We start from the raw sequence: 144,179 nt of genomic DNA on the forward strand, positions 1-144,179 counted from the left end.
CCGTAGTGATTGGGGGTCCCCCAGACTGCATCCCTAGGTTGCGTACAAATTGAAAATCATTGTTACGTAAATATCATAAAATACCCCATAAGACTGGAAACTCCAGCCTTAATCTTATGTGCATTTATTCAGTGAAATGTCTTATTCTCAACATTTCATAATTAGAATTATTTAAAATGACACAGACTAGGACTATATTTCATTGCAGCTGTAAGCAGACAGCTATTTGCTAAGGTTAGTGAATTTAGACTCCATATATGGACAGGCTGATAGGCTTCTGGTAGAATCTAAACAGCATTATGTAAGACACATTATATTAGGCACATTCAGGTCTTGACTATATGAAAGAGGAGATAGACATTTCTCTTTTTTGGGCCTCATACACAGGCTATGAGGACACATATGAATGTAAGAAACACTATAGAAAGTGAATTTTGCATAAAATAGGATCTTTAACATTATCACATTCAGCTACCAGAATGTGCAACACTTGTATTTTTAGGAGTTTATAGAAACTAAAAAGGAAAAAGTCTTAGAAATTCCTTATATTTTATATATATTTTTATTTTTTTTTCAAGGCTGGAGAGAAGAAAGTGCCGTAGTTGGTGTTGGCACAGACGTCCCAGTATGAATTTGTATCATACAACAGGAAATTTTGAGGGTTGGTGTAACTGTTTGCAGGGAAGAAAGTGCCGTAGTTGGTGTTGGCACAGCCATCCCAGTATGAATTTGCATCATACAATGGGAAATTTGGAGGGTTGCAGTAATTGTTTGCAGAGAAGAAAGTGCCGTAGTTGGTGTTGGCACAGCCATCCCAGTATGAATTTGTATCATACAATGGGAAATTTGGAGGGTTGCTGTAACAGTCTTGAGAGAAGACAGTGCCGTAGTTGGTGTTGGCACAGCCGTCCCAGTATGAATTTGTATCATACAATGGGAAATTTGGAGGGTTGCAGTAATTGTTTGCAGAGAAGAAAGTGCCGTAGTTGGTGTTGGCACAGCCATCCCAGTATGAATTTGCATCATACAACGGGAAATTTGGAGGGTTGCTGTAACAGTCTTGAGAGAAGAAAGTGCCGTAGTTGGTGTTGGCACAGCCGTCCCAGTATGAATTTGGATCATACAACGGGAAATTTGGAGGGTTGCTGTAACTGTTTGCAGAGAAGAAAGTGCCGTAGTTGGTGTTGGCACAGCCGTCCCAGTATGAATTTGGATCATACAACGGGAAATTTGGAGGGTGGCTGTAACTGTTTGCTGAGAAGAAAGTGCCGTAGGTGGTGTTGGCACAGCCGTCCCAGTATGAATTTGTATCATACAACGGGAAATTTGGAGGGTTGCTGTTGCAGGGTGGAGAGATGAAGGTGTCACCGGGAGGAATCTGGTATGAGTTTGGATGGAGAACCGGATAATCAGTATAATCTACAGCCAAGGGTGGAGTGAGGATGGTGTCATCAATGGCAGGTTCAGAGAAAGAAAGATGGGATGTCTCTGGATATAACTCAGAAATATTGACAGGATAAGAAAGTTTTTGAGCACTGAAGGTGGAGCAAAGTTGAGATTCCTCATGAGAAGGATGTGAATAGAAAACTGAAAATTCACCCTGGTTCTCAGGGAGACTCAAGGGTTGAGCATGAATAAAATCCTGTGTTTCTTTTTCCTTTTCTATCACATGATTTTTCTCTGCTTCCAGTTTTTCCTGCTCAATCGCTTCTCTTTCCTCTTCAACCTGTTTTTCTAGCTGCATCGCTTTTCTCTCTTCTTCCAGTTGATTTTTTTCCTGCTCCAGATGTTTTCTCTTCTCTAAGAGTTCATTTTTCTCCAACTCCAACTCTTTCTTTTCCTCTTTTAGTTGATTCCTACTGATTTCCACATGAGTTTGTACTCTCTTTTCCTCCTTCACCAAGTCTTTTTTTGCCTTTTCCAGCTGTTTCTTCTCCTGCTCCAGATGTTGTTCCTTCTCTAAGAGTTCATTTTTCTCCAGTTCCAACTTTTTCTTCTCCTCTTTCAGTTGATTCAAGATTTCCACATGAGTTTCTGCTGTCTTTTCCTCCACCAAGTCTCGTCTCTCCTTTTCCAGCTGTTTCTTCTCTTCGTAGAGTTTATTGTTTTCCTTCAACAGCTGATTATTTTTCTGTTCTGCTTTATTAAGCTCACCTTCCAGAATTTTATATCTCCTGCTCCAAATGTTTTGTCTCTCTCTATATTTTCTCTTCTCAAGCTCAAGTTTTCTGTTACTCTTTCCCTCGTCATTGATTTCGACTTCAGGGTCTATTTTCACATCTTTCTGCTCCTGAACTTGCTTTTCCAGCTGTTTCCTTTTCTGCAGAATAGATATATTCTCCTGCCTCAACTGTTCTCTCAGCAGTTCCAATTCCTCTCTCTCCTTTTCCTGTTTCTTTGCCTCCATGTTCAGTTCCTTTTCTCTCCTGTTCCAGACAGATTTTCTCTTGCTGAGTTTAATTTTCTGTTGGTCAATCTCTCCTCCTCTCTCCTCCACCTTGCTGATTTGGTCCTCTAGGTGTTTTCTCTCTTTCTCTAAATCAGTCTTCATTGCCTCAATTTCTTTCCTTTCATTATCAAAGTGTTTTATCTTGTTCATCAGGACTTTATTCTCTTGTGATATTTCTTTTATCAGATTTTTCATTGTTAGCCAAATTTCTACCTGTGTTATTTTTTCCTGATCAGTGGCTCCAAATGCTGCCTCCATTTCCCTCCTTTCTCGTTCAAACATCTTCTGTTTTTCAGCTTTGCTTCTTTCCTTCGGATGTTCTTTATTGATTTCTGCCACTTTTCGATTGTCTTCAAGCAAAGCCTTATTGCTTGTCTGTTCCAAATCTTTTACTTCTCTCTGGATTTGTGAGTTTTCACCCTCCACTTGTTTCTTCTCTTTCAGAGCTGATTCTGTCTCTGGTGAATATACCTTCACAATTTGACTCAGGTTTTTCCAGATTTGGCTTTTTCCTCCCACAGTTTCCTTTTATGTTCTTTCTGGAAAGTCATCTCTTCGGCTAATTTCTGATGTCTTGATTCTGGTGTCTTACCTGTCAGTTTACAGAGGTTGTTCTCCTCAGACTTCTGCAATTCTTCTTCATATTTTTGGCTCTTGGTGGTATAACAAGGCTGGTTTTCATCAGAGTTTGAGCCTTTCATGTTACCGCAAAACTTGAAGCCGTTGCAGTCGGTTTTCAAGGAATTGCTGCTCTGACTAGATTGGTTTATGTCAGATTTTGGTGTCTCGATGCTAAACCTGAAGCTGTTAACAAGGCTGGTTGTTTGAGCCTGTGAGGTTTTGCTAGCACTGTTAGAAAAATTGAATGATCTGTTTCCTGATGCCATCTCAACAGATATTCAATAGTATTTCTTGTCAACTTATCTGTAGAGAAACAGAAAAGTTTAAACAATAAAAAAGATACACACACACACACACACACACATAGACCTCTGTCCTTGCACTATGATGCACTATCCACCCTGTAGATATCACTGTCTGCTGTGAATTCTTTCTGATTTTCTGTAAATACAGAGGTGGTTTTAAATCTTTTATGTCTTCATTTTATGCCTATTTATATGTGTCGGTCATATTTCTATTTTCTTATTTATGAGTGTTTAAAACGAGAGACTCCCCAAAATTTCTATATGCTATGATGAATCACTTGAATCCAGTCTAGAAAGCAACATTTGTCATAAGAAAAACATTGTTGTAATTTTTTCCTTAGTTGTGAAATGTGTTTTTAGAAAATTTGCTGTTTTTATCTGTTTTTTTTTTTTTTTTTTGTGAAGTAGTTTGAACTCAGCCATCCTTATCAGTCTTAGCATGAAATGATGTACGAATTTAACGGTGGTGTGGCGCTCGTTGGCCTTTTGAAAAATCTCACAGTGGCAGAAAAATGGAGGCAAAACAGAAAGTAGACCACAAGAGGGAGTCAGATTGTAATACATGAACTTTGAGCCCTTTTCAAACCAAATAGAGCGCTCTGTCCTAAAATCTGCTTTTAAAAAAGAATACCAATCCCATCTGTCATTCCGACGCCGCACTTCCAATAAGTTTATAATCTATAACATAAATATTAATAAGCATACCCCCCACCACCATCCCTGAACAAATTAAGCCATTGTTTTGGATGATGGGCAGACTGAACCCTTTGCACCTTAGAAACCCCTCCCACTAGCAGTGCGCCTCCTCATCCCTCATTCAAAACACTACACAGCTGTTGCGAGACGCACCGTTGTGTCCGAAGCGTTGTAGCTTAAAACGGTTTATCTTTTTTGCTGTCCTCTGGTGTCCCCGCTGGAATACCAGAAGCACAAAGAAAGAAGGGACACTCTTGGGTGAGTTACCAACGAATATGGGGTAAACTTTGTTATTTTGAGCCGCATCATTCAGTTGCCCCTCTTTAGTTGTCGTCGAGTTAGCAAGCTAACGACACATTAAGCCCTATGGACGGTTGGGTGTGTTTGTTTTTATCTACAGGATGTTCTCATATCAAAATAATTAAGCCTATATCAAGAGTTTGGGGCATGGAGTTGTGATTGAAACGATAAGGTGGATGATGAGACTTGTTCTTGATTTTGTTGTGCAGGCTTTCTGTAGCTAGGCACAGTGATGTATTTTCTCAGTTTTGTTTTTTTTTTTCCCTCAACCCACGTGAAGATACGGTTGCCTCACCACACACAGAGGGCGCAGCAAAGAGTTTGATGTTACGCCAGTAGTAAATCATGCGCTCCTTTACCAAGCTAGTGAGTCAAGCTAGTTAGCGAGGTTTGCAACATGCTAATGTGAAGCCTGTGGAGAGGACTGGGAAGAGTCAGTGAGTTAGCAATTTCTGTGTTTTTTTAATTTTTTTTATATTAATTAATTAATTACTTTGTTAGTTTAGTCGGTGCATATTCCATTTAGGTTTAGTTTCAGAGGCCAGGGAGTTTAAATCGACCCGTTTGTTCTGTTAGCCCATCCCAGCTCACATAGCGACAGTACTCACTGCAGACTGCCTGATTCGGATAGCTCATTGGTGGTGAACCCCCTGCACAGTTGCCCTCCGGGGAGTGCTATGGGTGTGGCGTGGGTTCACCCACGAACAATACCGTCGCAGCCTTGGTTTGTTTTATCTAAACCATAGCATGCCTTCATTAGGCAAATGAGACGAAAAGAGAATGTGTTTTTAGTTTGTTGGGGGTGTGCAAAAGAGCTGTCGATGCTGTAGCCTGAAATGATTCAAGTGGGAGAAACTTTCTAGCTTGAGCCAGGAGAGTGCTCCTAAAAGTCCAGCTGGTAGGTGATTCTCATTCAGGGTAATAACCAAAAACACTTAGAATCAGCAGGTTACTCCTCGTGTTCCTTAGAAATGTGCAGCGTGTTTAATGAAATCAGGGAAAGTCAGAAATATGACTTCAGTCCTTAGTTGGCCCTTTCTTCTGAAATTACACATCCCGCTTTCTATTTATAAGCTCATATAACTCCAACATGCCTCAGACTGTATCTTCAGACTGTAATTTTCTCGTTTTTGTATTGTCATGTATTTTGATGATAAGGTGTAATAACACTCGTACTGGATCAAAGTTTGTATTGCAGAAAACTACAAACTAAAATGAACAACATACTTCTTAAAATTGAAATGATGTCTGTGTCCTGTTGATTTTCTTGCTATATTAAAAAACAAAGTCAAGTGCAAAAATTGAAAATTAACAAATGACTCATAAAATTGCTGGCAGGTAGTCTCTCCATCACTTTATGAGGCCAGGAATAAGTGCAGATATAAACATCTATTGGAAGTACACACACTTGAGTGGGCTGAAGGCAGAATCCTTTAGTTTTTTTATTTATTTATTTTTTTTTACATCAAATGGCCTTTTTTTTTCCTAAATGCAACTTCCCTCCGATCATACCACCCATCAGACGCTCTTTGTCAGTATCATCTATGACGTTGCTGTTGCTTGTTCCTCTCACCCCATTTTAAAAGACTCCCAGGAATGTTCCATATCAATATTTTGTGAGGCGGTGTGGAGCTGCTGTTCTCAACACTTAACATATGACCCTGAGGTCACTGGTTCAGACTCATGACTAGCGTTCCTGTGCAGTGTCATGGCTTTGTTATTTAGAGAAGGCTGAAAACTTTGGTTCAGTTTCAGGCATCCTTTTTGACAGTGGAATATCACCATTGAATATAAAGCAGAATATAGTCATTTGGTTGGGAAGAGTAGTGGTAATACTTGCATAAAAGCAACCTTAGAGATGTCTAGTGAGAGTTTAGCCTGAATGACAGTGATCAAAGTGCATCAAATATAAGGGCTTAGGTTTTAATCCAATAAAATACTATTGATTGATTTTTCTGTCTTGTATGGAGCTTTGCACTGGTTTTAGGCTCCCATCTACATACCTATTTACAAATGCTGTATTAATTAACCATCGTGTGTTTTGGGCTAATCCTGTTCTTTGTCTCTCTTCCTTCTGTAAACAAGAACGTCATGTTGCATATCTGTTGCTTGCCAACAGAAACCGTGTGAGGGCCCAGAGGCTTTGTTACAGCTCAGTTGGTTATTGTGCTATATTTTATTTTTAATTACAACAGCCTGCATACCCCACACAATCGCTCATGTCATTGCAAGAATACAAGGCAATCATTAATACACCGAATTGCAGGGAGATAAAGTTATTTAAAGGACATGCCTTTGCAGATATTGTCCTACTTAAGTAAAAATTCAGGTTTTGCCCCCTAAACAGACTCTCTGTAATGTAATTAAAGTAGCGGGCACTTTAAGAAACCTTCTTTAGGTAGCTCCAAATGCTACCTCTACCTTCTGGCCTAAGCTAATCCCAGAGATGTCTTATGTGCATGAGCCCATCTGTTCAGGTCTGTGGTGTAAGTGCTCTGGCCAAGGCTTGCAAATGTGATTAGTTAGAGTTGTAGAGTTACATCTGTGTGTGTGTGTGAAATGAAACTCCCTTCTCAGAGTCAGAGCAGTGTTTTTACAAGAGTTTCAGATAAAGCACAAAAGTTTCTGCGTCATCAAGTGCACCCTCATGTCTTTTCTCAGATCATGTTTTTCTGGTACCCCATGACATCATGTTTGCTGGACAGTTTGTGTGAAAAGCTCATTGAGGTCTAATGGATTTGTCTCAGTGAGTTGCAGGTCAGTGAACAAGCAGTCATCTTGTGGGCTCTTTATGTACATATTCTAGATGTGTTCTGGTCTGCGTCAAGCGTTTTCTCTGGGTGACCTCCAACCAGTGCCTCTGCTCAGTTGCCAGGGTAACTTTATGCGTCTGTCTGGCACATCCTTTCAGCACAGATGGAACTGCGAAGTCACATGTCGTCACACCCCTCCTCTGATGCTTCCCTACCCATGGCTCTCTCACTACAAGTACAAATGTAAAGCTAATCATATGTATTCATTCTTTGCTTTTATTTTTAATGTTAACTCAATATAACATCTTTCTTAGTACTAGTAGTAGTATAACAGCCCTTAAGTCTTAACAACTTGTTTTGGAACACCAATAAGAGCATTGTGTGTTTTGTAAAGACCAAATGAGGTGTTTCTAATGTTGCTGGCAGTTTGTTAAAGTGGGTGTTGGAGATGTGAGCTTGGCTAGCACCTGATTAGCTGACTGTGTGCATGACTGTGTGCAAATGTGTTAGAAAATGATAAGAGATGAGGATAATGCATGATTTCACTCCAGAAATCTCAGAGGGAGGCCCCTCTTTTTCATTGTTTAGAGTGAGCAACATGACTTTTTGTAACACAAAAGAGCAACATTTGAGGAAGTAGAACAAAGTTGTCTCCCTTCATTGTTATATGTTTGCCATGTGGTTCCTGCTGTGTTGTAATCACAGCTCTCTTTTAGGAGAAGTACAGGCCACCGGAGGCAGTTGGACACAGACAGTGTTGCAGGGAAGCTGCACACAGAGGGTCAGTCTCGCCTGGAAGTCCAGTCTCTGTTTTACACACACATGACTAAATACGCACAAATTGATCGAGAAGCAGCAGAAAAAGGCCCAGAGCTTTGAGAGTGTTTGAGTCTGATTTTAGCCACTGATAAGAGGAGCTCACATGAAAGATTACACAGCTAGTGGGCTGCTGTAAACCCTTCTTTACTTTCTAATTCCTGGCATTTAGTTTTTTTTTTTTTGTTTTGTTTCACATCGCTTTTGTGATATGAGTTGGATCTGATGCTATTTTAGTGCTACTTACCTGTGTTTCATTTTACAGTTAGCAGGCAGCATGCCTCATATTGCATCTGACATGTACTACATTCACTAACTGGCAACCCCCCACTTCCTGCTTCTTTCTCCTTTCTTGTCAAGTCTTTTATGTCTTAACTGTTTCATTCGTGTTTATTATGGTTGATATAGTATCTGACTTGAAACTTTCCATGATGTGCTATGACAGCTTGTCATTAAATGCAACAGGCAGAAAATGGCTAACCGAACAGATTTTGGTTGGGTACCAAGCCCTCCTTGTGGCTCATGTTTATATGATGCCGTGTTAAAGCAAAATTGTTCTCTTGAATCAGGAGACACAACTTTGCTGACCTTATCAGCTATAATAACTTTTTAAATGTGACCAGCAGTCGTGTTGCTGTTAGATTTGGGCCAAGTTGGCCTGTTGATTTCTTTCACATGCAACAGGAAACAGGGTTAGATAAACCACTCTGCTCTTTCTCTGCTTGGATAAATGTTGCACCATTTCTCGAGGTGGGGAGAGGGGTGAAAGTTTTACCACACAATTGATTTATCTGTAATGACCCAGTTTTAGTTGGGTCTTGTGTTTAATTCAATTCACTGAATTCTTTGTGTATTTTTGCATTTTTATGCTTTTGGTGATGTTGCTTTCGTCATCAGTAATGATATGCCCTCACTCAATTCAAAATAGACCATGTCAGGTTGACTACAGTCTTACAAATTCAAAGTGTAAACTTGACAAATAAATTAATATTACTAACATTTTTTTTTTTAATTAAAATGGCCTCTCAGCTGATCTGGTACTATTTGCGTCTATGTGAAGTCGGTTGTTCTTTCTGTCTTTGTCCTCTTTTTTTAGGGTGTAATATCTGAAGAGATGCCCTGAAGTGGGACAGTAACTTGTAGCTCATCATTTTGAGATTTAACTGATGGGAAGGGGTGTTTATTGCCATTATCATTGTTTATTACTGCGGATCCCCATTTCTACAGCTTATTGCTGCTGCTGCTATTCTTCCTGGGGTCCAAGCCAATACACACCCACAGAAAACTACACCAATAATGTAAAATACCCCAAATTAATTGATGGAACACACACACACATATCCCACCCAAACAAAATTTACTATAAAAATGACTTTAGTATACGTTAGTCCTCCAAAACCAACAGCATTACTATCAAATCACTGTATCAATTTTACCATAACCGTATTAAAAGAAAAACACTATTTTGTTGCTCCTTGAAACAGACCCAAATGTAGAGTTAAGTTAAAGTGTGCAGGCTGTAAATTTAGGTAAATTTTTCATTCATATTTAGTTCAGTTTACCATCTGATGAGCGTTGTCCAGGGCTAGAGTGTCAGCTTGTTGGTGTTTTGGGTTATGAGAGCAGGGGTCAAAAGAGGGTTCAGGGACAGGGATGTAGAAAAAAGGTCCAGCATTTAAGGCATGCTGAGCAGCAGACTGGAGGGTCATGTTTCATCTAAAATGGTCTTTTAACCCCTCTGTCGTGTGGCTCTACAAACTCAGAATATACTCAGTGAATGAGGTTTTTATAAGGAACAAATACAAAGTAGGAGACTAGGCAACAGTGAGATTTATAATTAGTATTAGGATACATATTGTCAATGTAAAAATTTAAGATTGACTAAATTTCACAGTCCAGTTTTAGCTAAATATGATTGAATTGGACAGAATGTGAGGATTTTTTATTTCCAATTTTTTGCAGTGTTGTTAAAATAAAGTATTCCTAACATGAGGCATGTTTGGAGTGACTAAATGTCAAGTTATTGAGGAAAAAAAAGGGAATGTCAACTAGTTGAAAAGTCACAAAACTTAGGAAACAGAACAATTTGGTCTTTGGGGTCAAAGGATAATCACCGTATTCTGGTTAATAATGCCATGTTGCTTTGTTATGTCTGGTTATTGTTAGTAGCTTAAGTCCACATGTCTGTACTCAGTGTGGTCAGACATGACTTTTTTCTTTATCATTCCTGATTTATTTATTATTTTTTTGGCTGCAGGTTTTAAACTATGTTATTTGCCCCCCTTTTGACCTTGTTGGCATCTTTTGGACATTTGGTTCACAGAGAGGGGGCCGTTTGGCAGGTGGCTGAGTAACACTTCAAACAAACATTATGCTTGAGTTCAAAATCAATTAAATATGAATGATTAAAAATGGGATGCTCTGATCTGGTTGCAGGTTTCCAATTGCCCCCCCGGGGCCACTAAAGCCCTGTTTCCCCATTTTTATTTATTTATTTTTTATTTATTTTTATTTTTGTATGTGTGTGTGTGTGTGTGTGTGTGTGTGTGTGTGTGTGTGTGTGTGTGTGTGTGTGTGTGTGTGTGTGTGTGTGTTTCCACATGCGAAAACTGGGAAGGGTACCCTAATATCCAACTCGACCCGTCCTACTTTGTTGAGACCCTTTTGTTGGGGTACTAATCTAACTGACCCGACCCGAAAGGGTGGAGTTTGACACACTGCAGTCCGTTGATTTGTTGATGCTACGACCTGACCCTGCTAGGTGATATGAGGTGTAACAAAAAGTCACTTCCAAACCATATCCGTACCCTAACCGTCCCATCCCGACCTGCACCTGTTGGTGGAAACAAGGCAACTTAAGTCCCAATATTTTATAACTCAAGCCCAGAAATGCTGCTTTCATTGTCATCACAGCTTTAAATTCTGTTAGGTGTCATTCTAGAGCAATTACCCTTTAGTATTACATGCTTATTTCAATGTTGTATAAATATTTTCTGTTTTAGATGTTTTTATCTTATTCTTACACTAATTCCTGTGTCCTATAGAAAGATGCATGTATTGGATTAAGACTCACATTAAATACTTAATCTTAAGTGACTCAGATCTATATTGTGGACAAAACATCTTGAAGAGATCATTAATTATTAGCTAAATCAATTTTAATCTCTTGCAAAGAGATTCTCAATATATTGCACAAGTAAACAACCTTCGATGTGTGTTTCCACTCAATGCCCGCTTGCTTGGAAACACAGATTATATACACCTTTGTTCAGTGTAATTAGAAATAGCCCAGCGTGAATGCTTTACCACTCTGGACCAGTGTGTTTGCTCATGTGTTTTCTGTAAAATGATTGTTGAGACTGTTGTAGTGATCTGCTTTGCAAACAGAGAACAAGGACATACGGGCTGAAGTGATTATAAACAGACACACGCCTTACCCTTCCACTTCCCCTGCACATTGTCCCGATCCACCGGTCTGTATCAGTGCTGGCGACGAGTCTTTATTGTCTAACAGAGCAGCCTCATCTGTCTGTCTACACCATGAGTGCCTTGGCGTGGGTGCAAATCTGAGAGCTGAGTCTTGGTCATGTCATGGAAACTTGTGAACTTAGTCCTGAACTCTGCCAAAGACAATATATCACATACAGAGAAACAATATTGCAACCCTCTGTTCTCTTTGCAGCTTTCTTCCTTGAGCTTTATTCTGCTCACAGTCTAGTCTCATGCGCATTTTTTTTGTACCTATCAGGCAGGTATTATCCAGTGATATTTTTTACCTCAAATAGACTTTGAATGCAAGGCATTATCTTCTCCACCTGGTCAACTTTTTGGCTTTCTTTTGACCATCCAGCTCGTCTTTGATAATTAAGTGGTGATGACTCACATCTCAGTCAGAGGCTGAGATGTCTGTAGCATCTGAAAAAATCCATTTAGACATATGTGACTGAGATCTAGTGTTTCCTGTCACCTTTGTCAGGTTTCCCCACAAGTTGGGTCTAGACTTGCACACAGACTTGCATCCACATGCCTTCAATTACACGCTTACATTCAGAACTCTCAAAATGAGAATTAAGGCATATCGTGCACTTGATATCTTTCTTTTCTTTTTTTAAAGTTAGTCAAGCTTTTTTTAATATTTCTGAATGTTATTTAAACAATCAGCGATGGGTATCATTGAATGAACTAAGTTCAGTTCACATAAAAGACAGATATCTGATATAAAACCTGATGGGTAGGTCTTTATTTTATTCTGTTAACAGACTTTGAAGTTATCCTATGAGTTTGAAAAAACTTGAATGTGTTATAGAATCTGACAAATGTGTTAGGGGTGGTAAGGATTAGAAGAAAGGTGTTGTTTCCAGAAATAATGGATACTAAGTCTTTTTTTTATTTTTTCTTAATTAGTAATTTTAGTCAATACATACATTTCCAGTAGCACATGGATAGTATCTGCTCTTATCCTGAGAAAACACAGGGTCAAACCTATGGAGGCTGCTTAACTCAGGCACTGAACATTGCAATTGGTGTCTGTGTGCAGAGAGCTCAGCCCCTGGCCATGCTGCTCTGTGGGAGAGGAGGATCAGAAGAAGGGTGTGAGGGGCTCATTCAGGGAGAGCAGGGATGAGGGAGAAAGGAGGGGTTGAAAAGATACAGCTGTTTCTTGAGTCTCAGCTGTTGCTCTTCCTCCATGCAGGCTTTATTTCCCTCTCTCTCCTTTCTCTCCCAAACACACATTCATACCCTATCTGGAAGAAGCACACTGTGTAACATTTTGTTCTGTCTTGTGAAAGAAAGATGAAGGAATTAATCTTTTCTCTCTGCCCTCCGATGGGAATCAAAACTCAGCCATGGCCACATTAGGCAAAATCTGAGCTGCTCTTTGTGTCTTAGCCTCCTTTTTTATGTTAGTGTTTTTTTTTTTTTTTTACCTCAGCTGTTGTGTGTGTGATAGAGTCTTGTGGCCTCTTAAAGCAAACAGCTGTCTCTGTGTGGGTGTGTGTTCATGTTCCTCTTTGATGAGGTTTTGGTGACAGTATGCATGCAGTTTTGGCACTCATACTCACACCTATGCCGATCACAGGTAAAGCAAGTTGACACACTTTGATTACGTGCTTCTTTATATCTCCATTTGCTCTTAATTCTTGCCCTTCCTAGTAGCACTGACTTTGTTTTAAGTTATTAGCCATTTTATCAGCCCCTCAAACCGGGGCAGGGCCATGTTAAGGGACGTCAGGCGTGCAGGATGGTCTTGGTGTGTGTGAGAACATGTGTAAAGCTGTGTGGGTGAACTCTTATCTTAGTCTTGCTCAGTTAAGCGAGTTCAAAGTGACTTGTATTCTGGATCGAAACTAAATGCTCAGCTGAAACTCTCTTCCGCTCTGTCATGCTGAATACTTGGCTGTACAAGCTGCATCAGTCAGTGCTTGATTTGCTTTTTGGCTGATGCACTGCTGTTTTGGGTTAAGTGTCAGAGCAAAGTTGGCAAATCATTGTTACAAAGATGGTGGAGGTAGAATTGCTTTGACAGTTCAGGACAGTATGTCTGTATTTTCCTTAAAGGAACAACTCCCTGATCTTCTCCAATCCCAACCACCTCATAAAACTAACTTTTAAAATATTTTCTCCACGTTTGTCTACAAGGTTAACCTTGGGCAGATAAAGTGAAAATGGAGCGGGCCTGAACTTGGGGTCATAACATGTGGGTGAATGGAATCGTATGAGCTAAGTGTTAATGGAGAAGCATAAAGATCTTATGTCCTTTTGTATGGTAGGATCAGACGTATACAGTCAGGGTTTAAGTATGCCTTAGCTGGTTTCCTGTGCTTGGATATTCAGTGTATCATGTCTAAAAAGAAGGAATTGTTGTACCTGGATTTGTTGTTGTACTTGAATTGCAGGTGTTTGTGTATTTTTTTCTCACATAATTGTACAGTTTGTCAAGTTGCAGCATGTAATGTCTGTTAAGTCAAGAGCTTGCTCTAAAGCCCAGAGGGCTAACCCTTTTCAGTCCCGGAAAAGGGTGTGTGATTTATTTTATATCAATGGAAAGGTGATGGATCCTTTTTTTTTCTTTTTATTGTAGCAGTTTTCCACCATTTTGTGGTAATTGCAAGAATTAAGTTGAAACTGCACAACTTGAGGAAAACTGCTCGTGATCAGTTTTTTAATTAATAAAAAATGATGAAATTGCTAATATGGACTCAACAACTTTGTAGATGGATAAGAATTTTGACTAGCTGTCACACTGATATGTTCATTTATAACATTTTATATTTGTATTTGTCCGGTTCAATTAAGATAATCCAAACAAAACTGGTGGCTTGGTCCAAAAATTTGATAAAAATGGAAAGAAGTCTTTAGAAATAGTTATTTATTCTTTAATGTCAGCACATTTGGAAATATTTTTCTCTAGAAATGGAAACGTCCGGTACTTTATGTGATGAGTAATGACAATGCTCCACATTCAGGATGTGTGAGTGCAGCTCTTTTCTTATTGTGTTGTTGACTAATTTTGTGTCAGCAACAAGCATTTTTATGTGCAAAAGCTTTTTTCCCCTGAATGAGGAATTATTTCTTGAATTTAGCTGTTTCCGTGAACCCTGTTTAATGCCTGCCTTCAAAATGCATATGAGACGTTGTTGATGCAAACCTAACAAGTGTGGTAACTGCCATCAAAAGAAGTAAAATTTTTGACTGTACATCCATGTGACATTAGTATCTATCCCCTTAGTACACAGACATGTTCTCGGAGCACCTGAGAGTTTTTGATGCAGCACCATAATGGTAAAAAAGACAGACACCATTGCAGCTCTCTGATTTACTAGGGGTGTAAGAAAATACTTACACATATACTGAAATATTGCAATAACATATGTTACAATATTGTGTCAATATTCAAAGCCCTGTATAGATTTTTTGTTATTATTAACAATTTACTTTATATACAAACATTAACAGAGGTTCATTTTTAAGTATTTAAACCAAGGATGCACCGATACCATATTTATACAAACCAAGTGTAAGTACTTACATTTGAGTACTTGCCTATACAAATTACTGATATGAGTACTAATCCTGTTACCATTCAATTCACTGGCGACGACTGAGTGGTTAATTGTGTGTTATATCATATGAGTCATCCTGCAGCATCCTCTAAATGTAAGGCTGGAAAGCTGTCAGAATCTTCAGGAATGAGGAGGATAAAATGTTTTTTGTGGATTTTGTTCACCACTGTGACAAAGTACCTACATGCCCCCAAAAAAGGTTAAAAATTCAGATTTTTAATATGACACAAGTAATAACTTTCTTAAAAACATAAATAAAAGTGTTAAGTAGATGAGAATGTTTTAAATAAAAGAAAAAGTTAAACAATATTGTAATGATTGTAATTACCATTTAGATTTAAGGTGATTATGATTGCATATGGTGAACACTGTTCCTCTTCAGGCCCAATTATATTTTTAACCCCAGTAGTAATTAAGTAAACAGTCAGGAGAGTTTACCAAATGCTTGTATGACATGCTCTGACTCAGTCACTGACCCTGGAGTCGTCCTGCTGGGTGATGCGAAGTCTGGTGGGGTTCAGGAGAGATGGCTTCAATCCCATCTTGTAAAGGGAGGACATAACTTACTTATATTCCTTCCTGGAGTCGAGCACCTCAGAGGATTATTCTTTATAAACTCTGAATGAAAGACCCTGGTAAAGCGGCATACCTCTCCTCCGAGCCTCCCAGACCAGCTGTACCCTGATCTCTGGAAGTGGTAGAAGCAGAGGATAACAAGTCGTGGTTCTTCTCCAGGCTTTCGTTTGAAGGTCACGCTGCGGTGAGCCTGGTCCAGTTCGGGTGCAAAAGAGAAGATTTCCTCATGGTCTCTTGCAAAAATTAAGAAAAAAAAACTGCGTAAGTTGTGGACCTTTAATTCCCTTAGGGAGCCCAATCAGCTGAACATTGCAGCGCCTGCTTCTCCCTTCCTGGTCAGTTAGCTTAGCCTTTAGCTTCCTGTTATCAGTTTGAAGTTGAGTATATAAAGTTTCTACCTCCTGCAGCTGCTGGTAACTAGCATTTTCTTCATTTTCTAGCAACGGTTGTTTGGACTCTGTCTAATTTGTCGTTAAGATCTGGATGAACGTCTTGAGCTCAGAGTGCAGGGCTGATCTGTGGTCAGCTAGTAGTGCTATGATGTCGCATTTGCTAACATGGGCTTCGGCATCATCTGTTTTAGTGGTTTTTAGTGATTTATGTGTAAATGCATTTTTAAAAATGTGTGTTTTTGCATTAACCTGTTGAGTTTGACCACACTAGGTTTTTCATATCGGTTTTGTAGTATCGGAGCATTTTCATGAATACCAAGTACAAGTACACGCACATGGCATCAAACTCATACTTGTATTGGTATTGGTACATCCCTGATTTAAACTTTACTTTGTTTTTTTATATTTACTTGAAGAATCCTGAGCACTTTATTTTCTTAATAATATACATATAGATGTATATGTTAAAAGATAAAAGTGTTATGTTTTGATTTTTGCACCAAGCACACTTTGTTTTAATGAATACTTAGATACAAAAAAATGCTATATTCTATATGTATGACAATTGTTTACAAACCTGTTATTTATCAAGCTACAGACTTTATATTGCACTTAAGTTGTGGCACATTTGACGCTACATGGATAACTATTTGATATTTTAACTGATGAGGCAGATTTTAATTTCTTTATTCATCTGAAAGAGCATTTTATTAGTGTGAAAAAGCACAAGGAGTTGTTGCCTTAAAGGAAAAGCGCTACAAACCTCAGCAGCAACAAACACTGGCAAATGCTTTTAAAAAGGTGAGAAATTTGCAAAAGAAAGCCAGAAAGGCACCGCAATAACAGATAGTTTTATAATTTGTTTTCCTGGATGAGCAGCCTCTGTCCGTTCGTGGAAAACATTCACCATAAGTCCAATTTCAAGATAAAACAAAACAAACAAAAAACAATCTTTGATTTGAGTTTATCTTACTACATAGAATTGGTACTCTGTATTGGCAGCTACCTAAACCCCAGGTATCGTATTGGACAGAAACAAACGAAATGGGAACGTCCCTAGTTTTTGTAGTGAAATGTAGATCCCTCTGTTCTTACTCAGTAAGTAGAATTTTTTGCAATATATCTTTCTTATAGTATCACAATATGTGGTATTGTTGCTCTTGTTGTATTGCTAGATTCTTGCCAATACTCACCCTAAGATTCACCAGTTAGAAGCTGTTAAAGGTTTAATCGCAGCCTTTTCAGTGAGTGGCAGAGAGAACAAGGAGAAGCACAAGGCAGCTGACGAGAATGTAAATGTCAGCGAGACAGGAATAATGAAGCCATTTTGTAGTCTTTTACATAATGATGTGCATTGAAAATCTAAATCTGTAAATATACATATGACTAAAGTGGAAAAGCATCCAACTGCTCATCAATGCAGAAAAAAGGAGCACATCACAAAATAGAGTATAGAATATTAGTAAGTTAATTTTAGCCATTTGACAGCTAATTTGATTTAACAGAGCCTCTCTTTTAGGTGTGTTGTGTCTCTTTGCAGCTGTAATTGAATAATATTTGTGCGAAGTAGCTGGTGAAGTTGGACTCTCTTGAGAATACCATCTGGTGAGTGCAGCTTCGCTCACATTTATTTAGTTTTTTCACTTCTTCAGTTAACAAAAATTTGTCACTGAACATTTTCTCTTTAACATTGCTATGGTTTCTCCAGTACCTCTCGACATGCACTTTTAAATTTAGCCTAAAGGCATGCTGCCTGTTCTCCATGAGATGATTTAACTACTGTGGGCTAAACTTGTGCCAGTCCTCGGAGGCTCATAGAGGAAGACATAGAGATCATATCAGTTTCCTCTAAACATTACTACTCTGACTGACTGCTCTGTTGCCCTGTATTGTTAGCCTGCCCTTTCCTTGTTAATAGTCCGTGCAGGGAATGACCACAAACAACAGTGTTGCTGCCAGCATCACACTTCCCCTGCTTCCTCTTTCCCCCCTCCTTTCCATTTCCCTCACCACTCGTCTGTCACCATACTCAGGTCGCTTGGGCCTCAGCAGTAGAGTTGAACTTGGGCTGGCCTGCCCGCCTGCCTGCTCCCATTTGGGCCACAAATCAGGGTGAAGCCAGCACACACAGGCACAGACGTACACACAAACTGTAGACCAGTGCACTTCCAACACGTGACAGCCTGCTTCTCCGAGGCTATGCCACATGCCACTACTCCCAAGTTTGGCACCAAAGCCTCTTCGGTTCATTTGATGGATAAGCAGATATTGTTGTTGTAACCAGTTGGACCTTGTTCTAACTCCTGTTGGCTGTATTTTTAGTACTTTGCATTAATTTCAAAGGCTGCTTCTTGCTGTAGATTAAATCAGGGCTACAAGTGTTAACTTGGTCTGAGGCAGTTCTACATACCAAGTGTGTCTGTGTTGCTGTGAAGTGTACTAAAAGAAAAGATAGAGACAGGAACAAGTCAATCAGTCTATCTGAAAGATGGGAGACACGGGAATTATCATCCCGTATAAATTGAAGTGAAAGATGGGAAAGGGCAAGGGAATGAGTATATCTAAAAAAAAATAAATATATAATAATGCGCTGCTACAGCACAGATTTAGAACCAGTGATATTTCACATACAGGATTCCTTTTCAAACAAAGTTCAGGTATATTGGTGTACTTTTAATTATGTGACTACTTTGCTTCATGGTGTTTGTATTTTGATCCAGATTTTGTCAAGCACATAAGTGTTTTAAATTTTTTTTAACCTAAACTGATGACCAACAGATTAGGAACTGAGAAATACAATGTTCATACCAACTACTGAATACATCAAATGGACAGCACACACTCACACGCAAACATGTCCTATGTACTTCTCACAATTTAAAAAAAAAAAAACAACAACAAAAAAAACATACTTTTACTGATTGTCAACATCCTCTTGCCGATAAAAACAAATGTGACCAATCAATGTTTGTCTGCAAAAGAACAGACAACTCACTGACATCTGCAGTCCAGTCAAAAAAAGTGAAGGAGCCTATATCAGAAAGTCATGTTTACTAAAACCTCTAGTCAACCTGCAGGTTACAATGTAATGTCATCCTTTCATATTTTCGTAGTTTTCCGGCTCGTTTCCTGTAAGCTACAGTCATGCAGCTTGATGTGCAACAATCTTGCAGAAGGAGATGAAAAATCTGTGATTTTGTTGACAGCTCTCGTGCAATGCAGCCTTCCGATTTCAGGAAATTTCTGTGCCTTGATGAGTGACTTACCTGCAACACCAACATGTACCCAACCTCATACAACCTCAGCCCCCTCATACTTGGCTCTCCTCTTCTCTGATGCCTTCTCCATCTGTTCCCTCCAGACTACTGCCAGTTTCAGCAGCACCTGTATCATGTCTTAAGTGAGGTTGCTGTGATGGTCTCTGGAAATCTGAGGTGTCTCTGAAGGTCAACTTTCATTTGCAAGTTGTTGACAGGAATCCACGACCAGCTTTTTACATTGATGGAGCTTCTCTCCATTTACTTACCAAGATCCCTGTGGGGATAACCTCAGCAATCACACTGACACCTGGTTTTGCTGCCATCTATAGCTCAGAATCAGAATAAGTGCTTATTTATCTTTAAACACAACTTTTACACAGCTGACGTTCTTGTAGCTTTTTACAGCTTATTAGCATCTGTGACATTAAAATCAGAACCACACTTGGAGACAAGATGCTAGTGTGGGTCTGATATTAATATTGCAAGGTTATATAGATAACACAACTTTTACACCCGTGCTTGAGTTGCATCTCGTTTTCACGTGTTGCTGATTTAAATAAGAATCAGGTGCATTTCACCACTAAAGATGTGCAGCTAGCTGACAGACCTTCTGACAGTGTTTACTTGGAGTATGTGTGAAAATGAAAAACAACAAAAAACAAATAATTTACATTTTCTGTTGTTACAGTATTGTGCTATATCAAACTCATTCACAGCATGAGATGAGCAGCTGCATCTGTACTTTTGACTTACCGAATTCATTTCTTATGCAGTTGTATATGTGTGTAGTATTCCCTACTCCCAGTCACAGTTTAGACAGACTGTGAGTTTAGTGAGAAATGCTGCATTTTGCTCATGATGTAAACGGACCTCAGTATAAAGAAAGTGGTGAGCTCCTAGATGGTACAGCACTTTTGGCTCACTGAGATGATGAATAAAGTCTTTGTGTTGTCAGGTGTTTAATTGGTTTTCTAAACATCTTTTTGCTATAAAAGGATAGGGGACCATTAAACTATTTGTTTGTGTACTTGTATGATTTATTAGATGCTCTGTATTTACCCTTATCAGCATGCAATTTAGGGCAAACCTTTGGATCACTTTAAAATATAAAGCTATCCCGTCTGTGAAAATTAAGGCAAAAACTGCTGTTAAAAGTTTTAGATCCAGATGATCTTGTTTATGTTTGAGTTGTGTTGGTTTGGCTGTCAGAGTTCCCTCTCTGCACATATGCTTGTGAAAACATTTCCTCTTCTCTAGCCCAGCTTGTCCAAACTACACGGAGCTGCTGCTATCCCCTGGTTGACCTTCAGAAGGGATCTGAACATCAGCGGCATGTTAAGTATTGGTGTGAAGAGGCTGTTGGTCATGCTCCCTCGACAATGTGCACATGCAGATACACACAACTGTCTCTCCGCAGGCAATGCCACCAACCCCAGCTCGAACAGCTAACCTGCTGAGTGAAATCAGTATATATCGAACCGCTGTGACACACAGCTCTTACTGTGTGTACATGCAGGTTATTAGAGACTGGGTGTGAGATCAGCCCAACCCTTCTTTGTTCCAGATCAATAGCCTTTCCCCCTGGAAGCTTAATGAGAGCCCAGGGAAAGTGAGAATCTCAATCCAGTTTTTGATGGTATTGCATTACTGGAACACCACAAACTAACTCTCTGGTTATTAACAAATCTCACAAAAGATGGAGCTAGATTTAAAAATAACACCTCTCATTGTAGTTTTGTGCAGATGCAGGATGCTAAATGAGTTTTGTTTTTTGTTTTTCCTTTTTTCCTTAATTCATTTATATGTTTGTTCCAAAATGTCTTCTTTTCACAAGGCATGAGGCCTATTACCATACTGTATAGTGGAAAGATAATTTGCCTGGAAGACAGATTTGACTTTAACTGAGTGAATGAACTGTGTGTGCTAAAGAGAAGAACATGAGGACATAGCCTAATGGGCTGTCACATCCCTCAACGCTCAGCTCAACACACTGACCCACTTTGACTCCCTGACTTTGGTGCATTTGCGGCATGCTTTTCAAATGCATCAAGCTTCCTCTGTCAAGCATAACTGAAAGCACGCTCATTATACTGTGACACAGTAAAGAAGTAAAAGAAGCACATTCTGTTGAAATGACTACATGCACACTTTTCAGAAAGAAGAGATCTGAGTCTTGCTGCGATGTGGGGGCACATTCAGACGGAGGCTTGCAGAGCTGTTAGGTTTTCAGTGTAGTGCTGCAGGCTGTGACTGGCAGAGTTGTCAAAACTGGCCTGTTGGTGCTGAATGCTAAATAAGTCTCATGTTATGATCTTTTATTTACAGTCAAGCAGCTAGAAATATGTCCTAATCAAACAGTTCAAGCAAGATAAGCACAAATTAAGAACATACCAATGCAGTTTTTTTTAGTCATCTTGTCCAGCATCATGACACATGAAAGATGGCCTGGCTGCCTGACTGAACAACATTGCTTTGCCAATGGGGGCTTAATGGAGGGTATAAGGCTCCCCTTGATACTTGACTGATTTGGATTTTTCTAAGTTACAGTTAATGCTGAACCTGATAAGGGGGAAACAAGAGAAGAAGAGAGTGGGGAAAGGCAGACGGATACAAAATGCAAGCGCAACAACAGTACAATCAACACAGAAAAAAACAGCTGCTACACCTGTAGAGAAACTCAGTAGCATCTGTAAGAAAACATAACAACCACCAGGAACACCTAAAAAAATTGAATAACAACTGGACAAAGCACCAGCAGTAAGACTGTGAAAACATAAATGTGGCTATTGGTATTAAGCCCGCACAACAACACAGTAAGGGATGCATCATGTTTATGTGTGGGCCTGTGATTGCGTGCACCTACTGTTGGGTTGAAAATAAAGTAGCAAATAAATATATATGGAAATACGCCTTGAGCGTTGTGGTGCACATTGTCTGTTAAAGCCAGTTTATGTGATGTTTCTGTTGTACTGGACCATCTGGAAAGCAGGCCGACAGTTTTGTTATGACTACCATATATTAATAAATTATTAAAATGGCGTGTTAATCTTGGAGCAAAACAGTTCCATGAAAAAAAAGGCTGCTGTTGCATGCTTTTTGTTTGTTTTGTTTGTTTTTTTCAAATGGAAAGACTTATTGAAAAGGATTAACACTGTAGGATTCAGATGTTATTTCCTTTACTTTTGAACATAATAAATTACTTAAATGATTGATTGATAGTTGACTAATTTAAAAAAGATGAAATTGTCATTGCAGCTTAAACTACTTTTATTCTCCCAACGCTGCTACAAACTGTCATAAGCACTCAAATAAAATAAAAAAAAATACGATCTTTACGAATATTTAACAGGCTTCCATTTGTGGACAATTATTTCTGCTGTAAAATGAGGTTAAGGTGAAGAATTTAAGGACAGACAAAGAAGTGTAAGGAGGACAGATTACATGCCAGTTGGAGGTGGTGAAGACCTGCTTTCAGGGCCACTAGAGACTGGAATGCAAAGGGCCTGTGCAGCATGGTTAGTGTGTTGCATACACAAATATGCTGGTATGTGCATACCGACTCACAGAAACGCTCGCTTATACACATTGTGCCTCTCAGTGACAAGGCCTGATAGGCAGTTAGTGCCTTTTGTGTGTGTGCACGCGTGCTTGTGTGGGTGTGTGTATGTGTATGTGTGAACTGCAGTATGTGCTTGTTAAAAGCTAGTCTGGGGACGTGAATAGAGGAAGGGAGAGATGGTTGATCCAGAGCTGCCTGTTTCACAGCACCTGCCATGCAATGTAATGAGTCACTTTTAGTGTAACGACACATCCCCTCCTACAAGCTCCAACATGAGTTGTTCTACTTTCTGTCACTCTTCCTCTATTATTCTCAGCTTCCTACTCTAATCCCCTTCATGTCCTCTTGAAGTCTTATCCTTGTCTTATTCTCCAAAACACTGCCAGCTTTCTTGTTATTCCCAGCTTTTCCCAAACACAAACTGATACCCTGTTGCTACATAGGTGTTATAAGAAAGGGACTCTTGGATGATTAGCGTGGGATAGTTTCAGCTGCATAAGGACGGCAATGACCCTGTTTTGGAAAAGGCATAGCTGGAGATGTATACTTTGTAAGGAACTGTAAAGTTAGATATGAGCTTGCGTGGAGTGTTGAGATAAAGACTGGCACACAACTGAAGTGATTGAGAGTAGATTAGCAGAAACCAGATGCTTAACAAGGCACTAACAGGTTTCTTGTTATACACAGTGAGGATATGAACATGATCTCTGCTATATTTATATGTATAGACATGCAGTGTGATTTCTGAGCTGTGGACTTTGTTGTTTAAAGTAGTTAAAATTTCCACGGAGTGCCATTGTGTATTTATTTTTTTCCAGCAAAGACGCAATGTTGACTTTGGTTAGTGGAAATCTTTATCTTCTGTTTGTTATGCTTGTGAGCTTTGTACTCCTTTCCAGCATGATTACAAACTGGAGGAGACCTCAGCTGCAGCATGACGACTAAAGCCAACCTCAGTCTCCCAGCATGCACACTTTGCCTTCGGTTCATCACATCCACTGTTATCCTGCAGAGTAGTGAGACACCTACTGACTGATAAGAATCATGTCATGCCATGGAAGGATAGAAGCTCAGGGAGGATTTGCAATTAAAGAATGAAGCTGGCGGCAATTTCAAGAGTTGAAGTTGGGTGTTAATTATGAGCAAACTAAAATGAAAATAATTTAAATAAGCAACAACAAAACATATCTGTTCCTTTATATTTGACTTCACCGGCCTTCTGCTTCTTATTCTTGTCATTTTGTTGATCACTTATACGGATCAGATCAGCAATTGGAGTTTGATGTTTTACGTGTTTGTTACATATGGCTGCTTGGGTTTTCCTCATGGTCAGAATAATCACACTGCCTTCTTTTCTGTCTCTTCCTTCTCTGTTTCTTTTGTTTTCACTTTTACACAGGCAGCAGCAGCCAGCCTGGGAGAAAGACAGGACTCAATAGACGGAAAGAAAGAGGGAGAAAAACTGAACAATAGGCAACTTCACTTCTGGCACTATGCACATCTGACACGTATCTGGTGAGTATGGCCTTGTTTGTACAGGGATGTTCTTTGGAAGTGTGATGATGCTGTGTGCCTGCAGGGTGGTATGCTAATCGTATTTAATCACCTTGAGATATGGTTGCAGTTGGAAACAGCACAGTTACAGGTGCAAATGGGAATTTTTATGTTGCCTACAGTAGCTCAGGTTGAGGCTTACTCACTGAGTACAGGCTTAAATGTAATGGCTTAGTGGTAGTTTAGAAAAATAATAGCTTGAGTTGTGTGAGTATAGTTTTTCCATTTGCATAAAGAGGCTTCTACAAGGTACATTAATCACAGTAGCTGCTGGAATGATAAAAATATATTTATCTGTGATAATGAAAGTGATATTTTACATAATTTTCCAGATGCAACACTGACAAAAAATATAAGGCGTGATAGGTATTAAACCAGGAAGTAAGGTAATTACAGGTGTAGGATTTCATAAATAACTCAGAGTTGTAAACACAAGGCCGCTATTGCTTCCTGTACAATTATGCACTGCTGTCAAATAATATGAGGGAAGCTTAGATGATGCAGTGGTGTTTGGTATTAGTTATGCAGAATATAACATCAAAACGGCCCCTAATGGTTGTTAAAGCTCAGCCCGTTTAGGCACAAGCCAGCCAGAGCGACTGGCAGGCATACACACACACCCACACACATGCCGAAGCTAGCCTTCAGTCTTCATAGCAGCTCTTTTTTTCATTGCTGCCTCAAAGAGTGTTCTTGGCAAAGGATAATCTCAGAGGTGTTATCGTTCCTGAGCAGAGGAGAATATTTAAGTATATGGTTAATTCTCAATCACTTGCAATGTTTTCTGCTCAGACTCAATACCTTGTCCAGGTTAACATTTTCACCAACTAAAGATTTTTAACAATATGTCACTTCGTTCTCTGTTGTTTTTCAGATTGATTGATAAAAGGAAACTGTTAGTGAAAGGAAACAAATAAAACTCAGCAATTGTTGACATTTTATTGATTCTCTGATTTACAAAAAAAAAAAAAAAAAAAAAAAAAGAGAGAGAAATATTGCTTATTTCAGTCAGTCTTTGGAGTTTTTGTCAAGTATGCAGAGAATTTTCCAAGGTAAAGAAATCATTAAGGGTGAACTAGTTGAACCTTTGCTGACTGAAGATGGATTTGAGAAGGTTGTGATTAGTATACAAGGCAGTGCTCCATCAGCTGTATCTACAGACTGCTTGTCAATAAAGACCTCAGATGGTGCTGAGCAACAATCGGTCTCCAGCTTCCCTTCAATTATATTCAACTGAGAAATGATGAGCCTTTCCCCAACAGAATATAGTAGCTGTTGAAAATGGATGAAAATTCAACATATAAAGTGTTAGATTTTCTGGTTTGAAGTTTGGATTGGCAGAGAGATTTATCAGTGAGCTCATCAGTAAAACTGATCCTAAGAAGCACAATTTGCCCAATAATTCTCTACACTGGGCAGCATAGCCATTAGGAGCCAGTAGGCTTGGTAAGCTGTTTAATGCTGTGGAGCTAACAGAACAAACTCCCTCCACAGAGGATCTTTTCTTAATGCTCATGCTAAGCTCCTTCTGTCCTGTCCTTTTTCAAGTGTAGTAAAGACAGGCTGTGAAAGTGTGCCTCCATATGGCATCCACAGGCCTGCTGAGACATGAAGTGAACTTAACAGTGTCACAAATTTAACTATTGTTTGTTTTCTGGGGGGCAGAGTTAGCAGTCAAGCCCGTTGGATGTAATATTGAACTGAACCAGAGAATTTGCAGATCTACTTATTTCATCCAGTAGGTGGTGCTGCTGCTACAAGTTGAGGGATCACTTTTGCAGAGATAAAGTTAATAATGATAGGGATGTGGTGTAAAATTTACTCACTGTCATGCTTTTTGTGTGTGTTCAGAGGGCTGGGCAGGCATTGCTGCAGCTGAGGATGATGAGCGGTCTCCTGTGCTAGTGCTAGATGGTATGGGAATGATGGACCTCCCTAATGGCCAACCAAGCATCACTAACACGGCTGCAACTATCTCTGAGGTGAGGCTACACCTAGTTCTTACACTGACCCACTTTCATTATGTCCATGCTGTCCATGCTGCTCAGTTTGTTTCACTCTAATCACAGACAACATTATAGTGAATAAGTTCACTTAAACACTGCCATTAGTCCTAACTCTGTGTGTTTCTACTAGAAGAGCAGCAGCTCAGAATCTCTCAGCGATAAGGGATCTTCAGAGCTGAAGAAGAGTTTTGATGCTGTTGTGTTCGATGTGTTGAAGGTGACTCCTGAGGAGTATGCAGTAAGTCAAGTCCGTGCCTTCTGCATGTCAATCTGTCTCTTCTTCTCTCATTAACCTGTGTCTGTTTTAAAAGCAAAGTGTTCAGTACACACAAAAGTGAAGTGCTGACTTGAGACAGCGGGAGATGGAATGATAGGGGAGGAAATGGGGTCAGAGTTTGGATCAGTAATAATTGATGATGTCTGGCACTGCCAAGCAGGCACTAATAGAATGCTCAGCTGCCTCTGCAAAAACTTCCCACTGGGGGCTCTGAACAAACCCCAAAGTCATTTTCTTGTTTGACTATGTTCAATTTCATGCCGCCACTTTCCCCATGAATAAAATATTTTCCAAATTTATGGAATCTGATTAAAATTCTTTCTTTATTCTCGTTCTCCCCAATTCAACCACAAGAGGGCACTGTGTATCTTATTTTCCTTTAAACTTCTGTCACTAGTATATGAAGGCTTTTAAGAGTGCTACCAGTTCTTGACTGTGATGGGTTGTCAGAAATACACTGCTTCATTAAAAATAGCATCCATGTAGTTTAATTAAATTAAGTTTGTTTGTAGCATATATTTAAAGCTGTGACAGTTGACTTAGCCACAGTGTTTGGAACAGATTGGATGGATTAGAACAGTGATTCCCAACCCTTGTTCTCAAGGCACACTATCCTGCAGGTCTTGGATGTCTACCTGCTATTTACTAGGATTGACTCCAGCTTCCCCTCAATCCCTGAATTAGACTAAGCTGTATAAAAAATAGATGGATTGATTCGTTATGAGCAAAACAAGTGTAACAAGGTGTTGTTTGGTCTCCCTCAGGGCCAGATCACACTCATGGATGCTCCTGTGTTTAAAGCCATCCAGCCAGAGGTGAGTCACCATTTGAGTTTTGCATGGTTGACAGCATAACGTGGAATCCTTATTGAGTGTGAAAAAGCAAATGGACCCATTAAGTTCACCACTGCTGCCTACAATGTTATACATTTTTTTTTTGTTTGCTTGTTTTTTTACTACCAAGAGAAATTAGTGGAATAAAACAGTTAAATCCAATGTTGTCCAATATTGAAAATCTGCTCTATCTTCATTTAAACCTGGAAATAGTACACTAAGAAGATGTAGATGCTTTGCCAGACGACAAAGGAAGAATAAATATTTAAGATTCTGCTCCGTTTCATCATCAGCAATCAAATCTCAGTAAACTTGTGGCTTTGGCCATGTTGTCTCATTTTCTGCAAAAAAGCCCAATTTCCTTGAGCTGTATAATTTAAGATGACATTCAGTTGAATTTGGCTGACTCATTAAAGTGAATGAACTTTACCGTTCTTGTTTTTCTGATGGCTTTGCATCAGACTTTCAATTGGAAAAAGGTGCACAAGAAGTCACAAGAATGTCAAAAGTCGCACAGTTTTTCTGTGCAACAAGGGCTTTTCTTGGCATCTAAAAGTGGTTTGATCAGGCATTTCTAAGGAAGTACTGCATGACATTAAAAGCACAATAGTAATTTCACCATCATCAGATTAAACATCAGGCCTTTAGGTAGAGGGAAAAAAGCTTCATCACCCCAGTCGGCATAAATAATGCCAAAGGAAGGCTGTCTGGTAGTCTTAAAAGACAAGTAACGTGCCTCAATCATTTCTCATGAGGTCAAACACTGACCTAGGACATACCAGCTTTTCACATCCACTTGGGGATAAAGAAAATGCATGATTTACTGACTTTTACTTACTTGCAGCTGTAAAACAAGGGTGTATATGAAGTGAGGAGACAGGAGAGAGAACATTAATGCTTGTTATCAAATCAGTGGTGAGCCATGATGCTGGTTACATTGTAAACTGAGGCTGTCTTGCCACTCTTCACTCTGAAATGGACACATGGACTGAATCAACCATGGAAAACTGGAACTCTGATCCTCAGAGACATGGTTTGCACCTTTGTAGAGAAGGATTTATACTGCAGCAGGATAATGAACCCAAACGCTCAGAAGAGCAAGAGGTGTTGTCTGTCATATAGCCTTCCTTCCACGGTCGTCTGACTTCAACCCCACTTAACATTTATGGGGCTCTGAGACAGATGAGCATTCCTGACATCACAAAACACTCCTTGGGATGTTCAGCTCATGCTGAGAAACATGGGTTATCGGGTTTAAATAAACTTGAACCAATTCCAGCTTAAGTGCAGTGAGCATTAAAACAAAAGAATGCAGATGAATATGTGAAATTTGTTTAAAAAATGTTTTCACTCAAACCCTTTATGAGATAACAGTTGTAAAAATCTTAAACAGATTTGAAATGGTGTCTTGATTAGTTTCTACACAGAGGTACATAGTACAGTTAGAAAAATAGAAGAATATCTACGTCTTGTCTGCTTTTGTCATCTGTTGTGTTCGCCTGGTGAGAGCTGCTGCAATGTCATCTTTGGGTTGTCGAGGCCTCTCCTGACAGCAGGCATGGGTAACCTGTGTTTAGGTTGGCCACTGTGGTTTTATAAAAGCAGCATGAAGACCACAGTTCAGTGTGATGCGGTGCGGCCTTAATCCTGTTTTTGCATATGTACAATGCCAAGAGGACACGCTTCTCTCACTGCAATTCCAGTTTTCACTCATTGTCACACTGCAGCTTGTCCTTTCGAAAACTTGCTAATTGATTGAGTTGAAGGATTGGAAAAGCAAGAGATGCATAGGCTGAAGCTTTTTCTTGGGGGGGAGGTAGTATATCACTACAACTTAATGCTGGTAGAGTTTCCACGGCTGTCTGTCTTCCTTGCCCTCATAGATGCATAATGGGAAAAGCAGATGTGTGTTTGTATGCCTGTTGTTCCACTCAGAATAGGAAAATATTAAATAACTTGATTCCTCCTGTTGTGTAATCATGTTTTGACTGACATCCAGCCCATTTTTGCCCTCCAACTCTTTTGATTGCTTTGTTGCAATAATGAAATCAACATGAACTCATGGTGGATAGTACGTGACTCACTGAGGTCTGACAGGCAGCTTTTTGGCAGAGTTCTGGTTTACAAGCATGTTTATGTGAAACAAATATTTTTATTTTTTTTTTGTTGTGTAAAATGAGATAGTGGAAAAAGGCAAAGATTATTTCCATGATGCAATATGATGTAACTCTCATTTTGTTTAATAGATTTGAGGGAGTCCAACCATCAGTTTGGAGGTGAATGTCCAGATTTTTTAATGGAGTGTTTCAAGTTATTAATTTAATTATTTACATTGTAACAAAAATATTTGGGTGGATCAAAAATGCTTATTACTGCAGACTACTTTCAGGAAGAATTAAAATAAAACAAACAAACAACAACAAAAAAAAACAAGCTTTTTATCACGGTAAAATGCATCAATGTGAGTTCTTTACAGTTTGAGCTAATTTATTTTATCTTTTCTTCCAAACATGCAGTCATTGCCAAATGGAGTGAACTTGGTATAACTGAAATAATCATAAACTATAACTCGGCCTGCTGGTGCTTGTGTTTCAGATCTTTTTATTTTTCCTTTCTCAGTCTCCATAAACACATCATTACTACCTCAATAAACGGTGTGAGACTGTGCAAGAAACGGAGTAAAATGCAAAGACTGAGAAACAATTTTTTTTCTCAACTTGCGTATTTGACACATAATCTGATGTTATAGCTTGTGCTAGCAAAATTGCTCCACACAATATTTCAGTACAACAAAGGAAGTTATGAGCTCAGATTTTCCAATACTGAGCAGATGTACAGAGAAGAGCCCGAAAAACACGGCCAAACCCTGTGAATGAGGAAGAGAAGATGACCTGTCACGACAGCAGTAAACAAATTTATGTAAATTGTGAGTAGATGCACCACAAACTGTTTTGGGATAAAGTTTGTCCCAACCCCTCTGGTCCATACAGACAGCCAGATGAATTAATGTGGAAAAATGACAGGCCAGTGCTTTTTCTGTTTTTTCCTTTTTTCTTTTCTTCTTTTTTATGAGCTAAGAAAGGGATTTGAGTGATTTAGTTAGAAAAGATCAGAGCTGTAACACAGGAGACAAACACAAAACCTAAACACACCTGATTTTTATAACAGAAGAGTGACATCTCAGAGGCAGTTGCCACACACGACTGGGACTGAGCTCTGTGGAAAAAGCTGTTTTTCAAGACTGAGCAAAACGTTGTCAAGAGTTTTATGCTCAGGCTGAAGGGCAGGAATAATCAATGGAAACACCAGAAGATACATATTTTTTTTGTTGGTAGAATAATCTATACTGCAGAGCAGACCGATGTTTAATCTACAACCCCCAGATGAGTCGCTGTTATGTTCCTTGGCTGTTGGTTTGTAAAATGAAATGCCATTAAAATGTCTTAGTAGATCACAGAGAGGGGGGCGAGGAATGGATGCAAGCAGCTTAAGGGAAATCTCTTCCTTTCATCCAAATTTACAAAGCAGGGAGTTCAGGTGTGTTGGAGCATGGGCACGGTTTATTGGGAGTGTGTTTGCTTGGCTGCTTATGATACCTTAGAATTAGCTGTTAAATAATATGAAATGTGTTAAATGAAAGCAGAGCAAAGTGTGGAGGAATTGTGATGAAACAAAAGAACTTTTCCTACCTTTTTTCCTTCTCTGCTTTTTCAATCTAGTAATCAGATATGCAGCTGATGATCTGCAGCTGGATGTTTATGAAATAGTGGCTAAGAGACAGGGGGTAGAGGGCTGCCTTTTGTTTTTAACACACAGTCATGACAACAGCCAAGTGAGTGATTAAGTGGTTTTGGCTGGCAAAGCTCCGCTTCAGTTCTCAGGAAACTGCAGTCGTCTTGCATTTTACATACTCTGAAAAGTATGTTGGGTCCTGAAGTGCGTGAGCACCCAGAGCGGACCTCAGAACATGTTAAAGGTCACATGTAAGCCAAGGAGATGCTGGTGAGTTGTAGATGAAGGCAGCTGACGTTTCGTTTTCCTGAGCTTATTTGTTTCTTGAAGTTACATACAGCAACCTGTAGATCCCTCACAGACTGCACACATTTCCTAATGCGTGGATTGGACAGTAATAGCTACGCAACATTCATAAGATGCAAACCCTCCTCCTCTGCAGCCTGTCAACATGATGGTCAGGAAACATTCATCACGAACACCAATGAAAATAATGCTTTGGCCGTAGAGTCAAAAAACACAGTGACAAGTTTTCCATAGTCAGAACTGATTTATTCCACCACCATTACTGGATTTTCCTCATTATATTTAATGCTTCCTTTTAAGTGCATCACCTTTTGTAAGTGTGCTAATATCACCTTATATACATGTGTGCCTTGGCTTCACTGAACATGAAGTACATGCAGTAAAAAGCACATAAATGTGTGTATTCATGGAAAAGTAATTCTTTCCATTGTTTTCAAGGGAATGGTAATGGTGGCTGCTGCTTGCTTCAGACCTGTCTTAAGACCAAATGTATTTTTTATGGGTCTTTATTTTCTCTGTTCTCATGTGTTCTGTGTGTATGTTGATCCAGATTTGCAGCAGGCAGGCTAATCTGTAGCTCTGTGACTACATACATTTGGTTTAATTTTACTCTGGTTCTTCAGTGCTGCTGTATCCTAAAGCACTTATCAGCAATCAGACATGATTTTCCATCTCAGGCCTTCCTGTCATCCTCCTTTCTCTGCAATATACTCTTGTTTCGGTAAAAAAAATTTTTTTCCCCGTCTTAGGCTCACTCCTTCCCCTGGTCATCTTCTTTTTTTTTTCCATCCTTTCATCTTTATCAGTGCTTCCTGTCTTGGCATACAGCCTATAAATTATGTTCCCTGGGATCCCAGTGCAGTTTTCCATTAACAGCGTAGACAGAAAACAAAGGGAATTCATGTGGTATCTCACATGAGCTCACCGTATTTTGTGGCATATCTGCAGCTGGTTATTTTACTTGTATCTCTGTGTTGCTTGTGTATATGATGTACCTGTAAATTGCAGTATTTACTTTGTTTCAAACAATAGCAGATTGAAAAGATGTTAATTCTTAGGCAAAGATTCCAGATGTTTTTAGATGCTTTTTTTTCCCAGTCAGTGTTTGTTGTTTGGATGCTTAAGAATTTTTCTATCTCATTAGTTTTCATTTATAGGTAATTGTGGCTTGCAGGTCACTTAAAATGCACAGGCAAAAGTGGCCCCCGTTTTCTTTGACAGCTTTTATATTAATTATCCTTCCCCAAGAGCATGGGTAGCCGGCTTCTCTGTGCCCCACAGGGCCATACTGCAATGACAAGCCTTCTTTTCTTCTTCTTTTTTTTTTTTAGCATCCTTTTAGTGCAGCTTTTAAAAGCTTTTCCGTACCAGAACAACCTTGTCAAAGTCTTTCCCTAAACACTCAGCTATAGTCAAAGTTATTTATTTATTTATTAATTTGCCCAAACCTTTATGAAAAAGCCATAAAGGCAAAACCTAGAAAAGAAAATTTAACACTAAAAGCTCTAGAAAAGCTTTTGATCTGTTTCTTGCTTTTTAAGTACACTAGATGATTAGATTTTATAATAACACACCAAATGGGGAAAACTAAAAATTAAGCTCGTATTATTTTGACTTGCAGCCTAAGTGGATGGCTGGGAAATATTAGAAGACATGTCCCGGTGGTCCAGTGTTGAAAGTTGATTTTAGGTTGTTGACATGTTGTGGTCTAGGTGGAAGAAGGACGTGTGAGTTTTTCTGTGAGCTTCTTCCTGGGCGTCGGCCCACCTGGGTGGCAAAGTGGATGTCTGAGCAATGAAGGACACATATGCACCAACCTCCCACAAAATAAGGAACGTCCTTGTTTTAGGAATCATCACCAAAGTTACCCAAAAGGGAAAGAAGAATGATTGACATGAAGTCCGGATGAACGGAAGCACTTATTTAAAAAGGACAGATGTTAAATAATTAGTGGTGAAATGGGTTAAAGTGTCCTCCACTCTGGTTCAGTTTTGACTAAACACGTGTAAGGCTTCACACAGGCTAGTAAACCTTGTGGGAAGATACATTTTGGTTTTCCAGTGTTTCGTTTTATAGTCTCCTTTATCCCTGCTCCACTGAACTCTTTCTTTTTTTGTATCCTCATCCTTTCTCAGGAAACAGACTCAAGGCATCACCTCGCCCATGCATGAAGGTCTGCTTTTAACATCTGTATTTGATATGTTGCTTCTTTGTCCCCCTCCTTCGCCTCAGAGACTCACCATTGAATGAACACAACCTTTCCTTGCAAAAAGACATGGAGCTGAGGGCAGTTATATGGAGGCTTCCAAATGGTCACACTGCCTCAAAGGGGTTGCAGAGTAGAAGAGCCTGATTCAGCTGTTCAGATTGCAGCTCAAGACAGCCGGGCTGGCAGGGTTCAGGAGGAGGGCCTGCACAACATTTTTCCTACTGTTATGTCAGTGTTCCTGGCCTCTGGACAGCCTGCGGGGGCCAAAAGAGGGACTGGGTTCCCCCTGGCAATGTCTGTGTGGTCTCCGTCTTTACCCCATTGCTAAGGACAGCAGCTGAAGTCCAGCCCGATGCTCACAATGAAACAACTGTTTGTGTCTGTGGTGTTGTAATTTTCAACTTCGCTATCTTCCTTTTAATGAAGTTTTCTGAGATTGGTGTCTGTGCTGCTGCTGCTTGCACAGCTGTTACTACTTTGTAGGAGCAGCATTAATGCAGATAAGATTCAGTTACTAGATTTTAACACTCAGTTTATGACAATCATGATGTTAAAAACAGCACATGGCTTCTCAAATGTGATGATTTGGGGCTTTTTTTTGTCTCTTTTAAACACATCCCTGTGGTATTTGGTGACAAACTTGTAACATTTGATAGTTAGAAGATTAAAAAGGTTTAATTTCAGTGTGCTCTGACATTTTCATGCACCCACTGCATCCAAAACTTTGAATTTTTTTTACAGTTTTGACGTTTGCTTTTATATTTATTCTTTTCCCCTTTTGAAATATCTCATTAACATTGTGTTAACACCACCACAGTTGCCAGTTGTGCAGCTGGCATTTATTCCTCAGCTTACTGTGGATTTAACAAAGTCTCTGTCGGGGAACACTACTCGGCTCTGTACTGAAAATGAACGTGCTCCTGCATAACTTAACCAGTTTGTTTTTGCAGTCATTCATTAATCTGTCAGAGGCTTTGACTGGATCTAGTCTCCAACTTCTTTTTCTTTCTCCTCATCTGCTTTTCTCTCCAACCATATCCTCCTTTCCATTTCCTACAGAGTGACCTCCAGTTAGACTGCTAAATACATTAGTAAAATTCGGGTGTACACAAAATGCCCCGTGGTTCAGTGCATAATCTTAAGTTTTTTCCTTATTTTTATGTTTTCAGGAGCTGTCGAGCTGTGGCTGGAACAAGAAGGAAAAGCATAGCTCCGCTCCAAATGTTGTGGCCTTCACCCGCAGATTCAATCAGGTGAGACCGTTTTCACTAACAGCTCGTTACAAATAAAAAAAAAAGAAAAAACAAAAAGAGGAAAACTGCACCTCCTGTCTTCTTATGGATTTATGAGCCTTAGTCTTTGAGGTATGAAGAGATGACAGCTCTGCTTCCATCTTCCACCTTCCACTGCCAAATCATCACACCAGCACCCCCAGAGATGGTCGTTTTTGAAGCTGTGTTTTTCATGGCAGCTCTTAATGATCTCCGCGTCCCTGTCTTGCTCATGAAATTGTTAGATATATTATAAGTAACCCCCTAGGTAATGCATGTTTGAGAAAAGCCAGTTTAATGTCCTTAGTTCTTTGTTTCAGGCATTCATAAACTTTTTAACGTGCTTATGTAGGACTATATTATGCACTCTTTCAGTGCCCTGTGATGATATCAACAAGAAGTTGTGGGTAATGATTCAAGGGGCAGCCATGCCCTTTAATCTGCTTCCAGTGTTTCTGCCAACCTTCTCTGAGACCCATTTTACTGCCCTTCAATATGAATATGAGATAATCTAACAAGAATGTTGTTGCTGTGGAAACTTCTCCATGTAGCGCAGATCCCAAATAGTGATTCAAGAAGTTTTGCTGCACTCATTCAGCAACTGTGAGCCAAGGAAAATGAGCTGGATAAAAGGCCCCAGAAAGCCCCTCTGAATGAGCTCAAGCCTTATACGTGGGTTTGTTGCTGCCTTGCTTTAGGATCCAGTGAAGCAGAAAATAATTGACTGGTCTATTTAACACATAGTGATATGACATAGTTTTGGAACAACATTGCTTTTACCCAAGCATATTACAGAATAAATGCTATAATTTTAATATATATGTTCAATCTTTAGATTTGATCAACTATTAAATAAGTGTCAGCACATCAGGGATCAGATGCTGACATCAGTTTATAGTGCAGATCTAAATTCCCATCTCTTCCTTCCTCCCCTCAGGTCATTAAACTGGTTGATGCGCAGCTTGTGTTGTAATTTATCCTGTTCTGTTAATTTATGGTTATTGAATCACTGGGAACTTGTAGCTCCATCTGGAGGCTTCAGTACGCTCATAAACACTGACACAAAGACATCATCCTACTGTACGGTGGGGGGGAGGAAGATGGCCCCCTCTCTGAATAGGCTTCTCATTCAGGGACACATACACATTGGTGAATGTATCTACTGTATGAGGAGCACTTTGTGAAAGATCTCATCTCTGTGCAGTTTTGGATACTAAGGTAGTATAAGGCACATACTCTGTAATGAAGTGCATAGGTTCAGTAATTTTACAGAGATTCTTAGTCCAGGGTGACCTCAGATATCGAGTTGGACCTCAGAGGAAACTAAGAGAAGCTGAAACATGTTTCACCCCCTCACTAGAATTAAATGTTAGTTACTAGAAAGCCTCATCTACTGTTCAGTAGAGGCCGAAGGTAGTGTGATCTACTCCCTCACAGGTTTGTACTCTTAACTCAGAAGATTAAAGTAGAAGTCAATTAAAATCTGGGTCCACCATCTTTGCTTCTCCTCTCAGTTTTCATTATTGTCCTACTCTCTGCATTCAACTTCATGTGAAATGGTGAAGAATTAAAAACATATGTCTCTGTTTTCTGTGGATACACTGTCTCATGGATTGGACTTCGTTTGACGTGCCCATCCTGTTTATAAGAGACGACGGGGAGTGAGAGAAAGAGTAGCTGGATGAATTTTACCTCCTCACTCCCCAGTTCTTCACCTCTACCCAGAAACGAAAACAAGTATTGGGACAGTTTCCAGGAAAAAGCAGACAAAGACAGATAGGTTAGGCTTCACACATTAAGGATGTTGGAAAACATGTAGAAACTGATACAAACATGCAAATGGACTTTTACAAAGAGAACACATTACGGTCCATGACTTCAATGACTATTCATCTTTTAGTCAAAGTTTGTTATTAAAGGTGATGGAAAACGAGGGAGAGACGTGCAGATGAAGAGATCTAGAATGGGACACAGAGATGGTCCGACTGCATGTCTTATCAGAACACAATGTGCAGACAGCTGTGGGCTTTGAAAGCCCTTAGAGCCCTGGAGCATTGAATCTAACTTCCCTTCCCATTCCCTCCTCTCTTCCCTTACTCTTCTTTTTCCTTTCTTTCCATTCCCTCCATCCCAAGAGCTCAAACACTGATTGATTGATTCACTGACTTGTCTGAATGTGTATGTCTAACCAGAAACTCGTCCTGCCAGCGATCTCCCTAAAGAGACACATTTCCGACATCACTCACAGTCTGGCCAAGCCTTCTGAATACACACACGTGTATTCGATGTCTTCCTCCTCCTTTTTCTGTTGACATATTGAAGTTATAGTGCAAATCTACCAGCTACAATTAGGCAGATTATCAACTTAAGGTCTTGTTTTTCATCAAGTGCTAATTTCTGACTGACTAATGGAGCATTACTCCTAACAGTGTGCTTTGCACACTTAGAGCTGAAGTCAGTCATCCTTACTCTTCACTTTTTGGCTCTTGACTCAAAGTCTAGAGATCTGGAGATGCAGAACTCCTAATTCCTATTTTAACACACCTGGATTCCTCATTGTGCCTTGGATATTATGCTTGATTGTATCTTAAGTCTGTTTTTGGCAAGTGTGAGTTTCTCGTGCTGCTGTAATCCTTGCTTTTGCATGTTTTTCTAGACAAGTTTCTGGGTGGTACGAGAGATCCTTCATGCACAAACCCTGAAGATCAGAGCTGAGGTGCTGAGTCTGTACATTCGCACTGCCAAGGTACACGTCTAAGCTCAATACAGTTTTTTTCCATTTCCCATGAACGTTGGTTGTATAAACTAAATATATGCGTGATGCACTTAAACATTTCATAGAAACTGTGTGACATGAACAACCTCCATGCTGTCATGGCTGTGGTGTCAGGATTACAGAGTGCGCCCATCTTCAGGCTTACCAAAACATGGGCGGTAAGTATTCTTACACTGCTTTTCATGCAAATGTGTTATATTAGTAGAGTGCTATCATTAAGGCCCGAAAACACTGGACACACAACCAAAGGCTAATAAAGCCAACACAAGTGAGATAATACAGTGAATGACATAACTGAAGGAAAAATTTAGTACATTCACGACTTCCTAAATTCACACAATTTAATTACACGACAAGTGTGCACTATTTCTTGGCCATATTCTCTTTCTCACATTTGTCTTTAGTGCTTCAGTGTAAAACTCAGCAGCACCTGATACAGACATGATGCGTTCAGTTTGGGACCAGTGTCCATTTTACTAACAAGTGGATGACAACCAGTCTGTGTTCTCTCTGAAGACGTAGAGCTTACATAACGATGGTAGAAATGTCTTAGGGTTAGGTTAGACCTAGTGACTTTAATTGTAAGAACATTTATGTATGTGCTACAGTCATATTTAGAGCCTTTTTAGTATCAATCTTTTGTACAATTTAAAGAACAGTTAAGCAGTCGGAAAAGGAGAGCAGCAAAGCTAAAATGAGTTTAACAATAAGAAATATTGATCTACCCTGCATTATTATGAGCCTGATGAGAATCGAGGAGATCAGGAAAGAACAAAGATCAGACAAAATCTTGCCCCTCAGAGAGAAATGAATTTGGCATGAGATAGGAACCAGTGAAGAATTGAGAGCAGTCCCAGTTGGCGGATAAGCACCTGTTGTTAACATTGTTTTCACAGTGCTGTAATGCTTGAGGGGGTCATTTTAAAGCTGGTGCAGTAAATAACTGGTAAATGGTTACCACACAATATGCACGCTCGGACAGCCTGATGCTGATGGAGACAAACTGTACAGCAGCTATATGGAGTAAAAAACTAACAGCTATAAATTTAATGTGATTTTGCTGGCTTCTATATCCTAGCTCTGACTTAATAAAATATGAGCTCCTAATTCTCTTGTCCAAAAATGACTACTACACATCATCGCATTCATTTTTACAGAAGCATCAGTTAAATCTTCCCTCAGCATTTGCACAACATGCATCTAGACAGGAACACAAACTCCTTGTTTCTGTCTAAAAGCCTGAAGTGTGTGTGTGCCAAAATAATTCATGTTGGTGGAAATCACAGAAAACACAGATACTTAATTGTGCACAAAGAAACACAGGCAAAAAATTAAATTATTAAACTTATTTTTTCTTTAGAGAATATAAACAGGACGTCCCATTTGATGTTAAAAACAAGTTTAGAAGCACTGCTGTAAATACATTTTTCTCTGGATTTTTTTCATTTATGCATTACAAAATTCATACATACAAAGTTCATCGGTAATTTCTTAAAACACACATTTCCACAAAATATTATGTGTATACCGTTTGAATGGGACAACCTGCACTGTGTAGTTTAAATTCTGCTCCACAAAACAGCATATAACAAGAACAACTTTCACTGTAACTTGATTCAGAACTCGCGTCTATTAGTACCTGCCTCTCATAGCATTAGTGCTGCTCCTCTGGCTCATTTCACACATTTTATATTTGCTCTGCGACACACATGCATGCACACCATTTATTGGATTGCAATGGACACTGCACTAGCTGTAGATGAAATAAGGGAAGCAACATCAATTAGGTTTAATTGTAAAGCCGATTTTTTTTTTTTTTGTATTTCTGCTAACCCTGATGCATTGCTAGCCTGTTTCAGCTGCTTCATCCCCTCTTTCTGTTTCTCTCCATTTTACCTTCTTGGTTTCCCTCATAGTTACTAAGTCGGAAGGACAAAGCAACGTTTGATCGACTCGACTACCTGATGTCCAAAGAAGACAACTATAAGCGTCTAAGAGACTTCATTAGTAGTCAGAGCATGGTCTCTTGCATACCCTACTTAGGTAAGAAACACAAGCATATTTCACTCGAAGGCCACTACAGCATCTGATCTTTAAAGGCTGCATTGAGATGCCTTAAATGTGCTTCCTCAAAATCTATTGGCTGTTACAGGCTTATGGTTGATATAATATCAATCCTCTGGGTCAGACAAAACAAACTGCCTCAGCCTGTGTGCCTGGTATTGTTGCCTCATGGATTATTCAGTATGTTAGTCATATTTTATCTGTTGTTGTTCTTCCATTTCTCTGTCTTATTTTTTAATAAGCTGCTTGTTTCCAAAAGCTGTAGCTTTTGCCTCTTTTTACCTCATCAGTCATTGGTTTTTATTTAGCTTGGCTTCTACAAACTGAGAAGACGGAACGTTGAACATAAATTTGCTTCCATCTCAAAAATCCTCATAGTAGGAACAAACACATGAATCATTAGGATATGGAAAAAGTTCTTTCCTTAAATATTAAAACCTTTCGTTCTTTGGCTCTACAATATGACATCACACAGGAATCCCTCATAAGGAAAATGCTTGTGCCCATGTGTGTGGTTTTATTGCTGTACTGTTTGTTCTTGTTTTGATTTAAAGATGACTGAATCTTTTGCCATTAGTCTCCTCTCACAGCTAGTGCTATGTAATTCAAACACAGATACTTAATTGTGCACAAACAAACACAGCTAAAAACCTCAAAAAAGAGGGCTGAAGTCTCTTTTAGTTGTTATAGGAACTTTTAACTGCCTTTTTCCCCCCACTCTTCTCCGTCAGGGAAGACAAGTAATGACAGACTTTGGGACAAAAACAAAGCTCAGACTGTGAAATAGCATAAGTTTGCCAGCCTAAATGTATGTTCTGCTTGTTGGGACAGAGGGAAAGTCTTTCCATTTGGTAAGTGTTTTACGTGACAAGCAATGATGTGTGACTAGCAGCTCTATCTTGGTGGAGTTTCTTTTGTATTATCAACCTGTGACTGGGATGGTGTTTCCTTGGAAGATGACGAGTGTGCATGTCTTGGGAGTTGAGTAGAGCCGAGTTGACGGAAAAAGAGGGGGGAAATCACTACTCTCTTACTCTGAAACATTACCCTTAATCATAAATTCACCCACACTCTGAGAGATCAAAAACCGCAGTGCTTGTTCCACTCTAAATCTAATTGAGTGAGTGGGTGTGAGTGTATATGTAATGGATAAGTTTGGAGAGTTGATGTCCATGTGCATGTGTTAGTGGTCACTAAACAAACCTGTTGAATTCAGACCTAAATGAAAGTCATAGCCCACACCAGAGGCTTTGAATGAACATGTTTGTGTTAATGTACCAGTTTTGTGGCCTCCCAATGAGTTTCTGCCTTCATTTACTACTTTGGCATTTGTGATAAATACTTCTGGTAATAACAGGCCCGGTGAAAGAGTAATGTGTTTGTGCTACTGTAACAGAGTTTTGATTTTTCTTTATGTACAACGGAGTGACCTCTGACCTGCTATTAGGCTTGGCAGACAGAGCGCTCTCTTGTCTGTGCACACTACCCTGCCAGCCTGTTTAATGTTCAAATAAACCTGTTTTCCAAATCACATAAAGACAAAGAGCCCTTTGAAATGTATGGCTCCACAAACATACATAAGCACAAAGTGTTTCCTCAGCTCATTATCCTTTCACCTTGTTTGCACCAGCTATGCAGGGAACACAACATAACAGCAGTTGTCTTAGTTCCCCATCGCCGTCAGCTGCTATAGTCACATACAGATGAATCCTGCTTTCATGCACATACATGAAGAGAAAATGACAAAACATGCATTCATTTGCAGGTGCATGCATAATGTCATTTACTTTGGTTGAAAAAATGTGCACAAGTTCAATTAAAGCTTACGTGCTCTGTTAGGCAAGTAAAAAACACAGAGAATATACATGGAGCATTTCTGAATAATGTGCCTTTTATATATTTTATAATATATTTTATTGTACTTTTAAATGACATATTTTACCTTCACCTCTGCCAGTGGAGTCAGACTTAGCAGAAGGTCAGAAACAAGCGCAATGGCTTTAGCTATTTCTGCTGAGTAGCGGTTGCTGTGGAACACAGACATGGCTCAACTAATGTACTGTAATGGAAAACTCCAGGAATAAAGTGTTATATGTTCCAGATCAAAAATTCTGCCAACTGGAGGGTTAATTTCTCCACTGGTTACCATAACTCAGATTTTTGTTAGCAGCCTGTACAGCTCATCTCAGCCAGGCCCACACTGAGGTACTGCAGAGACGTACAGTATTCTAGATGTCCGGCAGCCGCCTCTCTGTCAGCTTTTTGTTGGCTTTCCGTTGTGTTGACTGTAGCGGTGCTCTCCTTACAGTGTTACGGTGACAGACAGCTCCTATCTGTTCTGACTTATAGCCCTCTGGGGAGAAACTGACCAGAGGGGAACCATCATTTCAAGATATGCTCAGTGGCTTTATGTGAAAGGAATGTTCTCCTCCAAGCCCCCTTCCAGCTGTCTTGTGTTTTTTATCATTCTGTCTCTTTCTGCTTTCATTGTAGTTTATATTATTCCACAGCACCATTAGTTAATGTCCTCCCACATCTGTGTCTGTCTGTGATATAGTCCGATTTGTCTCTGATAAGCTGTTTTCTTGATTTTTAGGATTCTTTCAAGCCTTCCTTTTGCTTTGCTTTTCTTTCCAACACAGATTGATTTTTAAATACAGCCTTTTAAAGTTGTCAGTTTATTCTTCTCTGACCTCTTTTGCTTGCTATGACAACTTCTGTAGCACTTAAATCACAGCAAAGACGATCCTGAGTTTGATATGCCTGTGTACACCATTTTTTTTCTTCTAGTAATATTTTGTTTTTGCATTTTATTCTGTCTCTTAAACAAGGCAAAATGCCATTCTTTACCTTTCTACTGATAGTGGAAACTGAAAGACAATTTCATGTTTATTAACAAGTTTTTTTATTGGATGGCTAGCAGTGCACATCACATGGTCTCCATCCACAAGTCATCCATACAATCTGGAATTATTCTGATGTTTTCTGTGCTTTTGTTCAAGTGTTGCTAATGCCTTTCTACATGGGATTAAAAAAATATGACGAATTGTATTGTTACAGGAGTGGATATAGAATGGCCATGACTGACTACATTTACTATAAATACACTGATAAATAACAAATAATGGCAGCGTGACAACACTGTGAACATTTGGCCTGAGTCGAATCACAACTCTTAAATTAACTTTCACAAATACAGCCAACGATATTTACACACCAAAGCCAGCTCAGTCATATGCACATCAGACTAGCACATGGTGACATGAGTTTACTCTCTTTGGGGGGTATAAGAAACCCCAGAAGTCCAGAAAATCCCAGAAACAAGGAGACAGATTTAGCATGGCCTGTCCTCCACCGTTTGATTTTCAGATATTCTAAAAGCACAACTTTAAATTGCATCAATTTTCATGGTATGTACGTCACATATCTCAGTATATCCAGTACCCCATGCTATGGGAAGCATTACTTTCAATAAGTCGCCATTAGCTGCTCAAAAGAAATCTTTTTTTTTTTTTCTTCTTTTTTTTTTCTTTTAGTAAATGGCGTTTTCCCTTTATTACACACTGAGTCTTAAGAAGACAGAGTAAAATAAGACACAAGAGTAATACCGAATGGCCTGAGAGAGCTCAATGGGCCAATAATGTCCAATCTGGTAGGTGGAGAAGAGCAATTATTTAGAGAAGGTGATGTGATCAGTCTCCACTGTAGCTGCTATACAGACTGAAGAAGTTGTTGTCTGACCATAGACACATGCCCCTGTCTCTTTCTCAGTTGCTTTTTTACAAGGCTCCGAGATAAGGTGGCATGGATTCCCGATTCTGCCTTTATACATAAATTATTTATAGGTAGAAGACGGATCAAACAGGAGATGGGGGGTGCGATCACGGGACCACAGTTCAAGATTTTAGTCGATTGGTCGAATCATAAGGCGAACAGACTTGAGGGAGTAGAAGCCACCTCCATAATCCGCCCAGAAGATCCCGTCCTGGAATTTGCTGCGGTAAACTCCACCGCTGTACCACACACCATTCAGATTAGTCTGACCACAAGCATTGTACCACCAGCCACCTTTATGGAAATGGGCACAGTTACCTGTTGAAAAGAAGAACATGACACCAGAAGACGAGATTAGGACAATGCACTTGCTATACCACGAACAAACATAGCCAGGAAACATTTAAACTTGTTCAAGTAGTACTTTCACCTACCAGAGAATGCATCCTTATCACGATCAAGCGTGGTGAACTGTTTGCCGTTGTGACTGCTGAAGGAATCGCCAGCGTTGCCCTGGTAGGTGCCCAGCCTCAGCCGATAACCCTCGCTTTCCGACTCCAGGTGGAAACTGCTGTACTCGGCATACACCTTCTTCCCTGTCCAGTCTTCCAGCTCTATTATCAGCTTATAGTCACCTTGTTTTGCCAGGTTGAAGATATTCTCCAACCCAAGCCAGTGTTCACCATCTATGTTTCCGAAGCCTTTCTGTAGGGGACAAGCACCACAGCATGTTCTTTTCGGTCATGGCTTATGTTTAAATGTCACTGCATTCTGAGCAAGCGCAGCAAATGCTCTGACTCAGCTGTTTAACCAACAGATCTTTTTATTATGTGGCCTGAAAATGCAAACCATGTCCAAAACACACAAACAGTAAAACAGAGTTGGCTTAATGAGATTTCATTCCAGAGTGCTGAGTTTAAATGAAGCTGATCCTACCAATCAAGTGGCATGAGATCAAATCTGCTTCCCATTGAGATGATAATGTGTTAAGGATGTTATCTATGACTTCTCACTCAAAGAATTAGTTATATGGCAGCAGCAACTGTGATTTGGTCCAAGCTGGATGGAGAGTTTAGGATAGGAAGTGCAGAGCTGCCGAGACACAATTCTCTGATCTAAACGGTACACGTACTGATTTTAAAATCTAATCTTATGGCCGAGGGGAAACCCATGCCCTTTCTTTTCATTATTTAAAAAAAAAAAAAACTAACTCTGGGACCGGTCCCAGTGATTTCGCTCAGTGTTTAATTTTTCTTCCCTTGCTATTTTCACCAGTTGCTATTTCTCACCATGATCCATCCTGGATAATATTTTAACTCCAAGGCTAACACGGGGTAAGAAAAGGATGAAAAGATCGTAACTAGTGGGCTGAGAGTTGAGCTACATTTCCCTCTCGGCCCACCAGGGTTCTCTGATTGCTTTTATTTGTATGTAGATCCCTGGATGCAGTTCTTGGCTGCCATTTCAGTGTGAGGAAATCCACCACTAAGCTGTTTATACTATTGGACCAAGTACTTGCTTAGTGAACCCAAAATGAACTGCTGAGACTGGAAGGAAGGAGAATAGCTGTGAGAAAAGTTCAGTAATTGATGGAGGTCAAACTTTTTTTTTTTTTTTTTTGCCATGCACATGCTTGCTTTAACCTAATGTTCTTTTTTTTTTTTAAATTAAATTACCTTATAGGTTTCCCAATTGCGAAAGAAGTTAACAGAGCCATCTCTCCTCCTTTGCAACACTGTCCATCCTCCATTGTCAAGGCTATGTTCGCACCAGGCTTGAATCAGTCGATCACTGTTGTCAGTCTTAATCAGGTACATGCCGCTAGTGGTGTGGCCCGCCTGTCGCACCTGGTAACAGTCCTTAAAAGGACCTGGGGTTGGAAAGATAGTTGTAGAAAAGGCTGCTGAGAACATGATTTATTGCACATTTGATGCTTGTGTATGATTTTTAAGAGTGTATTAAAAGAAATCCTTATTTTTATCTTAGCATGGTTGTTATCAGGTTTACGAAAGTCAGAACAAAGAGAGAGGCAGCTTAGAAAGAATGTCTGCTGGAACTTAATGGCTTAAGAGATGGATCACTATGGCAATCTTTAACTATTCACTATAACTCATTAACTATACTCACGTTATCCAGCCATAGTGTCACAAGAGACTGGAGCCTATGACAGCCAGAATTGGAAAAGCTATTACTCAGACCACAAAAAAATGTTTGCCTGAAGAAGCATAAATAGATATCTATGCATCTTAAGCAAGTATGTGAATATTCCTCTTGATATATCCTTCAATTGAAGCCAGTACATAGCTGCACCCAAAACTGAAGCAGCTGAATGTAAACGCACCATATTTCCTCCCCTTTCCCCTTGTGTGAATATTTATTAAACAGACGTGAACACAAGCTTTGTGTGGGAGGCCTCCAGGGCCCACGGGTCTTTTGGTAGATGGTTTTCTTAGCTAAGTGTTGGTGGAGCACACAGGGACTTAGTGTGAGACCCCTGGACAGATATCCAAAACCTCTCAGCACAGGCTTGTATTTTTCTATTAATGTCTTCATCAAACCACATCAAGTTCTTTTGGTTGAGGTTAAAAATAAATCAAACATGACTTTGCTCAAGAAAGCTTCAGCTAGACCAAACTGTGGTCGGCCGTTGTGTATTTACAGTCGTACTGAACCTACAGGGAAGAGAGCCTATTCAGGAGGCTGCAGTGGTTTGTCTTTTCACCGTGTACAGAGAGGTGTATTCATGTGTACGGTCTGTCTGTCTGATGGGGAGAAAAGAAAATCTGAGAGTTAAATCTCGCAATTTTTTCATATTCACATCCTTTTGTTGTTGTTGTTGTTGTTTTTGCCATCCAAGTAGAGTTCCTGCCATTTTACCTCCCACAACCACTTCCTTACTTAATGCTTTCTTCCATCCCCCTTTTTTCCTTCCTCTTTGGAGCCTTTTAAAAATATGCCACCTTCACTTCTCATTAATGGATCTCAACATCACTGGAAAGTGGTGACAGCTTAGTGTTTGTGTTTCACTCACCGGTTTTTGAAGAATTAACAGCAAAGCACTTATGAAACAGGCTGGTTTAATTAAACTTTGCATTACTGTCTATATGCTCCTATATAATTATCTTGGTTTTTTTGTGTTTTTTTTTTAGTAATGCAAGATCTGACGTTGACCTAAACATGCCAAATTAATTTAAACAGATCAATAAGATTTTTTTGTCTAAATCATACATACTAGATATTTCTTTATGAATCGTATTATTTCACCATACTAAGTTATGTCCCCCGTTAGCCAAAAAGACCCCATTTTGTTTGCCCTTTTTGTCTGAGGGAGAAATTAATGATTTCATCTATTTTACCAAAGGGTTGTATAACATCTGTCAACATCCCCGCCATACTCTGATCGCCAGTCAAAATACAAAAATCTGAAACAAGTTTTGGGAGCCATTTCCAAGTAGCATTCTAACTTTGCAAATTAGTTTCATATTGGAGATGATGTTTTTCAGATGTCAGAACCAGCCTGTCTCTGGGAAATGAGCAGTAGCTTTGGAGAAGATCTTAAAAGATTTGATCTGATTTCATGGTTTTGTGCAGGGGTCTAAGACTTAATGGACTTCAGTAGTCTATCATATGTGCACTTTGACGATGCCTTTACTTTGTTTGTCTTCTATAGACTGAGCAGCTCCTTAAAGTGGGTATTTTCACCCTGTTATATGAAGTATTTTTCAGTTCTGTTCAAAGAGGCCTAATCCGCATCCCACTAATTTAGTACATATGCTCAATACAAAGCAGCCAGTACAGGCAGCCAAGTGGGAACATAGGAATGTATGATTTCACTGCCTCTGTAGCACGCTAAGGAAGAGCCAACTGTGCCTCAGCAATACCAACTGTTAGGAGGAACTGCATTTTGAATTGCAGTCCTTAGCTAATTGTACTTAAGTAGTTGTTTGCACATTTAAATCGCACCATTACAGAAATAACAGAAAATGACTTGGGACATTTAGTTTGTTTCTCTCAGCTTCCATTTCCTAAAAATCATTAGATCTGTGGTTATTTTAATGTGTTCACTTATTCCTCCATCATCCCCTGCCATGTGGAAATCGTTACTTACCATCAGAGGTAAGTGTTCCCTGTGGTGGTGGAGGATCAATCCCAAATGGGCTTGCAGTGGATGAGTCCATGCGTGATCCTCGGGTGAAGGCCCGGTTGTTGTATCTCGGGATCTCATTGGTGAAACGGTTGTTAACAGGTATATTCTGCGGCACCACCTGCACCAGCGGAGGAACGGGAGGCAGCTCGCTGCGTCCCATTGTTCTCAGGCACTGCTCCTCTAGTGCTGAGATGAGAATGGACTGGTTGTTGACCACCCCAGCCATTGTGGCAAATCGGGACTCCAGCTCCTTGTACCTGGAAGCCAGTCGCATCATCTCTGAGGTCACGTTCAGGACACGGTTCTCCAGCTGGGCCAGCTCCAGAGAATTGTCCCTTTTCCTGATGATCTCATGCAGCAGCTGCATATAGAGCTGGGTGACCCTGGAGTTCATGTTCCTGCTCTCCTTCCGCAGCAGCTTCATCTCATTCACCAAGTTACCATCCACATCTACCACCAGCTGCAGTGTTTCAATCTCACGCCGCTGTTTGTTGAGCACCTCCCGCACATCTGCAATATCCATGCGGGTCACTCTGTCCTTGTCTGGCTCAGGGCCTGTGGTGCTGGCACAGATTGGACCTGATGATGCATATAAAATATCTAGATTAACAAGAAGCTTTTGCGATGCAATAGGAAAAAAAAGTCTTTATGATTCTAAAGTATGTACTTCCATTACATCCATTGTACCTGTGATTTTTTGCTGAGGTACCAGGAAAGTATAGGAACACTTTTTAGCATCAGCATCCGCAGTAGCTCTTTTACTCCTCTGGAGGGAAGACTCTTTGGCCATCCGGGCTTCCCTGGAGCTCCTGCAGTAACTTTCCTCACAAAGGGAGAGGCAGAGCAGGGCACACAGACTCCACATCAGCCCCTGCATTGCTGCTGGCTGGCTGGATTGATGGACAGCTACTGGGGCTTCCTCCAAGCCAACCTGAAAGAATACAAGACTTTAAGGAAACACTGTCTAACAAAAGGAATGAACTCATTTGGGGTGTTTATTAAATGCTCTTCCAGAACAATGTCCATAGGATTTTTATGAGACTTCCACAGATAATTGAGTAATTGTTCAGAAAAAGGTGCAGTAGTTCAGAGTTATGGCATGGTTATTTTGTAGTAAGAAATTAGTGAAATAGAAAACTTTTTCTGTCCAGTCAACGGGATGAGGTCTGCTTTTCTATCTTAGATGAGCTCCCTACTGACAGATACCCCACTTTTCTGAAGTTCTGTTGGTTTCCCTGTAATAAGACCTTTCATGCTTTCTCTGCTTTACCTTTGGTAGGTACCCTTACATTTCTCTCTTCGCTGTAGGAATTCGATTTTTTTTTTTCTTTCGGAAAAATCATCTTGTCTCGTACAGTATGCAACTCAAGTCTTTTACGAGTACAGGAACCTTTCCAGGAAACCTTTTTAGATCTTTTCAGCTACAGGAGGCAGCTACAGCTGTTTGCTACAGGAAGACTCGGTACAGTTTGGCCACAATGTAGTTCTTGCTCCTCAAATAGCTGTTATTTTTCCAGATTAATCCATAAATAAAACTTTATAAGAGAAACACAACCTTGGATACTAACATGGGGAAAAACGATGAGAGATTTTCCAGAATTATTTTTTAGCAAGGTACGTTGTAGTCTTGTATCAATTAGCATAGCATTGGCCATGTTTCCTCACTAATGGTGGAAACAGCTGACCAGTCATGTAAGTCAAATGATTGCTGCATCAAAACCTGTTCGATGTTAATAGACATTAAAGCCAGTACATTTTAGATTCAAATGTACTGGCGGTTCACTACCGTTTTACTGTGGCTTCTTTTCCTCCTGTATTTAAGCATCATCAGCAGGCAAAAAACACAATTAGTGATGTTTTGTAGTGTTATACATCACCTTAATGTAACTAATGCCTGAATGTAGTAGAAATGCAAATAATATTGCATAAGGAACTCTTTATTTCCCCCACATGTATATGACCTTATACAGTAATGCTTACTTGTATAATTGTGCCCTCTCCATCCCATACCCCCCATGTAAAACACACTGACCCCAAATTCCACTGCAGCTTCCTTTGAGACAGGTTAAAATACCAACAGGGATGTTGGGTAGGGGCGAGTATTTGTGTTTCACTTGAAAGATGTTTATAAAAGCACACACGCAGGCAGTCACAACAGGGGTGGAAGATGAAGTTTAAAAAAACATGTGCAAAGCTGCTTTCAGTCCCATCTAATATGAGGGGGGGGACTCCTGGCACTTTTGGGCCTCATTCTTTTCCCCACTGTTTGGAGTTTTGTTTTTCACCAGTACACAAACAGAAAAAGCTTTTAATCTAACGTCACTGCTCCGTTTAACACCTCAACCTGAATGTGTACAAGACCAGGACTGACTATCCCACCTAATCTGCTCCATTGCTCCTCACAGTCAGTTTTTACTCAGTGCCACATCATTAAGTTGTACCTCCACCCTGAGACTTGGGCCTCGTGTGTCTCTCATATGACGCCATTGTGGTTCTTCAGGAATTCTGGCAATTATGTCACTTGGAACAATGTTGAGAAGGGACAGGGTTACAGCAAGTACTCCAGTTCGTGTGCATGAAAATCTGTGTATGTGCATGCACTCTTAATGGTATGTGTGAGCGTTTGCATCCATCTGTATGATTGAATACTGTGTGTGCATGACTATCCAGGGACGTTATTCATTTTCATGGTTGGGTGTTTTTCCAGCAGCCAGTGTGTCTGACAGCGTAACCAGGTACTGTATCCTTGCTGACCTCAGTGAGAGCTGCTAACGACTTTAACAGCAGCATCAGTTCTTCTCTGTGTCCTCTCTTCTAAACCATGGCTGCTCTCTTACTGTTGCTATCGGCTCCCAAGACGTGCCTGTATATGTACAGTTTAGGCCACACGAATGAGACGGTCACAGTTAGAGCTCCCTGTCAGCTGTTATTGACATTTCTTACTTTCATCCTCTTGTTTTTGTCTCATCCCTTCCCATTTTCAGTTCCTGCCTCTTTGAATGATTTCCTTCTAGTTGGTTGCTCTGAGCCTGTGGGACTAAGCCTCTTTCATTGAACCACAACATATCAAAGAAATTCCAGGAATTTCAGACAGGTCACTTTGTGTGCCACAAAGGTACAACGTTTACAGTTTCTTCAGGGCTGGCAGAGAGGGTTCTTTTTATTTTCTGTCTATTTCTTTTGTTTGTTTTGCCTCAGATGATCAAAACTAATCAGTTTAAGGGATTCAGGACTATGAGGCTATTTGAAGTAAAATATAAAGCATTCACCTGTCAAAGAGGACATTTGTGCCTTTGCTAATATGTTTTGTTTTTTTTGTGTTAAGATTTGAATTCAAATAAAAGGGAGCTTATTTCAGATAAAAAAAAGTTTTCATTTGTTCATTTTTGTATATGTAGAAAAATTTTTATTGACCAATTGTATTGCATCAGCAGTAGGACGCAGGGCATATTGCCACTTGGTTTGCAGATTCAGCGACAAATTAGCCGGATATAAAAGTCTAATGGTACATGAGACAACACAGTATGAACATATATCAACAGAATCCACTCAGTCCTGAGTTGACCTGTTTAGTAAAAGTGATTTTGATCTTACAATGGAAAAACTGTGTGGTTTTTCTTTGCAGGTTTGTTGGCCTTTTTTGATAAGGTCAGTGCACCAAAAAACGTTTGTGTGAACAGATTTATGTCCATTTACTGGATAAGAGTTTGCTTTTGGCTCTAAAGTACAAATGCTGCAAGTTTGGTCTTGGCTCAAAATACATGATTATGTAGTTCAGTGAAAATTTACAATCTGAATATACCATGGAGGAGCACTGAGCCATGTGCATGGATCCTACATGGACTGCACAGGGGAGAAGATGTGGAGCAACAGGCTGTGAGGCAGAAGCATTGCACTGAGATTTAAAAGGATAGCACATACAGTAGTAGATTAAAGATAGAGGAGTCCAGCACCAGTAGAAAATGGGTCAAGGCCTTTTTCCCATTCTGGCCAGGCATCATAAAAAAATAACTTGAGGCAGATCCTCTCAAAGACAAAGAAAAAAAAACAACTTCCAATTGCTTTCTCTTCTTTGGCCGAAGCTCTCCGTCTAATGTGTGTTTAATGTGTCAACCACCTCCTCTTTCCTTTTCTTTCTTTTTGAATACTTTCCTTCCTCTTTGCATTTCTGGTGTTTCTTTCAGTCTCTTCAACTGCAGTTAAATGAAGGCACATGGAAGTCATACACTGTAAGCAGAGCAGCAAATGAGAAAAACTGAAACCAATTATTTCCTCAAATGTTGATATGATTTTATCAAATATCTTGTTGGTGCTGCTTCACTGACAAACAGCTTATTTATTCCTATAATGTGCAACCAGTGAAATAATGTCTGGAAAAAAGGATTTGCAGCAGTCAAGTTAGCCTGGCTTTTGTTTTGGCAACACTTCCAAACGTCTTCGTCTTCCCAGTTACTCTCTTGGGTCCTCACTCCCTAATAATTCTTAATAATGAGGAGGTGTGTTAGACAGCCTTTTTAATTGTCCTAACTTCCCTCTCTGTCTTGTTGCTTTCTTCTCTCTGACCTTTGGGTCACTTTATTCTCATGGCAGTAATAAGAAAAGTAAGAGCAGAGCCTGCTTCCTCTGCCCTTTTTTTTTGTTTTAACTACACATGCTCTTCCAACTGGGAATCATTTTCAGCTAAATGAAACACAGTCATCTCTCTGTTTAAACCTATTAAACTGCAACTCTTGCTGTACTGAACTATGCTTTATTGTTTCTGTTCATTGTTTCCGTATTAATGATTTCCTGTTTGAGACGTGCTGCTCATCTGCTTCTTAATGAATCTGCGTTTTTGGTTTATGTAGTGCCTTGCTGACAGACCCTTATGCTCACAGTGTTGTTTTCTCCGCAGACTTCCCTATATTTTAAAATGTGAAGTCTTTTTGCTTGCTTTATATATACAGGCTGCATGCCAACTTTTGAGGGAGACTGTTTTTTTTTTTTATATACCTTTGAGGTGTGCGGCAGCTGATGGTGTGCATTAATCCTTATTAGCTTTGTGCCTAAGTGGGAAGCCATAAGAATTCTTTTCTGTATGTTGAAAGAGAAGAAATGACTAGAGAACTCATTAAGCAAAGCGGCTGCTTACGTTATTTCTAGACAGGAAAAATTGGCTTTGAATTGTTTGTTAAACATGATAATGAATGTTGGTTGCTACCTCCTGAAGACAGACATATGGAACTCTTATGGCCTCAGGTTACACTGTATGTATTGGCAAAAAGCCTCATTAAGTACTGATCATTTTTAACTGGAACAAATTGATTAATTTACACATGGTATAAACTGTTTGCATGGAAATCTGACCGTTGCAGGTTTCTGGTTAGAGGCAAAGTGGGTGTTAAATGTGCTCTTTTAGTGTTATACTTCTACGAGCGGTTTCTATAAAGCAGCAAATAATAAAGAGAATATTATTGACTGGATAAAATATTGGGATGAGCCTTCTAATGGACAAACATGCTGAGCTCACCACATAACTTCCATGGAAGAGTCAGTGCAGCCGTTTCAGCTTAGGTCAACAAGCAAAACAATGCCAGGGCCAAATATATTCGGCCACCGTAATTGAGGAGTTTTCAGATGTCTTGTACCAAAACTGGACATGAGGGTGTGAAAAAAAAACTGAGGTCTTTGGATTTGCCAAAACTATGTATGTTTCCCTTGGTGTTTTAGAGGTCATGGCACCTCCTGCCGTAAATTACCAATTCTAGTGTCAGTCTGTACTCTGATTGATTGCAGTTCAGCAAGTGGGAACAATTGACTTGGATAAAGTTTATTGGATACTTTTAATAGTTAACGTACTTCCCAGCTTTAAAAATCCCCTGCTTCCACTCCCCCATCTGGTTGTCAGATTTTCCCACAACAAGTCCAAAATGCCCCCTAAACACAAAACACATCATTGCTGGTCAGAAAAAATGGCAAAAAGTTAAAACAAAAAAGGGGATGAGCAAAGAGGAGGAGCTGGAGGGGAAGAAGCAACGATGAACTGCAGCTTTGCTTTACATGGCGACATGGAGCGCCGCCAGGCCTGCTGGAAGTGAACAGCCAGAGGCCCACTTCTTTCCAGCCTGACATCCATGCATGATGTCATCAGCCATTTCTGTCCACCGAACAGCGTTGCTTACATTACTACTTACATATGTTTTTTTTTTGTATGTGTGTGCTTGTTAAACAGTTTGTTACAGAGACTTCTGACAGGATTTAAATGTGGGATGGAGAGAAAATCAGAGCCAAGTTGGTGCAGGAGAAGATGCAGCATGAGCGAAGAACACATAAAAGCAGCTGACATTATAAAACAATTAATGAAAATAAAACGACGCATACACTGATGAGTATTAACAACAACTAGGAAAAAGTCACAAAGGCCTTATAAAAAAGTAAAAAAAAAAAAAAAGTTGGAACAATTTCAAAGTGAATGCTTCAGAATAAATTATGCTGTCTTTATACATCTTCATACCATAGTACAGTGTAAAAAAAAAAAAAAGAAGGAAAAATCATTCCACCTCCTGCTTTCTAGGTACTGAATCATCTACCTTTACGATGCCATATTAGTGAGGAATGAAAACTCCAAAACACCCCTGAGGCCCCACAGGCCCCCATCTGTTTTGCATCTTCTGTAAAGAGACTCTAAACATGTGGGCTGATGTTGGGGTCAGAGGTCTATATGTGGGATTAGGATGCAGCCCCGCCCTTCCTCTACCTCACCCACCCTCTTGTTCGCTCCACAAACCTTGACATCAATTGGTCTTTGTGGGAGGTGGGTTCCCTCTATTACTGTTAAAGCACACATATTAATGCACATTCTCTGTTTTGTGGTGAGTTTGCTATATTTAGGTAGGCAAAGTTCACACAAGGCCATCTCTTTGTCTGACTTTTTTTTTAAAAATCAAGATAAGGATATCCTCCATCACACCATGATGCTGTCTTAGCTCTCCCAATGTAAAACAAACAACAACGCTCCCTATTTGCACACTATCATAATGCAAAATTTTCTAGATCAAATTTTTAGCCTGTTTATATTTCAGTAACTTTTTACTCAGGGCGACCACGTAGATGACAGGTGGCTTATTTGGAACTGAGCTGGTAAAGGCACACTTGGCTTTGAACAAATGTTTCATGCTGCTGAAAAGAGCTGGAGGAGACTCAGGAAAGAGCGGAGAGCATTAAAAAGTTACAACATTTTCTTTGGCTGAACACAATGATGTTTTTTTCCTTTTTTATTTTTCATTTAAGAGATGGCTCGTAATCTTTCATATGCACTTTTTTTGTTGGTATGCATTTCTCCTCTTGAGTCACACCTCACCTTAAGCTCATACGTTGGACGACACATGCTTTCTATTAGCTGAATCAACACGGAAGAGCACATAAATTTGCTCAAATAGCATTACACATTCATGCCCACTGGCTCTACTTAGCTACATGCCTCTACTTCTCTTGTCTGTTTACTCCGACCTCCTGGCTGACCTCTTGCTCCCTGTTGTGACCTGTCTGTACAGCCGTGTCTGAGAGCTCATTAAGGGGATTTTAAACGAGTCTCATAGTATAAATACAAATTTTCCTGCTGCCGTCCAATTCAAGAAGCCCACAGCTTTCCATTTGTATTATACTATAGGTTTAAGTTTTTAGAGATATAGTGTGTTCAAGTTGCTTTTCCTTGGCTGGCAGTGCAAGAGCAGACAAGTCCATGGCTGCATCTAACTTGTGTTATCTTTGAGTGCTTATGCATGTTTTATTTTTCTCGAGTAAGATCAGCTGCGATGCACATCTGTGAAGGGTCGGCACAGCGGCTCAGGCTGCACAGTGTGATACGATCGTATGCATGCCTGTCGCCCTGAAAACCACAGTTGGTTGGTGCCAGCTGGGTGAGCCATCAATCCTCTGCTCCGTTAAAATGTAGTTTGTGACAGGACGGCTGGGGGGCTGTTGGGTCTGACTGCCTGATCGTGCGCTGCCTGATTGCCTTTTATTGGATCATCCGGGGAGTTTTTAAAACTTTAAATAGAAAAGACTTTAAACAGAGGTTGAAGGTTAAGAGAAGGCTTAGTTTATATATGGATTGGTAATAATGGCCGTTTGGACTCGAGGTTCAGGTGGACCTGATGGCCAGCGCTCCAGCACGGAATGTTCTGGACATGTCTCAGACAGCTGCTGCTGCCTCTTTATCTTTTCCGCCTTTTCTTTTCTGTTCCAGCCTGAGATATTGAAGATATTAATATTCTGATTTATTGCTCTAAGGAAAAATCTAATGAACAAATTTCTCAGCCTTTTCGTTCAAAACTCATACCTTGTTAAGGTCTGTTCATGGCTGTCATGGTCATTTACATCATTTACAGATTTGAGCTGCTAGCGAACTGGATCTTTTCCACACATCCTACTAACACACCAGGACGTAAGTGAAAACATTTGAAGACAGTTGTGAGTTGTTGTTATGGAAGTGCACCAGACTGATGTTATTAGAGTTCAAAGCCTCTGCTATCATGGCAAGCTTGTGACTCAAGTATCTCATGTCCACAGGGTGCGATTGATATAGGACACAGTTATCATTTTTTCCTCCGAACTCACCAGTAAAGGGAACTTCTGCAGTCTGATTAAAAACAGTGTTCTTACTCTTAAGGTTTCCCCAAGCTACATAGTTTTTTTTTTGTTTGGTTTTTTTTACCTGTGCATTTAAGTGTGTGACAGGCAGAAGCATGTGTAAAGAGACATGTCACCACTTCATTATGTGCAGGTTTATTGATCATCTCCTTCTCTGGATCCTGGTTAGAGACCAAGATCAGATGGTTCCGTACTAGGAAGCAAAAGCAGAGCAAAAATAAACAAACCTGGCTCCAGAGCTCAAATCTCTCCATCTGATCAGATCCTTCTCCCTCAAGTGTGTTACTGGAATGTTCCACTTTTCTTTTTCTTTGCTCTTTTTTCCTTCTCTCTCTAGCTTTCTGTTTCTCTTTAGAAAAGATGTGATGCTAATTTCTGAGAAAGTTTATTACTGGGAATGCTTCAGTTTCATAGATCCAAAAGATTGGACACAATTGACTTAAGAGTTTCTGCTTGGATTAAGCTGTTACGTAAGAGATGCCACTTTTGGCCTTGCACTCTGGAAATACCTAAATCACCGGTCTCTGGTAAATAAACTGTTGCTTTTTTTCCCGACAAATTGCATAATTTTTTGATCACGCATACAGTTCCATTTGTAAACAGGATCCACTTCTTAGCATGCTTTACACAGAATATCCCAGTCAGACTCAAGAGGAAAGCCAAAGAAGCGTTGCTAAATGTTTCTGTCTGCAGCCGCAACCTCCAGTCACAAAACGTCCTAACCTCTCAGCCAGAGCTCTCGCAGCTGCTCATGCACACAAATACCATCTTGCCAACACATCTGCACATTCCCAAAAAACCAAATTGAAAACAGATTGAACTGTCAACTTTTACCTTTTTTTGTTACCAGCAGTGAGTAGTGATGTTTTCCTGCAGTTATAGTTTCACGTGCCTATTGGATTGTGTCTTCACCAAGCTGCAGTGCTCAGGACTCATCTCTCTGTCTCTTTTTGGTCCAAATCCTCTAAGGTGCTTCCCTTTCACTCACTCCTTCAGTTCGGTGTGTAGCTGCAAATCACGAGGCTTGAGTCAAGGCCCCAACTTCCCAAAGATGGGCTTGTTGTTGTATTAGCTGTCCTGGAGCATGGTTCAAAAGCCGGCCTCCTTAGCAGACTGAGCTCCAACCCCTGATGCCTTGAGTCTTTCACAAAGGATGGGGGAAACTAGAAGAGGGAGGGGAAGGAGGAGGAAGACGGGGGTGGGGGGGGTCTGTGTCGAAGATTTCCCTTTCTTTTTCTTCCTCACTTTATTTTTTTGGCATTGCCCAGCCTTCCTCTGATGTCACTCTGATGGAAAATATACATAAAAAGAGAATAACAGAGCCGCCTCATTTAACTTCCCATTCTCAACAACAGCCGTTTCATATTGAGGAAGTGGTTCAGGTGAAAGGAGACGAGACCAGTTTCAATCCTGAAGTGTTTAGCTAAGTTTAGAGTGCAGGCACAAGCTGCTCTGACCCCATTTGTCCTATAGTATAACTCCCAGTCTCCTTCTCCTTTTGTAAGGGCGCCTTCCTGTCAAGAACAGCTGGACACAGAAGCAGTCAGAAAACTGTGATTTGTGTTGTTACCAGGGCAAAAAGTTTCCTTAGTCTGAGCTTGTTCACCCTTTCCTTTTTTTTTTCTTTTCTTCTTATCACAGTATGAAATATTTAAACAATGCCTTTGAGATAACCAGCTCAGGGAAACAGACAGAAACAGATATGCTCTCTCCTTCATGTGTTAACACATTTCTTCTTCTGGCTCTTATTGCTCCTCAGAGGTTTGCCACATATAAAGCCGTGCACTGCCCCTGCTCTCTAACCACTGGTTTTCTGAGCAAGGATCTGTGTGCTGCTGGTGTTCCAGGCAATATGGATTTATGCATGACTAAATGCTGTTATCCCTGACATGCTCATAGAGGAGCAGCTATAGCAGTTAAGCCTTCAGGATCCTCTTCTTCATCCTCTTCTCCCCATCTCCCACATTCTCTCTCATAGCCAAGTCTCCACACTTGTAAACTGTTTCCCATGTTCCCACCCTCTCTCCTCTTCTTTTTCCCCTCCTTTTTGTGTTTAATCAGTTACTGATGTGTAAGTGTGTGATATCATAAAGAGGTTAGCATCTTTTTATTTGTTTTTTCTGGTCCTGCAGTTCTGTGTTTAGTCTCTATTTGTGCATTCTTCTAAATGTATATATATGTGCAGAAATATCAGAGTATCTCAGTGTTTTCCAACAGGATGGAGGGGTGTTTGTGTAATTGAGCCTGTGTAATATCTTTTACACAGGCTCACCCTTGCATGCAAAAGAAACATTTCGCAAGACAAAGGGAAAAAATGAAGGGAAAGGACACCATCAATTTACTTCTGAAATGAGTTAATCTCTCTTCTTAATGTTAGGAAGCTGCTCCTTAGTTTGCACAATGTTAATATTTATTCAAATGGAAGCTGCTCCAAGTCTACCAAAAGGAGGCAATGAAAGGGGAGAACTGAGGGTGGCGAGAGATAGCTTTGAGTAGGAGAGGCTGATCTGTCATCCAGTCAATGCATTCATTTAGGTCCTGCAGGAGCAGATCATGGTGTAAAAAAGTCTATTTGAAACAGTAGAAAAGCTTTTAAGTTTATGCTGATTTTTCATTCCTATCTGGTAATGCCCATGTAATGTCTGACAAGCTGCCTGTAATTACCAGCTGGTCTTAGACAAAAAAAAAAAAAAAAAAAAGCCCACAGCTGCATGACACTTACATCACTCCCCCATGGAGATCTGGCTCGATTGTGTTGTCCAGCCTTGTTTGTGTCTACATGCTTTCTGACTAATGAAATGTCAGGAAACCCCTCATGTTTCCGAGTGTTGGTTACAACACCTCTGACAGATGAACGGCGTCCTCATTTGACTTGCACCATGACCTTTTTGAAAATAATGAGCATGACAGATGAAGACTGTGTTTTAATTATTAAACATTTGCATCTTTTTTTGTCTGCTGCTTTGTTTCAGGGATGTACCTGTCTGATCTGACATACGTAGACTCAGCCTACCCTTCCACAGGCAGCATACTGGAGAACGAACAGAGATCCAACCTGATGAACAACATTCTCAGAATCATATCGGACCTGCAGAGATCTTGTACCTATGGTGAGACTCGGGACAGCCACACATTGATGGGATTGTAGCACTGTTTAGTAGTTGGACAGACAGAAATGTTTTATCATGTAAGAAAGCCAGCTAATTGTCATGTCACAGTTCAGAGTTTTATCTTGATATTTGGCATGGGATAAAGTGCAAATTCATTTTTTTTATGCCTGCATTTGCTCCCTCTCAGATATACCAGTGCTGCTTCACATACAGAAGTATTTGAACTCAGTCAGGTATATTGAGGAGCTGCAGAAGTTTGTGGAGGATGAAAATTACAAGTAAGAAACAAATAATAATTATCTCTGGCCTTGTGCTCGCTCAGATTGTTTAATTTCTTCTTTTATATGTTAAAAACTTAGAGTTATTGATATTGAAACTGATACTTTTGTCATAGGTTGTCACAGAAGATTGAGCCAGGTACCAGCACACCACGAGCCAACGCGTCCAAAGAGGATCTTGCTGGTATGTGTGTAGATCTCCAGGAAAAAAAAAACTCTTTTGTATATTCCTTATTCCTAAACTTGTGCTTCGTTCCCCTTTTTGCTCACAGGCCAGGAAGCTTCAGCATCCCCTCTCTGCAGCCGTAAGTTTTCAGCTGAAGGAGCCAAAATCCCGGCCACACCTCCGTCTCCAAGGAACCTGCTGCCCTATGGACACAGGAAGTGCCACAGCCTGGGTTACAAGTCAGTGTTTTTAGTTGTCTAGGTGTTAAAGAAGAAGAGAAATGTTGCCACTTCTGTGTATTTTTATGGCTGCTGTGGTTTTTCATCTCAGTTTTATCCATAAGATGAATACAGTGGAGTTTAAAAGTGCAACGTTTCCAAATGCTGGTTCTCGCCATCTGTTGGATGACAGCGTCTTGGAGAGCCATAGTCCCACTAGAGGACAAGCAGAGAGCTCAACCCTCTCCAGCGGCATTTCACTTGGTAAGATTAAAATATGTGTTCTTCCAAACATGATGCACAGTCTGTTTTAGATCCTTGGCTGATGTTCTTTGCGTGTGCAGGGAGCAGTGAGGGCTCTGAGCTCAGTGAAGAGATGTCATGGCCTGCCTTTGAGAGGTAATACATTCACATCAGCAGCGCTTTTCCATCACATCCACCTGCAAAAAGCAGATCATTAAACACTCATCTCTAATGCGATCATCTAATTTTCAAAGCTTATGCTAAATGTGCCATTAAAACCAACACCTGCCATGCACAGCATTGCTTTTAGCCTCGCAGCTGAGGCCGTCATGCCTCATCCCTCCGCTGCTGCAGTCAGCCTTTAGCAAAAATATAAAGACGCTTGTGTATTATGTGCTTATCTTTTAAATCTATCAACCAGCGCCCCCCCACCCCCGTGTGAGCAAGTGTATGAAGATCTGAAATAAACCCCTTCAGCTCAAGAATCTGCCAGCCTGAAAACCATCCTGAGCTATTTATTAGAACACCATTTCTTTAAACGCTAACCAAATGACTTCTCATCCAGCCCTAACTCATGCAACTTGAACCAAAAAATGACGACAAAAAAAAACAAAAAAAAAAAGCAGTCACACAGCTTAACCCTATTCCGTGCCCCCTATCCTGTGCTACCCTATATCTTATCCTATTCTGAACAGGACTCGGTTCTATCACTCTCTGGGCCCAGTGACCCGTGTGGCCCGCATCCCCTACAGAGGAGTCCTGAGGCCCAGCAGGTACCCAACTGGAACCTTGATCTCAACCAAACTCTCTCTTGCCCTCACTTTTCACCCCTTAATCGCTGCCAGGGGCTGCTGTGTGCTGATGCTTAGTGTGTAGAGCTCGGGTAATCTTGTGATTTTTTTTTTTTTGTAAAACAAATGCATGTGTTGGTGAAATCACAAATCAGGTGAAGGGGAAAGGATCTCGTCGGTGTTAATGATTCTTATCTTTTGCTGCCTACAATCGTTGTATATTCTAACTATAGCTTTCTTCAGTTTCCTGCATGTCTCTTACTTTCACCAACACATTTTTGGGGGTCATAATCTATGTGCTGGAGTCTCAACAGAAATCATACCCAAGGCTGCAACTTAGAAGATGAGATCTGGAGCATATTTTAATACTAATAGCTGTTCAGTGAGATGATGCCCCTTTAGAAGAAGCACCTTGTGCCTCTGGTTCTCATCTTTCCAGCCCTGAAAGGAAAATCAACCTAGAGTTCATTTTGTAGTATGCTTCCAAAGTTTTTCACAGCTTAGAGCAAAAATGTATTTCCATAGACGCACATTTCGCGCCCCGTGTTACTGGCAACAAACTGAGACCTCCATTCCTGTAGTAGAGAGGGACAGACTTCTGGAGTATTGAAGCCACTTCTAATGTAGGTTGCATATTAAGCTTCCCAACCTCGTGGTTATGGATGCTTTCTCTATTTTTCTTTCTTACTCTGTCAGGCTTCACTAGGCTTCTCTAGGCTCCTGCACAGAGCTTCCTGCTCTGATCCTCCAGACAGACACAATCTGCACACCATCTTGCCCTTTTCTTATCCCCTTTTTAAAGATGACAGTGCTCGGATTTATATCTATGAAATTCGATTCTGTCAAAACAAGTTAAATAAAAGTGTCATAAAAATATATATATATATATATATAAATATATATATGAATAATGATGAATGAATGAAGCAAGGTATAGGGTGACTTTGCAGATTGCATCTGCCTGCGCTAGTTTATCTCAGATATGATCTGCGTGATTCGATGTGTGTATGTTTGCACATATATTTTAAAATGTTTGTGTCCTGTTGCAGCTCAGCAGAATCGGAGGAACTTGCAGTTCACTTATACCCAGGAGCAGTCACAGTGCAAGGAGTGCTGAGACGGAAGACTGTGCTCAAGGAGGGCAAAAAACCCACAGTGAGAACACACACACACACAAATATACACCTATAAAACCATGAACATGCAAGCTTCCATGTGTTTTTTATACATTTACTTAATACAGGAGCACATGGGCAGTAAAAACCTGTCTGCAGAACATAGACTGGGCCTCAGCGAGTCTGTAAAATACAGGACATCTCTGTTTCTGTCTTCCGTTGTTCTTGATTTAGTTTTTCTGGTCTCTTTTAAGGCATTTTATATTTGCAAGATTTTCTTTGTTTGGACTGGAAGTAAATCTGGAGCTTTTCATGTACTTGAATTAACTTAAAACCATCAAAGGTAGTGTGAATGATTTATGAGCTTTTGTTGCAGTTTTAACAAGGTCTAAATCTTTTCTCCAGTTTGGCCAGTCTTTCCAAATCAGCAATATTAATTATATTAATTAGAAGGTTTATTTTGTCTCCTTCTATTTCTACAGCTTTCACTCCATCTTATAATTTTTTTGTTAGTTTTTTTAAGTTTAATTACATAACAAGCCCATTCACATTATTACTCATCATCTCCAGCTTCAAATTCATGACTGAATTTCACTTTGTGCAACCAGGTGGCGTCTTGGACCAAATACTGGGTCGCTCTTTGTGGGACCCAGCTTTACTACTACCCTGCCAAGTCCCTGAAGGCCACTGAGAGGAAACATGTAAGTCGCACAGACAGACACGGTCACGTCTTGCATTTTTTGCAGCAGGTGTTCGAGGTGTTGTTTGTTTGGAAATGCAAGGACAGAATACGGGCCATAAATTTTCTCCGTGTGAACCGTCGCTGTTGATAGAAGTTAGAGCAACAGCTCCATGTGATCCCAAAACACCCTCTGTTTTATTAGGAGACAACACATAAAAAACATTACTTACCCGCTCTTAAAAAAGTTTAATTGCAAAATGAACTCAGAGAAAAACACTTAATGATTCTTCTTCATGTGCTTTGTACTTGGTATGACAGGAAAAAGGAAATGAAAGCAATAAGCTACATGTTTTTCACATGGCCTTGACATTGTATAAAATTAAGAAGGCTGGATGTGTTTGAATATAAGTTGTTGGGACTGAATCATTATGACAAGAACCCTTAATCTGCAGCTCAGAGAAGAGCTCAAAGAAGAGAGCCATGAGAAATGATGAGAGCCACAAGATGAAAGTAGATAAGAGAATGTGAATTTTTTTGTGTCTGTAAGTGTGTGAGAATAATAGAGGGGGCTGGTGGGAGTCTGGTGCAGCCGGCAGACAGACAGATGGTAGCACTCATTGAATAATGAGACCAATGACATCACTGCAGTCCTGTGTGTCACTCACAGGCTAATGAGAACCTTGTGGAGTGCATATTGCAAAACTGAGGGGTCACACACACAAAGCACATGTTGATATTTTTTCTGAAATATTCACAACTTCTGATGACTGAGTCAGCCCACACATGACTCAAGGTCACACAGGAAATATGTTCACTCATGCTACCCACCCATGAGTCTATCACAAAGCACATTACTCTGTTTAAAGGTTGCCTGGGGTACCCATAAACTGTATATGCTAGTAATAAATACAGTCTCCTAAGCTACAACACAGCTTTCCTGTGTTTTGTTAAGACCAACGGGAACTAGTTTCCAGGCATCTAGTAACTTTCTACATTTCTTTAAACCACCTTTTCCTGTTCAGGTTTGTGCATTTGGAGCCTTTACCAGCTGCCGGCTCCATTCAGCCGACTTTGCCCAAAGGGGGGAACAGTTTGAACAGTAGTTCGATCGTAAAATAAAAAGTTGGTTACAGGTCATTTCCCATGAAACTCATGCAGTTCATGCACTACTTCTATTCTGTAATTTCTTAAAGAATTTACAAGTTCATGCCCAACCTGCACTGCCATGAATTAAATATGATCTGGGTCATGCTTATGTCATGTTCATGGGCCACATTCAGTGTTTTCAAGGTCTGCCACCGATGAAAAGATAAAGCTGTGGTTTAGATTTGGAGAAGAAGCTAATTATGTTTTCAACTCTCCTATAACCAGTTCAAGTCCACATCCAGCAAGAGTGTGTGTGTGGTCGGTCTCATGGCCATGATGGCCGATGATCCAGAGCATCCTGATGTCTTCCTGCTGACAGACTCTGAGCACGGTAAGGCTCATCACACATATAAACACATTTGTTTTTATATAGCTGTGGTGTCTATTCTTTAGCCTTTTACCCAACATTAGCCATTATAACTGAACGTTTATCCCCAACCATAACCTAGTTAACCTAAAACTGAGTTTAAAAAATCACTTTGCACTCATGGGGACAAAATTGCATTCCCCACATTTGCAAGAGGTCCCCACATGTAGAAGTACAGTCTTTGGTCATGGTAGAAAAACAAGTACACACACACTTGAATGCGTTAAAGAAATAAAGAGGAAATGATAAACAATCAGATTTCTAAAAATAGATGCAACAACTGGAGTTTGGCAGCCAGTCAGTGCGAGCTTTGGCACCTGGTTTTTAATATATTTTTCATGGCATTACAAGAAAAATGTTAGTTTGTATGCATGTTTATTTTTTAGCTGTATTTATATTAGCTGTACCCCCCCCCCCCCCCCCCCACACACACACACACACACACTCATATATGTACTATATATTTACACTAAAAATACTTTAGATTTTTTCCACCTTGCTGAGCAGTAAGTCCCCTTCGTCAGCTGAAGTGAGTGCAAACTAATCGTATCTGGCATTCCTTATGTTTGCATACAGCTGTTAAAGCAAACAGAATATTTTCCCCTTCACTCACTCACTGTAACTATCTTCCTGCTGCATTAGGCTGGTCAGTGTCATGCAGGGTTTCATCCATCTTTCCAGTCTGTTGAGAGCACTAATGGAGAGGAGAGTCTCGGCATCTCACACTGTTTGTCTCTGTTGCCTAGGAAACACCTACAAGTACCAGGCAGGGAACAGAATAAACGCTCTGCTTTGGTTCAAACATCTGAGTGCTGCCTGTCAGAGCAATAGACAACAGGTATGAAGTCCCACGTAGCACACACTCACACTTAGTTGACATTTAACTTCTTTTTTGAAAATCAAACTTCTTTTTTTTTTTTACTTTTTTTCAGGTGCCAGCCAATTTGATGTCATTTGAGTGACTGAAAGGTAGAAGTGTAACTGAGCAAAGGATGAGGAGGATGAGGAAGAATACTGACTCAGATGTGGGAGCTTTCACTGCCATGAGCCCTGATAGCTGATTCTCCGATTCCAGCCCTGGCCTCACTTCAGCCTCACCTGCCACCACTGCCTTAACCAGAGTTCCTTGTGTGTTTGTGTGTGAGAGCAGGTCTGTGTGGATAGAAAAGACTGTTTTGGATGTGTTGACTACTGAACAAGGACCTGCACCACTGCTCTTGTCTCCCATTCGCGCTCAGTGTCTTTTGTTCAGCACTTCACTGGAGCCCTTTTACCTCTCCTCACTTGCAGACCAATTGTCCCTGGAAGGAAAGGGGTAATCCCATACTTCAGTTTTCTTCTTTTTGAAGGGGATAAATTATTTTTCTAATCCCCTTCAATGCTCAAATGAGAAATTTCCATCTTCTGTTTGGCTGGACACACAATCACAGCACACACTCGCATCAGACTAACCCACTGGACATCAGAGGGTTGGAGATAATTTTTTCTTATTTGCTTGTTCACTCTTTCATTTGTCACTTAAGTCACTTGTGTTGGCTTAAGTTCACATGATTATTTAATGAACTTTGTACTTTTAAACTCTCACACGCCTCTTTGATTGCAGCGTTGTGAACGGAAGGGCTTTGATATCCACCATCAGCTCCAGCTAAAACTATTCTCAATGTGTTTAGTTTTTTTTTCAGAACTCAACCCTCTTTTTGAAAAGCTTTTCATACAGATGTGTGTTTGTGGGACAGTTTAAATCGGAGGAAATTTGTGGTCCACATGGGTACGATATAGAGAATTCCAGTCTAAGCTAAGCTGTGTTCACAGTCGGGCAGATACTTAAAAGAAACCCTTTTCAAACTTGCATTTCTTTGTTCGCCAGTGTTGGATGCCCTTAGTTGCCCAACATCAGGTGTGAGAGGAATCGCAGGGTTCACTGGATTTACACAAACAAAACACTAAAAACCTGAAACTGTGAAAGTCCAAAATAGAGAGCAACAGGAACTTCTAACACGTGATTTTATCTCTTGCTCTTTGTTTCTTGCTATGATTTCTGGTCAGAGCTACCCAGAGCCATGCAATCTATTTTAAGTCTTGTTTTTTTTTTTGTTTTTTTTTTGTTTTTTTTTTCTGGGGGGGCGCATGGTGCGGATCACAGTATTACCATGTATTAGATGATTGCACAGCAATGTAGGTTTGTCTGTTACATTTGAATGTTACATTTTTTTGTGTTTTCCTTTTTCCTTTTGGAGCATTTCTGTAGAATATTTTATGAACATGTGAATTTAGTTTTTTCTTAAAGAAAAACTAGCACCCCCATCAGCTCAATTTTAGGCCCCAGCAAAGTGGTGTCTGATTTGGAAATGGCAGAAGCACCTTGGTAATACTCAGTGCCAAGTGACATTATAGCATCACTGGTTTTCTTCAGATTGACAAAATGTTGGAAAGAGGAGAGCTGTGCTGTAATCAAGTGTAGTAACTGGTTTGTTTCAGTGGGGAAAATCTGGGATTTGCTATTTCAACTGTGCATCAGTGATTTGTCGGTGTGCCACAGAGAGAATATTGCTGCTTGTTTTTGTGAAAACATGAGCAAGGATGCTGGTGAGACAATGATGGGTTGCTTTTTGCCCAGTAATATTCAACCATCAAATTTAGTCGACTTTTTAAAACAGTTGTTTACATTGTATGTTTACACAATCGTCTGCCTTAATCCCTTCACTGCTCCAGGATTCAATGTCCAGTCTGACGGTGGGGTACAACAAACCCAGAGCCTGTTTCAGGCTGGTGAGAAAGAATGATGGGAGGGCAGGTGGTCCATACTTTTAACACAGATTTCTCTCTAATTTACTTTACAGTCTGTTGTCTTCTCCATGCTTATGTCCAATTCGTAAACACACTCATGTATTAGAACTTGTCCTCAGCACAATGTACTGTACAATCTAACAATCCATCTTAGCTAATTTGTTTTTAGGTTAGACATTATAAATTTAGATAGTTTAAAAAAAGTTCAGTTCTCTGTATATTAACTAAAGGAGACAAGGTAGTAGATGAACCTGTGGAAGAATGAATGAGGAAGCCAAAGAAAGGCCTGTGTAATGTGACAGTCGCTGCAAGTATGTGTGCGCATTTGGGCGCCTGTGCATACTTCTCTATTTTTTTTAAAAAGCAATGTAATCCAAGCCAGACTAGGCAAACCCTGGAGGCTGCCATCACTGCTGAGCAGTGGGGGGGGCGACCAGCTTACCCGATCATCTGTGTGAATGACAGCCAGCTCACGCTACATCTCCACCCTGTTGCTCTGGAAGTGTGAAGAAAGGAGGACTTGTGAGCAGATAGGAAATGGAAATCGAGCTCTTCTGTCTGCGTCCGTTGTGGTGGTGGTGTGGGGGGGGACAGCATGAAGACCGAATCCCAGAGTGAAGCACTGTAGAGACTGACTGGTTTTTATGAATACTGCTGGTTGGCCAAAGAGAAAAAGAAGGCTGTGAATGAAACGAGTTAAAGCAGATGAAATGGTTTAGAATGGGTGGTTGAGATTGTTTACCTGTGTTTTACCACAAATGCTGGTTACTCTTTCTTAACATAAATATTAAGACATGTTTAACCACCTCTCACTTGCAAAGTATCGACAATGTTTGTGCAGCTAAGTAAAAATCAAGGTGAAACATTGGAGAATCTGCAAAATTACTGTTTACAGAAATAGCTGCGATGCACAAAAGTCTTGACAGTCATGCCTCGTCACATTTCCTTTCTTTGTTTTTGCTTTATCAGATGTTAATTGACAATGATGAAAGAAAGAGATTAATGAAATGGCAACCTATGTGTCTGATGTAGATTCCAGAGTCTCAAGTTTTATACGTAACCAGAGCAGAGAAGAGCTTTACTGGCTTCTTTGAAGGTTCACAGTTATTTTGAGTTATACAGTCTTTTCTTTCCAGATAATGCCAAGCGATTTTTGTGATGTTTCCCTCTCTGTTACCTGCATTTACATTGTTTTTTTTTTTATTCATGTCTGTACAGTGTATGCTTAAAATAACGAAAACCTTGTTTCATTTGGGGGTGTTTCAGTCTTTTCTTGGATTTTGAGCCAAAACCACTAACATTACAGCCCCATGATCTGTAATTTTGGATGAGTGGAAAATTTGTCAACCACACTCTTTATCTTTTTTTTTCTTTTTTTTCCTTGGTTTTTATGAAGAAGCTTTATTCCAATGGTTTGAAATTCTCCACTTTAGTAGCTTGTGTTGTTTCCTGTAAACTGACCTTACCGTATGCAGATGCACCGTTTGCATTAGTTTTCTGTATTAACTGTTTAGAGTGGCTCACTTTCTGAACTCAGTCTTTTTAATGGTCATGCAAATCATTTAACAGTTCACACAAAGAGTTCTAACAGGAAGTATTACTTTATTCTTTGAAGCAATGTGACTGCGTGCCGTCTGGGCGCCAGTCCAGTGTCATTCACTGTTTACTGAGGACGGCATCGAACACAGCCGTTCGTTCAAGTCATGTAAGTTGACGGCAGTGATGTAGAAATGACCTTTACCTGGCTCTGTGTGTGTGTGTGTGTGTCTGTGTCTGTCTGTCTGTCTGTCTGTCAGGACTGTGGCAAGCGCTGTGACCTCATTGCTGAGTGATGTGCTGCCTAGTGTGAAGACTGAGACCCAATAAACACCTGCCATTTTTTTTACTCCACACCTCAGCTTTGTTTCATTTTCTTAAGGATGTGTTTGTTAGTTGTGACTGTGTTAGAAGTCTTAAGTGTTATTTGATATTCATATCCAGATATTTCCAGGCTGTTCAGTATTTTAACAGAATAGTAATATTCACTGAGAGCCACTGAAATTGCAGCCTAATCCTGTTTTCCTTTCGGGTCATTTTGACTCCAAATGAAATTTTTTTTTTTTTTTTTTTATAATAATTTTTATTCATTCAATAGTCTGAAAATAATGGGGGGCTGTTCACTACTGTGGTCTTCATTACACTTAATTCATGTCAGACTTAAGGTGTATCAAAGAATTTATTGGCAGTTTAAGTTATATGCTTTAATTTAAGGGAAATTTGATAGGGTCATTTTGACCCCTAGGCATTTTTGGGAGGATATTACAAGGTAAGTAATGGCGATACTTAATATTTTTTTCTCAGATAAAAAAAACCCTTTTTTTAAAGAAATTTCCTTAGGAATAAATATTTTTATAATAAAATCACATCTATTAAAATTAGATGTAAACTTGTTGTGACCAAAAATGTAATAAGTGTCTTCAGTCAGAGGCCTCTTCATGGGACTCCTTCAATGCAAAGTCAACTTATGTATTTTCTTTTTTATGCTGGCATATAATGTACAGCAGCAATTCAATTTCCTTTGGGAAGTACTAAAATACTATAAAATTAGTTTCACCCTTTTAGTTTACAGCTCTTCAGCTTGCCGTAATGCTCATGGTGAAATACTGCCACCTGGTGGACAGCTGCAGTCCGTGCACCAGAAGGAAGTGTTTCGGAAGTGGACACACGGCAGAGAAGAAAAGGGCGGAGGAAAGGGAGCTACAGAGTGGATTGGGATATACACATTATTTTGTTTAACTTTCATATAGCAAGGCTTAACAGGAAACTGCCATATATATATGTATGATGAACTGCATATGTCCGTAAGGTAAGTCAGGCAGTAAACACAACAGACGTGCTAAATGCAGCTAGCGGGCTGTTTTAGCTAATACAGCAAGGTGTAGAGCAGTTTGCTATGTAGTTAGCTTTGTTGAGTAAGATGTTGTCATATCATGAAAGATTTTTGTGACCTGAAGGGGTAAGTATCAAGGAAGTAATCTTTGTTGGAAGTAGCTTTGATGTGTTTAAGGATATTTTACGCGACCAGTGCCGGGCAACCGTTTTTTTTTTCTCTGGCTTTTCAGCAGCACCACCATGAAAGACCAATTGTGTAGGAGAAACGGTTGCTTGCGTGGCTAAACTCAAGTCGGTTGAGCTTGAATAACCGATGTTTGTAACGTCAAGCTTACTAATCCCTCTCCTGTTATCATTATGTCCCAGTTTGACAATATTACCCCGGGCTATTATAGCCTGACTTCAGTAAATGACAGCAGCCAGGTAACTGTCAGGTAACCGCGCCAGTCCCCGTTCACTGCTATTGCTCTCTAATAACGCCCTACGTTTCGCCCCGTCCTCTATTTAGCTGCAGACTAATTCTTGTAATATGATTAACATCAGTGAAATTTAGACCATTTTCGCTTGCAGGTCTTGTGAATGACAGTGCTGTGTGCACCAAATCAGGACGGTGTGTTCATCATCTAATCACTGGAAACAGGCAGGGTCAAATAGAGACAAGAGTTTCTCCTCTAATCGAGACCTAAAGAGAGGGAGGTGATGGTGACTAAACCAGCTGTAATTGTGGCCCCCACATTTCCCCATAAAATGAAACAGAAACACAAGCTAATCATTCATATCATTCATCCTTCAAACTCAGGTGTGTAGGTTTTGAAACCTAAATGTTTTCTGTTCTTGTTTCATTAAACATATCAGCTTCTCAAATTTCAGGGTCTTTTTTTCTTTTTTTATATATATATATTCATAAGTCAGCGATGCTCTAGATGTTTTCAGTGAATGATAATGCTCCACTGCAGGTAGGCCAGCTTGGCATCATACATCCAGAATGATGGTAAAACATGCAATCTTGACATTTATATATTTTGCTCCAAAACCTGCATATATTATGTAGCAGCAATAGTCTTACACATATGTGCAGTGTAACATGCCACATTTGCTAATTCATGATCATACCACTGTGGATGCTGGCTTTTTAAGTGTGCTCTCACAACAAGCCAGATGGTCCCACTCCTCTTCAGCCTGCAGGACTGTGTCTGTGTGATTTCCAGAAGGAATTTCAGACCACAGGATAGTTTTCCACTTGGCCCCAGTTCATTTTTAAAGAGCTTGGTTTCAGAGAAAGAGGGCTGTGTTTCTGGGTCTTGTTTGCATAAGTAGAGTTTTTAGCTGACAGTTGTTGTAGTGACAAACGTCAGTTGACTGACATTCCTTTTTCTGACTTGTACTTCTGCCATCATCCCTCCCTATTTCACTTTTGAAAGCCTCACCCTTTTTATATTCCAGCATGTTATTGATCTGCAGCCAAACAAGTTTTATTTATTTATTACCAGGACACAGTTTTCCAGTTGCCTGTTGACCTGACTAGTTTTGTATATGTTGCATCAAATTCAATATGAGTGTATAATTGTTTTTAAATCCAGATTGTATTAGTGTTGTTTTGTTGTTCTTTTAAATATCAAGTATAGGGTTTAAATAATTGGAAAACAATTTAAATTATTTAAATTGTGTGTTTTATCTTGTATTGACCATAGTGTCCTAACTTTTTTTGGAAATGGGGTTGTATGCTGGGGAGCTTTCAGTTTAGCTGCAGAACTGGGTTGTCCCCTACCCTCAGGGGGCAAAACAAAGCAGAGGGCTAGCTAATCAATCTGTATTCTCCATACATAATATTGACAGTATGTCCTATTTATTCATTTGTTTACATTTAATTTAATTTATTTAATTTCCTCTCTCTTTAATCCTGCAGGTGACAGCAAGTTACCCACATTGCAGCTCCAGGGAAGCAGCAGCAAATCATCGTTTGGTAGAGGAGTTTGAGCTGCAGTGCAGGCAAGAGGGTGGGAGATTGTCCACTGCAGGGGCCATGTATCAAGGGTGAGGGGGGGGGGGGGATTAACTGCGAGACACACACAATATCGGGTGAGGAAGAGTTCAGGGCCGGTCAGTGTGGAGATGAAGCTCAAACAGCGCATGGTGTTGCTGTGTGCCGTGCTCCTCCTGCTGGGCCTGGCCAAGATCTTCCTGCTGGACGGTGGTGAAGGATCTGCTGCAAGCCGACGGGATCTCCGAGCGTTTCGTAAGGTAAACATGCAAGTCCACTACACAGCTTTTAGCTGTGGCTGAAAACAAATATATTAAAAACGTGTGTACTTGGAAGGGACACCAGGATGCACACAACAGTGCTTAAGCACATTCATAAGTATTTTTTTTATCAGTTCAACAACTACCTTTGGTTTTGCTCTCATCCTGACAGATGGAAGCTGGCCTTTCTCTGCCTCGAGGTGCTCGCCTCACCCACACCCTCCAATCTCCTTGGGAGATAGCAAGCCAGTGGGTGGGCCCCAGAGAGGTGTACCCCGAGGAGACCCCTGAACTGGCTGCTGTGCTCACCGCCCTGAGCACCGCCAGGATAGAACGTGCAGACGTAGGTTATAAGGGCACACAACTCAAAGCCTTGCTGGTGTTAGATGGAGGACAGAAAGTTGTCTTCAAACCCAAGAGGTCAGACTTGTAAAAAGTGAGATTAAGCATTCCAATTTTCTGCTTTAAAGAGAGATTTGGTTTTCTCATTTTTCTCATGTCCTACTTCAGATACAGCAGAGACTATGTGGTTGAGGGAGAACCATATGCAGGTTACGACAGACACAATGCAGAGGTTGCTGCTTTTCACTTGGACAGGTGTGTGAGCATCACTGTTCGAGTTCTGTGCTTTAATTTTACATCTCTGATCTTGTATAATAATCCACTGGTACCTTGTCCTGCCTTATCATCCTCCCTGCAGAATCCTCGGGTTCAGGAGAGCACCTCTGGTGGTGGGTCGATACGTCAACCTGCGAACAGAGATCAAGCCTGTGGCCACTGACCAGCTGTTGAGCACTTTCCTCTCACAGGGTGAGTCTCTGTCCGCCTTTCCCTTGTCCTCACACTCTCAGCAAATAAACGTATAGTAAGAAGTGAGCATTTTCAGTTCTCTGGAGTGAGTGCAGCGTTACTAAAAGAATGATTTTCCTTTTTATTGGATGCACTTGTCCTGTTTCTTTCTTGTTGTAATGCCATTTTTCACACTCTTGAATTCGTTGCACTGTTTTGACTGTCTCATTGAGCGTGGTAACCAGGATGTTGCCTGTCGAGTCTGGTTTGCTGAAGGTGTGGTGTTGTGGTGTCTTATCATTATGTCAAGTCACGGAAATCATGTTGGAACATATTAAAGTTGCTGATCAAGTTTAATACTCTCTTTGTATGGTTATTCTAATAATAAATATAACAAGGAAGTAAGTACAATACAGTAGTGGATACAGTAAAGACATGGTTTTAAAATGTATCCCACACCTTATTTCCACAGCAAGTATTACTTTTATTGAGGGGAAACTCCATTAAATTATCATTTAAAGGTCAGTTTATCAACCATAGAAAGTGATTAGTAACTGATTAGTAATATTTCATGTGGGTGCACTTTTGAAGTGGCTAATAAGAACTGGGGGCTTGCATTTTCAAAGACATGGAAAGTTAACAGATATTATAATGATGTAGCAGTACTGCTTGGAAATGTAGTGGTTGTTGGTGAGGCCTCTGCTGCTTTCACTGTTTAACTTCATCTGATTACTATCACAGGAGAAGAGGCCCAGTGACATTTCCAGCTGTCAGATATTTAACACTCCGGTCCCGTGTGTTGATACATTCTCATTTGGGCCTATGTGTAAAATAAAAATAAATATTTATCAGACAAAATATATACGAAAGATCTTTGTTCTCCACTGTGGTAGTTATCGCTTAACTCTTTTTTTTTTTTGTCCTCACTGACAAAAAAAAAGAAAAAAATGTGGTACTATTTGGAGTGAATAAACCAAGCTGCGTGGTGATGTCAGCATGCAGGTTTCCCCTTGTCTGGACCTGTTTGTTCATCCTGGCCGATCACCAGCTTTGTAGTCACCTCTCTTACTGAACCCCTCTGTAAAGGGCTTTTAGTAATGGCCAAGTTTAATTTTTCTAACCTTTTATTAGTAATACATGCATTAGTAAAAAAAGAAGCTGTTTTATTTTGAAATTCATGCTTTTATTTTGAAATATGCTGCAACAGAAATGGGTGAGACAAGCTAGAGGATGAACTGAGCAAAACAGCACATGTATTATCAACAAAGTCATATTTAGCTCCTGGCCGACAGCAGGCACAATGTATTTAAGACGTCTTCATCGTTTATAATGCTTTGTTAGTGTAAAACATTAACAGCGGCAACGCTAAAACTTACAAGACTAATTGTTCCTTACATGACTGAAGCAGAATTTTATTGTATGCAGAAGCCAATGTGTGCTTAGAAATATCTGTTTTATATTTTTTCCGTAGCTCTTGCGCCGTGTTCACATTGTTCATGATTCACTACAAAGATTTTCTTAAATAAGTATTGTGAAACATTAGTGCGAGCGACCGTCGTTCAGCCAGGGACGCTACACCTTCCTTTGGTGTTTGGCCATGTAGCCGCATCTAAGAAGAGTTCATGTTGTTTAAAACTTGTTCCACTGAAAAATGAAGTGTGCTCATGTTAGCTCATGAGAGTTTCTGCTGTACTCAAGACTTTGAGTACAACAGAAATATTCTTTAACTCACATCAGCCTCTGAAGTCTGCAAGTCTGAGGTTTGGCTTTGTTTTTGCTCTGATTGTCATCTGGGAGACCTTATGTTTATTTTTCCCCTAAACTCAGTTCAATTGATTGAGTTTCCCATTGATGAATTTCAGCCAAGGTGTGCAAACATCTCAGAAATTGTCCAAAAATTCAGGAGGCTGCGTTTTAAACTAGAACGTCTGAATACTTAATCGTTTTCTGTGTTTACATGGCGACATATTATTTAAATCCAATATAATGAAAATGTTTACTCTGATACTAAATAGAGATCTGAAGTTGAATGATTACATGAAGCGGGTCTGCCTCCAATCTGTGGAATAACATTGTTGTAATTTTTCCCGTTTGTTTCCCAGCTAGATGGCACATAGTTTTGTTCTCGGTGTTGTAAAGAAGGTCGACTGAAAGTGGACCTCTGCAGCTTGGTTCAACTCTGTGAGAGAGTTGAATGGAGCACTCTTGAAATATTAATGATCGTTAGACCTTTTTTTGGTCTCCAGCAATAAAGTGTCACGGACCAGTTCAGTTTTCCTTCCCCTATGGGCCAGCAACACAGAAACTCATTGCATCTTCTTACCTCCTTTTAGTGTGAGCATGTGCAGAAGAACACACTTATTCCAGGGAGAAATGTTCACATTGAGTGTATTCATGGTAACATTTTCCTGTTTATCCCACACCATTCCTCACATTATAGTTAAACATTGTTCTGATGCGACTGAGGTTTTTACATGAGGAATCTTGTTGCTTTAAAAGTTGCTTTAAGAAAAATTAAAAATTCTATTTTTCTTTTTTAAATACATTTTTTTTGCCATATGGGTACAGAGTGTACATTAATTAGGGGAAAATACTGAATTAGTTTCGTATCAGGCTGTAAGGTGACTAATAAAAAAGGCGTGATGAGGTGTGAACACTGTAAAAATTCAGTTTCTTTAAAGATTCAGAAATGCTATTGAACTTAAGTTGAGTTTAAGTTTTCAGTTAGTTTCTCTTGAGATGAGAAAGATGTAACTGATCACCTCCACGATAGAAAGTTCACCAAATGTAAATTGGTTCTGTGTTAATGTATTCACGTTGCAGCTTCTTCAGCATGTCAGAATTTATTAGAAAATTATGTCAACAAATTAAAGCAGGGTTAAGGTTAATGTGGGGCAGACTTGGGTAAAACTAGGCTTAGTCCATACCACAATCATCCATTAACGGTCAGAGAAAGCATGAAATACTTAGAAAAAGTCGTACTGCTAGCAAGTTTTAACCACACTCATGCTGCTGCTTTAACCTACATACAGTGTACAAGCTGATCAAGATTATTTGTTTTGTGCAGGAAATAAAATAAATATTACAGGCTATCTCTATGATCTATGAAGAGGGAAGTTAAGTTGATGCCAAGAAGATCTGCAGTGTCAGCGTCATCAAGCAGGTTTTTTTTCTTTTTTAAGACTTTAGATAAATAAAAAGTTGGATAAACTATTGCATACACTTGCTTATTGTTTCATTGGTATAAAAACAAAAAAGTTAAGCAAACAATAAACAAAGAGTACAGTCTACCCACAAGAGAGCAGTATACATCTGCTTTTACTGGATTAATTGAATTCCAGTACAAACTCAGATTCCATTATATTCTAAACACATGAAGAATTAGAAAAACGTTTAACAAACCGAAAAATGAAGTTTTATTAAATTCACCTAGTTTATTTTTATTCCAAACAAATGAAGGAATGCTTGTAAAGGATAAATGGCTACACCAACTAGTTTAACCTGCAGTTTGGGTATAAAGAGCTTGTTGTCCTCTAAGAAGTTCTGATTAATGCTGCTGAGCAGACCTGGCTTAATGTGGCCTTTCTACATCTTCTAAAGCGAGAGAGAGAAATCAAAGAAAATTATTGTGTATTTGGTAAAAGACTAAATCTGAAAAAAACTAAAAAAAACTTATGTTGAAATGTATTTATGTAATTATGCCTGTACTGCACGTGATGCCTCCTGTAAAAACTCATCCAGTTCGGACAGACTGTGGCTCCTTGTAGCAGGTTTTAGGTTGTAAAGGATACTGTGAGTCTTACTGCTTACACCAAGAGCTGTTAAAAACCTCGTCTTCCAGCCCTAGCGTCATTCTTTGCCTCTGTAGGGCTGTGTTGCATCTTTTTATTGATGCTTCCAAGTTTTTGCCAGAGGAAGGAATTTAACTGTTTAAACTGTTTCTTTTTGTTTTGTTCATTATTTATTTAATGATTTGCCGATGGATGGATGTATGTTCATTAATCCCTGAAGGGAAATTCAAATTGTCTGGCAGCTCAGTAAAAAACACTCACTCTTCAACCTTTTACAAATAAGTACTTAAAACCAAATAACTAAATACTTTCCCCTGAGATGATGTGTGTATGTGTGGGAGTAAAATTGTAGAGATGTTAATAGTTTGCGGGAATAAAAAAAATCTCTAAATGTTTAATATACACTCAAAAGGTTAGGGCATTCTGCTTTTTGTGTGGCATCGTCTATTTAAATGTGCTGTAACCTTTCTAGGTAAACTTAAAGTAGTCTTTTGAATGCACATTTTCAATGATATGTTTATAAAGTACTGTCACGTTCCCTGGCCTCTGGCCTGGACGTGTATGTGAATGTCTGCTGCATATCTGCAACCCTGCTCCTGGCCTGCGAGACCTTCGTTCCCTCCTGTATGGTGATTGGATGTCCTCGGTTCCACCTGCTCAGGGGAGCCCCGCCCCACTCATCTTACAGGACAGCACCGACACACTGCTTCCTCCTCGGCGACCAACCAGCGGGAGTACCGATCCTTAAAAGGGAGGCGGTGACGGTGATCAGGGCAGCTGTGTTCCTTCAGGCCCACAGTTCGCCAGTTTGGGACTTGTAATAGTAGTGGTTGGTTGATTGACGCTTAGCGGTTTGTAAGAGCATTCTTCTTCCCTTAGTTAGACATTTGAGTACTTGATTTGATTGTGATTCTGCGCTCGTTCTTTCTTTACTTTGTGTATTTTGGGTTTAGCAGACATCTTTTGTTGATTAATTGTTAGAGCAGTATTTTGGTTTATAGGAGTCTTTTGAGTTTGTGTTTATTAATTTAGTTTATTGTTTACCTCGATTGAGGACACCTTGAGTTAATTATGTTTCTTTTGTTGTACTTGATGGCCTTAGATGCCTTGATTTATGTTGAACCCGTTTGTTGTTTGTAAATAAATATCTGTTATTATTTTATATTTCGTCTTATTTGTTTTGTTGACGACCCTATCTCCCCTGGTTCAACAAGTGGTCGTAACAAAGTGGGGGCTCGTCCGGGAGATTTTTTGTTTTGTGTATATGTGTGGGCGAGCGCATACTCGCAATTGTTAGTTTAGTGGATTCTGCACTGCGGAAGTACGTGGCTGACTTCAATATGGCTCCGTTTGAACTAGAGGAATTTAAGGAGGATCCGACCCTAGATCGTGTAAAACAGTGCAGGAAAGATGATTTGACTGTCCTGGCTGATTGTTATGACATCCCTGTTGGTAAAAAAATGTTGAAGCGTGAATTGAGGGAGTTGGTTGTGGCTGGACTAGTCGAAAGAGGCGTTCTGCGTGGTGTTGTGGCTGACTCTGCCTGTTTGCCTGCGGAGGCTGGTCCGTCTGAGGAGGCGGGACCTAGCAACGCTGAGCTCGAGTGTCAATTGGGCACAGCTGGTGGTGAGGAATCAACTCCGGAAGGTGAGGATAGGAAGACTCCACCTGTCACTCTCCCCAGGTTTGATCCGCTCATCTTAGAAAGTAGCTCAGTTTCCTCCCGGCTTGATGCCAGGTTGAGGGTACAACTAGAAAGGCTACGGCTGGAACATCAGCACAAGATGCAGCTCGAGATCCGCCGTATGGAGATCGAGGCTGATACGCAGGTTCGAATACGCCGTCTAGAGCTGGAAGCTCAGTCCCAGTCCACTTTAACCGCCCCTGATGTCCCTACAGGCTCGTCGGGTGGCTCAGACCTCTCTCACCCCTTTGACATTTCCAAATTTATTCCCTTTGTTCCTGCTTTTGGGGATGGCGAGGTTGACTGCTACTTTGCAGCTTTTGAGAAAATAGCCATAACTTTGCGGTGGCCTCAGGAATGGTGGGCCCTGCTTGTGCAGTGCAGACTGAAAGGGAAGGCTCAAGAGGTAGTAGCAGCGCTCCCTCTTTTGGACAGCCAGCGCTACGACAAGGTGAAGGCGGCGGTTCTAAAAGCTTATGAACTAGTACCTGAAGCCTATCGCCAACAATTCAGAAATTATCAGAAAAAGCAGTCCCAAACTTTTGTAGAGTTTGCACGCGAAAAGAGTGGTCTATTGGACCGTTGGTGCTCCTCTGCTGGTGTAAGCAGGTTGGAGACGTTCCGAGAGTTAATTCTATTAGAAGAATTTAAGAAGCAACTACCAGAAAGCGTGGTAGTTTATTTGAATGAACAGCGTGTGAGTACGTTGTCGGCGGCAGCCGTCATAGCTGATGAGTACGTACTGACACATAAGACTGTGTTTAAGCCGGTTGGTGAAACCCCGGCGGGAAGACATATGAAATCGGTTAACCTTCGCGTTCAGGATGAACGTGAGTGTTATTATTGTCATAGACCAGGGCATTTGATAAGCAACTGCCTGAAACTGAGAAATAAACAAGGACAATCACCTCCGAAAAGAAAAGGAGTGGGATTTGTAAAAAGCAGAAAAACGGGAAAGGAGGCTGATAAAGCTCTGGACCCCTGTTTTGCTCCGTTTATTACGGATGGTATTGTGGCGCTAACTGAGAATGTGGACGATCAAGTAACTGTCAAAGTGTTACGGGATACGGGAGCTTCCCAAACGCTCATTCGAGCAGATGCTCTACCCTTTTCAGATGACTCATACGCAGGGTATAGAGTCATGCTGCGTGGATTGGAGATGGGTTATGTACCCCGACCTGTGCATTTGGTACACATAAAAACCAATGTGGTTAGTGGCGTTTTTCCAATGGCTGTCTGTGATGTGTTGCCCATTGATGATGTCTCGATTCTCTTAGGAAATGATCTTGCAGGAGGCCGCGTCCTACCCGCTTTGGAGGTGATGGATGCCCCTGTGGTTCAGCCACCCATCTGTGTGGTAACCCGTGCTCAGTCACGTAAAAACACAAATTCGGATGATGAGGTTGTCGATTTGGCTGATAGTTTTCTGGCTGACTCTTTTTCAGAAGAAGGGAAACGAAAAGGAGAGGCTGAGGAAAGAACCCCCTGTCCTGATGTAAAAACTCAGGCGGAAGGACTGTACCCTGCCGCTTCTCCGCTGCCCCTTTCCTCGGTCAGGTCTGTGTGCGGCGCAGAGGAAGGATCCCACGCTACAACAGTGTTTCAAGAAGGTGGTAAGCGCTGAGGAGTTAGCTGCAGTCAACAGTGGGTATTTTATTAGCAATGACGTGCTTATGCGACGTTGGTGCCCGGTTGCAGTTCCGGGAGAGGACTGGAATGTGGGTGAACAGATTGTGGTTCCAGCGCCGCTCCGACAGCACGTATTATGGTTGGCTCATGATGATCATTGGTCCGGTCACATGGGGATAAATAAAACTTACAAGCGTGTGTTGAGACAATTCTTTTGGCCTGGTGTAAAAAGAGATGTAGTTCGCTATGTTCAGAGCTGTCATGGGTGTCAGATCACCGGAAAGCCTAATCAGCGGATTCCGTGTGCCCCATTACACCCAATACCGGTAGTAAGCGAACCGTTTGAACGATTACTTATAGACTGTGTAGGACCTTTGCCACGAACTAAAACAGGTAACTGTTTTCTGCTAACGTTGATGTGTGCTACCACCAGATATCCGGAAGCCATACCTTTGCGCAGGATAACTGCCAGAGCGGTAACGAACGCTTTATTGAAATTCTTTTCCACGTTCGGGTTGCCGAGATTAGTGCAAACTGATCAGGGTAGCAACTTTACTTCGAGGCTGTTTAAACAGGTCTTAACAGACTTGCAAATCAAACACGTTACCAGTACAGCCTATCATCCAGAGAGCCAAGGCGCACTGGAAAGATGGCATCAGACACTTAAATCGATGTTAAGAAAGTATTGTTTAGAGAACACCAGAAACTGGGATGAAGGCATCCCTTTTGTGGTTTTTGCTGCTAGAGAAGCACCTCAAGAGTCACTTGGATACAGTCCGGCAGAACTTATATTTGGATACTCGCTGCGGGGACCGTTGAAGGTTTTAAAAGAAACCCTGTTAGATAGTGATCTCTCGCCCGACACGAACGTATGCGAATACGTGAATTCCTTCCGAGCTAGACTAAAGAAGGCTCGTAGTTTAGCATCCGAGGCATTGAAAGTCGCTCAAGTAAAAATGAAGCGATATTATGACAGGAAGGCTGTAGTGCGGCACTTTACTGATGGCGATATGGTTTTAGCCATACTTCCAATCGCAGGAAATGCGTTGGAAGCGCGATTCTCGGGACCATATAAAGTTAAGAAACGTTTATCAGAAACGAATTATGTAATCGCTACGCCGGAAAGAAGACGAAAAACTAGGACATGTCACATAAATATGTTAAAGGCGTATGTATCCCGTGATGTGCCGGTTAATGCGGAACGCACTAGCAGGTTGCCAGATCCTGTCATTCCGGAAGTACAGTGTGGTGTCATAATAAGAGACCAGGAAGTCGCTCCGATCGAACGTCAGTGGTCGGAAACACTCGCTGCGAAGCTCACTCCTCGATTATGTAACTCTGAGATGTTACAGCACCTCCCACGTACATTAGACCATCTTTCACAAGACCAGAAACCTGAGTTGCTCGCGTTAGTTCAAAGATTTCCTCAGTTATTTCAGGACATTCCGACTCGAACCAGTGTCATTACACATGACATCGATGTAGGAAGTAACAGGCCTACTAAACAGCATCCCTACAGGTGTAGTGTTCCGAAACGACACTTGATGGCTCAGGAAACCGATTATTTGGTACAACATGGCTTTGCTCGTCACAGTAAAAGTCCATGGAGTTCGCCTTGCCTCATCGAGAGTAAACCGGATGGATCCCCTCGGTTTATCACGGATTATAGAAAAGTAAATGCCCTCACGGTAATGGATGCATATCCGATGCCGAGAGTGGATGACTGTGTAGACGCCATCGGATCTGCTCTGTTTGTAACCAAGCTAGATCTGTTAAAGGGCTATTGGCAAGTCCCTTTGACAGATAGAGCTTCGGAAATTTCCGCGTTTGTAACACCTGACAGTTTTCTGCAGTACACGGTAATGGCATTTGGAATGTGCAATGCACCGGCAACATTTCAACGTCTAGTCAACACCCTGTTTTCTGATCTTCCCTACTGTACTGCCTATCTGGATGATGTGGTAGTGTTTTCGGATACCTGGGAAGCACATCTGTCAGCGTTAGGAGAAGTATTTACGCGATTAGAGAAAGCCAATCTAACCTTAAACCTCGCTAAGTGCGAGTTCGGGAAAGCCACTGTTTCCTATCTTGGGAGACAAGTTGGACAAGGAAAGGTGCGTCCTTTTGAAGCAAAAATAGACGTCATTGACAGATTCCCACGACCGGTAGATAGGAAATCGCTCCGCCGTTTCTTGGGTATGGCGGGGTATTATAGAAACTTTTGCAGGAATTTCGCTACGGTTGTTGCGCCCTTGACTGCGTTAGTTAGTCCGAAACAAACATTTAAGTGGACCGATGAGTGCCAACACGCGTTCGCTAGTGCGAAGGCGCTTCTCAGACATGCTCCAGTGCTCGCTGCCCCGGATCTCACACAACCATTTACGCTTGAAATCGATGCAAGTGCTGTGGGAGCGGGAGCTGTTCTTCTGCAATCAGATCACAATGGAATTGATCACCCCGTTGGGTTCTACTCGCGGAAGTTCAACCGGGCCCAAATGCATTATTCCACCATCGAGAAGGAAACATTGTCACTGTTGCTGGCTCTGCAGCATTTTGCCGTATATGTGGGCTCCTCGTCTGCGCCGACCATAGTATATACGGATCACAACCCGTTAACATTCTTATCCCGAATGTATAATCAAAATCAAAGACTTATGCGGTGGGCCCTCATAGTCCAAGAATACACCTTGGAAATTCGCCACAAAAAGGGTTGTGAGAATGTTTGTGCTGATGCTTTGTCCCGTCTTGAAATGAATGGTGATGACGGTGATTAAAGAGTGATGTGGTGAATGAAAAAGGTGGATGAAGATAACACTGGAAAATCTGTTAATACCTGTATAGATTATATGGCTGACGTTTTCTTGTGTTTCAGTTTGAGAAAGTGTCGTGGGAGAATTTGTATTTTAAGGGGGGGAGTGTCACGTTCCCTGGCCTCTGGCCTGGACGTGTATGTGAATGTCTGCTGCATATCTGCAACCCTGCTCCTGGCCTGCGAGACCTTCGTTCCCTCCTGTATGGTGATTGGATGTCCTCGGTTCCACCTGCTCAGGGGAGCCCCGCCCCACTCATCTTACAGGACAGCACCGACACACTGCTTCCTCCTCGGCGACCAACCAGCGGGAGTACCGATCCTTAAAAGGGAGGCGGTGACGGTGATCAGGGCAGCTGTGTTCCTTCAGGCCCACAGTTCGCCAGTTTGGGACTTGTAATAGTAGTGGTTGGTTGATTGACGCTTAGCGGTTTGTAAGAGCATTCTTCTTCCCTTAGTTAGACATTTGAGTACTTGATTTGATTGTGATTCTGCGCTCGTTCTTTCTTTACTTTGTGTATTTTGGGTTTAGCAGACATCTTTTGTTGATTTAATTGTTAGAGCAGTATTTTGGTTTATAGGAGTCTTTTGAGTTTGTGTTTATTAATTTAGTTTATTGTTTACCTCGATTGAGGACACCTTGAGTTAATTATGTTTCTTTTGTTGTACTTGATGGCCTTAGATGCCTTGATTTATGTTGAACCCGTTTGTTGTTTGTAAATAAATATCTGTTATTATTTTATATTTCGTCTTATTTGTTTTGTTGACGACCCTATCTCCCCTGGTTCAACAAGTGGTCGTAACAAGTACCATAAAACAAGGATACACACACCCCTGGTTTATTGTTTAGTTATTAAATAACTAAATGTTCTGGTTCAATAACGGCTTAGAATTAAACAGTCTTTATCATACTGTTTATATTTTGTCATCATAAGACATTTACATTTTTAGGGTGTGGCCTACTCACCACTGTTGTTAAGTTTAAGTTGAATGAATTGGGATGAAAGAATGACCATGACCATACTTAAATGTCCCGTTTTCATGAAAAAAAGATCAGTGTAGCTTGAAATTTTTATATTATCTGTAAATTTTACCCAAAAGTTGAATATCGTTAACATTTTGTGAGTTGTGTAATTACAAAAGATTCAGCAGTTGTTTATAATAGGGCCAGTTTCCTGTCATGTAGAGGGTGAACATGCTTTTAGATCTTGTGAGGATGACGTTTTTTTTTTTTTGGTTTTTTTTTCTGTTAGAGAAGGGTGGGGTGCAGGTTATTTTCTGTAGCTAGAATTTAAAAAGGCTCTGTTTTTGTCAGATGTGTTGTATGAAAAACTCCCAGCCACCCTCCCTGAGGCATTTATGTTGAGCAGCTTGTTCAGGTTGCTGGGGATCCAGGACTTGTTATTGGGAAAGCCCCTCACTGTTCATGTAGCTGTCCACACAGACGTTAATATAATCTTTCACATAGTCAGCTATAGCAGTGAAGTCCTCTCCATGTGGCTCATAGAGGGCATTCCACTCTGTAGCCTCAAAGCACCCTCACAGAGGGTATCTTCAGCACCTTTAGACCTTATTCTAATAGCTGGCTTGATCACTGGGTATGTGGGTGGAGGTATGAAGAAACAGATCATGGTCTGATCTACCAAAAGGCATGGTAGATAAGTATTATTAATATTTAGTACAAGGGCAAAGAAAACATGCTCATTCATTCAACATAAATAGGGTAGGTGTGTCCAAACCTCTGAGCTACACAGTACATGAATGTATAAAATGTCAGCACAGTGTAAGTACAGGGGATGGTTTGAATTATTATATGTGTGTTTGTGTGTAGATCACTTTGTTCAGTTTTTATCACACTTGGTAAGCTGTTATATATTTTTTAACCCTGCTACACGTGCTGTGATGCTCGGTTCAGATCTCTCATTTCTCCCTGCTGATAAGACGTCATCATGGCCATTTGAATTTAATTTCATCTGTACTATTTTTTTTCTCTCTCTCCAGGTAATAATACATGTTTCTATGGAAAGTGTTACTACTGTCGGGAGACGGAGCCAGCTTGTGCAGAGGGAGAAATAATGGAGGGCTCTTTAACTCTTTGGCTGCCAGATGTGTGGCCATTGCAAAAACACAGACACCCATGGGGACGTACATACAGAGAAGGGAAACTGGCCAGGTGGGTGTTGAACATGAGTCTGAGGGAGATCTATGCAGTTGTGTTCACTTTTGAAGTCAAAGAAAATTCTCTGACTTGAGTCAGTTCAGCAGATCTAAAAAAACAGCTGCTCCACCTACATCTTTTTTCTGAGAAACACTTCCTGAGGAGCCAGGACAGTGACATCTGATGGTTATCTCTTGCACAAATAAGTTCTCTAAGAAATGTTTTTGTGTCAGTAAGTGCAGCATAGTAAATGTTAATGTCAAATACAAATAACACCTGTGATAGAGATGAAGTTTAATTAAAGAAAAGAAAAATATACAAGGTAAAATTCCACCAGATACTTTTTTTCTTTAGGGAATCAGCTAGAATCAGCAAGCAGGGCAGGTTTCTATATTCCTGCTGCATTATAGTTCATTCTAATAGTGGACAAATGTGTATTTGTGTTCATTCTTGGCTTTCAATCTACTGATGAAGCTGAAACACACTCCATCAACGTGTTGTCATGCAGCTGGATCAGTAGTTCAGCTGATTTTGGCTTAATATTTAACATTGTGTTTTTGTTTTTTTTTAATTTTACACATTATACACAGTCATGAATTAGTCAGAGGCAGAAAAATCATCCAGGCAAACATTTTCTGTTTCTCTTTTCATTTCACATTTTTGAGGTTTTGTTGCTGTTAAATATAATTTTATATGGTGTTTCTGGATGTATGAGTAAAGATTGCCAGTATTTTTTTTTTTTTACCACAGCTGTACAGGACTCGATGTCCCAGTTTCTCTTTCCATCTGCTCTCACGTTCACGTTGGGGTCATTGTTTCTGCCTCTGTTGCAGGATACATTAAGGTGAACTTTGGGCACACGGCTGCTTCCATGTAGTTTGCATTGCATTGCAGCATCATCATCATCAGATACGATTTGCCACCTTCATGACATCTTACTCTTGAGGGTCATTAAATATTAAAGAAAAGCTGACTGTAAAATAGCTGAGGAGCAAATTTTGGCAGAATTTTGCCAAAACTTTGATTCAGCTTCGTGTCATTAAGACAGCACTCACGCTGAGCTTGAGTGTAGAAAATTTCTGTGAACAAAAATTTGCTCCCACTGCGTGATCTTCATGAGTCAGATTTTTACTTAGATGCATTCGACAGACCTCACATGCTGCTCAGGTCAGGTCTGTAATGCACGCTGTATAAGCATCGTGCTCATGAGATCAGAGGGAAGACATGGTAAGTGGGGAAATTTTATTTGATGACTCTGACTGTTTTTACTCTTAAGATCTGACTGTACCTGCATGATCTTATATTTAGATAATTTAAGGGGTAGTGGTGAGATTTATCCATTCCCAAAAATGCATATCTTGATCTTTCACAGGCTTTTACTTCCTTGATTTTCATCCAGGTGGGAATATGACGAAAGTTACTGTGAGGCGGTAAAGAAAATGCCCCCATATGACGCAGGGCCGAGGCTGCTTGATGTCATCGACACGGCTGTTTTTGACTATCTCATTGGAAATGCCGATCGACATCATTACGAGAGCTTCCAGGACGATGGAGGCGCCAGCATGCTGATCCTGCTCGACAATGCAAAGAGGTAAACAATAACTTAATTTAAAGGCAATCAAAAACAAATCTCTCTCAGGTGAAATGATTTATGTGAAAATAAATTTAAATGATATGACGACTTACTGGAATTGTGCCTTTTTTATATATATAAAATGCATCAGCAGCGATTATTTGAATTAAGTACACTTTTTCATCTGTTTTCATTTTCAGTTTAGTTTCTCTTGACATTTTCCACTTTGCCCATCTTTTTTTAAAAACTGAACCTATTAACACTGAAACTCTGAAACCTGACTCATGTAAACACCCACTCCCATCAAGTTAAAACAGCAAGTTGTCTTTTTCTTTTAAGTTGGTTTCTTTATGATCAAAACGGGGCATTTTGGTTAACTGGTATTTAGGAACCATGTTATTCACAGGTATTTTTATGTATGTATGTTTTTGTTTTTATAATTCTGAACCAAATCTTTGACTTTTACCCGAAAGGAGATTTTTATCTGTGTGCAGATAAACGCTGCTGATTCTTTGCAGCAGATAGTCATATCACAGTTTTCATCTTGCAGCTAATGCAGAGTAATCCATCTTCATCCCTCAGAGCTCTGGAACAATGTGGCCTGTCTTCATAACTTTATCTTATATGTAAAGATTTTAAGAATATCTAAAGTGCTTGTTTATATCCTTTTTTCCTCAGTCAGCCATGACTGACAGCCAGAATAAACAAAAGTTGTAATATTGATTTTGAATGTTTAAACATGCATTTTGTTGCTAAACATAAAACTTATATTAAAGCTTGCTGTTACTGTGTCTCCCCCATGTGTACGTCTTTGAGAGGGCGGGTCCAGGGGATGACGGACACCAGTGCTTAGAATTAAAGATAGTATATAGCTAATAATATAGAAACTATACTCAATATCTACATTATAGTGATAACATGATACTGTATAGGAGTTTGTCTTATTTGGACTCATCAATCAGTTTCATCCATTTAACATTTAATGTTTTTAAATAAAAGGGATTTAAAGCTCAGCAACCTTAAACTCCTTAAAAACCTTAAACGTATTCATGAACTCTGTAGCTGTAACAGGTCACCTACCCATCACTTCATGTAGTGTGAATATGAGACACGATGATGCCTAAATGATTTAAACATCATTTAAGAGCTACACTCTTCTGTGAAGTCAGCCTTTTAAAACCTCATCACAGACTAATTTTCCACAAATTACTAAAACACTGTGAGAAAAAAACACCAGGCACAAAAAAATACATTCAACTTCTGCAATGTCCTTGTAAATAGTATCTGATTAATTGCAAGCTGTAATACACATCAGAAATTACTACAATCATAGTAGATCCAGCCTGTTTAGGTGTGACCCCCCCCCCCCCCCCCCCCCCCCCCCCCCCCCCACCACCACCACCTCCAATAAAATGGTAGTGAGACACTGAATAAGCATGGTTTCACTACCTGATATCAGTCCTAATGTGTTTGTATCATTAGCAATTTTGAGATTTACTAATTTTACTGTGGTGAATTTGCAAGAATATTGCCAACTTAACTTATTTTATGGACAGTATGTCAAGCAAGTGTCTATCTTTGCAGGCAATTATACTAATTGATGTTTAGGAGAAGTTTGTAATGTTAATGTCTGAAGGTGAATCCTCCTCAGCGCAGTGTCAGATTACATGTTTGCGGCTGGTGTAGCCATCTCTCCTTTTATGATGATCAGAGATGAGCTCTTCAGCTTTAGCTCCTTTCCTGAGTGGAGTTCTGTAGACTCTGTTGCATTATTCTGTGTGATGTTTGTATTTGCAAAGTATTGTTCATGTATTTCTTAAAAACTGGTGACGAGGCTCTGGTTAGGCTCTGCCTTACTTTAAATGTAAAGTCTTATTTGTTGCCTATTTGACTCAATTAATTTATTTTGTGTGTGTGTGTGTGTTTTCTTTTCTTTTCTTTTGCTCAGCTTTGGGAACGCTGCTCTGGATGAGCGAAGCATCTTGGCACCACTTTATCAGTGCTGCATGTAAGTCTGGAAATGATCAGATTTCATTTAGGACATTTTTCATGAAATTAGAAAAAGTTTAAATTATTGTGTTAGTCTGTAAGATCGTAACCAGGAGATTGACTCAGTCCTGCATGTATATACTGGTTTATTGTTAAACAAAAAATAAGTTAATTAAATGTAGAAGGCAAAGCTGCTTCAATAACTCATTCATGTTAATCTACAAACTATTAAAATTTCAAGCAATCATTGACAACCGTTTTGATAGAAACAGCACAAACCAAACTAAGATCGTAATCAGTTTCAGCCACTGAGCTGCTGTTTTGTTTGGAAGTGAGCGATTGTACGGTGTAATACACATCACTGAAAATTTGTTATGTCTGTGTGCAGACAGATCTTTAGATTAGTTTTGTCTTCTGTGTGGTTGTAAGAGACACCTCTTATGCTGTGGAATCAGTGTTATTTGTTTTAATACACAAAGTGAGCCCTGCTGAGACCTTCCTTCCTTTTGGACTCTCAGGACCTCAGTCTGCTCTTTTACTGGTGTAGATCCACAATCTTCTCCTGCTTTAAAGAAAGGGATCTGTAGCAACATCTGGCATCTATACTAAACAAACCTGAATGAGCACTGCTTTCCACCCCCTGTTTCCACACAGACACACCTTTCTGTGATGACATTGCATAGAAACATATCTATCAACTAAACTAGACTAATAAGGGCCTAAGTGTGCTGCACATGCTCCTAAGTCCCTTTCTTTTGGGTTGTTTTTTAAAAATAGTAAAAGCATGAATGTATTGGTATATTTTTCTGTTTCTCTTGTGAGATGCTACACAGATCAGAAATGAGGACTGAAAAGCAACACGTAGAAACTACTTATCAACTCATGGTCAATAAAAGCCTTTTCAGACTGTCTGCTCTAATGAAATCATCATTTTATAACCACGGGATCATAAAGAAAATCATCATTCAGGTAACTTGAGTTGAATGTGGACTACAGTCCACAACATTGTGGCACCAGACACACTTCAGTAAATAACTTTTCATGTGATCTGGGAAAAGGACGGTGATCCAGTTAAACAAGGTCAAACTGTAACCGGAGCTCAGCTCAGCTGTGCTGACTTCTTGCTATTTACATTTGCCATTTTCTGTAATATTGTATTTTGTGTCTATTTAATTTCATTTCTTTTCTCTGACAGGATTCGTGTGTCCACATGGAACAGATTAAACTTGCTGAAAGGTGGAGCTCTAAGTTCAGCTATGCGGCAAGCTCTCGCATTCGATCCGATTTACCCTGTCCTGGCTGAACCGCACCTTGCAGCTCTTGATAGGCGTCTTTCTGGAGTCATAGCAACTGTGAAGCAGTGCATGGAGTCACAAGGCCCAGACAATGCTCTAATAGAGGACCGAATGAACCTCCCGCATCCTTAGACACAATCTGCCCTGTCCTGGAGAAGCAGGGGGCAAATCAGCCTTGTGACTAGACAAGGAGCTGCATAGTGAGTAAATGAATGGACAAGGTGGACCAAAGACTGCGTCCTTCATCCTTTGCTCCTTCATGGTTACTCTGGCCAGACTGGAGTAGTTTTTGAATAACAGGACTTAAAATTTTGTAAATGTGACACCTTTAATTATAAACTTTCTCTCAGGACTGTTTGCACTTAAGGACAGCATTCATTGTTAGAACTGTTTGTCTATGACTACTGGTTTTGATGGTACCCCATTTGTGCCAAACCCTCCCTTCGGGTAGTGCTTTTCCATAGGATTTGAAAGAGGAGGACAGAGTTCATAGAGATAAACTAAAGAAAGTGAGAAAATTCAAAATGAGCCACTGGTGACTCAGCGTATGACACTGCAGCCATGTTGCTATCTGGAGCTTACACCCAAGAAACTGAACAGACACTTCCTTGAATTGACAAGGAATTTAAATTTATTTTGACATTAAAAAGGTTTTATTTCCTTGAACTGAGGTGTAACCTTTCAAAGGACCAGCGAATCGTCTCAGCTTCATCCTTCCCTGTACATATTTATCTAAGTAGTTATATAGAATTATAAGATGGCAGAGTATAAATTTGTGGATTATAAAATTAAATAAAACAAAAGTGTGTGTGTGTGTGTGTGGGGAGGAGATGGGGGGTGTATGCATGCGCGAGTGCATTTGAACGAGTGCCATATTGTGCCGTAAATAAAGAAGCTACTGTCATGACTGACTTGAAGTTTGGAGGGGGACTGATGTTGGTTATGTGGGTTCATCTTCAACATTAAACCGTGGTCTATTTAATATTGGTCTCTCTGTTCAGCTTTTTTTTGTCTCTGCATGTTTACCACTAAAAAGCACAAAGCACCTGTCTGATGTGTCAGTGGTTAATCACAGCCTTGTGCAGAGTTCACGATAGAAGGGGCTTTTTATTTTACTTTTACTTTTATTGTTTTGATGGGTTTGTTTTTAGTCATTTGACCTGAGATGTGTCACAGGTCGCATCTGAAAACACGTCGCCTATAGTTACCATTTAGTTTATGATAACTGGTCTTAGTTTTCACTTTATCTTGGTTCACTTTCTGTAATGCTTTGCTTTCATTTTTCTACATTTTAATCAGATTATAATTATTTTAAGATGCGAGTAATTTTTTGTAGTAACATATTAGTAAAGAAAAAAAACAGCTGTTTGAATCTCGCCATCGGATTTGTTGCCATGCCGTTTATTAAATGATAGTTTCATATAGGTTGAGAAGATTGAAATGCTAAAGAACATCAAAACAACCACTTTTTTGTGTGTGTGTGTTATAGTTAAGGGGAGGTTTGGGGGAGATTATGGTGGTTTGTACATCTGTGAGTAATTCAGCATCCTTCAGCTGTCTCAGTCCCTCAAAGTTGTGAAGATGTATGCAGGTGCAACATGGATTTTTTTTTTTTTTTTTCATATTCAAGTGAGTACATTTTTCACATCAGTGGAGCATTTGTCAGGATGTGTGTGGGCTGTTGATGAACCACTGTTCTTCCACAAGCTCAAACTTTCCTCATCTTTTTGTGTCAGCTGAAATTGAAATACCCATCTTGTCCATAGAGAGGAAAAAAACAAAACAAAACATGTCATCCCTGTAAATCTGATGTGTGTTACAGTCCCTCTACGGACTTCCCCATTTGTACATGTGCTTCTGTAACAGATCATCTTTCACCACAGCGGCTAATCACTTGACATTTAATTAGATTTTGTTTCGCAGTGGTCGTGGGGGCATCATGACTGCAACGGCTGTTCTGTGAAAAGTCTTTGCTGCACCTATGGAGAGGAAGCTTCATTGTGAAACTGAGTGGCAGGTCCCCCCTTTCCCACAAGCAGATGTTCACTCAGCTGTCGGCGAATGTGTTGCTGTTGCATCCATCAGCTTTCTGTGTTTTTGTGAGCAATAAGCCAGATGATGTAGGACACCTGTTTCAGTTCTGCTAAGCAGGTGTTTTACTTGGGACATACATCAAACACTGAAACTCATCAAACCACAGGCTTTGTTGGGGCATGTAAGGGCATGTTAGAGGCTGTGTTTATAGTGTTGCCTCTTAACGGGTCCAATCAAAGTTGCCCCTACGACTAAGTCCCCCATTTTTCATTCATACAGGTAAAGTAGGTGCCTTTTTTCTCTTTGGGATCAAGGGAAATGGAGAGCATCACCACCAATTCTCAGCTAGCACCGAAAACAATTTAGAAAAAAATAAAAATTGAAAACCAGTGACGATGTATGACTGACAACAGTAGCCTCTCTGGGTTAAAATATACATTTTCTCAGTACTTTCTGGGGTGGAAGACAAGCAATGAGAAAGTTGGAGCAAGCAGCAAACTAACCATTGCATATGACCGATACTGTACATGTGCTGATCTTATTACAGAAATATCAAAACTGCATGTGTAGGAGATGAAAATAAGACTACAAAATATCACCAGAGGAGATTTGACTCATTACAAGTATCACAGGGATATATACATATATATATATATATATATATATATATATTCTATCTATCTAGGTGACTTAATTTCTCAAAATAGGAATAGGCACATGGGATAGTTCCCAATCGTCTAGTCTGTTTTTCTTCTTCTACCACTTCTTTGTTGTAAATTACAAGCCACATTCACCCACACACACTCATAGAGCACTTCTAAGTTTACGTTTTCTTGTGTTTTTTTTTACATAACATACACACATTCATACACTGGATGCAATGTGGGTTTCAGTGTCTTGTTCAAGGACACTTTGACATGTGGTTTACAGAAGCTGTAACAACATTCCCACTTGTTGTCTTTAAATAATGTTTTAAAAAAGAAAGACTTGTCATACTGCACGTAACTTTAGCACCTCTTCTCATCCTGTCTGAGACATTTCCTTTTAGCTCCGTCTTATAATCTGCTCTGATACGTCAGTTATAGATGTTTCCATGCTGATATCTCAGCTTCTTTTAGGCCACACAACCTGTAAAATCTCATATTTATTATTTATGAAATGACAGATCTGAGAGGACAGAATTCCCTTTTCAAACCATAATTATGCATTTTCATAAAATGGAGGAGATATTTGGATTTTTGTATGTCAGAGTTGACCTTAAAGACACTATAAACTTAAGTTAACCATTTCTAAACTTTTGAATGCTGTATGTTCTCTAACAAAGTTACTAACCACAAAAAAAAGCAAAAAAAAAAGCCATAAACTGACCACTGAACGTTCTGGTTTAATGTCAGTTTGTTTCTGAAGAGTCCTCTTCACCATGCTGCTCACACTTTAACATAAGACCAAGATGACAACAAACACTAGAGAATTATAAGTCGGTATATCAGCCACTGCTGTTGGCTTTGGTTTCATTAAATTGATTAAGATGAAGGAATTAATATTAGACAATTTTACTTAAATGTCCTACATTCATGACATAACATCAGTGTGGGCACAAACTTTTAACATTTTCTGAAAATTTAACCTGAAAATTGAATATCCCTAAACTTTTAAAACATTTTTTGTCACTTTCAAACTGCAAATAAAAACTAGCCATTTGCTAATGATTCATTAAATCGGCTCTTCCTGTTTTGTTTCTCGTAAATCCTCCAAATTTCCTGTTAGGTCCTCCTTACGGAGTTGTAGGGGAAACACTTTGTAATGATGAATAAGCAATCTAGGCATTCCTTGAACGTTTCTTGTGTTTACTTTTCTTTCCTTTTGTTAAAGTTATTATTAATGTACCATTAACTAATCATTTGTTGCTGGAGATAACTTCCTAATTAAAGCCAAAAGCACCACAAAAGACGATGCATTGCAAGCTGTCTTAAATCAAATGGGGTTAAATTTATGAGTATACACAACCTGCCTTGTTAAAATATAGACTATTTTTTAGTTTTATTGCTATTAGACAAGAGTATCTATCATTATCTATGATTTTGTTCCCTTGAAGTGGACAGTCAGTGTTTTCTAAACTGCTGCTGGTTTCATCTTGGAATTAAACCATCATGTTTTTGGTCATGTGCAGCATCATCTCTTCAACTGCTTATGTTAGGGAACTGTTTATATTTTATAAGAAGAATATAAAAATCATAAAACCATCAGACATGATGAATACAAAGTTTAAAGACCAGTTGTGCTGAAGAAACTCATAAAATTTATAATTTGGCCCAAAGTGTTTGCGCAGCCCACAGTAAAGCCCCAGTGAGCCTGAATTGGAATAAGTGGTATGGAAAATGGGTGGTGTTTGTGCAACAGTGATTAAAACCAAACCATTTAGGATCATCTTAAATAAACAACTGTTGATTTAAAAAAACAACACGCGATTGACTATTAGCTTTTACAAATTGTGCTTCACTTTTAACATTAGATGTCCACTTTAGTTGTAATAATCAGGTAATTATTTCCTAAAATCCAGACCGCCCCCTGGCTGTATGAACAAGTTAGAAAAAGGAACCCTGATACAAAGAAGCTGGGTCATTTCGGTGAGCTGTGGGTTTTTCTGTTAGCTTTTTTTCCTTTTCTGTGCACTGTAAGTCGAAGCCATATTCAGATGAATGACAGCTGAACACTTTACGTGTGGTAGTTAGAAAAAACAGCTACCTTCAGAGAAAGGGGAGGGGGAGGTTAGGTTTGTACGACAGAAGGAAACCTGCATCTGCAGAACGGAATGGGGACTCGCTCTCTGAAGCACCCAGGCCACAGGTGCTTCTGGGGTCCTGCGTCAATGGACGGAGAGACACGTTTACTGAATGACTTCTTCGTTGGTGGGATGTGTGCGCGCGCGTATATCAAACCGTTCCATTTACAGAAACCTGTCTCGCACTGTGTGCCAGCATCTCTCACTGAGAACAGACTCTCAGCCAATCAGCTCCCGGTGCGCTGGTTTCGCTACTGACTCTCATGTTTGTGTGTATGTGCGCGCGCGCGCCTGGGACTGCATGTAGGCTATGTTGCACGAGTCTGCTGCAGCAGCCCCCCCACCCACACAAACACAGGCAAAATAAAACGCAGAACATGAGCGCTTTCTTTCCAGTCACTCCCCTCCTTTAGTCTTACACGTTCGCGTTATAAAGCCTCGCGGAGCCCCTGCTGGGAGCTCAGAGCGCTGATGAACCAGATGAGGATGGATGCCGAGGGAGGAGGCCTGGTGATCCACCGGAGCAGGCGCGTGGGGAGGCTGGCGGTAGTGGTCGCTGTGCAGAACCTACTGGTGATTGCCTGCTTAGTGATCACCCTCTACGTTTACCGGGACTTTAAGTCGTGGGTAAGTAAGCTGCGAGAGAAGTTTTGCAGGAGATGCGGAGATGAAGTGATGGACAAGATGTGTTTATTTATTTATTTTGATCGGATCAAGTGTTTTAGTGTGTATCAAGAATAGTGAGAACAAATTAAAATAAGTAGTCCTGCTATGATAATTTAGTTCGTGGACACAAAGTTGACTCAGATATTTTAGATAAAGCAGTTTAATTTTCAGTGTAGAGTAATTTAAATCCATTAAAAGTTTGCTGTTAGTAAGTGGTACTGTTAAAGAGTGACAGGCAAAAAAAAAAAAAAAAAAGGTAATGCTGTGACCTGGATGCAGTCTTACAGCATTGTGTGCATTTTTTTTTAAATACATTTGCTCTACTTAGTCTGTGCTGTTTATTTCTGATATGCTACTCTCACTACTGTTATCAATCACCCACTGTAAGATTTTCCCTGGTTTCTGTTAGCACGTCTATTTTCACACTGCATCACTTAACCACTGCATCAATCAAATGCGTTACCTAAGTCGAACATCAAGGGATCACATTTCAGAGCTGCGTGACCTCATCAAAAGCTCTTACCCTGAATAACATGCCTAAAGTTAGTTATAGGTGCAGTGAGAGCCAATTAACATTCAGATAAACAACTTTCTTGTATCTTACGTCACTTTGTTTCTTCTCTTTGCAGGAGCCTGAAGATGTTGTTCATATACAGTTTGATGGGACTGCAGGTGAGAAAACATAGCCTTTAGTATATTTCTATATCTTTATTAACCTTTGATCAATCTTATGTTGAAAAAATACACAAAAAAGGCTTAAGATTCTTATCAAGACAGAAAAAGTCTTTTCACTCTTCATTTTGCCTCACATTTATATTTTCATCTTCTAGGGATTGAAGGAAATACAAAAATTATGATGGGTAAATTTTACAAGGCACATAAGATGGAAGTAAATGATAAAAATGATACAATCATGATCAAATGCACCGGGCCTTACATCTTGTATATGGAAGTGTGCTACGGCGCCTCTGACCAAAGCAGCCAAGGGAAACTGCAGCTGCGAGTGAAGGAGAGGAACGATCCTGTCAGCACTTTCAAATTGGAGCCTAAGTTAACAACGGTCTGTAGGGGGCTCCACAATACAGTCTATCTCAAATTTGACGAGAAGGCCAGTTTGCACTTGGACTCCCAAAAGATGGTAATCTATAACCTGACTATTGGTCTGACCTATATGCTGGGGACAAAGTGTGATTACTGATGAGAGGCCAAGAAACTCTCAGAGAAGATGGAGACGTGTGCTGGCTGGAATGAGGAAGGAAAGCTCAGCATTCACCTGTGTTTGTCTGCCGCTGACACACTAAGCCAGGTTCAAGCTGATGGCATGGCTTCTGTTGACAGACGCCTTTTCTGAAATGGTTTTCTTACTTCAGCCGGTGTCGCTGTGCCCCACGGTTTGACTCAATGACTTGTGATGACTTGTGCTGTCCTGGGTAAAACCAAATGACTGCACTTTGGTGAAGGTGGTTCAGTCTCATTTTGTACATACAGTATGAAGCAGTTATAACAACAGCAAACTAGTTTATCTCTTTAACAGGTGCCTTTTTTCCAAACACTTCTGTTCTTGAACCATTTTGATGTAAGGTGCAACTGGTGTCCTTATTGATTTATCAACCATGTTGTGTGTGTTTTTTTTTTTTATATGTATAACTATAAAACATCAGAAAAAGCTTATCATCACTTTCTGGTGCTGCAGTGATGATTTCAGATTGCAGGACCTGCAATTAATATATTTATTTTGCTTTTATTTTAGCAAAGAAAAATATTTTTTTAAAAAGCTGGAAACTATACTGTTGAATGCTACTTCTTAAAAATTGAATTAAATACATAATGATTATGGATTCTTGGGGGTTTACCATCAGAACATCTGAAATAAAAACATCTAAAGCTAAGTGAGTATTCAATTGAATCAAGCCCCCCTGGTCTGGTTAGGGCCACTGCTAGTATGTGTATATATCATAACTTTATTTACTTTATTTCACTATCACTCTTGTGTTGTACCAAATGAATGTATTTGTTATTGGTGCATTTATGCTCCTGTGAAACTCCAATCTGAGTCCTTAAACGTTCTGTGTGCTGTGTGGCTGCACTTTTGAACTTCTCATGCATTAACAAACTACCAGCAACTGCAACAAAAACAAGTACTAAATACTAGGTGTCTTCTAAGTTTTTCAACTTGATCTAGTATGTCTTGTGCAGGTGTTTGTAGAGTCAGACACGTGAGAGAGTTTTGACGTTGCAGTCACACACACCTACAGGCAGCTCAGGGTGATTGCCAGAGAGGAGATGAATGAAGCTGGAGCTTTCACTCTTTTGATTGTATCTGCACTCACAGTGCACACATTCCTTTGTAATTCTGTAATATGTTGCACTTTTGTTTGTAAATTTCCATTTCTTAAATTATGTGATAAAGAACAGTTCAGTTGTTGACTTGATTGTATGTACTAATGTCATATATTAACTGTTTGGTCTTATGTTTTAAACTATATCATGATCAGTGAGTGCTGCTTACGTTTGCTGGTTTTGATGATTTTGAGTCATAATAAATAAGGAATGTAAACATCACATTCAGATTTGACCAATATAATGAAAATGAGCAAAAGGAGATGTCTGGTTTTCAGTAAATTTTCTAATAAAAGAGCTATTGTTTATGATGTAATGTACACTCAGCCCAGTGATTATACAGCGTTGCTACCGCTTGTAATCTCTGGTCAGCAGTTGTGATGAAACTAATAAAAACATGTTTCTATTTTGCAATCAAGGTATCCTCTTTGTTAACAGTTCTCACTGTGTGTGTGTGTGTGTGTGTGTGTGTGTGTGTGTGTGTGTGTGTGTGTGTGTGTGTGTGTGTGTGTGTGTGTGCCGTGATAGTAAAGTTTCATCATCATTGCTTGATGCAATTTCACAATGTTCAACCAAAAGTGAAAGTGAATTGAGGAAGGAATCCTCTCATGTTACCCAGAGACAGTGGAGCCACCGTTTGTACACTTCAGGCTGCAGTTTCACACTCATTTAACCTTTAAAGCTTTGATGTTGTTGTAAGATTCAGTTAACCACCACTGTAAGGCCACTATAAGTGAAAAATGGGGCTCTATGGATTAAAAACGCAGGATGGGAGAAGTGCATGCATACGCATCTCTACACTGTGTTTCACATTATTCTGCATGTAGGATTTCAGTTAATGGAACATTTGGGTTTTAGTTTATTATGTGGAAGATTTAGCTTTCTAAATTTAGATTTAGATGTAGCTTGCTGTTTCTTCTGTCTGTTTAGATGACTGATGGCACTCTCAGACAGGTTTGATAATTCATCTTCGAGGAAAGCTACTAAAAGAGGTTGCTGCAAAAATACCGTTGAATCTTTGTTTGTGGCTATAAAGGGAGAAAAACTCATGGCACTCGTGATTTAAAAGAAAAAAAAAATCCAATTCACTGTCATAGGCATTGGGAAGATATTAGCAAAAGCTGCATGTACAGAATCATTTGGAACACAGAGTAGAAAAAAATTTATAAATAAATGCTTTAACATAACTGCATCCAATTTATAGTAGCTGGTGGTTTGATTTTTTTCCATTACAGATGTGGCACCTGGTCCATGTAAACTTAAAAAGAGTATAAAATTAACTGATGGAAAGAGTTGAAAGCTGTTCCTGTTTTTGCACAGGGAGGGATCTATTTTGGACATTAATCATTTCTAGTAATAGAATGAAGGTATTTTCCATTCCAAATTTCCACGTGAAACATCCTGATGTAATGGAGACATTTCAATATGTTACCTGCACCAAATACTGCAGCAAGTTTAAACTTGAAAGCTGAGTTTTGTGATGACATTGATAAATGAATTTACAAATTAGATACAAAAATAGCTTCAGCTGTCAAATGTTGCAACTATGAACAGATTTTTCCTTTGAACATCTTTCAAGTAAAAGTAGACTTAGAAAACAGATTATGTTTGCAGACGTAAAGGACAAAGCTGTGTGTCTTCTGTGTGGAGACAGTGTGGCTGTAATGTAAGAATACGTAAGAAACGTAAGAAACTTTGAAACGAAGCACCACCACAGATACAAATACCTGGACAGGAAACTAAGGCTCCAAAAGAAGTTATTAACCCTTTAAGTTCCAGAGTTTTTAAAAGTTTTTAAGGCAAACTAAGTGAGAAAAAAATGTTGAATATGAGCCAGATTTTATGATGATAGTAAAATATCGCGTCAAATTTTTGTCAAAACCAGGGAGAGCAAAATAAACATGCTCGCGCGCAGATTACACTACCATCGCGCAGAAATTCATTTACCAAGAGGACAAAAGATCCTCTCGCGTGACAGACGACCAACTCCCGCACGCGTGTGGAAGGCCTCGCGCGCGCATTTTACGTTCCGAGCGCGCGAAGCTGGATCAGACGCGCGCGCGTTTCTGTCATGCCGCCCCCGCTTGAGGATGGCTGCGCTCTCGCCAGCGTCTCTGCCCTCGCGGTGACGTTTTCCTCGCGCGGATCAAAATGTGTTTTGACACATGGGGCGGGACAAATGCCCATTCTATAAGCCTTCTCCTGATTGGTCCGCGTACACAGGAAGTTGTGTCAGGAAGACCTTGACTGACAAGACGGCTGGAGCCGGGACAGTTGCGGTGGTTTTGGCATTTTGGCAACGATACTTTGCTTGAGGTAAGTGTATGGAGTTAGTTTTGTGTTTTTATTAAATGCAAAAAAAAATTATCTGAAAGGAAAAAAAATATATTTGATATAAATATTTTTCACACTGATAGCAAAAAATAATAATATTTGAGACTAAAAAAAGTTTTGAGATAAAGTATCTTGTTACAGCACATTAAAAAATAATTTGACATTTAAAAAAATAATTTCCTAGAAAAAAAACTTCTCTCAAAAGCCTTTCTTTACTCTCAAATATATATTTTTTGCTATCAGAGTGAAAACTTTTACACTCGAATTTTTTTTTTTTTCTCTCAAAGCTTTTTTCTTCTCGCTCTCAAAACCAAAGTCTTTGCTATCGTTTCAAGATTTTGCTATCGATGTGAAACTTGTGTCATGGGCGGGTCCATGTTACTATTGGTCAATCTCAACCGAACTGACAGCTGGGTGGCAATCTTTTCTGCAGACTGATTACGCCTTTTGTGTGTGCTGTGTCATAATCTTACCCAAATATTGGAGTCTCCGCCGCCAAAAACAGCAGATCAATGCATATTCACTATGTCTGCATCTCCCAGTGAATCAATGGTGGATCTCAGCGCAGGAACAGCAGGAGTTAGTCATGAATATGATGGCGATCATTTCTGCATACTTGTTAAGACTTTCTCCTTAATATTCAGGACTAACTCCTATATATTTGAGAGTAAAGAAAGGCTTTTGAGAGAAGTTTTTTTTCTAGGAAATAATTTTTTTCAATCAAATAATATCAAATATATTTTTTTTCCTTTCAGATAATTTTTTTTTGCATTTAATAAAAACACAAAACTAACTCCATACACTTACCTCAAGCAAAGTATCGTTGCCAAAATGCCAAAACCACCGCAACTGTCCCGGCTCCAGCCGTCTTGTCAGTCAAGGTCTTCCTGACACAACTTCCTGTGTACGCGGACCAATCAGGAGAAGGCTTATAGAATGGGCATTTGTCCCGCCCCATGTGTCAAAACACATTTTGATCCGCGCGAGGAAAACGTCACCGCGAGGGCAGAGACGCTGGCGAGAGCGCAGCCATCCTCGAACGGGGGCGGCATGACAGAAACGCGAGCGCGTCTGATCCAGCTTCGCGCGCTCGGAACGTAAAATGCGCGCGCGAGGCCTTCCACACGCGTGCGGGAGTTGGTCGTCTGTCACGCGAGAGGATCTTTTGTCCTCTCGGTAAATGAATTTCTGCGCGATGGTAGTGTAATCTGCGCGCGAGCATGTTTATTTTGCTCTCCCTGGTTTTGACAAAAATTTGACGCGATAGTAAAAACTTATCTAATTTAATATTGTGGCTTCACAGGTTGGCTGTGTTGGATTCTTTAACTATGACCTATATATATATATATATATATATATATATATATATATATACAATTCACACAGACTTACCAAAACTGTATATATATTAGGTTGATTACTGAAGAGGAGGTTCAAATGGTATTGTGTTGTCTGCCAGGTGGCAAAGCTCCTGGGTATGATGGAGCTTCCATTGATTTTTAGTTTTTGCCTAGACTCCTGCACCCCTTAGTAGATATGTACAAGGAGACCCAGTATAAGGAGAAATTACCTGATTCGCTAAAACAAACAGTAATTATTTTGCTACCTAAACCAGGGAAGAAAGCTAACCTTTGTGGTTCTTATAGACAAATCTCAGTATTAAATACAAACTATAAAATCCCAGCCTAAATTATTGCAAGCAGCTTAGCTCCCCTTTTAACTGATCTGGTAGACATGGACCAAACTGGGTTTGTCATTAACCATTCTTCTTATGGTAACTTTCAAAGGGTTAATAATATTAATTTTTCTAAGAAAATCTCAAGGTCTTTGACCCTATTGAATACAACATTTTATTCTGTGTTCTTGAGAAAATTAATTTTGGTCCCAGTTTTATTGCAATGATTAAAACCCTTTTCAATATTCAAAAACAGCAATTATCTAATTCTAATTCTGACATTTCTTCTCAGTTTTCATTGACAAGGGGAACCTGTCAGGGGTACCCCTACTCTCCTCTTTTTGCTTTGGTAATCGAGCCACTGGCTATTGCAATACATTTAAACCCACAGATTCACGGAGTAGTAGTTAGAAAAAAACATAAACATACCATTTCAGTATATGCTGACGACATATTGCTTTTTTTTTTTTTAAACTAATCCCGAGATATCTTTTCCTGCACTGGCTGATCTACTGGAGGCCTATGGTTCTGTTTAAGGGTACAAGGTAAACAACACAAAGAGGATTATTATTCCTCTCAATTCAACTTACAGAAGCTATGCCCAAACTGAATATATGGTTTTAATGGAATAATACTTGCTCACAAATATCAAACAAACTAGAGCAGACATTCACTCTAAACTATGTTCCAAAGTTGAAGACGGTCAGTCAAGAGTTAGACAGATGGAAAACACTGCATGTGTCATTAATAGCTAATAAACTGTAAATGAGTGTATTCCCTATGTTTTTATATTTATTTAGGATTCTTCCTTGTGATGTTACTCAATCTTTCTTTAAGCATCTAAATAGTTTAATAACAAAATTTCTATGGCAGAATAAAATAAAACTGAAAGTCCTCTGTGTGAGCCCATGTGAGGGAGGACTTGGTCTCCCTGATTTCTATTTATACAACTTAGCAGCACAATCAGTGGTCATATGGGCCACGCAACCCAATAGACAGAGCATTTTCTCTTGGTTACAAATTGAACAACATCAATTAGCAAGCATCACTGCTTCCATATATTCCTTTGTACATACTTTCAAAAGAGTTGTGAAAAACCCTTTTGTTACAGGGGTGCAAAATTTGGTCCAATATTAGAAAAAATAAAAATATTCAAACAACATATACAGTTACCCCTTCTATGCTAACCAGGCTCAACCTGAGATATTAAAAGATGAATCCTGTTAAACTAATGTCTTTATACCCTTTCTTGGACACTTATATAATGGGTAAAGATGTAAAGAAATGTTTCAACTATGTACAAAATTTTAAAACTTTGTGGCCAAGTAGGTGCCAATTTAAATGGGAGCAAGACCTGGGTTGAATTTAAAGATGAACAGCGGAAAGCAATTTGTCAAAAAAGTGGGACATTTTTTTAAACATAGACCGCAACAATTTAATTTGATTTGAGTATACTATACATCACCTTGTCTAAATAAAATTAACCCCAAACACTCAGCTTCGTGCCCTCAATGTAAAATGGAGACTGGGTCTCTTATCCATCTGGTCATGCTCCCATTTGGACAAGTTTTGGAAAACTGTAAAAAATACCATTGAAAAAGTTATTGGTTCTGATTTTTATTTAAACCCAAGATTTGTATTATTTGGATATGAGTCAATGTTACCTTTATATTCTAAATATAACTTCAGATTTGTTAAAATGGCCTTGATAGCTGCTATGAATTGTATTGCACTGAAATGTAAAAGTGTTACACGTCCATGCTTCCATATGTGGCTGAATGAGCTCTTGTTTTACATCCCACTGGAAAAAATAATGCATAACTTGAAAAAGTAGCCAAAAGCCTTTTACAGGATATGGGACAATTTCTTTCTCTTGATGAAGCCCTTGAAAACTTTGAAAAATTTTGAAAATAAAATTTAATCTATTTCTATTTTTTTTTTTTGTCTCTGTATGTTTGTATACATAGGGATGCACAGATGTTTGTTTATATATGTGTGGGTGTATATACATGCAGATGTTTGTGTAGATGTGTATTTATTCTAGTTGTCTGTCTTGTTATTTTGCATTAGAATCAGAAGGAAGCTCTGCCCATTAAGTAGTGGTGACAGTGATGACAGAAACTCTCCATTTAGAGAGTCAGGTAGCCTTTATACTCTGGTGATCTAACCATTATTTGGAAGTATGATCAGCACTTATGGGTGGAGGAGGAGGGACTTGGGTGTACAACGTTTGTATAATACATGTGTTATATATGTTTTTTGTTCCTATGTTTTGTTTCTCATTGGAGTCTTCTCTTGTTTTGTGTTGCACTTAAATTTATTTTGTATTAAAAATAAAAAGAAATGAGACAATACATGGAACATCAGTTCTAATTGTAGTTTGACATGCATTGCAAGAAAAAAAGAATATGGACCAAAGTCTGTGAGGAATATTTCCAACATATTTTTTTAAATATATGCTACAAATAATCAAGGCAATTAATAAGGCAAAGGGGTCCAACCTGATACTAGCAAAGTGGACTTAAAGTGGCTGATTAGTGTGTCTAAATAACCAGCCTTTCGGCCACCCACAGTCATTTTTGGTAACTGAAAACATAAAAAGACTAACCAAAATGCTGTGTGGGCCTGTTGTAATATGAGGTGTTTCTGTTATTTTGTAAAGTCCTATAATGTAGTGCAATATGATTCAGTATTAATCAACAATGCTTAAGCCCTAGTCTTTATGAGTTATGATGACCCAACATCATAAAACTGCAAACTGGTTAAAGTTCAGCAGGTATCTGTGGGTAGCAGCAGACACGTAGGCACATGCAGTCGTTGCATATGAAAACCTACAGTGAAAGTGGAAAAGAGGTCATTTTCGATTGAAAATGCCCTCTCCAAAGCAGCAAAATATTTATACAGTTAAACATTGAAGCATATTTAAAACTGAAAGAAAGGTCAATAAGTGCGGTTGTAGTTATATCTCAATTACTTTTGCTCAACTTGTTAAACTTTCTCTTCTTAGAACGCTTCAAGCATCTTCCATTTCTAGGTTTGTTGATAGATTATTTAAACTGTTGCCAGTAAGTTTGACTCATTTAAAACATCTTATGAAAACTATTTCAGGTATGCATTCAGTTGCTGTATATGCACTGAAAGGATCGAATTTATAACCCTATATCCGCATGTCCAAAAAGAAACTTGTCAGCATTCCCGTCATGATTGTGAAAACTACTTTTTCCTTATATAACAGCTTAACATTCTAGTGTTACAAATATGAATGTTAAAATGCAAGCATAAACCCTTTTTTTGTGCTTTTTAACTGCTTGAATGTGCGTACTATAAAACAACATTTCTACATTACACTTAGTTTGACGTCACACTCTGAACACAATGTAAGCCAGTTAACTACACTTCCTTTTTTTTTTCTTTTTTTTAACTTTGATGATCGTTAATGGAAATAATTCCTCATCAAAATGAAAGATTTTTTTTTTGTCACTATTTAATTTATTTATTTATTCATCCTTTCTAAAGTCAGAAAATCAGATTACATTTTATTTATAAAGTCCTTTTTATACAAAAGATGTGCCACATAAAAACACACAACTAATTATAAAATCTCTCTTAAAATCCCCTCAGACATTCACTCTAAACTATACCCCCATAATTAAGTAATAGGTAAAAAATAAATCTATATAATGATGACAAAGTAAATAAGATAAAATAAATAAACAAACAAACAAATAAACCAGTGTTAAGCAGATCTAAAAAGGTGGGTCTTGACCCTCTTTTTAAAAATACATCATGTAAAAAGACTCACTGAGGCGTACAGATCTGTTTTTCAGAACAAAACAAGACAAAAATATTTGCATAGCAAACATATCTTACATGTTAGGACATGAGCAATATATAAACTAAAAGGTACAGGTTAAACGAGATTCGGGCCAAAACAAAAGATATCCTTACAAATCCCTGGGTCATGCAAAACAACCCAGGACTTTCCAAACAGAAACAACTTATGGAAAGGAGTTAGTTTCTGTTATTTGTTTAGTTTTTATTTTTCATTTTCTAAACTGTTTTGTAACATGACTGTATGTCAACAATTTTAATCCCTGAAGATTAAACACTAAAGTCCACTTGTTGTGTGATGTAGAGGAAGTTAACTTAAGAAACCCCCTTTGTTGTATTTTTAGGTGCAATGCACAATAAAATTTAACTGACTGTATCTTTTGATACGCAATATACCGTTTATATTCCAACAAAATTCTTGTGGCACTGATTCTGCATCATGCTGCAGTGAACCTATAAAATATGATGTTATGACCAACAGCAGACATATAAAGATGTTTTTAAGTTTTCTTTCATTTAAGACCTGCTTGATTGTTCCTAGAATTGCTTCTTTAGCAATGCATAAACTTATGACCTGACAGTGGTCATGTACAAATAATTAAATTATATCTTGGATAAGTATGAAACAGGGTTTCCATGTTCTCCCTGTGCCTTTGTGGATGTTTTATTTGGGTACTCTGGCTTCCTCTTACAGTCCAAAAACATGTTTGTTAGCTTAAAGAGGGATTATGAATTAACCCCTTGAGTGTGGTTCTGTTTTGGCCCTGTGATGGACCCAGTCTAACTCCTGTGATAGGCTCCAGCCCCCCAGCATCCCTGAGATAAAGCAGGTACAGAAAATGAAATGATGGATAGATGGATAAATCAGGTCCAACAGTTTAGAAAATCTTCCCAGAAGCCAAAGCTGCTGCTTGAAACCTCAGGATCAATATCAAATATATGTGAGCAATACTCTGAACAAACCAACAGGATTCACTTGGATTTAAAAAATTTAATAACTCTATGATGTAAAAAGGGGGGAAAAAAAACAACAACTAGCTCAATACTATCTGAAAACATGGACCAGCTCATCAAAAAAACTTTGTTTCAGTTCTTTGTTTCACTTCTGTGCAAGAAAGATTATTCCCTTAATTTCTTTCCTTTATTATTAAGCATGCAAACAGGTCTTCTGAGTTAATCCAGTCATTGAAATAAAACAGGAAGCAGACAAATGTAGGGTGGATCCCTTTGAATTTTTGCGGTGTCCCGACTTTAGTCCAAACTAAAATGACTTATCAAGTACAATGTTGTGCTCATGCTGATTTTCCAGAAAGCAGGAACTGAAAAAGCGTACATCTCATTTCGTCTGTTTAAGTTTTCAGAATGACTAAATTTGTCTAGAGCTCAATATTTTCCCATCAGCCTCTCCACGTTGCACTTTTTGTGCTAAGTAGAAAGTAATTAGAAAGTCAAATTTAAAAACAGACAGTTTTTTTTAACTGCCTTTTGGGAGTTTATTAATTCTGCCTTCACTACTTATTGTATGTGTAAAAAGGATCTTAGATTTTGAAGATGAGTTGGTGAAGTGGGCGTGGTGGTTAGCACACTGGTTCAAACTTCAGCTGAGGCCTCTCTGTGTGGATGCATGTTGACATCATGCATGTGTGGGTTTTCTCCATGTACTCTAGTTTCTAAATTCTCCCTAGGAGTGCGTGTGAGTGGTTGGTCTCTATTGTATCGGATATTCCCAAACGGGTGCCCATCATGTTGGGACGCCTTTAAGTCTGCTGAAAAAAAACTTGTTTAGATGATGACACAGTTTGAACTGTTGCCAAGATAAAGAAAACCCAAATGAGCCACTGACACTTTACAGAAGTTGCTTTTTTCTTAATGGAAATGGAAAATTCTCACATCTGCAGATGCCCAAAACTACCTGTAGCAGGAAATGTGTCATAGTTGCAGAAATAAGAAGGAAGGCATTTCAGGGTGAAGTCTCTTTGAGCAGAGGCAAGTGCTATTATCCCTTGTGATTGAGATTTTACAGACAGTAGGACTCCCAGTTTAATTAAACCCCACCTCTGTCTAACTGACAGCAGGGAAAAACTAAATCATAACAAAATGTGTAATCATCTGCCTTGTCTGACATAGATTAGTAAACACTGTTATCAGGAAGAACTTCCCTAAAGCTTCTCAACAATCGTAGCTACTTGTCAAGCCCTGCGGTATTTTTCATGGTGTGGGTGTATAACTCACAGGTATCGAAAGCAGTATTTTGCAACAAATCTTTTTTGTAACCTTAAAGATAAACCAAATAAATGTCTGACCTTAAAACCCTGCATTCCTGACTCGTTTGGCGGCACAGTGACATCTGTTATGTGCATTTCTCGAGCCGTCGCTGACCAGTAGCAGCCACAGACTGAGGAAACTGCATTATACAACTTTTTCTTCTGGGACGCTGAAAGACATTGCAGGTGATTTTTATTTTACACACCGCTTTACACATGCTAACAAGCGCATATAAACACACCAGCTGTTTTGAACGCACACTGTGGCTGATTCTGCAAAGAAACATGAGGAAGAGAGGGAAATAAAGAAAGAGAGGGTCAAAGCAAGAACAAGAGTCAAGATAAGACTGTTTTTTCTGGTAAGTGAGAGTTCACAGTACTGATAGGATGCAAGATGTATGTTTGAATTAGCTGTCGATAAGGGGGCTGAAAAAATCTGCTAAAGTTCTGCAGTGTTGGCAGGTTAGTTTTGTCACCCAAACATGTCCAAACCACCACTGTGAGCACAACATGGAAGAAAAATAAAATATTGATGAATATTATTTATTACTGTTGTGGAAAAGCAATTTCCAATACAAAGATCTCGTGAATTCATCCTGGTCTACTGTGTAGGCCAGTGATACTGGAGCTAGACATGATTTAAATTTATCAGGGAATGTTGAAATCACCAGTGGGTGGCTAATAACTTTCATGGGAAGACTTAATCAGTGTGGAACTGCTGCCAAGCACCTATTTCTAGCTATACAGATGATGCAACTGAAGATAAAATGGGTGTGTACATGTGTGTGTGTGTGTGTGTATGTGTCAAGCTGAATGCTGCCATTCCAAGCATAAAGTGTTGATGTTGATGAAAGCTGTTTGGCTTTTGTGTGGGCGGGGCAGGGTTAGTGATGCAACAGTCTATAGTTTCTCTCATAAAGGAATTTCCAGCCAAATGGGCCAGTGTCTAAAACTAAACAGAGACTGAGACTGAGAGAAGCTGACTGAGCTACCGCCTTCATGTTTCCTCATAAATCTGTTTCAGTCAGGCTTTGTGTTCTGGTCTCTGCTTTGGTTTAAACAGGTTGTACAAATAGAAAAGGTGTAAAAGCAGCATGTTTTATGCCTAGCCCAGGAGTTGTTATCCTCACAGACACCAGAGATGACAGTGCACTGGCTTCAGGTGTAGAATTCTTTAACACCTCCGCTTGAATCAACAATATTTCAACTAGTAAAAACTTGTTTCTCCCCCAAGAACAAGAATGATAATGCTACTTTTGTACATGCACACTACACAGTGCCATTAAAACATGTTAAACAGTCGCAATCCTTTATCCATTTAAATTCCATACATGCTTAAACTGTAATCTTTGCATAAAGGAAAATCCATCTCTCAGTTGATTTTTTCCAGGATAATGATGATGGGAAAGTACCTGAAATTTGATCTAAATTTAATTTTAAGTGTAATTCTAGACCATAAGTAAATCGTTCCTTGAAAGCAGCTGTCCTACAAGTTTTTTTATGTACCTTGCTGCAGAACACAACATACCTGGGCAGAACATGACAACAAGGGGAGACATTTGAGTTTAATCAATTGTCAAAGCAGGAAAATATCTAAAACCTGCAGGATTGTTATTTCCCTCTGAAATAAATAAAGTATTTTTCATTTTATTTCATTATGATCCTCAAGGACCAGAGCTGGACACTCCTGTGTGCTGTGTCTATTAAAAGACAGAAATTGAAACAACACACCCTTAAATCCTTCCAGTCTTCCAGTGAATAAGGACAGGGCATGATTTAGCACCTGGAAAAACCAGATTTTCCTGGCAGCGTTTACAAATGTGCATGTCACTCAGGGTTGTCCTTAGTGTTTTACTAAACCTGCACAGGGATTGTTAAAAACAACAAATTCACTCTGGTTTAAAACACTGTAAAAACAAAACAAAAAACCAAATAGCATTCTTAGTTAAACTGAATAATGGTCACACAAAGATTTGACATCTAAAGTTAAATGTAAAACACAAATTTACTTGTTTTTGCTGCAGTACAGTGACAAGATTTACAAATCCATCAATGACAGATGAACTTGATATGAACATAGTCCAAGAAATGATACTGTTTAGTTTAAAAGGAAGCAAAAACACTTTATCTTCCTTTCATCTTTCAGGAGGCAGAGATACCAAACAGTTTCTGGCAGACTCGTGGAAAAGCAGTGGGAGATTAAAAAAAATGAGAAACTGGGCCAATAAAAGAGAAAGAGAGAGAGAGAGAGAGAGAGAGAGAGAGAGGAACAAATTCCAATAGTAAACCTGGTTTGTGGTTTGAGAGGGAATCCCTTGCTCCTCCTCTTTCATGAGTTTTATTGCAGAAGAGGTGGGGTTTAACTCAGTCTGGGATTCCCACTGTCTCTTTCTGCATGGGTATATTAAGGGCGATGTTTTCCAAGCAGGTATCACAAAGCATTACCATGAAACACCAAGCAGAACAGGAGAACACACTAGTAAGGGTCAGGATGATGACAGAGAGTTTAGAACACACTCATGAAGGTGGAGGATCACAGACCTGCTTTAAGTTTGGGCTTGCTTGGGCAACTGTGATGGGATTGCTTACTGTGACTTCAGCAGGCTTCATCATTCATCACTTCCAGGAGACTACACCATGTGATCAGGTGAGAAATACCTTATAGCACTGACTGAAAGTCTTCTGAGCAACATTATGTATTGTGTTTCTATTTATAATGAATTTTTTGTATTTACAGGCCGCTCCACTAGTGGGAAAAACAGCGAAGGTGAATTTAACTTGCAAACCACAAGGTTGGCATCACTTCTTTTTAAGTGTTTCTAAAATACTTAATCAATTTTACAATGTGCTTATGGAAATATTTGTTTTCTTCTGTAGAGACCAATGAAACTGGAAGATATGACATCTTCACAGTGGAGAAGGGTGCACATTATTTAATCTATGGATGGATGACATTCTCAAATGTCACAAATGAAACGCTGACTTTGATACAAAGGCGGGAAGGATCTGAGACAACCTTCCAAAGTGAGATTTTAAACAGGACAGAAATCTTCTTTTTTAGAAAAGGTTTGCTTGCAGACACCACAACAATAAGTATTCGCTTAAAATCTCATTACACAAACAGCGCTTTCCATGTCTATCAGCTCTGACAAAGATGACATCAAAATCTGCACACTTCTCCATGTCCAAACCTGTTTGTGCACATATTATGCAATTTCTACATGTGCATACTTAAATGAGTTTTGTCAGAAAGTATATAGTTTCGTGGTAGTGTTGCATCAACTTTGGATAGAGAGGAAATAATGTGACTTTCACCTGAAGCTAAACTGAGTAAGCTGAGTGAAAGCTGCAGGCGCAGCAGGTTTGTACAAACGGGGAAAAAGCCACACTAGTTATTAAATGCTGACTCATGATCTTTTGTCATCCATCATTCTGATAATTTAGCACAAACCACAAAATAGTTTCTTGTTCAACTATCTTTCATCTCTGAATGACTATTTTTGTCTGTGAAGAAGAACCTGTCCAGTTTTGTTTTCCATTTTGCACTAAGGGGGTTTCAATTATTGTACAAAGCTGTATAATAAACACAAGTAGAGCAAGTAGTGTTGAACACAATGTTTCCAAGTCTGCTTTTGTTTCTTTCAATAATCCTTTGGCATTTTTGTTCAATTTCTTTAGTTCTGTTTGAGTTCATAAGTGGGTATTAGTTTTAATCAGGGGTGCTGTGTGCTCTCTCCAAGTAACTTAATTTTTTCTTGTTTTGATAATTAAAGCTGACTTAATATAGCAAATTGTGTAAAGCAACTTTGTATTGTTTTATTTAAAATTACAATTGTGTGTATGTGTGTTATTATCTGTTTTATTATATATGTACTGTAAATATTAAATAAATTTATTTAAGACTTGAATTGTATTTGTTATGTCTTAATCACAGTAATGACATTAATACACAGCTTCAGGTGCTCCCTTTTGAAGGACCACGACTGTGTCATTTCAGTAAATGAAAGAAGGGATTTCTGTTGCTAATCCAGACTAGATAAACAACTAAAACAAACATTTCATTTAACAGTTTTTACTGCCACTGGCTTCACATCACAGTTGATTTCTTCAATATTCTATTCGCCACTGATGAATTCAGCCAATTTCATCCTAATTTGTTGATGTAGGTGAGCTGCATAGTGTTGTGGTTAGCAGTGTTGCCAGCAGAAGGGTCCTAGGTGTCACCTTTCTTTATGTTCTTTCTGTGCATGCATAGGTGCCTGTGGAGCAACTGCATCCTTATTATTTAAAGAGAGAGTGAAATTACTGTTTTTGGTCTCCCCATTTTTGTATGCTCATATTCAAGAAATAAACTGATAATTACACAATACTGTTCCTAAGATCATTCCATCATAATAATAAACTCTTTAACTTCATGATAAAGTCAAAGTTAAGTAATTTCATTATGAACGTATCAATATTATCATTAATAATCATAATAATAAATCATCATCATCTTAAAACATAATCAGGGTAATAATCTTTCAGGGTTCTCAGAAACCACATAGGTGTGATGTTTGTTTGTCTCTGTGAGGGTCCTGTTATGCACCAGTGACCTTACCAGCAATTTCTACATGTGCTTACTCAAAGGAATTGTATTACATTCGCTTTGGCCAGAGAAAGCTAAAAATGTGCAGAGGAAAAGGATGCGATTCTCACCCAAAGCTAAGCTGAGCAGGCTGAGTCAAAGCTGTAGTCACAGGTTGGTCTAAAGGGGCTAATCATGGAATAAAGGCTCATCAAGTTATTAAACGTCAACTCATAAGTTGCTTTGCTTTTTTGTCATTGTCCATCATCCTGATACTTCAGCACAAACCACAAAATCATTTGAAGTTTCTTGTCCAACCATCTTTTCCTCTCTGAATGACTATTTTCACCTGTGAAGAAGTACCTGACAAATATGAACTGCAGTTTTACTTCCCATTTTGCACTCAGGGGTTTTCGAAGATTGTACAAAGCTGTGAAATTAACACAAGTAGTCCATATTAAGGTTGTTGTGTGTTCTCTTTGGGTAACTTGGCTTCTTCTAAGGGTTCAAACAACTTAATTTATTTACAAAGGTGGGGATGCACAGTAGTGTGGTTACTAGTGTTTTAAAAAAAAGTTTTATCAAAAAGGAAGCAGTTTCATGGTATTGTTGTGTTTGTTCTGGATAGAGTAGGCGTAAAAATGCACAGGAAAATATGTAACTCCCACCCAAAGCTACCTTGTTTTTCTTGTTTTGCCATTCATTTATCTTCCTGATACTTCAGTAGAAACCACAAAATAGTTTGAAGTTTCTTGTCCATATCTTACCATATTTGTTTATATGGCAGTTTAACACATGATTGTCCAAAGTGCTGCACAACAGGTAAAACACAGGACAGAAATAATTAAACCATCTTTTCCTCTCTGAATGATTATTTTTACATATGAAGAAGAACCATTGCCATTTTAGTCTCAGAGGATTTCAATAGCTGTGTTTTCATTATTGTATTTCTCAAAATAAAAGTTATACTTCTAAAATGGAAAAAAGGTCAATTGCAATTTGCAGGCATTTTCATTAAATGGTGTTTAGAATAGAATAGAATAGAAATACTTTATTAATCCCTTCGGAGAGTCCTCAGGGAAATTTGGGTACTAGCAGCAATATAACACCAACAGTAAAGCAGGACAAGCACAAGACACAATATATACAAGTACAAAGCAAAATAGAGGCAAATAGAATGCAATAAATATAACAATAATAACCCATAGTTTAGCCCATTAGCCGTTATTCTAGTAAAATCTCGGCCCACAAGACGCCAATTAGAGGATTTGTTTTGTAAAACTTTTCATTTGTTTGCTATCAAGGACGACAGTTATATTTTTTCTTTAATTGTTTGTAAAAAAAATTCGTCTACTCATACCGCACCATCTTTATTTAAAATGAACTAGTCACGTGACCTCTTTCATCATGTCCAAGGAGGTGTAAATGCGAAAAAAGTGTTTCCATTTCTGATCCCAGACCACACTCCTCCGTCTGGTCTGGGATCCCTGCAATACCAGGTTCTCTCTCATGCTCCTTGCCAGCAGATCAGTCATTATTTCTTTTATCTCTTTATTCTCCTCAGAGAGTCGAGTCATCCCCTCAGTGAGGGATTTACCCGCATTCTCCTCAGCCAGGGTTTCTGCCTGCTTTGGCTGAATTCCAGTGATTCACATAATGTGCATCTAAACTACTAAGTTTCTTATCTACAGAGATAAGAATGTCTGTTGAGTCATTCCCTGGTGGTGAAATAGCTCCAGATGAATCCTCATTTCGTTGTCTCTTGGCCTTAGATGATGTGGTTGGGGTAGATGTTTGATTGGCTTCCCCATGACGATTCTGTTGTAGCACCGATCTACAAAATCTGTCAGGCTGTCCAAATCCTCCCCCCTGTGCTCCAGACACTATTTTCCTACTTTTAAGAGTATTTCGATTAGATTGGCGAAAACATAATTGAATGAATGAATGAATAAGTGGTTGAGCGCGCCTAGTTTGAATTTGCAATCTCACCGGAACTACGTCACCTACAGCATCAGGGTCACTTACCTGCACCGCAGCGTCCTCTCCCCCTGGACAGCCATGATAAGAATCTCCTGTTCCATCACATTCCAAAGCTGCTCTATTGGCTTGAAATCTGGTATCTGTTGAGACCATTGAAGTACAGTGAACTCATTTTCATATTCAAGAAAGAAGTTTGAAATTATTTAAGTTTTGTAACATGGTGCATTTTCTGCTAGAAGTAGCCATCAGAAGATGTTAAACTGTGCTGGTCAGCAGCAACAATCAAATCAAACCAAATTTTATTTATAGAGTGTTTTTTATTCACAAAGCAACACAAAGTGCTTTACATAATAAAAACAAATTATGCATTTAAAAAACAAAATTCAAAAGCATTCACACACCAGGGTATATAACAGGAAATTAAAACACACCTCATTGTAGTCTCTTATACACACACACACATACTAACACACATACAAACAAAGCACGTGTACACTCCCCCCACCTGCCCATACCCTATTCTGTACTCTGGTGTACTCAGGTTATACCCCATTGGCACTAAGGGGCCCAACAGTGTGCCAAGAAATGATGCTGCACACCAGCAGAGATGATATTCTGCTTATCTTGGTTGTAATCAGTGGTTTGTTGAGTTGCTGTTGCCTTTCTTCTATGTCAAACTTAAGTTTCAGAGTATGTTATTCATATTGTAATTTTGTCCAACACAATCTCATTTAAAGTTGTATATTAAGTCATTCATATGCGTGTGGATTAAGCCATTTCTGTTTGAAGCGTTCTAATAACTTTTAATGTATTGTTAAATGCAACGAAGACTCTCTGAAAGTGCACCTACCAAACAAAATACCTGTGTATTTGCATGACACTGCTTTGTTACACGCCCACACATGCCGAAACAACCCATGGTGCTTCTGCGTACCTTTGAGCCTTTAAGCAGGAAGTGAAAGTTTTATTTACAGCCATTCAGGCTGGAGCTGTGAGGCAGCATGTCATCATCTTGATGTAATGTCTGAAGTAACACCTCTGACTTTACTGCCCCACAAATCCGCCCACAACTGAGTGGCTCTGCTTTATCTAGTTAATATGCACACCATTAAATGGTTCATATAAGGTAATGAATCAGACTTGACCTTCCAAATGTCATTTAATGGCATTTTTATCTCTCATTTAAGACACTAAAAGCTATAAATAAAAAAAAAAAATTAAATATCATAAAATTTTTTTTAAAAAAAACTAGAAAGTGAAATTGCATAATGAGGATCCAATTCTCTTCTACTTAGCTGGGACTGAGAAGACATTCAGACCAACACATCCAAAGGTTTTGGTGGCCAACATGTGCCATGTGATCTGATTAAAGGTGGACAGCAATAAATAAGTGTACTCACATCTGGTGTGGAAATCTCCGCACACATTCTGAGGGACCACTTTTGATTTTAAAAATTTTTTAAATTTAAAATTTTTAAAAGTGAAGAGTGCAAAAAAAATCAAAAGTCAGTGACAGAAAAATTTGATATAATTTAAAACTGTTTCCATTGATTATCTAATGATCCATCCAACCATCCATCCATTATCTATACTACTTCATTCAATAAAGGGTTGCAGGGCAGCAGGAGCCTAACCCAACATTTAGCAGGTGAGATGCAGGGTACACCCTGGACAGGTCACCATTCAGGTATCTTATCACTTTACAAAATAATTTTTTTAATAAGAATGAGCTGTTTATATCTACTTACCATGCTTCTTTATGTACAGTACTACTTGTTGCTCTTATTTGTTCTTATCGTTTTGAGGTTTATTTGATTTTCTGCTTTTGACATTTTTAACTCCACTGCTTTCCTCATGGATCCTCCACAGGGGGGATTAAAGTTTAATACTATGTCCACACCACACAGAGACGAGTTGAAATGTGTCTGCTCATTTATTTAAATCAAGTGGACATTTCGTTTACATTGAACTGGAGTTTTGGGAGTCCGAAAACCCTAACCTTTAAAAACCAGCTCCCAAGGTGAATAAATAGGGGTCATCAAAATCTACCATAAATTATTTTAACACAGTTCCTTAGTAAAAATAGTAAAAATACATAAATAAAAAAATAGATAGATAAAGCTACTTAAAAGGCTACAACTCTGCATCCAATCAATTTTCATCCATTTACTCGGGTTTTGTGAGGTCAATGAGCAGGTAGAGCTACAGTAATAGAGCACTTCATGTCTATCTTAATAACCTTGGTTTTTCCTGCAACATTTAATTGATAAAATGTGTCTTAGAAACCCTGTTATGTGTTATTTGAACCCATCTCTTTCCCACGCTTTAGTGCCGATCCCCCACGTGAACCACACCTTCCAGACTAATCAATGTATCATCGTCACACACAGTGACTTGCGGTGAAGTTTATGGTTGGTGAGGCACTGATTTACAATTATAAGAACTGAAAAGAACATCATATTTCCATATTCATTCAACAGCAAGCAACTACTGGTAATGCTTCATATCCCATCAGCATTCTTCTTTTAATTATGTTACCAACTCTTTAGTGAGAAAAGTAGCTATTGGCTGTCCTAAAAGTCGGTAGAAGTCGCTAAATGACATCATCTAATGTGCATAATAGCCTGATACATAGTAATGGAGGCTGCCATGGAGAGGAATGTTGTGGGAAAGGCAAAAATGGACAAAAAGACAAGCTAAAAATGTTTAAAAAGGCAAAACTAATAAAAATAAAACAACTTCTTTGGTTTATATATTTTTTGTAGTAGTTTATTTTTTATTAAGTGTAGGTTGCACAAAAGGGTAGCATTCTCGGACCTCCCTAGTTGATGCTGATGTGTGGTAGCCACCTGCTGGTTCCCAAGCCAAGGGACTGGAGCCACCACACTCATGTGTGGCTGTAAATGTAGCCATCACACACTCCCCCTTTTTCAAATCGCTCATTGGGACAGCGACAGAAACAGTCCGCCGTGCAGTTGTCCTTGCCAGGGATGTGGTTCACAGCGAACTGGAATGGCTGAATTGCCAAGAACCACCGGGTGATCCTCCTATTGGTGTCCTTCATCCTCTTAATCCTTTCGAGAGCTTTGTGGTCTGTTTTCAACCTGAACTCCCGTCCTAGCAGGTAATAATTAAAGAAATCCAAGGCCCACTTGATGGCCAGTGCCTCCTTCTCGGACCTCCCTTGGAAACAGTTTTGGACTAATGAAAGTCACAGGATGCTGCTCATCAGGTGGTCCCTGCAACAGAACTGCTTCCAATCATCTCTCTGAGGCATCAGTCTAGAGAACAAACAGTTCATCAAAATAAGGGCTATGCACGACTGGGCTCTTACTCAGTGATTGTCGCAGGTCCTGAAACGCAGCTCTGGCCTCCTCAGTCCAGCAGATCTTATTTGGGCTGCGGGTACCAGTCAGATCTGTCAGAGGCACTGCCCTGGCAGAGAAAGGAAGGATAAAGCAGTGATAGAATCCTGCCATCCCCAAAAACGACCTTAACTGCTTTCTGGTCTCTGGCAGGGGACAGGACTCTATGGCAGCAACTTTGCTTGCGGTTTCATAACTCCATTTCCTATCACAAACCCAAGATACTCAGTTTACGCTTTAGCGAAGGCACATTTTGCTGGATTAACAGTCAGACCAGAAGACTGAAGACGCGCAAGCACCACCTCCAGATGTCTGAAGTGTTCTTCCCAGGTGGAATTGAAAATGACAATGTCATCAAGGTACGCTGCAGCAAAGTCAGACATGTCAAACTGTACCTGATCCATCAGCCTCTGGAATGTTGCTCGGGCACCATGAAGTCCAAAAGGCATAACCGTGAATCTGCATGCCCCATGTAGTCCGGAAGGCAGTCAACATTTTTGAGCACTCCATGAGTGGAACCTGCCAATAACCCTTACAAAGATATATGGGGGTTAGATATCTGACCTTCCCCAGGTGCTCAACCATATTGTCAATACGAGGGGTGAGGTATGAGTCAAACTGTGATATGGTATTTAAATACCTGAAGTCAATGCAAAACCGGATACTGCCATCCTTCTTTGGAACCAGGACTACCGGATTACACCACTCACTCCTTGATGGTTCAGTTATTCCCAGTGATTGTATCAGACTGACTTCCTCTTTCAGTGCAACCAGCAGGGGTATCCTGTAACTCATTGGTCTCACAGAAGCTCCGTCTTTCAGCACAATATCATGCTCCACAATGTCAATTTTACCCGGATTCTCCTGGAACACTGGTGAATTACACAGATTTCTCACCTAAGTCTGCCACTCTCCAGAAAGGTGGTTGAGGGCCAGGTCCTGAGGAGTGGGTGCCAGCAAATATTGTTCATCCACTTCCTCATCCACTGTAACATCCTGGATCAATAAAACATCTGCAGTCTTTGGACTCTCCATCCATTCTTTAAGCAGGTTGATGTGCAGCACACTGCGGGAGCGGGGGTGATCTGGAATGACTACTTGGTAGGTAGTCTGCCCAAGTTTCTGCTCAATCTCATACGGCCCCTGCCACTTAGTGTAGCTAGCAGCTTGCTGTCATCCGTTGGCAGGAGCACCAGCACTTTCTGGCCAGGATAAAAAGACCTCTGCCGTGCAGACTGATTGTACCAGGCCTTCTGGTGCTGCTGTGCCTCTGCCATACGAGCTTGGGCCTGTTCTATCAACTTTTCCAGCTGCTCCCACATCTGGACAACAAAAGAGACAACATTATTAGCTTCAGATCTTTTTTGATCACCCTCCCAAATCTCCCTCAGCAGAGACAAGGGACCCCTCACTTCAGTTTATTAGCTGGGACAAAATCTCTGTGGACAAGAGTTTGAATACTTCCTGAATCAATAAAAGCCTTTATTGTTCTGCCATTAAGTTCAACAGATGTAATTTTTAACCATTATCAAACTCAGTTTTTTGTTCAATAGTCTGTTTGGGCACAAACAGACTATTGAAGAATAATGATTTCACAAATCTTTTGTGAAAAACAGATTCTCCACAGATTCTCCTTTTGGCTTTATCCATTTCTCATACAACTATTTTAAGCGTGCATACAGTTTTTTTGGATTTTCATCTAATTTAACTTCCAGGGAGCGGAACCTCTGTCTATATGTCTCAGGATTGATATCATACTTCTGTAGAATGGCTGCCTTGACTTTGTCATACTCTAAGAAATCATCCATATCCATTTGAAAATACACATCTCTTGCTTTCCCCATCAGTAGAGGAACCAGATGAAAAGCCCAATCTTGGTCTGGCCACCGGCAAGCCAGAGTAATATGTTCAAAATTCATTAGAAAATGTTCAATGTCATCATGATCTGTTAATTTCTCCAATCTGGGCTCAAAGAAAGGAGACTGACCTGGTGGGGCATGCATTTCCTCACCATAGGAGTCTGCACAGGGAGGATTATCAGCTTCAGATGGTTCTTACTCGATTGGTTCTGAGATTGGGGAGGTACGAGCCTGCACTTCCATTAGCAGGAGCTGAAAGTGGTGCTGCAGTGCTCTAAAATGCTGTTCCTGGCAGGCAAAGTCCTCCCTCTGTCTTGCCTCCTGAGCCTCCTGCTAAAGCCCATGAGAATGGAGAATAGACACCAATTTTAGTGCGGTTCACCCCTCCAGAGGCTCCATGTTCCTCTCCTTCATGAGTGAGCTCTTCTGCAACAGGCTGGTTTTGACCATCTCTTTTTGCTCCTTTGCCATTCTTTCTTGTTTTCTGCATAGTCCAGTATGTTGGGAGAGAATGAACTTGCCAATGAGGGAATAGAAAAAAAAGGTAAGAAAAAAAATGATGTGCCTTACACTGCAAGATCCCACTTCTGACAACAAATGTGATGGACTGAGCAGTTAGTTCGTGGGCCAGACTAGATTTTGGTACCACTCAAGGTGGCAAAATCTGGCAACAATTTATAAAAAAGGTACATGTCCATAGATTATATTTTGATAACCTGTCCTAAGTGGTAGCTTTGCCACAGTTATCAGCACATGAAGTTAGTAACCCCTACAAGAAATTGGACTCTTGGCACTGGTGCATATTCCACTTAATATTCATTTTCAGTAGAAACAACATTGGCACAAATAAAAACTGAAATACTCACAGGACTGTAACAATTCAGGAAATGTATAATCTTCACATATTATCCCACTATTAAGGGTGATTGTGAGACTTAAAGTAGAACATGGGTCCAGGTGAGTTTCATTACTACATCACTACTGTTTTTTTCAAACAGTCTTTATTTTTAGATGATATTTCAACTTCAAAAGCCTTTCCAAGTGCTATCTTAGTGACAACTAACCTTAAGCTCAATTATTAGTATTTCTAATAACTGTAGAGGTCACATCGGCTCATCAATGTGTCAGCAACATTAGATTTTTTAAAATGTTCATGTATGTCTTGAAAAATCTATAGTTCAGTTTGTAATAATATTACAAATTGAATTACTAATTACTAATATTGTAATATTAAACATGTTATAAGGTCATGTTTGTGTTAAAATTTTTTTATAAAGTTTAAACAAATCCCAATTTGTATTTTATATCAAATTAAATTTTAAAAATTCAATGTAGGTTAGTATTTATACTCTACTATTCTGACATTCTTTTCTTAATATATTGCAATGTTAAATGTTTTTTTTTCAATTTCAAAGAGGAAAAGAAACTTGCTGTAGCAGTCCTACAATAGAAGTACAGCCAATTAATGTGGCAAGGCATGCCCAGCCATGTCACAGTGCCAGTCATGCTGCATTGCAGGCCTCTTTGTGGAATAAAGAATAAAACTACAATTGCATGAATGTCCATTATTGCAAACATACTTTTATTGTATTTTTAAAAATGATAAAACATATAGTCATCAGCACACCTAAATACAGCATCCAGGTGAGTTTAAAAATTAAATTTGCGTGTGAAAGAAGCATTGATTTAATAATTAAATGGACACGTATAAATTGAGTTCATGATGTAGTATTTTAATGGGTCAGAGTGGCTCAATTTACATTAATGCATTGATGAGCTTATTATATTTATTTATTGTATTTTTATTTTCAGGTGATGTATATCACAGAATAGAAAAGTATGACAGAACAAAGTACAAGTGACGTGTGGCCAAACTGTCCTGTGACCGACTGTTTAATCCACTGTTCAGATGATAGCTCAAAACTTGTGGCACCCACAAATATAGAATCATGGAACACATTACTGAAAGTAGCTAAAATAAGAGGCTACAGTGTCATGCTCCGTTGTATGGTGCTCAGATTTCCCAGCTGCCCTGAAAGCATCTTCCCTCCATTTACTCTGATTGTTGATGCGCTGCACCTGTGCTGGGCTCTTTATATACCTGTGTGTGACAACTCTCCCCCGCCAGATCGTCTTGGTTCTTCCCTGCATGTATCCAGCCCTTGTTATTCTGCCTGTCTGCCTTTGACCTTGTTGTTTGGACCTGGATTTTGCCTCAGCCTGCCCCCTGTCTGGTACTCTGCTTTGTTTATGTTTGGATCACCTGGCTCTCTGACCTCTGGAATTGTTAACAGGACTAGGATATCGGATTATGGACTTAACCTTCCTTTTCCCACCGGAGATACTCGGGAACCCCTGCTGTCTACCATACAGCATCCCTGCCTATGGTCTGTGATTTTCCCACTAACATCTCCTTTGCTCAGCGGTCTCCCTTTTGGCTTCCCCCAACCCAGACTCCGGAGACTGCTCTTAGTCATACGCTGGAACAACATCAGCTGGTACGTTAACCATTACACCAGTTCATTAACAACTGCTTCTACTTGCTTCCTAATCCCTGTCTCGTGTATCCACAGACGCCTGACCATAGAGAGACCGGATTGCACATTTTTATCATTCACTGTGTACAATAAAAGATCTTATACCTATCCCTGGGATTCTGAGTATTCACTGAGTCCAAACACCTGCATCATGACATACAGCCCCACCCTTGATCTTGCAAAAGAAATCCCTGAAGGTAACATACCATCAATATTGTATCATTGGAAGTGTCGTAGCATGTTTACCATGAAGAAACTGCTTGACAGCATTATTGCAAAAGAAAGCTCTTCAGAAAGTACTCTCACAGATGAATTAAGAAAATCTACTAGACAAAAATCACAAACATCCAGGGTATATAAAGCACAATGTATATTTTGTGAAAAAGTCAGCAAGTATTTGAAAGGTCAAAGGACTAAAGAAACCTAACAAAATGTACAGAGTTAAGAGCAGATGACACCATCAGGAGAGCAGCCATCAGGAAAGGGGATACAGAGTTTTTAGCCACTGTCAGTCGTGGGCTAGTAGCAGATGAAACTAAGTTCCATGAAAAAACAGAACATGAAGACATTTTCAAGCATCACAAAAAGAGATAGAGGAGACCAAAAATACAACAAGGATCTGGTCTTGAAAGGAGATAGAAATCTCTTTGGCCATATGATTATTGTTTCACAAAGTAGGCATCTTCCCTTCAAAGCTGTCCTGGCTTATCCACTTGGCCCCAGCCGTGGTCACTTTTAAATCCAGATGATTCACTAAGAAAGACCAACAAGGCCGCTCTTGCTAGAGTTAGAGAAATCAGGATCAGCAGTTGAAGATATTGGAAATAGCTCTGCATGCATCATTGATGGAATGAGCCTTGTTCAGAGACTGAAAGGTGATGTCAAGACTTTTTGAGAGATTGCTGGTTCAGTGCTGAACCTGGCTTTGCATGAAGGAGGAAAGAGTATGTGAATAGATGTGGTTTTTCATGTGTACAGGAATCCATCAATCAAGAATGCTGAGAGAAATCATTGTGGTTCAGCAAGTAGCACTCAGTGAAAGACTATTGTTCTGTGACACAATGTTGTGAAGTGGAGAAAGATTTTAAGTAATCCAGACAGAAAAACTGCCTTGATTACATTCATTCTGTACCAGTGGAAGCTGCCAGAAAACCAGATGAAGCTTCAGGACAAGCAGCTATTTGCAACCTGTGGAGAGACATGCTACTGTCTGAGGAAAAATGAACGGATGCTTGTGGAGGAGCTGAAGTCTTCCCATGAGGAGGCGGATATCCGCATGCTCCTTCATGCTAATCATGCCAGCCAGAATGACTATAAAACTACAGCAATCATGAGTGAGGACACTGTAAGATCAACTGGACCACGTATTTTAAATGTGTGACTCACAATCAAACAAGATACATCAATATGACCAGCCTTGCTGAGCTCCATGGAGATGACCTATGTGATGCACTTGTAGGTGTTAAAGCCTTTACAGCAGGGCTATTCAATTCGGTCCTACGAGGGCCGCAATCCAGCAGGTTTTCCATGTATCCCTGCTTCAACACACCTGACAACTCAGTGCTCTTAAACTTGCTAAAGGAAACAGGAAACTTCAAGAGTCCTTTAAATCCCTGGGAACATCCTGGAATGTATCAGAGGAATTATGCAGAGATATGGAATTATTTGTCTGCAGGATGTATACTGTAGCGGATTCCATCGTCTTCAAAATAAAGATTGGAACCTTTGTTTAATTGTGACTGAATTAAACAATCTCTGAGGATTTTCTCTCCTTACAGACTAACAGTCTCACTCCCAAAGTGGGGGTCTGACTCAAATTTATGACTTGGTTTCCAGCTCCACAGGTCAACAAAGGTCAACTCTCCCCAACCTGGACTGAAAGGACTTCATTAGGTTATTTATGAGACCTGGGAAATTTCTGAACTTTAATCTTCTGCAACATAAATTTGCTCTTTAGTTAACAACCAAAGGATCCCAGATGCAACTCTTCATCCAAATGTCCACTTTGAAACTGTTTCTTACTAAACTTGTGTTTTCCTTCAACTGATAAGCGGAAACCCCCTTTAACAGGACAGCTGGACACACCAAGAAACGTTTATCTTAACATTCCAGAGGGTAATAAAGTGTCTTAATGTTTCTCTGTCCCAGCACAAGAGGAGACAAAGACTTTGTGTGAAGAGTAAAATGTTTGATAGACCTAGTGTTTGATAATGTCAACAATGTTCATTTAAATAGATACATATATATATATATGTGTTTTATCTTGATACCATGCGCATGCATATAATCATTATCATTTTGTACAAGGTTTAATCAACAAGCTTGATTAATTGGTGACCTGAAACTTTATTACTGTGTTTGTGTGAGATATAACCTTTTTACTATTTTTCTTGTCTTTTCGATGATTCACTGATGGATTTTAATGATGTCTCATTTAAGGCTTTAATAACATGGATATATAGATATATTCACAAAATGTTTAATTTGATAAGTCTTTACAAAATGACCAGACCAGCCCCTCTGGATCTGCTATCTGACCCAAAACCAGCCCACAAGACTGTTATTGGTCAAGATAATGGTCACACATCCCTCCATGGGATGGGTCTTCAAAACTAACACTTTTAAACTCAGAACAAAGAGTTTAGTCTCTTCTCTTCTTTTTGGCCCTTCCTTCTTGGCCTTCCTCCGTTGCTCTCTGCCTTAAGTGGACTTCAAGTCCTCTTCAACCCATCCTCTCCAGACATGGCCTTCTTCCAGAGTTAGGACACTTGGTCTGAACGCCAGAGAGAAAGAGAGAGATGCTGCCAGAGGATTAAGTTTGCAGTGATGTGAAGAACATCACCTGATTCTAAGTTAGTGCCTGCATTACGATGCATGATTGACAATTTTTGGCTCTTTTTGGACTCCGTAGTTCATTCCCTTTTTCCAGCTAATACTTCGTTTTTCTTGAGTTATGTTTTTATCTTTTGGACTTTTAATATAGATCCTAAATAGATCCTACAGAGTTTCTTTTTTTGGACTGACCTAAAGCTGGACATTTTCATCTTTGCCATATCACCGCAAGTCATCCACTGTCCATCATCGATACCACCAGCCGAGCCGCGGGAGTCCGCATCCGCAGAGCTGCCTGATCCAAACCTTCGGACCACCACGTGACACATCTTCTGGCCTTCTGGAAGTCGCTCAGGATCCAAACCACCTGCGCCAACTTCCTCACTTGCCATCAGAGTCACCACAACGGTCGTAAGTCGGCTCGATCCAAACAGAACCGGACGAGTCCTGCTCGGATCAATTCTCTGCTTATCTGCTCAAGAATGGTTGGTTGTCTGACAGTGACCTAGTAGTTCTACATCTTAGTTAAACTTCCAGTTTAAACAGATGAGATTCAGTTTTCCCTTTTCCCTTTTAGGATTTAGAGATCTTTTTCAGTCCTGAACCTTAGCTTAGTTAACACCGCAGGTTAATTAACTTTTGTTCATTTCTTGCATACATTCATTCTGACACATTGAAATAAGATTTTAGTTTGAACTCCATATTCTGCATTTACCAATGTTTGATTCATTTTTCCATGCGAAGTCCTTTGTATATATTTCCTTTTCATTTATGCATGATTAGTTTAGTAATAAATATTTCATATTTATCCTAAACTGGTCTGGTTATTGTGAACTTCTCCTTTGAACCATGTTATGGGTCCCTTCGACGTAAGAATTCACGTTATTAGCGTCCCGAGACTGATTGATTGATAATTGATTGATTTTTAGCTTGAATTAATTAATTTATTAAATTAATTAATTTAGTCCTCTAATGGTGTCCACACAGCCATTAGAGGAGAATAAAGCTATCTGTGTGGTGGTGCCCCACGAGGAAATTCATAAATTAATTCCAAGAAATTATGAAAATTAATAATTTTATTAAACATCTTTAATGTTTAATGACGCTTAACGCTACAATACATCATCATCTAACACAGGGGTGCCCAAGTCCTGTCCTTGAGATCTACCATCCTGCAACTTTTAGATGCAGCCCTTCTCCAACACACCTGAATCAAATGACTGGCTCGTTACCAGGCCTCTGCAGAGCTGAATGACATACAGATGACATCTGATTCAAGTGTGTTGGAGAAGTGTTGCATCTAAAAGTTGCAGGATGGTAGATCTTGAGGACCGAACTTGGGCACCCCCGATCTAATATATGTGATGTCAATGATCTTCGCTACCAGCTGTTCTGCACAAAGAGGAGTGAAGTGGAGTCCAGCCTACTTCCCCCTTGCAGGGACTGCTTACAGCTGCATATACAGCGAGCCAACTACCGAACAGCACTCTGATGGCACTGCCTGGAAGGACAGCCAGGCATACCAGAGCCAAACAGGCATGAATGGAAAACTGATGATAAAGGTAGGTGTATACAAATTTTTTGTTGTTGTTGTTGGGGTTAACCCAAAAATGTAATCCAGCACAATTATTAAATCAAAGAATAATCTGGCCCATAAAAGAGGTAAAAATAACCAAACTTTACTTAAATAACTTGTGGCAAAAATAACTCAAACAAACCGAGCAAATTGAACAAACTAACCTCACAAATGAGCCACAAGGGTAAACTGAAATAGTGGCTGATCAGCCCAAACAAAAAGACACAAAGGGGTAACGCACAAAAACCTAACTAAACTAACAAAGGAGTCCCCCCCCCCCCCCCCCCCCCCCCCCCCCGTTGATGCTGGTGTGTGGTCTGGTCCAATTAGTTGGCTCCACCCTGTGGCCACCTGCTGGTTCCCAACCCAGAGACTGGAGCCACTGAAACAGGTCAAAAGAAAAATAAATTATAACACCACAATATAAACCAAAATGGGCGGCAGTTTTAGAATATATGTGATGTTAGATTAAACTAATGTCAAACAAAAATCATATAATGATCTGTAAATTAAATCCAATATGAAAACAATATGTAAGTGTGTGTGTGTGTGTGTGTGTGTAGTACTGTCAACTGCAGGTTACCACTCGTGTGGCTGTAAATGCAGCCATCCCAGTCACTCATTGACATGTGCTGACATCACAGCAGGATTTGTGCATTCAGGTCAACCACAGTTTTGTTTCAGGACCAGCTCCTCAGCCTCTGTCAGAGGCACTGCTGGTGGTTCGCCATCCGTCTTGCACAAATCAGAAATAATAACAATGCTATAACTCAATCAGTTGCTAGCTTGTGCTCTTTAACACAAGATTAGCTTAAAAGCTTAAAATCAGACAGTCCTTCAGGCTGCTTGCACATTAATACATCTGGAAATATTTCAAACTGATTGTATCTACTCAGGGTAAAATGTCCCCTGACAATGAACTTTAATACATATTTAATACAGATAATACGGATACAGATCCATGATAATATGCAGAAATACAAAATATGATTTAAGAAACATTAAAGTTTACTCATTTTATAGTTGTTCATATCTAGTGATTTCACAGCATTGCATTTCCATGTTTGTGGAGAGGGGTTTTCAGCTTCTGTGTATACTCATGTAGAAGATGCTTTTACACAATAATGCATAGCCACTTACATGTTGCAGAACAATTGTACAACAAGGTAGGGATAACACAAAAGCAGAACATTAAACAAATTAACTGGTTTTCTGCTACAGACCTGAATTCTGAGCACAGATTAGGTGACGTAAAACCTATTTAAAAGCATGAAGTCAGACTGGCGTTCCTGCAGCTTCCATTGACATGCACCTTGGTGCTTTTAATAGGTTCTTCTATCCAAAACAATTTCTTTCAACCTGAGTGTGGGTCTTCTTTCAGATTTTGACTACTTCTTCCAGTAACTTGTACTAACATACAGCTATTTACCTGACAGATTCCACAGCTGGACTGTTGTGTTATACTATATGTTGCTGAACCTGATGAATATTATAAAAAGCCACTGTGAAACTTATACCATCAAAGTAGCTATATGCTTATTTCTGATCCTATTCTTTATCATTTGTTTCATTTCATTTTGCCACAGAAAAATAACATTTCAGAAGAGCCAGAGATGTCCAAATCCAGTCTTTTAGAGCCAATACCTGGAAGGTGGTAGATGTTTTTACACTCATTTCACTCACATTATTAGAAAATTAACAGGCTTGTGAACTTGAGGGCAAGCTGTTAAGGAGATTCATTTAATCTGTAACAGGTGTGTAAGAGGAAGGAAACATTTAAAACCTGTAGCGCAGTGGCACTCAAAGACAGAATATGGATATCCTGTAACACCACTGACATTAATGAGTCTATAAATGGAATAGTGTGTGAGTTTATGACAGGAAATTACGGTGGTCAAAAGTGTAGGCTTGTTTTTTCCAGCTTCATGACACTCAGTGGCTTTTAGTTTTCTTTCGTTTCACCGTCAGGGGTATTAGAAGATAATTTTGCAGTTTATCAGGTTTACCTCTTCCATTGCCACCTCCTTGAGATGACATTTGTGGTAAATTTAAAACTACTCGTTTTTAGTAGGTGATGACTTGACATCAGATAAAAGTGAGATAACTGACACCTTACTTAGGGTTTCCACAGATTATTTGCCGAATGTGGCCAGTTTTTTTTTTTCTTATTATTTTTTTTTTTCCATAAAACCTTTCAAAGACTCTATCACTGGTTTTTGACCAGGTTCGTACTTTCATAATTTTGTGTGAACTGCAAAGGCTTTATATATAAATTCACTTGATTTGGTCATTCATGTTAAAGAATTAATAGGTGATGATTTTACAATAATATATCAAATGTAATTTATCAGTAAATATGTAGCTGCATGTTCTCCCCAGATTTCTCTCCGATTTCCACCCACAGTCCAAATACATCCATGTTAGGCTAATTAGGATTTCTAAATTAATCAAGTTAGTTAAAGGAGTGAGTGTGAGTGGTTGTCTCTCTGGATTGGTGTTACGATGGACTGGCAACTTGCCAAGGATGTACCCTGCTTCTCGCCAAGTAGCTGCTGGGATAGGTTCTACATCTATGGGATCATATTGGTACGGACAACTCACGTCTAACAGTGTGCTTCAGGAAGGAGGAGACAGGTAGGAACACAGGTTTCTTATAGAAAACCTGCCAGCGAACATGTTTTGTTCACAGAGTAAGTTACCATGGTGACAGACTCAGGGTTCAACATTAATCCTGCATGAGACAAGAGTGGTACAATATTCTACTCCTAAAACTCCAGCAACAGGAGTTGGTCTCCTCACTTTTCAGATGTTTACAGAAAGTTATTAATTAAAGAGGGGATGTTTAACATCACTCTGTTCCAACATTTTAGACGTGTGCTGTTGCCATCAAATTCAAAATGAGTTAATATTTTCGATGGAATGTAAAATGTCTCAGTTTCAACATCTTTTATGTTATTAATGTTCTTTTTGGAACAAAATATGGGTTTCTGAGATTTGCAAATGATTGCACTTTATTTTTATTTACATTTTACACAGTGTCCCAACTTTAGTGTGAAGTTATATTAATTTGACAGAAGTTTCTTGTTGTTCAAGGTTATCACTGAAGAAATGTCAAGTTTTCTCCATCTATTAAAGGAAATGTGAACTATATTTATTGGAAAAGTGGATGTAGTTCTGGAAAAAAAATACATGTCAATCTAATGTAGCCTGGGAAATGAGTTACCTCACAGGACACAATTACCGGGGTTCTTTTACAGCAGTTTAATATGAATGACAAACTCACTGGCCCACTGGCACCCTCTCAGCTACCAGTTGGCTGTCTTTCTGCAGCCCACTTTTAGCATTGGGTTGTAGAGCTGGAGTTGCACAAAGTCGCAACTCTGACCTGTGAACCCTCTTAGAGGGGCCTCCTTCGACAGGTTCTACGGTGTGTGTAGTACCTTGAATGTCCACTACTTTATACACAGTTGGACCCCAAGCATCCTGAATTTTGTTTCTCCCCATAGGTCGCTGACGCAAGAACACTAGCTGGAGGACAGTGGGTTTTCCCACTTTGAAATAAAATCCTCTCTGCCGCCTTCTGCTCAGAATACTCCTTGGCTCTCTTGTGTGCCTGCTTAAGCCTCTCGTGGTGAACTGAGAGCCAATCATGCCTGTTGTCTGACTGGCCTTCCCGTCCTAGCAATGCATCTACAGGTAGGCGGGGCTTAATCCCAAACAGCAGAAAATAAGGGGCATAACATGTAGTAGCATGGGGGATGACATTATAGGCATACACTAGCTCAGGGAGATAGTCTGACCACAGTCTCTTCTTCTCTGGTGGAAGGTGTCTGAGCAATTCATGAAGTGTCCGGTTGAAGCTTTCACACTGAGCATTTCCCTGTGGCCTGTACAGAGTTGTCCTGGTCTTTTTGACACCATACAGCTTACACAGTTCTGCTATAACCTCACTCTCAAAATTTCTTCCCTGGTCTGAATGAAGTCTTTCAGGGACTCTGTACTTCATGAACCACCTTCTTCGCAAAACTTTAGCTGTTGTGTCAGCTAAAGTGTCCTGTGACACTACCATCTAATAGCCGCATCATAGGACATTTGTTGACTTGATTTACAATATATTTTGCATATCTCTATACATGCATATACCAACAGAATATTAGAATAGAATAGAATAGAATAGAAATACTTTATTAATCCCTTTGGAGAGTCCTCAGGGAATCTATTATTGGGGATTTCCTAATAATAGATTACAAACTAAAGCAGAAAAAAAATCACAAACTACAAACATCACACAATAAAATAACACTATAGCCATTTATAAAGGCTTCTATGGGGCACATCCTTTGCCTAAGTGACAGATTATGGTAAAAATTTACCACCTGACTACACTAACATAAGCTGCAACCACTGAATGGTCTTAAGAAGATCCTTTAAAATGTTTTAGAAAGGATGTTGAGCAGATCAGGTGGACATTGGGATCCAAAGGAATTGCTCAGAATTGCTTGAATTTCCTAGACTTGACCCTACTTAGAAACAGGGGAGGCAGAACAAAACCTCAGTTGTGCACAGGTCAAACCGTTTGCTTTTTATCAGCACATTTTGACTGTGAAAAAGAAAGTATCAAAACTTCCCTTTTCCTGAGAATCAAAACTTCACAAACTGAAATAGCAAAAAACAAAAACAACTAGAGATGTGATAATGATCTTTTTGATGTCTGGTCTCAAATGTCACTATGATTACATTCAGAGTAAATTTACCAAAATGCTTTGAATGAGACTGCCAATGAACAGCTTATGGTAAACTATCCCTAAAAAAACAATGTGTTGCTTTTGTGAGGCCCTTGTCTCCTTGTCAGAGCCAGAGTAGTCAGCCTACTGCTGTCCCATGTCCCTTTTAATCAGCGCCTCAGGGTGATTCAAAGATTCAATTCAAGATTCAAAGTGTTTATTGTCATTGAGTGAGCAAGGTAACCTAAACTGGTGTGGTAATGTAGGAGGGTCAGTCCCTCCAAAGTATTTTTGCCCACTTGGTACCAGACGACTGTTTTGCCTGAACCAGTTCATCTACGTCATTGGCCTAACTATCATATTGAATTGGATTCAGCCTTAGCTTTACTGTGAACGGTCCAGGATTTGTATATTGTTGTTATGACTAATTGCTACATTTTCTATAAATGCATTTAGTAACCCCAGTAACATCAAGCTGAACCATCTGAGATTCACCCCTTTTTCTCGTGTCCATTTTTTTAGGCAGTGGGACAAACAGTACACGTACACGGATTCTCACCTTTGCATTCAGTGTGGTAGGCTTAACGGTGGTGGTCACTTGAGTGTTTTGTGGATTTGCTTCTCTTTGCAGTGTGAAGGCCGATTTTTTTACTGCGTCTGCGTGTGGTCGGTTATGGCTGACTCTGGTGAGTTTGCTCTACCACTCAAGTGTAGTGGGTGTGTATCGTTTTGGTGTTGTGTTGTAGTTTCTCCTCCTAATCTGAAGGTGGCAGCAGGGGTGGTATCGGCCGGTAAACTCTCCAGGTTAGAGTTCTTTTGATGGTTCACTTAAGTTCTGGTACATATTTTCTGTTTTTAAATAACAATGGTGTCCAGTATGGTTCTGTGTCTTTATTAACTTGTGGAAGAAAATGAAGAAATAATTCGATCAGCTTCTCATCAACTTGATCCATTTGGTGTTGTTTTTTTAAATGTTACCACACAAATTCAGCGAGATGATCCAGAAATCCGGAAACTCGTAATCCCAAATACAGTACATCTACGTAACCGTCTGCATAGCAGGGGTCCACGTCAGGTCTGGAAGAGGTGTGCGTCAGGCCTCCGCAGAGCTACACCGAGTCTTCGGCAGTGACACAGACAAAGACTTTGCGCAAGTATAGATCCACCTTAAGTTATCACAGTGGGCTCAGATGGTGGTAATTATTGGGGTCTGTGATAGAATCTTCCTGTGGTAATAACCGTGTCAATTTATTAGCTTCCATTAAATATGGTGGTCCTTTTCTAGTGGAGCTGTATTTTTAGATTGTAATTGTTTTAGCTACTTCTTATAGTTAAATAAAAACTGCTCTTAACTTTACAGTTTTCCCCCTTTTTTTAGGGTCTACAGGAACCACAACCTTTTTTTTATTTTTAAAAATGTTTTAATGGTGAACTGACTGTACGTCTCTAGCTCTCCTTGAGCCTATAAAGTTTTGTTGTGTCAACACACATGAAGTGGTCACCTGAAATGACTCTTGGTTTTATATAGACATTGCATTGGTTTTAAATACTATGTGTGGTCACACTTATATGATTCTTCCACTCCTGAAATGAGTTATTGAAGTTTTAATATACTAAGAGTGGGTCTTGAACATTAACTGAGAGCACCTGGAAGTTCTTGAGAAAAGCTGCATATGTAATTAAATAAATCCTGATTTTGTTGCACTTAAAAATTCAGTTAAACATGACAGCCCTCATAAATGTTTTCACATTAAAGATGAGAAACCTAATATGAAATTTAAAATGCTTATATAGAATTTATAAAATGAGCTTAAATGAAAAACTCAATCCAGGACAAGAGTATGTAGAAGTAGTATTTTTTTATTTTTTACTTTTTCCTTTCTTGTGCATTTGGGAAAGTCTGTGGTGTGTTGCTGCACGTCATAACACCATTTATTTTTCCATCCATACCACAGTCCAATAGGTTGCCCATCTGATTGGCTTAACACATCCTCCCGCTATGTCTCTGTATTTGTGCGTGTCTTTCAAGCTGAATACACCCACTGATATCTCTCCACACCATCCATTTTCTCTACTTTTGATCTGTTGGGGGAGGTGAAGCTGGGACACTGTCAGTCTACCAGTGTCATGGTCTCTCTTTCCGTTGTGACACATAAAGATCACACCACACAGGTCAGCTGACTTCCTTTGCAACTGTTTTGTGTTGAGGGCATGTAAAATATTGCCCATTCAGACACCACAAAGTCACCAAATGTTTTTGATAACTGATAGCTCAGCAGATAGTGACATACTCATGCTTCAGTTCATTAATAGTTGTAATTAAATGTTTGGAATGATTGAGCTCTTAAACTCTTTGGGTTGAAATTTGCTTCTATAAAAATAGCATTTTCCCATTACACAGTGAAAATACTAGGCACATTACTACAAATGTTTAAACATGATTAGGTTATTTGTTAGGTTATTATTGCAGTTGGATTTATACTTGTGTGGCGTCTGTGTGTGGTAGGAATGGCGTAGCTGACGCTGGTGAAATGTGCTCTCGAAGCTTCAGAAACACATAATCACAAACCAACGATCTCGGTCTTTCGGTCACTACCCACAGCTTGTGAGCATAGGTAAGGGTAGGAATGTAGATTGACTGGTAAATCGAGAGGTTTGTCCTTTGGGACAGCTCCTTCTTCACCACGACAGACCGAAGCAGAGGTGAATCAATCCACCTGACGATCTCACGGTCCATCCTTCCCTCAGTTAAAATTCACAGTTTTTTTTATAGATTAAAATCCTGCTTTTCTGCGTCCTCTCGTAAGCATCTCGTAAACAGTTCATTTTTTATCTCAGCTGGACCACGGCGATACAATCTATAGATTTGCATGTCCTACGACCTTGGCCAAATTGGATCCTCTTTACCATGCTGCTCGTAGGTACATAACAGGTTCAGTTTTTAGGACTCACCATTGTACTTTATATTCACTCACTGGACTCACTTCTTTAAATATTCGTAGGAAGCAGCATTGGTATATGTTAATTCATAAGGCCATTTGGGCAGGTTACCTTCCTATATAAGTTCATAGCTCTCCAGAACACTTACAGTCTTAGAGCCAGTGGTTGGCTGAAGTTCAAGGTGCCTTCTGTGCAGACAGAGTCAGGAAAGAGGAGTCTGTCCTTTTTCGGGCCCTGGTCTTGGAATGATTTGCAGGCTAGGATGAAGCTGGGGTCTCTCATCCCTTTTTTAAGTTTTAAACAAAAGATATCTGAGTTTTTAGTTTCGAGTTGTACTTGTATCGTGTAGTCGTGTAGGATCTTATTTGTATTCGATAGCTAATCATACTGTCTTTAGATTTTATGCCTGTAGTGTTTATAAATATTGGTGATTTGTTGCATAACTGACCTGGAGAAAACACCCTTTTCTGGCTGAGGACCATGGCCGCTTCACACTCGGCTGCAAATCCCTCTGGTGAGAGCTGAAGATCACAACCCAATGAAGCCAAGAGAACCAAATCATCTGCAAAGAGCAGAGACCCAATCCTTAGGCCACCAAACTGGATCCCCTCAACACCTCAGCTGTGCCTAGGACTCCTGTCCATAAAAGTTATGGACAAAAATCAGGTGTTAAACTAACTGAAATGATATAAAAACAGGAAGTCACATAGAAAACTAAGAAGCCAAAACCAGTAAGACATAGTAATTAGTTACTAAATACAAACTACCACACCAAGAAAGTAATCCTGTTACTTTACTGATTACTTATGTTTAAAAGTTATTAGTTACTTTAATAATTACTTAGTTACTTTTCAAAAACATTATGCACCACCTGAATATGCTTTAAAGCAATAGACCTTTAGCTTAATTCTATTCTTTCTGGATATTTCATCAGATAATAAATCTTTTTCAAAACTAGCGTTATTAGTTTCAGCCTTTTAACATCATGCTAACTGCATCAAGCAAATTTTTTATTAAATGCAACAGTCTTTGAAGAAAATACCAGAAAATTTAAACCTATTTTCTGCACATTTCAGCATATTTTAATTAAATAAAGCAAGTCTTTCTTTCCTTGACCCATATTTCTACATATTCCAGCATATAAAATAAAATTAATTTTGGGTTTATACTCTCTCATCGTAATAGATGTAAATAAAATACAGTGATAAAATAAATAATTAACATGTACATCTTGTACCAGTTGGTAAAGTGCAGAGTGCAGTAATAAGGAGTTTAACAAAAACAGAAAATGCTGTTGCATGCCACATTTAAACGGTTAGTCTGGTCTCATTTTATGTCTACTTTGACAATGCCCTCACTTTTTTCACTTGCAAGATGTTCAGTCCTTCACCACAGTGCAGTACTCTCAAGAATTGGTACTCCCTTTCCTTGAGGCACTTTAATTCCAGTTTTACGCACTGGGTATTCAGTTCAATCAGGGGAATTGTGATGATTCTGGAAACGGCCTCGTACAGGGAATTTAACCTTGTGAATGTGGGTAGCATTAGCTTCCTGTAGCTGACCCTCTCCACTTGTTCAGTGGCTAATGTTGATCGACTTGCTTTAGTCTAAAAAAAAGTGTGTCACTTAGAAATATTAAATGCTGCATGGTCATGTTCTCTTCTGCACTCCATCTTATCTCTTACTGATCTATGCATGTGTCTGTTACCAGTGACATTGCACCGCTCATACCCCATTGTCAATCAAAATCACAGTTTAGTAACGCAGTAATGCGGCCTGCTTTGGGGAAAGTAACAGTAATCTAATTACTGTTTTTGCAATTGTAATCCCCTACTTTACACGTTACTTGAAAAAAGTTATCGGATTACAGTAATGTGTTACTTATAATGTGTCACCACCTATGAGTGGCCAAAACAGAAATTTCAAAACTAAAAACAAAAACCCACAGATGATTACACCAGCTTGCAGCTTACACTGGGATGTTGACATTATTCTGTCAACAGACTCCAGCATGAATGCAGATTAAGATAATGTCACACACAGCTATGTTTAGATATTCCGCCTCCTCCAACACAGAACTGTGACGTCTTCCTCACTTCGGTGGTGTAAATGTCAGATTAAATGTGAGATGACAGTTCAGAGTGAGGTCACTTAAAAAAAAATGTCTGATTTCAAGATAAAACAAACAAACAAACAAACTTTTACCTGCACCGATCTGCCTCCTGCCTCACCTGCCTGCATTTGGGTCCACACCACTTCCACCGCCACTCATGACAAGTACAGCTCTTTAGTATGAATCATGTAACACTTGTACTATTAATATCAATAAATGCACTAAAAAGTTACAAATTCTTGGCATTTACATGTTGACATCCTTTCAAAGTTTTAGTCTAAAGATTTAGAAAATAAAATTTTATTAGCTTACTAAATGAACTGCAAACAAACTCAAATAATAAAAAATCTGCATAGATAAGTGCATTGAAAACCAGTAATAAAACAACACCTTTTATATTATTGCTTGCACATCAACATGAGAAAACAATGCTTTGTCTTTGTCCATTCATTTACGCTCCAGCATACACTTTACTATGTAGTGAGTCAGCTATTTTGTTTACTTTGTTGTTTTGAAATTTCAACAGTAACTTTCACCCTTGTATTTTCCACTATAAACTTGTGAAGGGGTATGCTAAATGTAGTGTACCGAAGCTATGATGTGGAGCTGTGTAATAATCAATCATGGAGCAAGCAGCTAACAAAGAATGCTAATGCTAATGTCCACAGCTTGTTACTGCGGTTTTCTCACTTGTTAAGAATTATTCTTTGGACATCTAACTACCCCTTTTCTCCACTTGTCGTCCTACTCAGAGCTTGTTTACTAACTTGAATGCACCTGCACATCACAATGGCGGACAATCTGCTTAAAAACACGTTACCCGGTGATGGTGGCCAAGTAAACCTTAGTCGATTGCATATCAAACCACTGCAAATACACAGCATTGATTCATACCACCAAGATCAAGTGTAAACACTTCAGAGCAGCTACTGACAGGAGGACATAAATATCTTAGGGGAAGGCGAGCCAGTTTACAACAAAATAGAGACAACAAGTGGACTAACTTAGAAAACAAAACCAAACCTTCTAAGTCTATAAAAGTGACAGCAGGAAGCAGTACAAGAAAACTGCAAACAAAAAACACAAACTTACCGCAACCAAAAACAATTTATTATGACCTCTAAAAACACATTAAAGACACAGCAAACCTGCAGTGTCAAATTCCCACTTATTTCGTGAATGACATCTATCAGACCCCAACCCTGCCATAGAAATTAGCGATACCCGCTACAGAAATATTTTCTAATGCGTTTCCAGTAGGATGAATCTACTAATAATACACAACCAAAGAGGTGGAAACAAACCACTCCTTTCTAATTCTTGTTTTAATCTTTCTGTCGACTCCACATCGATGTTAAACGTTAGAGATGTCGTCATTTGGGAAGCTGCAGTTTATTTTCGGATCAATTACTCCCACCAGTGGCAACATTAAAATCGTGTTCTCCCACAAGATTTTCATCAGGTCCTACGAGACCCACAAGACCTTCGACCTCGATGTTATCAGCTCATGCTCTGGCTATATTAACCAAGCACACATGTACCTCCCCAGACTCGTGCAGCCAAAGCTTCTTTGACTGTGTGATCTCTCATTGCTGATCATCTCTTAATTAAATACTTTGTTTGATTCTCACTTAGTGTGTGATCTTTGATAAATAAAATTCCACCACAGATCTCAATCACATTGCAGCCTGCCAGCGTGAAGCCAAAACAAAGATAGAGGGCAAAACTAACAGACCAACATTACACTAACATTAAAGAAAATCTAGTTATACTTCAGCATCTTGCATCAGGAGTTCTTTTTAGATTCATTAATAACTTGTGAAGTCTTGACAAAAAATGTGATAGTCAAACAGGGAAGCCTGCATTCAGTCATGAAGACAAACTGGTTACTTACTTGAATGCTTGTTCTCATTAATTTATATTTATATTATTATATGTTTATTTTACATGTACTTTATGTATGCAGTGGACTTCTATCTTAATTTAACGTAACAGATGTTCAAAGTAGCTCATTCACATTTTTTTATTACTTACCAGATTATTATGAAAGAGAAGTTGTGATAAAATATTAAAGTATTAAAGGGGAAGTCCCTTCATGTTTGTGCACTTCCTGTCGTTCTTCCGATCACCTCCCACCAGCCTGTAAAACAGTTAAAGCAGAGTTCGAAGTTTGACAAGAGCAGAGCGGCTGATTATTTTACTGAACAAACTACAGAGAAAAAAAAAACAAAACATTTTTTGTCAAAATTGATTGTCTTATGATTTAAGCTATGGAAGCATCTTGCACATGTAAATTTGAAGGTGTATCTTGTCCAATTAGTTGTATGAATCAGATAAACTGTCCTCAAAAGGCCCTTTAGTAGCCCTACCTTAATGTTCCTGTTGTTGTCCACAGTTGCACCTTCAGAACCCTGATGGTGTAGATTCTAAAACATGGGAACACCTACAAACTGGGAGTGGTGGTGTCAGGCTGGACTAAGTGATTAATGACTAAGTGATAATGATTTTCAAATCATGTCACTTCTCTACATCACTGACAACACTGTTCAGGATAACATAATCTCATACATGTTGGTTTGCTGAAGACAAAGCTTAAATGTTCCTAAAAGGAACTGAGAAAATTCTGTGTGCGTGCACAGGTAAAGGTTCTACTGACTCAAAGAGAGTTAATTAACCTGTCAGAAGCTTCTGCAGCAATGACAAAACTATTCAGCTGTTTGTAAAGGTTGTGCAAAGTAGATTAAAAAATACAATAAATAGTTGAAAATTTTGTTTTAAGGAATTTGACTGCAGCTGCTTTATAAGCAATCTCATTCAAAAGTCTATGAAAATTAATATAGCTAAAAAAACCAGCTCCCCTTCTGAATTAAAAACAGATAAATAAAAACAAACTGTAAAGTGGACAAATGGAACATTCTCCATTGGACTTTCCCTTTTACTCTGTCCCCCAACACTCATATCAGGATGATGAACATTTTTTTTCTTTCTTGCACCCAGAACCATTGCAGATAATACACAAACTGTGCTACCACACAGTCTTATGATTATGAGGAGTAATTAATTTGCCAGATCTGTGCCCTCCTATTAAGCCAAAAATGCACAAAATGCCAGTCACAATTGTGCCATTTCTCCATTTGTCCCCGAAGAAATCATTTAAATTATAAATGTTTTTCTCCTACAATAACTGAGGGAATCTTCACCAACTTTGAGCCCAAGATCCAAGGTAGCGAGCCATGTTTGTAGTTTGCAACACTGGAAATATATAACACATGGTTACTTTGATAAGTAACTATAAATCAACATATATGAAATAAAATTTAAACTCATACCAGAGCATGTGCATCAGTAAATGGGCCACACTGTAGTGTACTGAAGCTGTGATGTGGAGCTGTGTAATCTGCTGTGAACATTTTTATGGCCCCCCAGTTTTACATTTCTCCACCTCTGTACTCCAGTTTATGCACAAAGGTCGTCTTTCACCGCACGCTGCTTGATTCAGGACTCTGTGTCTGCTTGTTGGTTTCATTAAAAAGAGTAAATGAGCCAGGCAGCTGTTTGCAGGACTGTCCTATTTCAATAATTCCCTTTTTTTTTCCTGCAGTGATAAAATGCACACACACTTCTCAGAGCGGCATATATTTGTAATTAACAGCAGGGTTTGATGCATTTCATCCACATACATACATGATAAACCAGTAAATGATTTAACATTTTGCTAAAGCACAAATGTAACTTTGACCCCTTCTGTGCTGTGAATAGATTGTGCACCTCAGTGATCAGAGGCTGGGAAACTTGGAAGTGGTTTGACTTGACAATGTAAAACACATAGTTTTCAAACTAATTATTTCTATTTCAAAGGCTAGCTAAATCATTTGAGAGATGTTCACATTTATAGTGACTTATTGTACCAGTAAAAGTGTTTTGGGCTTAGATTACTCATGCAATGAAAGTTTGAGTTTTGCCCCTTTTATGTGATTCATGCATGTACATGTGTACATGCAGGAGTTTTATATATTAGTCACAAGGCTTTGCAGCCCACTTGCAGTGGGCTTTTTGGCACTTATCAAGCCAATGTTTTTATTTAGAATTAATTTCTTTCAAGTAGGCCAAAGAAATAAGCAAAGAGATTAACCCAAATGAACCCAAAAGTGTTCCAAAGCAGACATCAAAGCATGCAAGACGAGGATCCTGAAAATGAAGCGACTAAATGGAAATTAGCTGCCTTCTAACACAAATGACTGATTAAACTGTTCTATAATTGCTAAATAAAATGACTAAATGCAAGGGCATATGGTGTCTAACTTTGTTTGTATTTGAACTTTTTGCAGAAAAATCACATGCAAAATTAAACATGAGTCTGTTATTGATAGCCAAACCTTCAACCTTGTGTTGAAGTTCTGTAAGCAGCATTCAGTTTTTTAATTAAACATGGTAACAGCATCTACATTATTTTTTGGTGTGTATGCTTCCCATAGTGCCTTACCAAAAGTAACAAGTGCTTACTTATTTGCAGAAATGTTTATTTAATCTAATGATCTTCAACCTACATTTCTGGTAAACTCACACTTTCCATTTCATTCACACAGGGAGAAGATGGGCACATTTCTTGGACAACACACCCACACTTTTTGGTACTGTGCTCCCAAAACAGCATGTGTGATGGCTGTGGGGAATGGAGAGCAGTGTGGAACAGGTTTCTGCTGCTGGCTGAGTCATTATGAACCCGTTTATGCATCAGAGAGGACAGTGTCAGAGGGACATTGAAGAGCGAGAAAGACCTAGAAAACATCTCACACCTCTCTGTAGGAAATCAAAACATGTGCATTTGGCGGGGGTGAGGTGAAACTATAGAGGATGCTACCTTAGGCAGAGATCAAATTTAAGAAGAAAGAAAGGGAGAGGAAAAGATGAAACACAGACAGACTGAAGCACAAACAGAATCAGAATCAAAGAATCAAAGAAATGTATATTTCCCAATATGTGGACAGGGGAGTCCCCCAGGCTCAGCTACGACGGTGGGGTTTATTTATTTCACATCCACATGGGGCTGGATGCCTTATCTTGCATCATGAGTGGGCTTTTGTCAAAGGTGCTTGCCTACCACTCGCTGGGTTGAGCGTTGCCTTCCCTAAACAGGCAGACAGAGCTTCAATATGGTATCGGGAATCCCCCTTGCAGCTCTTTGCCAGTATCTGTGAACTTCTCAATCCTGACTTAGGCATCATACACATGTTGAAGGTATTTGTGAGCAATTTATAGAGATTTAATGCATACTGTACATTCCAGGAAACCTTCTGCTGACTAAAACAGTTAAGACTGGTGGACCCCCTTAGAGTTGTTGTTGGTCGAGTGTCAGAAAACAAGGTGCAGTCCCGGCAGCAATTGGAAGCTGCTCTGTGGCTTTTATTTGGGAGAATGCTGTGGTCTCAACGTCAGATAAACAGTTAAACTCACTCTATGAGTGTTATCTTGATAATAAGTGAGGCTGAGTTTGAAGGAATCAGGTTAGTTTATACTGAATAATGGCTGTTCAGTGACCCCTGTATGCAGTGGTGGTATTATACCATAGCTGAACATAACATGAAATCAAGATATCTATGTAACAAACACATAAACTGACATGTGAGATTTGACATCTGGCCCATTTGCAGTTATTGCTTCATCACCCTGCCCTTTGACCTTCAGATAGTCCTGGAAAGTGCACTCTTCTTTATGGTGTTGCTTCAGTTCATTGAGTTTCTGTGGGCATATATGTCTATGCTCAGCTCGCTGAGTTCCAACCACAACATTTCATCCAGGTTAAAGTCTAGACTTGCAACAGCTTTATTTTTGCTTTTCTTTTTCAACCATCATGTTGTAGATTTGTAGGTGTGCTTGGATTCATTGCCCTAGCACAGTGGTTCCCAACTTTTTTTCCTCGGGGACCCCCAAATTGCATATATTAAAATGCCATGGACCACTTGCTCCACCCTGTGCTGGAACCATGCTTGGCTTTACGCTTTCTAAAGTGAGATATTCACCATATGTAATGTATTCTGGTTGAGTCCTGTCCTTTGATAAAGCTAAAATTAAATGAACAACATACAGCCTTAATTTTTTCCTTAAAATAGGGACAATTTGTGGACATTAATCACAATGGCTCCAATGTTCAAAGCCTCAGTGACCCCCTGTGCTCTTTGGGGGATCCCTTGGGGGCTTCTGGATCCCAGGTAATCCAATTTAATTTCAGCTTCAGCTCTCAGAGGACCGCACATCTACCTCTAGAATATTTTGGTATTTAGAGGAGCTCAACCTTGACTGCAAGGTTGTTCCCAATTTCCTTGAAGTGTCCACTTTTTTTTTTTAACCTCACCTTGACTATGGTGACATCATCTACATGGAACAAGATACAGCAGGATCCAAAGCTGCCCACCTGGATCCCATTAGGAGAATTTATTTATTCTGAAGGAGCTGAAGAAAGATTTTTTTTTAGTATTTAACCTGCTTTACATCTTGATATGCTGTATCGATGGAACTGTCTGTCCAAAACAGGTCTCTTTTGCAAATGTGACTGAATGTCTCAGTGTCACCATGGTTACTGACTCTGTGAAGTGAACCTTCTCGCTGATAGGTTGACCATAAAGAAACCCTGAGTTTCTACCTGTCTTCTCCCACTTGAAGCAGCTGTCAGGCCTGGTCTGTACCAATGTGATTCCAGAGATTAAGAAGCTAAATTAATACACAATGATTTATGTAGGGAGAAGACTTTTCAGAATGCAAACAGAAAAATCATTTCCTGTTCAACATTTCATTAAATGGTACGTTTTGCAGTCACTTGGATACTCTGGCTATACATATCCAACATGACACACTGTGGACACAAAATGTTACATCATAATTAGTACTGGGCAACGATTAAAATTTTTAATTGCAATTAATTGCATGACATGTTGCGATTAATCGCATTGTTACGTGCAAAATGTTTCTTTCCTTTAAAAGAAGGTCTACGGCTATATAAAGAAAACGCAGAAAGTTTACATACACTAAATCAGGGGTCTCCAACCTGTGACTCTGGAGCTGCAAGTGGCTCTCTGGACCTTCCACAATGCCTCTAAATACGTGGCGAAAATATAATTTTTTTTTTTTTTTTTAAACTATTTTTTACAAATATCTACATCCCTTAAAAGAAAGTATGTCTATCCTCTTTTATAAAAGGTTTTATGTTTTTCTTTATTTTAAAACCTAAAATTGGAAAAAAAAAAATGTGGTTCTTAAAAATAATATCCTATGGTGGCTCTTCATTAAAAATATATATTAACTTGCCTTTTTAAAAAGTCTCATTACATTTGCGTCTCTAAAGGAGTTTTATTTAGCTGGCTGAGGGAAAAATGGCTCTTTGGATTGGAAAGGCTGCAGACCCCTGCACTAAACACATAAACAGGTTTAGCAGCAACCGTTAAAGTATTTCTTCATATATATTTACAAAATCAAATATTTATGGCAAAGAAGGATAAAATGTTCAGGATTTACTAACCAAAAAAGGTAAAAAGTCAGCAGTATGAATTTAAAGCTGTGAAGCTGCTTCCTTCTAAACACAGAAGGAACAATATGTGACAAATATCAGCATCACGTGAACAGACAGAAAGCAGGATTAATCTCACAGCTTCTAGATGGTGAG

At 39.5% G+C, this 144,179-nt stretch overlaps 3 protein-coding genes and 2 long non-coding RNA genes across 9 annotated transcripts; 3 read left to right on the top strand and 2 right to left on the bottom strand.

The window, feature by feature from the left end:
- The first annotated feature begins 4,175 nt into the window (after positions 1-4,175).
- On the top strand, positions 4,176-67,630 carry ralgps2 (Ral GEF with PH domain and SH3 binding motif 2). 3 transcript variants are annotated; one of them, XM_042005908.1, is made up of 21 exons: positions 4,176-4,329; positions 24,191-24,306; positions 26,197-26,327; positions 26,482-26,589; positions 27,393-27,443; positions 34,878-34,961; positions 37,636-37,725; positions 37,821-37,913; positions 39,672-39,798; positions 59,344-59,481; positions 59,669-59,759; positions 59,876-59,943; positions 60,032-60,164; positions 60,256-60,407; positions 60,488-60,542; positions 61,082-61,159; positions 62,227-62,332; positions 62,901-62,993; positions 64,346-64,451; positions 65,234-65,325; positions 65,420-67,630. In XM_042005908.1, the coding sequence occupies exons 3-21, from the start codon at positions 26,262-26,264 to the stop codon at positions 65,447-65,449; spliced, it is 1,761 nt and encodes a 586-aa protein (XP_041861842.1). In that variant the 5' UTR covers positions 4,176-4,329; positions 24,191-24,306; positions 26,197-26,261; the 3' UTR covers positions 65,450-67,630. The 3 variants fall into 3 exon arrangements, with proteins under 3 accessions (XP_041861842.1, XP_041861844.1, XP_041861845.1); XM_042005910.1 differs by having other exon boundaries at positions 26,485-26,589; XM_042005911.1 differs by lacking the exon at positions 61,082-61,159 and having other exon boundaries at positions 4,177-4,329.
- Positions 42,079-57,493, bottom strand: angptl1a (angiopoietin-like 1a). Its single transcript, XM_042005912.1, has 6 exons — positions 57,206-57,493; positions 48,428-48,671; positions 47,702-48,319; positions 45,270-45,463; positions 44,028-44,298; positions 42,079-43,911 (listed from the first exon to the last, which is right to left on the bottom strand). The coding sequence occupies exons 2-6, from the start codon at positions 48,615-48,617 to the stop codon at positions 43,724-43,726; spliced, it is 1,461 nt and encodes a 486-aa protein (XP_041861846.1). The 5' UTR covers positions 48,618-48,671; positions 57,206-57,493; the 3' UTR covers positions 42,079-43,723.
- Positions 67,631-69,759: 2,129 nt separating the features above from the next.
- On the top strand, positions 69,760-91,085 carry fam20b (FAM20B glycosaminoglycan xylosylkinase). Of its 3 annotated transcripts, none has more exons than XM_042007020.1 (9): positions 69,760-70,119; positions 72,052-72,386; positions 72,559-72,806; positions 72,897-72,983; positions 73,087-73,196; positions 85,090-85,261; positions 86,646-86,837; positions 88,768-88,827; positions 90,004-91,085. In XM_042007020.1, exons 2-9 carry the CDS (start codon positions 72,258-72,260, stop codon positions 90,233-90,235), a joined length of 1,230 nt encoding a protein of 409 aa, XP_041862954.1. In that variant the 5' UTR covers positions 69,760-70,119; positions 72,052-72,257; the 3' UTR covers positions 90,236-91,085. The 3 variants fall into 3 exon arrangements, with proteins under 3 accessions (XP_041862954.1, XP_041862957.1, XP_041862955.1); XM_042007023.1 differs by lacking the exon at positions 69,760-70,119 and adding an exon at positions 70,133-70,269; XM_042007021.1 differs by lacking the exon at positions 69,760-70,119 and adding an exon at positions 70,289-70,944.
- Positions 91,086-110,501: 19,416 nt separating this feature from the next.
- LOC121653560 lies at positions 110,502-111,855 on the top strand. The gene is made up of 3 exons (XR_006012817.1): positions 110,502-110,676; positions 110,767-110,821; positions 110,907-111,855. It is a non-coding gene; the product is annotated as an uncharacterized LOC121653560 (long non-coding RNA).
- A 20,464-nt stretch (positions 111,856-132,319) lies between these two features.
- LOC121653642 lies at positions 132,320-138,943 on the bottom strand. The gene is made up of 3 exons (XR_006012829.1): positions 138,933-138,943; positions 133,640-133,646; positions 132,320-132,358 (listed from the first exon to the last, which is right to left on the bottom strand). It is a non-coding gene; the product is annotated as an uncharacterized LOC121653642 (long non-coding RNA).
- Positions 138,944-144,179: the final 5,236 nt, after the last annotated feature.

Source organism: Melanotaenia boesemani, chromosome 14, assembly GCF_017639745.1.
Source record: "Melanotaenia boesemani isolate fMelBoe1 chromosome 14, fMelBoe1.pri, whole genome shotgun sequence".
NCBI lineage: Eukaryota > Metazoa > Chordata > Actinopteri > Atheriniformes > Melanotaeniidae > Melanotaenia > Melanotaenia boesemani.

Coding starts and splice junctions, on each gene's coding strand:
- ralgps2 (XM_042005908.1), top strand. CDS start 26,262: ATGGGAATGATGGACCTCCCTAATGGCCAACCAAGCATCACTAACACG. Junction 27,444..34,877: donor TTAAAGCCATCCAGCCAGAG/GTGAGTCACCAT, acceptor TTATGTTTTCAG/GAGCTGTCGAGCTGTGGCTG. Junction 62,994..64,345: donor AGGCCACTGAGAGGAAACAT/GTAAGTCGCACA, acceptor TCCTATAACCAG/TTCAAGTCCACATCCAGCAA.
- angptl1a (XM_042005912.1), bottom strand. CDS start 48,617: ATGCAGGGGCTGATGTGGAGTCTGTGTGCCCTGCTCTGCCTCTCCCTT. Junction 48,320..48,427: donor ACCTCAGCAAAAAATCACAG/GTACAATGGATG, acceptor ATGCATCATCAG/GTCCAATCTGTGCCAGCACC. Junction 43,912..44,027: donor TGATAAGGATGCATTCTCTG/GTAGGTGAAAGT, acceptor TCTTTTCAACAG/GTAACTGTGCCCATTTCCAT.
- fam20b (XM_042007020.1), top strand. CDS start 72,258: ATGAAGCTCAAACAGCGCATGGTGTTGCTGTGTGCCGTGCTCCTCCTG. Junction 72,984..73,086: donor GCTGCTTTTCACTTGGACAG/GTGTGTGAGCAT, acceptor TCCTCCCTGCAG/AATCCTCGGGTTCAGGAGAG. Junction 85,262..86,645: donor AGAGAAGGGAAACTGGCCAG/GTGGGTGTTGAA, acceptor ATTTTCATCCAG/GTGGGAATATGACGAAAGTT.